At 39.0% G+C, this 144,179-nt stretch overlaps 1 pseudogene; it reads left to right on the forward strand.

Annotated features, from left to right (window-relative positions):
- On the forward strand, nt 19,306-75,820 carry LOC102173550 (annotated as a pseudogene).

A 144,179-nucleotide genomic window follows, 5' to 3' on the forward strand; every position in this document is an offset into this window, starting at 1 on the left:
AGCACAATATAAACAAAAAATATTTATAACAAAACCTTGAACTACCATTTTCTTTTTTCTCCTATATTTCAAAAGATCACCTGATCATTGTTAAAGCGTTTCTTAACATTTTTTGAAAAGTCATTTTGTTGTATGTAATACATTTATTCAACCTTGACAGATAAAGAAACAAAAAGAGCACATTTTGTGTTTCTCATATGTTACAAACTGCTGAAATGGGGAAAAGATTTCACTTCTCTTAAAATCATCTTTCCCTCTCACTACACACTGGGAAATTCATGCATTTAATACTTCATGACTTTGTATTCCATCTCTATATTTTTGACTGTCATTTTTTTGTGTGTGTTCAACATTAACATATTTACTCATTTGCTCAGTCCTATAATACATAAAAAATAATTTTGGAATTGCTTTATCCATATCACTACCAAAAACAAACTTTATAAGAAAAGTTCATAATTTTTTTCAGCTCTCTTTATTCTCAGAATGCATCTCTTTGAGGATACAGAATATAGTATTTCAAAGTTGCATGGATTAATTTCAATGAGGTATGACATTAAATTTCTTTGATTTTGCTCTTTTTCAGTATGAAGTTGCTCAGTCGTGTCTGACTCTTTGCAACCCCATGGACTGTAGCCTACCTGGCTCCTGTGTCCATGGGATTTTTCAGGCAATAGTACTGGAGTGGATTGCCATTTCCTTCTTCAGGAGATCTTCCTGACCCAGGGATCGAACCCAGGTCTCCCGCATTGTAGACAGACGCTTTACTGTCTGAGCAACCAGGGAAGTCCAATTTCACTATGAGGTTCCTTTTTGTCTCCATCTTTGTTGATTTATTTAATTTAATTTTTTTTTTTTTTTAGCAAAACACATGGCTCAAAATCAAAACTTCTAAATAAATACTCAGAAAAAGCTTAGTCATATCTGTCAGTTCAGTCAGTCACTAGAGTCGCTCAGTCGTGTCCGACTCTTTGCGACCCCATGAACCGCAGCACGCCAGGCCTCCCTGTCCATCACCAACTCCCTGAGTTCACTCAGACTTGCATCCATCGAGTCAGTGATGCCATCCAGCCATCTCATCCTCTGTCGTCCCCTTCTCCTCCTGCCCCCAGTACCTCCCAGCATCAAAGTCTTTTTCAATGAGTCAACACTTCGCATGAGGTGGCCAAAGGTCTGGAGTTTCAGCTTTAGCATCATTGTATTCCCACCTAATTCACGTGATAATCAACTAAACTACTTTCCCTAGTAAAGGTTTATTTGTTTCAGCAAAATTAAGCAAATATCTATATAGTATAAATTCTTGTTATTTCTTAGAGGAAAGACAGCACGTTAAATGTATACGTTTGCACTGAGCTTTTTCCATACAGTAGCATATCCTAGAAACTGCTCCATGTTATCTTCAAGATATCTCTATTGTAATTTGTATTTATTTGCTTTTTAGCAGCTACATAATACTTCAGAGTGTGGATGTACCTGAGCATATTAAATTTTCTACGTGATATTTAAATTGTTTTTCAGTTTTTTGCTAATGCCACAATGAATAATCTTGCGCATATTTTTACTTGTATTTTTTACAGATTGCATCTTCAGACTAACTTTCTGTAGGTGGGATTGCTGGGTCAAAGGGTAAATGAAACAAAACTATAGTTGCATAGCATAGGGAACTATAGTCATTACTTGTCATTCCTAATATTGGTGATTTGTTTCTACTGGATTTCATTTTGGTCAGTCTGACTAAGTGTTTACTAGTTTTCGTCCTTTAAATAACTAGTTTTGATTTTACTGATTTTTACCTATTCTGTGTTTTCTTTAAACTCTGTTCTCTATTATTTCCCCTCACTGTACTTTATTTAGGTTTAAACTGCTGCTCTTTTGCTAACTTCTTCAGATTGATACATACAGATCATTTATTTTCAGGCTTTTTCTTCACATATGTACTTTGAGGTTTCTTTGTTATTTATTTTTTTTTTTTTCTGAAGATGTATTCAGTCCCATAACACAAATGTTATATATTCTCTTTTCATTATACTTAAACACAAAACATTTTCTATTAACAATATTTTATTAACAATTCTTCTTTTATGTATGGGTTATTTCATTTTCAAACTTTAGGAGGTTTTTTACTTACTTTCTTATTTACTGATTTCAAATTCAAATCTGTTATAGTCAGAACATACTCTGTATTATTTCAGTTATATGAAGTATGCTGAGATTTGCTTTTTGTATGTGTAGTTCACCGTATGAAAATTTGGGGAAATATTCCAAGTACACTCATGTATACTGATTACTTGGATCCAGTGCTCTATATTGTCAATTAGGGTTAAGCTGATTAATCTTTCTTTTCAATTATTCTGTACTTTTACAGATTTTTTTCTGCTTTATCCATAGCTTTCTGGAAATTTTGTATTAAAAATCTTTCCTTATGATCATGGATTTATATATTTATTAATTCTTTCAGTGTTTATAAACTATAAAATTAGGTACATACAAATTTAAAATTATTATATATTCCTGATGAATTGACCCTTTTATCATTATTAAATGCCCCTCTTTACCTCCAGTAATGCTTCCCATCTTAAAATCTATTATATCTAATATGGGCATAGTTACATAAAATTTATGCTGGTTGCTGTTTGAATGTTACACCTTTTTTTCTTTTACTTAACTTTCCACTTTTATTGGGTCCTTATATTTAAGATTTAAGATTTTCTCTCCTGTCTGCAGCATATAATTGTCTTGTCTGGTAATCTTTGACTATTAGTTATAGAGTTTAATAATCTTACTATGAATTTAATCAAGTATTGATACATTTGGACTTACTATATCTTAATATTTTATTCTATTTACTCCACTTCTTTTAGCCTTCCTTTTCTCTCCCTTCCTAACTTCTTTTGGGTTTATCAAGTATTTTTCATTGTATTTTTGTCTTCTGTTACCTTTTAAGTTATACATTCACTAACTTTTAAAAAATTTATTTTATCATACTTGTGTTTTGGGTGGTTCTTCTAAGAATCTTTCAATTCCTAAATCTTATATAAATGTGTGTGTGTGTGTGTGTGTATTTATATATATTAGCATTCCTAGATGGTGCAAGGATATTAAAATACTTTAACTTCAATTACCCCTTTCTATTTTTGTGCTATTCTTGTCATGTATTTTGATTAAATACCACAGTGCATTATTATTGATCTTTATAGTCGCTATTACTTGAACATATTCTCAACTTCACCATTTACATTGTTAGTCTTCCCCTCTCTGCTTTCATTCTTCCCTATGAGGTGATGTTCCTTCTGTTGAAACAAATATTTCCTTTTAGGAGTTTTTGCTGGCATCAAAAATTTCCTGTCTTGCCTTTTTTTAATAAAGCAATTTCTTTTGTCTTCATTTTCAATAGATATTTCCACTAAGAGGAGAATTTTAGGATAACTATCTTTTTTTCTTACCATTTAGGATTTTCATACAGGTTTCTTCTGGCTTCCACGTTTTTGTGTAAGAAATAAGTTAAGAATTGTAGAACTGTTACTCTGTCTTTTTTTTTCCTCCAAGATTTGTCCCTTTGTCATTATTTTATACTAATTTTACTATAATGTGCCTAGGTGTCATTTTCTTTGTCTCCATCCTGTTTTGTCTTCTAGTGTTTCTTGAATCTGTAGCTTAATATCTTTCATCAATTTTGGATAATTTGGGGCCTTTATTCAGGTCTTTCTTACTGTCTTAAAAGTCTATGCATCACATATATAAATTCTTTATGTATTAGATGCCTCTTATGCTCTTTTCTTTACTCTTAATCCTTCTGAATATTTTTTACTGATTTATCTATCTTATTCACTAATCTTCTTTCTTGTAACTCTATGATAGCCTGTTAGCAAGGAAGCTGATCTCCTTAATGCAGTCAGGGATTAAGCTACTTGTAACTGGTTTTAGGCTTGGTCTTCTAATTTGCTATTATTCCCAGTGTATACTTCTCCAGAAGGCTTAACTAAATACCTAGAAGATTTGATGTAGTCAAATCTTGCTAGACTTTGAACTCAGTTTTTAATCTCCAAACGGCACTGTAATTCTCTGCCTCTTTTCAACTGTCTGCTTTTAGCTTCTGAGCCTTTCCACCCACACTGCATATGCACTAACAAATGACTCAAAGAGAAAAGCTGCCAAGAATAACACACTTAACTAGTTTTCCTCCTCTCTGGAATCCAGGGTCTCCAAGTTTTTGTTGCCTTGATTGCTTTCTGGTGTGTTCCAACAATTTTTAAATCAAATCCAGCTTTATTTTTGCTCTCAGTGGGAGGGTGGTCTGCTACAAACCAGTTCTTCCTAGCTGGAGTATGAAATTTTAGATATTTTTATAAATATATGTTAATGATAACTCCTCCATGAAACTTTTTTCTTATTATCTTATCAGAAATAATTTCTTGCTCCGCTAAATTCCTGTGAATATAGAGATTAATAGGATAGAATCTGGAGCCATTTGACTCAACCACGACTTTGGACAAGTTATTTAATTTTCTTTTTCCTCAGTTTTCTCTTTAATAAGATGGAGATAAAATGTGCACTTATGTCACAGTGCTGTTAGAAAGATTAAATAAGATGATATATGTTAAACACATAGTAAGCATTATGTAAGTGTTAGATATTCTTAGTAATATTATTAGTAATATGATAGCACCTTTCATTAAATATTTTCTTATTTGAGCATATATTAATATAGACCTGACAATTGTACATTCTCTAAGAGGAAATGTCTTCTTCATCTTTATTTGTAAGCCTTGAGTGCTGCCACACATGTCTATCCATTGCATTAATAAATGAATATAAAATTAACTGTATATATTCAAATTGGTTAATTTAATGAAGTGAAATGGCAGTTTGCTTTGAAAGACCCATAGCGAGGGAAAGAAGTTTATTTTTTGCAAATGAGAACTGGATCTGTAGATTTCCCATATCCATTTTAACACTATTTAGCTCCTTAAAAGAAGAAGTTGGGTTTTTGTGATGTCTTTATTTCAGCACTTAGCCCAGTTCTTGGTTAATGATAGATGCTCAACTAGTGTTCGTCAAGTGACTGAAGCAATGCTCATTCTGTCTTATTTATTACTAGGTACTGATGATCTAAAGTGGTTTTACTGAAAGTTCTTATTTATCTAGATTTCAACTTATCAAATCTCCAAAATTAAAAAAAGCTGCAATTTTTCTTCGAAGAGTCAGTTTTTTTTTTTTTGAAGAGTCAGTTTTATTTCTCCTTTAGTGAGCTGTATTCCACTGACTATTTTAAAGGCTTCTTTTAAATAATTTGCATCAGGCAGTTATGCTTCTATTATGCTAAACTCTTATCACACAACTGTGGCCCAGATGTCCATAGACCAAATAACTTAAACATCTTCTCACATGCTACAGAAGACAAAGAGAAATTTTCTATATTTTTTAAGCCAAGATTTCCCTTTTAAATTTTTGATCCTTATCCTTTTTTTTTTTTTTTCATAACATTAGCCAAAGTCTCATGGATCTTATTTTCTATATGTTGCCCTTCAGAGATGTCCTTTGATGACAAGAAGAAAATGTTCAAAGATTTGATCTGGACAACAGAGAACCACAGAGCTGTGCTACTTCTTTTTTCTTTGCCTTGACCTTACCCAGAAGAAAGCACTCCTTTAGGCTCAAACTCTTGAAAATGATTGAAGTCTCTCTTAGGATGTGCTTAGGTCATAGAAAAAAGAAAAAATCATTTAAGTTCCATTCAAGGTACAGCCTCCCTTTACTGTATAGATTAAATTGGAAAGTACCATTGGGAAGGGAATGAGGATCATGAGTATTTAAAGTTTATCATAAATGAGAAGTTTGTGAACAAAGCCTGCCCATGAGACTGAGGATTGTGTCACATTACTTCTTAAAATCAAATCTGTAAAAAGGAGTACTCACCATACAATCACACCAAAGAACAAAAATTCAGTACATGCCTCATTATCACTCTGAGAAACGCCAGTACCAATGGTCCTTCTTAAGCTCTTGACCACCTTTTGACATTTTTCCTTTAAGTTACATCATCTTTGGCAGCTCACACAGCAACAAAAAAAATTTGTGTCTTGTCAATTATAAGTCTTTTTATGTTTTCTTTCTCACAGATTTTTGAAATGAGGAAAATACATGAGAAAGACATTTCTTAGATGAAGAGAGAAAGGAAATATTTGCCATAAAATGACTCACTGCCAAAGTTACTATTTTACTAGACAAGAGAACCAGCAGTCTTGAAATAAGTGTTTACAATAACAATGTTAAGTATTCATTTATCTATTTGACCATGTTAATTAAAAACGCTATGTACCAGACACTGCAAAATGGCAAGTGAATTTGTACTTGATGCTGATTTGAATTTATGCATGATGCCGATTTGATCCAAGTTTTCTATACTCAGCGTTAAGATTGTAAAACAATGCTATTGGGTGAGATTATATAAACCCTATACTATAGCTTTAAAGGTAAATAAAACAACTCCACTCCAAATTATTTCTCACTCCAACTGCTTTTACTATACTATACTCCATATCTTAGAGTCCACTGGTAAATAAATAATGTGCAATCCATTGTCCTTATTGCCACTGAAAACAGTATTCATTCAGTGATTTTTTTACTCAACAAACGTTCTGATTCTATTGTATGCAAGAACAAACTGTCCATACCCCAATTCAGCGTATTACATAGTGTTGAGATTTTGGGTCTAAGACAGGGATCAGTACTTTTATCTATGAAAGACCAGGAAATAAATATCTTACAGCTGTAAAAAGGAATGAATTTGAACCAGTTGAGATGAGGTGGATGAACCAGAGCCAGTTATACAGAATGAAGTAAGTCAGAAAAAGGAAAACAAATATCATATGTTGATGCATATATATGGATTCTAGAAAAATGGTACTGATGAACCTATTTACAGGAATAGGGATGCTGACGTAAAGCATGGTCTTGTGGACATAATGGGGGAAGGAGAGGGTGGGAGGAATCGAAAGAATAGCACTGACATGTGTATACTGTCATGTGTAAAACAATTAATCGGAAGCTGCTATACAACACAGGGAGCCCAGCCTAATGCTCTCTGATACCCAGAGGGGTGGGAGGGGGCATGGGAGGGAGGCTAAGAGGGAATGGATATACAGATACATATGGCTGATTCATGTTATTATACGACAGAAGCCAACATAACATTGTAAAGCAATTATCCTCCAATCAAAAAAAAGAAAGAAAAAGAAAAAAATAAATAAGTATCTTAGACATTGCAGATCACAGAGCACTCTCCTGGAGATGCTGCTGTTGGTTTTTCCTCCTTCTTCTCCTCTTTCTCTGTTCCTGCCTCTTCCTTCTCCTCTTCAACCATTTAAAAATGTAAAAATCATTTTTTAGCTTATGGACTGTGCAAAAACAGGCCTTGGGCTGGATTTGGCCAGCAAACCATCATTTGCCAGCCCTTGGTCTAAGGGCATGTCTTTATCAAAATATGTTGAGTTTAAAACTCACTCTCATCCTCTTTAGAGTTTCCCTGTCACCATAACAGGAATATTGAGCTTCATGATTCTCTCCCCATCATTCAATTTCTGCTTCAGTCTCCAGAGGGTAACTGATTAAGCTAGGGAACACATGCATTTTATTTAGGAACCACTTTTGCTATGAAACATAATGGTTGTAACTCAACCCAAACTGAAAACCCCTTCAATATTGCTATACAGAATAATTTTTCTCTCAATGATTTAAAATCTCTTGAACAAAATATAAGATTTTTATTTCCTTCTCAGATACAAAAATCCAACCAGATGATCTTTCATGCTGCTGCTGCTAAGTCACTTCAGTTGTTTCCGACTCTGTGTGACCCCATAGACGGCAGCCCACCAGGCTCCCCCGTCCCTGGGATTCTCCAGGCAAGAACACTGGAGTGGGTTGCCTTTTCCTTCTCCAATGCATGAAAGTGAAAAGTAAAAGTGAAGTCACTCAGTCATGTCCGCCTCTTCGAGACCCCATGGACTGCAGCCTACCAGGCTCCTCTGCCCATGGGATTTTCCAGGCAAGAGTACTGGAATGGGGTGCCATCGCCTTCTCTGATCTTTCATATAAAAGGAACAATGTGTTTTAAAATACAATTCTTAAACAATAAAAGTACTGCTCTTTTAAATTGTTAATACCTAAACTCTAGAATCTGTCCTCAAGGATTCCAAAATTGTTTTGCCAAGGCTTAGAGAAGAGAAATGGTCATACACACACACACACACACACACACAGATGTGGGAAACACATTGACAGAGAGATCAACACACGTTACAATGAAGAAAGTAGATTGAGTTTTGTGTTATGGTTCTTGGAATCAATATCACTTGCTTAGTGTTCTACCTAATATGTGTATATACGGGTTGTTGTTGTTGTTCAGTTGGTAAGTTATGTCCAATTCTTTGTGACCCCATGGACTGTAGCCTGCCAGGCTACTCTGTCCATTGCCTGGGATTCTCCAGGCAACAATACTGGAGTGGGTTGCCATTTCGTATTCCAGGGGATCTTTCTGACCCAGAGGTCGAATCAGCATCTCCTGTGACTCTTCATTGGCAGGCAGATTCTTTACTGCTGAGCCACCTGGGAAGTGGTCGATGTAGATATAGATGATATAGATGTAGATATAAAAATAGGTTATATATAAAGATATAGTTCAGTTCAGTTCAGTTCAGTTCAGTCGCTCAGTCGTGTCCGACTCTTTGCGACCCCATAAATCGCAGCACGCCAGGCCTCCCTGTCCATCACCAGCTCCCGGAGTTCACTCAGACTCGCGTCCATCGAGTCAGTGATGCCACCCAGCCATCTCACCCTCTAAACACCCCAAATAGTGATGGTTTAAACAAGTTAGGTATTTGTCACTTAAAAGTCCTGCTGTGGTTAATTCATGGCTTGTATGGCAGCTCCATAGTCTTCTGGGTCCAGGAATTATCTGTCCTTCTGATTTTTTTTTATCCCCAAGATAAGTCCCTCAACCTCATGCTCTGAGATATGGCTTCAGCTCACAAAGGGCAGAGGAAGGATCATATCTCTCTCATCAAAAAGAAATTCCAGAAGCAGCACATCACCTTAGCTAGAATTTAGTCTCAAATTATAGCAGGCTGTAGGGTTAAGAAATGCACTCTTCTAAGAGACATGAAAATCATGTGTTCAAGAGAACAGATATTGAGAAGCAAACAATTCTTTCCCTATAGCGATCAGAATGTTTTGAGATTCAGTGACATTGAAAACTAATAGAATTATCTATAAAGGAGAAAACCTTAGAGGTACTTCTGACACAATAAGTAGAACAAATAATCATACCATTGAAAGTTACTTGAAAATAGTCAGTGAAGGCTTAAGAAACTTAATTAGAAGACATTAGATGACAAAATCAATATAATACATTTTTATATTAGCACTACTTGTGATATTTCTAACTAGCAATAAGAATGAGAGGGAACATTTGTAGTTTGGAGCATCCCTTATCCAACTTGTGTCAGACTTTATCGTTTTGGGCTGCAAAATCACTGCAGATGGTGATAGCAGCCATAAATCACTGCAGATGGTGATTGCAGCCATGAAATTAAAAGACGCTTACTCCTTGGAAGAAAAGTTATGACCAACCTAGATAGCATATTCAAAAGCAGAGACATTACTTTGTCAACAAAGGTCCATTTAGTCAAGGCTATGGTTTTTCCAATGGTCATGTATGGATGCAAGAGTTGGACTGTGAAGAAAGCTGAGCGCCAAAGAATTGATGTTTTTAAAGTGTGGTGTTGGAGAAGACTCTTGAGAGTCCCTTGGACTGCAAGGAGATCCAACCAGTCCATTCTAAGGGAGATCGGTCCTGGGTGTTCTTTGGAAGGAATGATGCTAGAGCTGAAACTCCAGTACTTTGGCCACCTCATGCAAAGAGTTAACTCATTGGAAAAGACTCTGATGCTGGGAGGGATTGAGGGCAGGAGGAGAAGGGGACGACAGAGGATGAGATGCCTGGATAGCATCACTGACTCAATGGACGTGAGTTTGGGTGAACTCTGGGAGATGGTGATGGACAGGGAGGCCTGGCGTGCTGCGATTCATGGGGTCACAAAGAGTCGGACATGACTGAGCAACTGAACTGAACTGAACTTATCCAACTTCTTTTTGTTTGGTTAGCTCTGTGCCCAGTTTTCTTCAGAAGATTCACCTCTCCTCCTCTGGTACAGTCTTGGTAGAAATATCAATAGATACTCTGCTCAACTGAGAGTCTTGAGAATTAAGGTAAACCAATAAGATCCTCTTTGGATACACTGAAACCAAATCAAAATGACACCAAGTTGCAGTGGTTCAGCCTGTGCCTTTCTGATGAACTGTCAAACACATAACATCCTCAATTCCCATTCTATCTGAAATACACATCTATATACACGTTTCTTTTTTCATTGAAACAGCCCAAATTATTCCAATGAATTCTCTTTTGGTTTGTTTTAGGAAGCATCATATCTTGCTACTTACAAACAACAACAAAAATCTGGGGATATCTGGATAATAAATTGTGTACTGGGGTAAATATAAGATATATAAACGTACACACATACACATACACGCTCATGAAAAAAAGAACAGAATTTTAGTATATTGCTTTCTCTTTTGTGCATACTTGGTTTATTCTGGTTTTTTGCATGTATATGCTAAAAGGTGAAATATCCTACTCTAATTGTTTGAGAAACAATGGGAGGAAGTGATAGCTGGAGAGAAAGCACATGATTTGGTAGATGGGGAAAGGTAAAATGAAACATTTTTAGGCCAGATGGAGTATGTACCCAGCAGCCTAATGATCTTAAGAGAGTGATTTTTCTGGGTCATACACAAGTCTAATATTTTTAAAGCTCTTGTTCCTAAGGATAAAATCATGCAATACAAATGAAAACACAAAGTGTGAATTAAATGCCTCTGGTTATATGAATACTGAGGGCTTTTTTTAATGTATGCGTGTGTCTTTATTATTGCTCTTCTATTGTCATTTCAAAAAATGAATTTCTAAGACAGCCCTTCTAAAAGGTACTTTAGGCTTAATGGCTACAGCATTTCTCAAAGTGTTCAGAGGGTCAAATTGATTCAATTATTTTCGTTTGGATAAAAGGAACAAACATTTTTGAGAATCTACTATGTTGGTTCTTAACCCCATTTGAATATTAGATTCACGAGAGAGCTCTTTAAAGTGCAGATTTCCAGAACATTTAAAGTCTTCCTCCTCATCACTGTGATTTTGACACATCTAGTAAGTGCTAAGGATTGTACCTTATATTCTTTATATATAAGATCATACAGGGTAGTGGAGCAATTAAGAGGTCAGGCTCTGGACCCAGATTCCATTCAAATCCTGTCTGAGCACAAATTGGCTAGATAACTCTGGGCAGTTTACTTAACCTTATTGTATTTTGTGTTCCTCTGCTATAAAATGAGGACAGCGTTATTTTTGCTTCATTCTATTGTAATTTCTGGGTGGTTAGCATTCATTATTGTGGATTGCATAATAACTGATTTTAAATCCTTATAAAAATCCATTGAAGTTACTATTATTTTCATTTTAAATATAGGGAAATTTAGAGATGAAAAATGATTTTCCCAAGGTCATCTAAGCTAAGATGTGGTACATTAGCAATGATGGAGATTATATGAAAAACAATTACTGGAGTGAGTTTTGGTCATGGTGACCTCGGAACTGTTACAGAGTGCCTAAGTAGAGAAGTAATGTCAATTGTGTCATGTGGCTGTATGTCTCAGCAGAGTGACCCTGGCATAGGGATATTCATTTGGGTCTGTGACATGTAAATTGTGACTGAATGCCTGTGACTGAATATGGGAGTAAGAGTGAGCTCATGCAGGAATCACATACAGAAGATAGCAGAAGGCTATTACAGGCCTTGAGAATGTCAACAATTTATAGGACACATAGTCAAAGTGGAGGCTGAAACAAGACTAAGAAGCCAGAGGCAATAGCAAACTCTGAGAAAGTGCTAACATAGAAAATTAGAGAGTGGGGTTTCACTAGAGAATGTTACCTAAAAGTGTTAAATAAACCCAAAGGTTTGAGGAAAAAGTTGTCACATGGTTTGAGAAAATTGAAGGTGATCTGGGTCCTAAGGCACAACAGCTAACTAGACTAAAAATGTGAGCATAGCAAGTATGAACATCACTTCAAGAAGTTTGGTGCTAAAGGGAAAGAAAGAGGATTATAGACAGGAAAAGATAACAGTAGGGGTTAAACAAAATAATGGAAAATGAAGGTAATGGATTTGTGGCTCAGGAACAATTTTCTCTGACCACTTTTTTTGAACTGAACCACTTCTGAATGAGTATATTATATGTGTGTCTGTTCAGGCATGAATGTAAATCAGAAGTGTAAACATTTTGAAGACTTTGCACAGTGAGCTTATGAAACTTAACCCCCTTGAGTAGTAAAGTGAAGCTGCAAGTCAATGCTGAGTAGAAAGAGTCTTAAGATGTGACAACTGTTGCCAAGTAAAGAGAAGGAAGCTTATGTTTAATTTTAAAGTTAATTCCATACAGGAGAAAATTAAAATTGTTTTTGTTTAATTCCCAATAGTCTAGGATCCAACAAATTTTGGCAAAACATTGCTATCACACTACAATGGTTTCAAGTTTGTTTTCTTCATGCGATTGGAGATGGTTTTAAAATTCAATAATTTTATGTTAATATGACAAACACTCAAAATTTCTGAATAGAGAATTAATGACATTTTCTAAAATGAATGCATGGACATGAAAGCAAAAAGAATTTGTGTCTGAAATAAAATTGTGAAGTTTTACAGATCATTCACCATACCACAAAGAGACATGACTTACTTCTATAGTATCAAAGTATCACATGTAAGCAATTTACTTTACACTTTCCCCTTTTTATTTTAGAAGTATATCTATATGACACGTGCTTTAGTGGAAATATAACTCAACATAGAGTTACACTGATGAGTTACTTCATTTATTTTATGATGTATTAGAATCATTCTACTTTCTTTCAGTTCTGTGAACAACAATCTTACTCCAAATGTGGTGACACTATATTTGCTGTTGATTTTGAGCTGTTTCTTCGACTGAACATTTTAGCAGGGATCCAGTTATGCTGCTCACTCAATGGACTGCAGTGAAAAACATAACAGCCAAAGACAGAGTAATGAAAATAACATGGGAGTCAAGTACGTGTCTTAGTCACTCAGTCGTGTCCAAATCTCTATGACCCCATGGACTGCAGCCCGCCAGACTCCTCTCTCTGTTGTATTTTCCAGGCAAGATTACTGGAGTAGGTTACCATTTCCCAATCCAAGGGATCTTCCCCACCCAGGCCTATTACTAAATGCTGGGAGATAGTGGGGCAGTGGGATGTAGGGAGAGGCCTCCGGAACAACGTCACAGAGCAGAAACTGATCACCTCCCCAAACGAGAGTACACTGAAGTCACAAAGAGGAAAATAAAGCCATCTACCAAAATGGATGCAACTACATCTTAGAGAATATGTATGTAAAAGGAAATTTTTTGTGTAGGAATATTTGAATGATTGGATCAAATCAATATTTGTCAGCGGTCTCTTACTCAAGGACAAAGGTTGTGACTCAGTACTTGATAGAGAAATGCAAAAGTAAGCTTTTGGCATCTTTTTGTTGAGTTGTATGATTGGTGTGCATATCCTCTAAGGGCAGGAACTGACATATTTTTTTATTCCCTGCTCAGAAAGTCCCTTGCCAGTATTCCATGCTAAATACACATTTGGTATTTGGGGAAAATATGGACATTATAAGCATATAGACTTGAGTACCTACGCTGACCTCAGTCCGCACTAGACATATCCATATTTGCAAGTTCCTTAAGCATTCTGAGGTTGATTTCCTTCATTTTTGAATAATAATATATAGGTTGAAGGTTTGTTGCAAGGAGTAAATAATGTGACAATTGTGCTATAATGCTTTATTATCTCTTAATATAATGCTTAAGATTGATGATATTGAATAAATATTAGTCCTATTCTTTTCTTCCCTTTATGCTTCTTGATTATACTTAATTCATGATTTCCTGTGAAAACTCAGTGACTTGCATTAACGTCCCTGATTTTGGCCCAGGACAGTCCTCCGTTACTGATTCTTGGTTCCTGACTCTAGGCCTCACATACTTGCTCTATAGCCATGATCCCCTCCCCTCCCTACCCCACCCAGACTCCCTCATTTCCAGGACATATACTCTAGAAGTTCTTCCACACTCTGTCTATCCTTACTTGCTCCACGTTCCTCTCCATTTTTGATCCAACCATCTGGATGCAGACACTATGACAGGTCCTGGCCTTTAACTTCCCATTTCTCACATTGCTTAGTGTCTTTATGACCTGTTCTGGGAATGTCTTCCTTCATCAACTCCATTCCACGTTCAAAACTGTCTTTAAAGTGCAGTTCAAATACTACCTCTTCCAGAAAGGCAACTCTCATCTTAGAAACAAAGAATGGCTTAATCCTAAATCGACTTCTGGAAAGCGATCCATTCCCAAGTCTTAGATGTGTCGTTGTTACTGATGTGTTTGTCGCCTTGCACTAGGTAGGCAGCATCACCCAGGGAAGACCTCTGCAGACTTTGAAGCTTGGGTGATTAGAGATTAAGTCCAGAATCAGTAATCCTGTGTAACTGTGTTAGTTACTTCATTTCCTTGTAACTGAAATTGAAAGAACGCTTACCTTAGAGTGTCTCTCTGAGGATTAGAGATGATACAGATGAAACATCTAGAGTTCCTGAGATAAAATAAGTCCCTATTCAATGATTATTGTTGTTAATGGATTTGTGTGTGTGTGTCTTATTACTTCTCATATTACCTTGCATTTGTCTTAATGTTTAATCAATGTTGAATTTGTTATAATTTTTCAGAGTGAGACTTTTATTTGTATCCTTTTAGTAAATCCAACTCTTGTCTTCCCTGATTAAGTACCTAATATATTGTTGCTATGCATATATTAGGCCTGAATAATTTCAAAACGGATAGATGAATGATCCAGTTTATATCTATGAATGAAATCACTATTTTTATTGTCATGTCTAAGTACTAACAATTTGAGCTCATAAAACATAGAACTACTAAAATTAAGCAGCTAAATCTGGAGACAATATGAAGATGGCCTTTGGAATTAAGATTTGTTTACATCTAATATTATTTTATGTTGATATTGTCTGCATTTATTTACTAATATTTTATTTGTTGATATTTTATACTACTTCATAAAATTTTTAGCAACCAATTTTTTAAATGTATGAGTAGCATTATATGAATGAGACTATATGTATGACTATATATGTATATAGTATAATATATGTATGTACATATATACATATATACTTACAACAGTGATATTTAAAATAACTTATTCAGAATTTTTTATTTGTTCATTTGAACCCAGCTTCATCCAAACACCTGATAAAAATACCAAAGGACATTACCACATACATATATCATGGAGATAAATAGATATATCAAAGGTGTGGTAATTGCCCTCATATACTCTAATTCATGTAATGAGGTTATAGTAAGGGAAATTATACATTTCCTGACACAGAAAGTAGAGCTAGTGAGTTTTCTACATAGTACATATCTATATATTAATGGCATGTATATCTTAGCTTTCTGTATCATCCGCAGCTCTTGGGTGAGTTGTTACTAAATAACTATACACCTCTTATCTATTTTTACTAGATCAATATCTCCTATGTCACACTTTGACCTCCTAGAGGTAACAGCATTGAATCTATATGACAGATAATAATGGAATACTGTTTTTATTGCAGTGAAAAGAAAAAGAAATACTAAAGGGGTTAATACATAGTGCAATTGCTTATTAAGTGACTCAAGATCACTTGATATGTACAGTACATTATGTGTAAGGTCTGTATGTACTCAGTTGTGTCCGATTCTTTGAGACCCCATAGACTGTAGCCTGCCAGGCTCTGGTGCCCACAAGATTTCCCAGGCAAGCATACTGGAGTGGGTTGCCATTCTCTTCTCCAGGGATTGAACCCATGTCTCTTATATCTCTTGCACTGGCAAGTGGGTTCTTCACCAATAGCACCACCTGGGAAGCCCTAACAGACTATAGGATAGTGTAAACATGGGGCTTCCTAGGTGGCGATAGTGGTAAAGAACCCACTTGCCAGTGCAGGAGATGTAAGAGACTTGGGTCAGTCCCTGGGTTGGGAAGATCCCCTGGAGAAAGGACTGGCAACCTGCTCCAGTGCTCTTGCCTGGGAAATCCCACGGAGAGAGGAGCCTGGTGGGTTACAGTCCATAGCGTCGCAAAGAGTCGGACACGACTGAAGTGATTTGGCATGTACACGTGCATAGTCTATTAAGCATATGATAGCATCTGTCTTAAAAAAAAATACATATATATATAGAGAGACCTTAATTTAAAAATGACTTATTGGTAAAACATGAAAACCATCATGAGCCTTCAGCAAGTTGAAAATATTTTTGCCGGAGGATTTGAAATATTGTGAGAATTACCAAAATGTGACAGAGACATGAAGTGAGCAAATGCTTTTGGAAAAACAACACCCATAGACTTGCTAGACACAGGGTTGTCACAGACCATTAATATCTAAAGACTGTAATACAGTGAAACAAGGTGTGTCTGTATTCATTCAATGGAATAGTACACAGCAATGAGATTAACAAATTGTAAGTACATGGATAAATTTACAAACATAAAATTGAGCAACAGAAGCCAAGAACATGTTCTGTATGATTTCATTCGTGTGAAATTCAGAAGACACTTAAAACTATAGTGTTTAAGAATACAAGCTTAAGGCAGTGTTTACCATACAAGGCATGATAATGATTACCTTTTTGGGATAGTAATTAAAAGGTAGTAAATGGCAACCCACTCCAGTGTTCTTGCCTGGAGAATCCCAGGGACAGGGGAGCCTGGTGAGCTGCCGTCTATGGGGTCGCACAGAGTCGGACACGACTGAAGCAACTTAGCAGTGGCAGCAACTGTTACCAAACTTGCAAAAATAAAATCGCATGGAAATACTGTAAACAATTGTATGCCAACAAATTAGATAATTTAGAGGAAATGACCAAATTCCTAGAAATACAAGTTACCAAAACTGACTCAAGAAAAAAAATAGAAAATTTGAGTAGACCTATAACAAAAAGAATGAAATAGTAATTTAAAGACTTCCCACAAAGCAAAGCTCAGAATTTGATAACGTGACAGGTGAATTTTATCAAACATTTAAATAGGAATTAATAGCAACCCTTCACAAACTTTTCCAAAAAACAGAGGGAGAAGGAACTCATTCTATTGAGTCAGTGTTACCCAGATACCAAAATCAGTCAAAGATATCAGAGGAAAAGTCCCATGTCCCATATACTTCCCTGATCCACATCAGAAGTGCAGCCAACAGGTCCCACAACCAGAATCTAGAGCACAAAGTGCATAAGTCAGAGCATACTCTCTGGCTCTGCCCTGCCCCCACAGACCTCCCCTCATCCTTCTACAGTCCAGGGGCTGAGAACCCTGGCACCCTGTGTACTCTCTACAGCCATGGAGAACCTCCCTACCTTGGGAACCTGTATAAGAAAGCGATACTGAGCAATCACATGCAGAACTGGGAGAGGCAGAGGACAAATAAAGGCACCTATCAAGTTCACTAGTTGACAGAAACAAGGGCCAGGTGGCAGAAACCAGAGGAGGCTTTTATGGTTGCAGAGTTTCACTGACAGGCTTATCTGGAGCAGGAAAGACCACAGTGAGCATGGTTTTGGAGGAGTACTTGGCTTGCCAGGATACCATGCTACACTTTGGATGGTGACAGCATTCATCAAGGTCTCAATAAAAACCTTGGCTTTAGTCTTGAACAGAGATGGGAATTTTGATGAGTTGCAGAAGTTACTAAGCTGTTCCCAGGTGCTGGCTTAGTGTGCATCACAGATTTTATACTACCTTATACTCGAGATCTTGGGCTCCAAAATCACTGCAGATGGTGAACCACGGCAGTCCCCTTGGAAGGAAAGCTATGACAAACCTAGACAGTATATTAAAAAGTAGAGACATCACTTTGCCAACAAAGATCTGTATTGTCAAAGCTATGGTTTTCCAGTAGCCATGTATCAGTGTGACAGTTGGACCATACGGAAGGCTAAGCGCTGAAGAACTGATGCTTTCCAATTGTAGTGCTCGAGAGGATGCCAGAGTCCCTTGGACAAGAAGAAGATCAAGTAAGCCAATCCTAAAGGAAATCAACCCTGAACGTTCACTGGAAGGACTGATGCTGAAGCTGAAGCTCCAGTACTTGGACCACCTAATGCCAAGAGCTGACTCACTGGAAAGACCCTGATGCTGGGAAATACTGAAGGCAAAAGGAGAAGGGGGTGGCGGCAGATTAGATGGTTATATAGCACTACCAACTCAATGGACATAGAATTGGGCGGACTTCAAGGGATAGTGGGACAGGTGGTGAGCTACAGTCCATGAGATAGCAGAGAGTCAGACACAACTTAGCAACTGAACAACAACAGCAACGATACTCAAGATCACCACAAGTGAAGTCGCTCAGTCGTGTCCAACTCTTTGTGACCCATGTACTGTAGTCTACCCAGGCTCTCCGTCCATGGGATTTTCCAGGCAAAAACACTGGAGTGGGTTGCCATTTCCTTCTCCAGGAGATCTTCCCAACCCAGGGACTGAACCCTGGTCTCCCGCATTGTAGGCAGATGCTTTACCACCTTAGCCACCAGGGAAGTCAACCTCAGTAGAGGCGTCCTGTGTTGGCTTGAGCTGTCAAGGTCAGAATCCAAAGGTGGATTCTTGGCTGGAGGGAGCATCTTGTCCTGGGTCCTGCCCTGGGAAAATCACCAGGGAAGTGAGGACCCTCTCAGCTGCAGGGCCCCTGGACTCCTAAGGCTGCTTGGTGCTGGCTGCTGGGGTTCCCTTCTAACCAGTCGATCTGGGCCACCACAGACTAGCTGGAGGCAGCTGCCACCATTTCCACCAACAAGAAACAGGTGGGCCACACCCTGGCTAGAAAGAAAGAAAGTGCAGTTGTTCAGTCGTGTCCGATTCTTTGTAACCCTATGGACTGTAGCCTACCAGGCTCCTCTGTCCATGGAATTTTCCAGGCAAGAGTACTGGAGTGGGTTGCCATTTCCTTCTCCAGGTGATCATCCGGACCCAGGGATTGAACCTGGGTCTCCCGCATTGTAGGCAGACGCTTTACAATCTGAGCCACCAGGGAAGGTGTTCTTTTTCAAGATCACCATATTGCATGGCAAATTCCTCAGGGTGTGTTTGCCTCTTTTTTTTTTTTGAAGTATTTGTTGATGCCTCCCTGTATGTTTGTGAACAGAGCTATTAAAGGACTCTAACAAAAACCACAGGCTAGAGAATTAAAAATTTCATTTGAATCAGTTCTGAATACAAAAAACCAAAGACCCCTGAACTGATGCTGAAAATAGACTTGTGATAGAAATGATTGTATGCAGTAAGAGTTATGGAACTTCTCTGGGAACAGGGTGTTGTACCTGTGACATCCTGTGTGTGCCAGAAAATAAACTTCATTTGGCAAAAACAGATGGAGAAAAATTACAGCATTAAAAATTAATAAAGTGGATATGCAGTGACTACAGGTTTTGGCAGAAGGTTGGCCCAGCCCATTGAACGGTTTTATGAGAGAGAGGCAGAATTTGCAATACCTTTATTTTGATTGTCTTCTGGATGGGGGTGTCATTTTAATTTGTCAGTGCCTGTAGTTCTGACAGGCTACTCAAAAAGATAAATGCTGGACGTCTGGACAGCATTCTCCCTGATGTAAAAGGGTCACTGTTTGGCTCTTCTTTACAATACTGAGCTTTCTTTTTTTTTTTTTTTAAACACAGGAAGAAAGAGCACCGTGTTAGACAGGAAGGAACAGCATTCAGGACCACCCCTATATCAAGACTGTTTTACAGAAAGGAGATTGGCTGATAGGAGACTTTCAAGTCTTTGACCAAATTTATTGGAATGAATGATCTTTGTCAGTATTTCACTCTTACTGAGCTAAAGCAGATGTTTAAAGACATGAATGCTAATGCTGTATTTGTATTTAATTACAAAACCTAGTGTACAATGGACATGCTCTTTTAATGCGGGATACTCAAAAGCAAATTCTAGAGAGGGCCTACAGGTTCCCTGTCTTTCTCCTTCACCCTGTTGGTGACTGGACAAAAAGATAATAATGTTCCTTTGATGTGGCACATGAAGCAGCAAGCTGAACTGCTGGAGGAAAAAATCATGAATTCTGAAACAGCAGTGGTGACCATCTTCTATCAAGCATGCTGGACCAGATGTGGTCCAATAGCACTGCAGATTCTATTCTGCACTGTGGAATCAAGATTGCCGGGAGAAATATCAATAACTTCAGATATGCAGATGACACCACCCTTACGGCAGAAAGTGAAGAGGAACTAAAAAGCCTCTTGATGAAAGTGAAAGTGGAGAGTGAAAAAGTTGGCTTAAAGCTCAACATTCAGAAAATGAAGATCATGGCATCTGCTCCCATCACTTTATGGCAAATAGATGGGGAAACAGTGGAAACAGTGTCAGACTTTATTTTTTGGGCTCCAAAATCACTGCAGATGGTGATTGCAGCCATGAAATTAAAAGACTCTTTCTCCTTGGAAGAAAAGTTATGACCAACCTAGATAGCATATTGAAAAGCAGAGACATTACTTTGCCAACAAAGGTCTGTCTAGTCAAGGCTATCGTTTTTCCAGTAGTCATGTATGAATGTGAGACTTGGACTATGAAGAAAGCTGAGCACTGAAGAACTGATGCTTTTGAACTGTGGGGTTGGAGAAGACTCTTGAGAGTCCCTTGGACTGCAAGGAGATCCAACCAGTCCATTCTAAGGGAGATCGGTCCTGGGTGTTCTTTAGAAGGAATGATGCTAAAGCTGAAACTCCAGTACTCTGGCCACCTCATGCGAAGAGTTGACTCGTTGGAAAAGACTCTGATGCTGGGAGGGATTGGGGGCAGGAGGAGAAGGGGATGACAGAGGATGAGATGGCTGGATGGCATCACAGACTCGATGGACGTGAGTTTGAGTGAACTCCGAGAGTTGGTGATGGACCGGGAGGCCTGGTTTGCTGCGATTCATGGGGTCACAAAGAGTCAAACATGACTGAGTGACTGAACTGAACTGAACTGAGCATTGCAGAACACTGATGGTTTCAAGAGTCAACGTTTATAATGTTGAATGACACTGCTGGCATATCTCATCCAGAAAACAGGGATCGGTCTTTAAAAGCCAACTCACTATAGCAATTTTAGCAAGAAAAAGAAATGCAAGAAGGTGAAATGGTTGTCTGAGGAGGCCTTACAAATAGCTAAGAAAAGAAGAGAAGCTAAAGGTAAAGGAGAAAGGGAAAGATAAACCCACCTGAATGCAATGTTCCAAAGAATGGCAAGGAGAGATAAGAAAACCTTCTTAAGTGAACAATGCAAAGAAATAGAAGAAAACAATAGAATGGGAAAGACTAGAGATCTCTTCAAGAAAAGTAGAGATACCAAGGAAATATTTTATGCAAAGATGGGCACAATAATGGACAGAAGTAGCAAGGACCTAACAAGCAAAAGAGTGTGAGAAAAGGTTGCAAGAATACACGGAAGAACTATACAAAAAAGGTCTTAATGACCCAGATAACCATGATAGATAACCATGTCACTCACCTAGAGCCAGACTTGCTGGAGTGTGAAGCTAAGTGGGCTTTAGGAAGCATTACTCAAACAAAACTACTAGCGGAGGTGATGGAATTCCAGTTGAGCTGTTTCAAATTCTAAAAAATGATGCTGTGAAAGTGTTGCACTCAATATGCCAGCAAATTTGGGAAACTCAGCAGTGGCCACAGGACTGGAAAAGGTCACTTTTCACCCCAATCCTAAAGAAGGGCAATGCCAAAGAATGTTCGAACTACTGCACAGTTGCACTCATTTCACAAGCTAGCAAAGCAGTACTAAAAATCCTTCAAGCTAGGCTTCAATAGTACATGAACCAAAAACTTCCAAATGACAAGTTGGATTTAGCAAAGGCAGAGGAACCAAAGATCTAATTGCCAGCTCCCTCTGCATCATCGAAAAAGCCAGGGAATTCCTGAAAAACACCTACTTCGGCTTCACTGACTACACTAAAGACTTTGTGTGGATCACAACAAAGTGGAAATTTGAACAACAGAATGGGTCAGAACTGGGCAAGGAGTACATCAAGGCTGTGTATTGTCACCCTGCTTATTTAATGTCTATGCAGGGTACATCATGAAAAATGCTGAGCTGGATGAAGCTCAAACTGGAATCAAGACTGACAGGAGAAATATCAAGAACTTCAGATATGCAGATGCAGATGCCACCACCCTAATGGCAGAAAGTGAAGAGAAACCAAAGAGCCTCTATATGAAGGAGAAAGGAAAGTGAGAAAGCTGGCTTAAAATTCAAACTAAGATCATAGTATCTTGATCCATCTCTTCATGGCAAATAGATGGGAGAAAATGGGAAACAGTGACACACTTTGTTTTCTTGGGCTCCAAAAATCACTGGACTGCAGCCACAAAATTAAAAGATGCTTGCTCCTTGGAAGAAAAGCTATGACAAACCTAGACAGCATATTAAAAAGCAGAGACATCGCTTTGTCAACAAAGGTCTCTATAGTCAAACCATGGTTTTTCCAGTAGCCATGTATGGATGTGAGAGTTGGACCATAAAGGCTGAGGACTGAAGAATTGATGCTTTGAGCTGTGGTGCTGGAGAAGACTCTTGAGAGTCCCTTGGACTGCAAAGAGATCAGACCAATCAATCCTAAATGAAGTTAATCCTGAATATTCATTGGAAAGACTGATGCTGAAGCTGAAGCTCCTATATTTTGGCAACCTGATGAGAAGACCTGACTCACAGGAAAAGACCCTGATGTTGGGAAAGACTGAGGGCAGGAGAAGGGGACAACAGAGGATGAAATGTTTGGAGGGCATCATCAACTCAATGGACATGAGTCTGAGCAAACTCCAGGAGATAGTAAAGGACAGGGAAGCCTGGCATGTTGCAGTCCGTGGAACTGCAGAGTTGGATATGACTGAGCAACTGAAGAACCACAGCAATGTGGAAAATGGATTGGAGAGTACAAAGAGAGGAGATTAGAATGGAAAGGAAGCAATTGCAACAGATAAGACTCCAGATGATAAGTGCTGGGCTGAAGTACTGCTAGTAATGACATAGAAACAAATTAATTTGACAATTATTTTGGAGGCAGCTTCATAACGTATTGAATGTCGGTTACTTAAAGATAAGGGGAAGGTGAGAAAAATGATTTTATGTTTTCTGATTAGTAAACAAGATAGATAGTTGATTCAACAATAAGAAAGAGAACACTGGAGAAGGAACTGTTTGTAGAGAAGGGTTTGGAGAAAGACAGATCACAGTATACAACTAAATCTATTGAATTTAAGTACCAAAGATGAAATAGACCTGTCAAGAGACAGGAGATGAGTTTATGTGCAAGCAAGAAACAGAGACGACAGAAACTGGAGGTCCTACGGAGTAAGGTGAAAAGGTCTTGTTTTTTTCCTAGTAGTTTGGTTCCATTTCTACAGATCTGTCTGCTAATTCTCATTCTGCAATTGTATCTTTCTGTTCCTTGAAATCAAAGAACCTTTGAATAATAGTCACGATATCTTTCCCTCTTCAGTCTCTCAGGTCAAAATATCTATGCAGTATTTGTGGTAGAAATGTTTCAGTAACAGGTGAAAATAAAATAAAAGCCTCTAAACTCAGAATTATTTAAACAACAAAGAGGATTACTGACTTAAGTAACTGAAAAGTCAGAATAAGTCTCACTCTCACACCTCAGATGAACTCTCCAAGGATCTTCTTTCTCATCTCCTCTCTACTCTGGCCCTCTGGTGGCCACATCCCTTCTCTGCCCTGGTAGCCCTCTGGGAGTTCGAGGTTCTTCTGACAGTTTCAGCAGAATGTTTGCAGCAGTTCTTCATCCTCAGGGAAGTGAGAATCCTCTTACAGTAGCTGTTATACATCAGTTTCCTTTCACTGGCCTGAACATTTGTTGGTTTCCCTGGTGGCTAGATGACAAAGAACCTGCCTGACAATGTCGGAGATGTGTGTTCAATCCCTGGGTCAGGAAGCTCTTCTGGAGAAGGAAATGGCAACCAACTCCAGTATTCTTGTCTGGGTAATCGGTGAGCTTTAGTGATTGGGGTCGCAAAAGAGTCAAACATAACTTACTAACTAAACAACACTATTTCAATCCCTGTGACAAGATTAACAAATATTCCTTATTTTGTAATGGGATTATATCTCATGCATCATACATTGACAATATCAAAGTCGAAATGCATTTAATACACCTAGTATAAGAAAAATCATATCTTAGCTTCAGTTCAGTTCAGTCGTGTCCGACTGTTTGCGACTCGATGAATCGCAGCACGCCATGCCTCCCTGTCCATCACCGACTCCCAGAGTTCACTCAAGCTCATGTCCATTAAGTCGGTGATGCCATTGAGCCATCTCATCCTCTGTTGTCCCCTTCTCCTTTTGCCCCCAATCCCTACCAGCATCAGAGTCTTTTCCAATAAGTCATCTGTTTGCATGAGGTGGCCAAAGTATTAGAGTTTCAGCTTAGCATCAGTCCTTCCAATGAACACCCAGGATTTATCTCCTTTACAATGGACTGGTTGGATGTCCTTGCAGTCCAAGGGACTCTCAAGAGTCTTCTCCAACACCACAGTTCAAAAGCATCAATTCTTCAGTGCCCAGCTTTCTTCACAGTCCAACTCTCACATCCATACATGACCACAGGAAAAACCATAGCCTTGACTAGATGGACCTTTGTTGGCAAAGAAATGTCTCTGCTTTGTAATATGCTATCTAGGTTGGTCATAACTTTCCTTCCAAAGACTAAGTGTTTTTAATTTCATGGCTGCAATCATCATCTCCACTGATTTTGGAGCCCCCAAAAGAAAGTCTGACACTGTTTCCACTGTTTCCCCATCTATTTGCTGTGAAGTGATGGGACCAGATGCCATGATCTTCGTTTTCTGAATGTTGAGCTTTAAGCCAACTTTTTCATTGTCTTTCACTTTCATCAAGAAGTTTTTTAGTTCCTCTTCACTTTCTGCCATAAGGGTGGTGTCATCTGCATATCTGAGGTTATTTATATTTCTCCCAGCAATCTTGATTCCAGCTTATGCTTCTTCCTGACCCGCATATAGGTTTCTCAAGAGGCAGGTCAGGTGGTCTGGTATGCCCATCTCTTTCAGAATTTTCCACAGTTTATTATGATCCACACAGTCAAAGGCTTTGGCATAGTCAATAAAGCAGAAATAAATGTTTTTCTGGAACTCTCTTGCTTTTTCCATGATCCAGTGGATGTTGGCAATTTGGTCTCTGGTTCTTCTGCCTTTTCTAAATCCAGCTTGAACATCTGGAAGTTCACAGTTCACGTATTGCTGAAGCCTGGCTTGGAGAATTTTGAGCATTACTTTACAAGCTTGTGAGATGAGTGCAATTGTGCGGTAGTTTGAGCATTCTTTGGCATTGCCTTTCCTTGGGATTTGAATGAAAACGGACCTTTTCCAGTCCTGCGGCCACGGCTGAGTTTTCCAAATTTGCTGGCATATTGAGGGCAGCACTTTCACAGCATCATCTTTCAAGATTTGAAATAGCTCAACTGGCATTCCATCACCTCCACTAGCTTTGTTCATAGCAATGCTTTCTAAGGCCCACTTGACTTCACATTCCAGGATATCTGGCTCTAGGTGAGTGATCAAACCATCGTGATTGTCTGGGTCATGAAGATCTTTTTTGTACAGTTGTTCTGTGTGTTCTTAGCCTAGCATAGTTTAACCAAGGTCAGAAATCATATGTAAAAAAACTAATAAACAGAAACTTCAATTAAATAGAGTTTGGAGACCAGAAAAGTGATCTCTTGACTTAAGATCCTAGCCAGATACAAAAATTAGACTTCTCTTATTTCCTGGAAAGGACTCAGCCACTAAAAATCAAAGACTCTTTGTTTACTATAGCCCTACCAGCTTCCTCTTTTGAAATTATAAAGATAGTGTCTTACAGTTCTTCCATACATTTTAATCTGTTGCTATCATCATATTTCGATCTTTAATCCACACAAAATTAATTGTGGGCTTTCATTAGAGACCTTTTCCTTTTGCTATATTAATAATAAAATGTCTGAATATTATTTAATCAATAGCCTATCCTCCACTGGTAGGCACTGGTTCCTCTGCCATATATAAGCTTTCCATTCAAACACTGATCTATTTCAAGTCTCTGTTCAATTCCATTAGTATATTTATCTTTCCCAGAACAATGCATACTGCCATTATTGTTTATAGTTTTATAGCTTATATTAAGTATTTTTATATGGAAGGAGATCTCCTTGTATTGTGCATCTTCCAAATTATTGTGGATATTTTCATCTTTGAGATTTCCATATACATGCTTTATAATCATCCTGTCAAGTTCCATGTAGGTTAAAAAAAAAAACAACAAGGTTTTGATTGGAATTTTTTATTTCACTGGCTCAGATATCCAGTTTTGGTAGCGGTGGAGAGGGTGAGGCTTAGATATTAATTATTGATTCTTTTTTTTATCACTGAGGATTAGTCAGGATTTTAATTCTTCTGAATCACTATTGGCTAGTTACATTTCTCTAGAAAACTGAACAGTTTGTCTTAAGTTTTCAAACTTAATAACATAAGATCTTTTTAAAAATATCTTTTCTTTCTATTTACATGGTTAGGACTTTTTCTCTGTTCATGTGCTTCTTGGATGGATTCTCTCTCTTTCTTTCTTGCTCAGTCTTGCCAGAAGGTGTCTATTTTATTAGATTTTTCAAAAAATGAGTGTTTGGCTCTGTGGATCCTCTCTATTGTTTTTTCTATTCAATTAATTTATCCTCTTATTATTTCATTCTTCCAACTTCCTTTCTTTTTATTGCGCTGTTCTTTTTCTAACTGCTTTGAGTTGAATACTTAGGTCATCACTTTTCAAACTTTATAAGTAATAAGAGTGTTAAAGGCAGGAGGAGAAAGGAGCAGCAGAGGATGAGATGGTTGAATGGCATCACTGATTCAACGGACATGAGTCTGAGCAAATTCCAGGAGATGGTGCAGGACAGGGAAGCCTGGTGTGCTTTAGTTCATGGGGTCACAAAGAGTTGGACACAACTTACCACTGAACAACAACAACAAATAAGAATGTTAAAATTATTTTAAGTAATGGATATTTCATCAATTTTCAATCCTAGATATTTTCTAATGTTCATCATTATTCCTGTTTCGAAACAAACATCATTTGAAAGTGTCTTTTATTATAATTTCCAAGTTCAGTTTAGTCTGATCACTCAGTTGTGTCCAACTCTTTGCGACCCCATGAACCACAGCATGCCAGGCCTCCCTGTCCATCACCAACTCCCGGAGTCCACCCAAATCCATGTCCATTGAGTTGGTGATGCCATCCAACCATCTCAGCCTCTGTCATCCCCTTCTCCTCCTGCCCTCAATCTTTCCAGCATCAGAGTCTTTTCAAATGAGTCAACTCTTCACATCAGGTGGCCAAAGTATTGGAGTTTCAGCTTCAACATCAGTCCTACCAATGAACACCCAGGACTGATATTTAGGATGGACTGGTTAGGTTACTTTGCAGTCTAAGGGATTCTCAAGAGTCTTCTCCAACACCACAGTTCAAAAGCACCAATTCTTCAGCACAAGGCTTTATACTCCAACTCTCACATCCATACATGACAACTGGAAAAACCATAGCCTTGACTAGACGGACCTTTGTTGACAAAGTAATGTCTCTGCTTTTTAATATGCTGTCTAGGTTGGTCATAACTTTCCTTCCAAGGAGTAAGTGTCTTTTACTTTCATGGCTGCAGTCACCGTCTACAGTGATTTTGGAGCCCAGAAAAATAGTCAGTCACTGTTTCCCCATCTACTTCCCATGAAGTGATGGGACCAGATGCCATGATCTTCGTTTTCTGAATGTTGAGCTTGAAGCCAACGTTTTCACTCTCCAATTTCAATTTCATCAAGAGGCTCTTTAGTTGGTCTTCACCTTCTGCCATAAGGGTGGTATCATCTGCATATCTGAGGTTACTGATATTTCTCCTGGCAATCTTAATTCCAGCTTGTGCTTCTTCCAGCCCAGTGTTTCTCATGAGGTACTCTGCATATAAGTTAAATAAGCAGGGTTACAATATACAGCCTTGGCGTACCCCTTTTCCTACTTGAAACCAGTCTGTTGTTCCATGTCCAGTTCTAACTGTTGCTTCCTGACCTGCATATAGGTTTCTCAAGAGGCAGGTCAGGTGGTCTGATATACCCATCTCTTTCAGAATTTTCCACAGTTTATTATGATCCACACAGTCAAAGGCTTTGGCATAGTCAATAAAGCAGAAATAGATGTTTTTCTGGAACTCTCTTGCTTTTTCCATGATCCAGCGGATGTTGGCAATTTGATCTCTGGTTCCTCTGCCTTGAACATCTGGAAGTTCACAGTTCACGTATTGCTGAAGCCTGGCTTGGAGAATTTTGAGCATTACTTTACTAGCGTGTGAAATGAGTGCAATTGTGTGGTAGTTTGAGCATTCTTTGGCATTGCCTTTCTTTGGGATTGGAATGAAAACGGACCTTTTCCAGTCCTGTGGCCACTGCTGAGTTTTCCAAATTTGCTGGCATATTGAGTGCAGCACTTTCATAGCATTATCTTTCAGGATTTGAAATAGCTCAACTGGAATTCCATCACCTCCACTAGCTTTGTTTGCAGTGATGCTTTCTACGGCCCACTTGACTTCACATTCCAGGATATCTGGCTCTAGGTGAGTGATCACACCATCGTGATTATCCTTTTTGTGAAGATAAAAAGGTCATTAAGATCTTTTTTGTGCAATTCTTCTGTGTATTCTTGCCACCTCTTCTTAATATCTTCTGCTTCAGTTAGGTCCCTACCATTTCTGCCCTTTATTGGGCCTACCTTTGCATGAAATGTTCCCTTGGTATCTCTAATTTTCTTGAAGAGAACCCTAGGCTTTCCCATTCTATTGTTTTCCTCTATTTCTTTGCATTGATTGCTGAGGAAGGCTTTCTTATCTCTCCTTGCTATTCTTTGGAACTCTGCATTCAGATGCTTATATCTTTCCTTTTCTCCTTTGCTTTTCACTTCCCTTCTTTTCACAGCTATTTGTAAGGCCTCCTCAGACAGCCATTTTGCTTTTTCACATTTCTTTTTCTTGGGGATGGTCTTGATTCCTGTCTCCTATACAATGTCATGAACCTCCATTCAAATTAGCATTTTAACAATTTCTAAAGTAAATACATTTCATACAGAAAAGATCACCTGTTTGACAACAATTCTTTGTATTTTCTTTTTTTGCAAGAACCTGCTTAATTATGTAGAATGCAGAAATTTCTTATATATGTTCCATGCATATTTGTGAAGAATGTACACTCTCTAATTGTTGGATACTCAGTCCAAGCTTGGACTGCTCGCCAAATAACAGGTCAATAAATGGAGAGATGAGTTGTTGGGTCAAGAAATAACAACCTTAATCAGAAACCCAGCAAACCAAGAAGATGGTAGACTGGTGTCCCAAAGAACTATCTTCCTGAAGTTTGTATGCTAGTTTCTTTCATAGAACAAAGCGCGGGGAGATGAGGATGTAAAGTAAAAAAAGCAATAAGTCATTGCAAACATTTCCTGGTTTTGCCCAGACACTGGAAGAGATATGTAATTGCTTCTTTCCTATAGCCATTCATAGGTGGGCCTGGTCAGGATGTTTCCTGTGAGCTGAACAGAGGTATTTTAGTTCAGGCATGGGAGGCAGGGTTCCTAGAGATGCGCTTGTGTGTATACTTTGTTATAAGCAACATCCCTTTAGTAATTAATTTGTAGCAAAGCAATAAAATACAAAAGTTTAGGTAAAAGAAACAAATTTAATATGGAGTCAGACTTGTTCCTCTCTATTACAGAGTTGTAGATATTCTCATTATGTCAGACTTGCTAATTACGTTGTTAAAATCCTCAGTGGTTCTGTCTGCTGTCTCTATCAAGCATTATAAATGAGTTTAAAATTTCCTATTATGAATGTTCATGGATGAATTTCTCTTTAAAATTCTGTCAGTTTTGCTACATATGCATTAAAATATATATAAAGATTATAGAATTGGGTGCTTATAAATTTAGATTTATCTGTAAGAATCTTACCTATTATTAAACATTAACATTCTTTATCTCCCAAACATATTTTTACTTTGAAGTCAATTTTGTCTAATATATAGAGAGAGGTGGATATATTTACAAAGCTATGCCAGATTACTTTGTTCAGTATTTGCCTAATATTTATCCTTTAACTTTTCATTATTATATGTTTAAAATGTTTAAGGTTGTGTTTTGAAAAAAGTATATATATATATATATAGATAGATAGATAGATAGATTTTATTTATCCTAATTTGAAAACATCCTTATTTTGATTTGCACGTTTACTCTACTGACATTTATTGTGATCACTAGTATATTTTTAATTAGTTCTTCTACTTTGTATTTATTCTGCTTTTTCTTTGCTTCATTTTATTTTTTACCTTTCCTGTTTGCTTTTGAATCCATCAGGAATTTTTACATACTATTTTCCTCCACCAGTGGTGAGAAAATTGTAAGCATTTAGGTAAGATAAAACTATCTTTTGTAACTAGTCCTCATGTATAATATTAGTGGCTTTATACTACACTGCTTGTGGGCTTCCCAGGTGGTGATAGTGGTAAAAAATACGCCTGCCAATACAGGAAATATAAGAGATGCAGATTCAATCCCTGGGTGGGGAAGATTCCCTGGAATAGCATATGGCAACCCACTCCATTATTCTTGCCTGGAGAATCCCATGGACAGAGGAGCATGGAGGGTTACAGGCCACAGGGTCGCAAAGATTCAGGCATGACTAAAGTGAATTAACAAGCACACATGCAAAACTTAACAGGAGCTGGAGCCAGTAATTGGTAGGAACAATCGATCAGTTGCTGAAGGCTGAGTGTGGACTAGCTTGAGGCTTAAAACTCCTAAAGGGCCCATCATAGGGAGTTCCCTGTACTTTCATGAGTTCCAGTTCCAAGAGCTCATAACTGAGGAAAAATTCCCTCTTGTTCTGGAAAGGAGGAAGAGAAAAGTAGCAATGTTGAAGTATACTCAGAGCCTTCTGTTCTGCATAACAAAACCCTGTCCTCAAAGGAAACTACCATACCAGGAATAAACAGGGATCTATTTTCGAAGAAGACATAACAATCAGTAACGTGGGCGTGCGTGTACTGCGAAGGTGTGCACCTACTAATATGTGTGTGTGTACTTATGTTTATATGTATGTATGCATACATAATACATCAATATTTATTTATCAGTCTCGACATATGTAACCTACTATTGCAAGATGTTAGTAGTAAAGGAAACTGGAATGAAAGTGGGGAAGAGTAGTGTACATGGGACCTGTGTACTCTCTGCTCAATTTTTCTGTAAATCTAAACCTGTTATAAATCTACTTTAAAAAAGAAAAAAAACATGGGGCTTGCCTGACTGCTCAGTGGTGAAGAATCCATCCGCCAATGCAGAAGACACGGGTCCAATCCCTGATTCAGGAAGAGCCCACAAGCCATGTAGCAACCTGCGCTCATGCTCACCACGATACTGAGCCCATGCTCTAGGGCCCAGGAGCAGAAACAGCCGGGCCCACGTGCCGCGGCTACTGAAGCCCAAGCACCCTGGAGCCAGTGCTGCAAGGGAGAAGCCGCTGCAGTGAGAGGCCGAGAAGTACAACTAGAAGGTAGTCCCTACTCACCACGACCAGAAAGAAGCCTGAGCACTAAGGAAGACTCAGCACAGCCAAGTGTAGATGAATAAATAAATAAAATTATTTTTAAACTGTTTTCAAAAAAAAATTCTTAGCTCTAAGAACTTATAAAATCAGGCTACAGGCTGTATTTAGATGGCAGGCCTTAAATTTCTTAATCTTTGGTTTAAAAAACCTTCATTCTGGGGTCTATTTCCATCTTCTTGGAGTCTTTTAGAAATGTCTTTGGTGCAGTATACCAACTCTGTTGGTGATAAACTCATTTTTGTTCATCTGAAAACATCCTGATTATTTTTTTAATAATAGTTCAGCTGATAATTCAATTTTAGGCCACTAGCAAGTTCTCCAAGCATTTTGAAACAGTATACTTCTGTCCTTTTTGGCTCTTGAGAAATCTACTCTAGTTTTTCCCTCTCTCTGACTGCCTGTAACTGGTGCTACTGGTAAAGAACCCACCTGCCAATGCAGGAGACATAAAAGGCGTGAGTTCAGTCCTTGGGTGGGGAAGATCTCCTAGAGGAGGACATGGCAACCCACTCCAGTATTCTTGCCTGGAAAATTCCATTGACAAAGAAGCCTGGCAGGCTACATTCCATGGACTGTGGGATCCAGTGCTTCTTTCTCTCTCTAGCTGGTGACTCTATTCTCCAAGCTAGGACCTCCAGTCTGAACTTGGGAACCATCCCAGTCCTGCTCTAGCCCAGTCTAGGTCCCATGTCCCAGGTCAAGAAACCAGGCTCCTTTCTTGCTCCCATACCTTAACCTCCACCTTAACCTCTTATTCAAGGAAACTGGTTTCTGTTATCGTCTCTTCAGATCAATTTCCTGCCTTAATTACCAGGACTCCACCTGAGCTCCTTCATATTGGGGCTCTTTTCCTCTTGCTGGGTCCCTTGAGGATTCCTACAGTGTAATCATTAAGAGTTCTAGGTTCTGAAGCTTGAACACCTTGAGTTTCAGTCTCAGTCTGGCCAAATACTGGGATTAGGTAAAAAAAAAAAAAAAGTAACTTCTCTGTCTCTGTCCATAAAACAGCAATGGTGATAGTGGCTACAGTGGAACGCTAATGTGATAATGAACATCCACGTTCTATAACACCTGGAAGACAGTAAACTCATTTCATTACTGATGATATTATTATTATTTAGCATCCCTTGTGGAAATTTGATTTCTTCTGCTACATCACCTAAGTCAGGGTAACGTTCAGTCCAGTCACTGTCTAATACCTGATTCAAGACACTCCAACACTATTCTCTCCTTGCTTTCATCTGGCATCAGTGGGTACTCCCTGACTTAGATAACTCTTTCATTTATTTGCTCTATATTTATTGAGTGCCTAATATAGGCTGGAGCTTCCTTGGTGGCTCAGATGGTAAAGAACCTGCCTGCAATGCAGGAGATCCAGATTTGATCCCTGGGTCAGGAAGATCCACTGGAGAAGAAAACTGCAACCCGCTCCAGTATTCTTGCCTGGAGAATTCCATGGACAGAGGAACCTAGCTAGGACCTTTGCTGAAGCTGGGAATACACCGAGAAGCAGAAACTGTCATATCCTGGAATGTTATGTCCCACATTTCACTGTATGTTCTGCAAAAAGACAGAAATATGTGAATTTTGAAAATGTCCTCCAGCTACTGCTGAGTCATGATTGCTAACTTCATCCCTCATACACACACACACACACACACACACACACACACACACACATACACATCTTGTTCTAGCTGAACATTTATATCTATTTTCTTTGCTAACTTAGCTCCCAAATGCTGGTTAAGCTGTACTGAATAAGTCTTTCTTTACCATCCTCACCAGACCCTTTTAAGATCTTCTAAGATTCTAGGCATATAATGGACATAATACGAACATGTTAAAATATGCTTACTTCACAATAAATGTGTGATATAGTAACTCCAGGTAAGCTGGGCTGAGCTGAAGTTAGACCAAAATTATTTTTTTCATGTCTCAAACTATACAATAGTTCTTGCATTTCTATACACCCAAGGTCTTGAGCCTACATGCCATAATCTTTGCCCCATTCACTTCACCATCCTCTCATTTCACCTCTGTTTTGATCTGGTTCTCTGGATAACACAGGAAAGAAGAATCAAGTGGATAAGGTTTTCACATGGAAACTAGGAAGATGCAAATTTTTCCTCCTTTGCAATTTTGTCCAAGACCCTGTTAGCTGCTGCTGCTGCTGCTAAGTTGCTTCAGTTGTGTCCAATCCTGTGCGACCCCGTAGATGGCAACCCATCAGGCTCCCCCGTCCCTGGGATTCTCCAGGCAAAAACACTGGAGTGGGTTGCCATTTCCTTCTCCAATGCATGAAAGTGAAAAGTGAAAGTGAAGTCACTCAGTTGTGTCCGACTCTTAGCGACCCCATGGACTGCAGCCTACCAGGCTCCTCTGCCCATGGGATTTTCCAGGCAAGAGTACTGGAGTGGGTTGCCATTGCCTTCTCTGACCCTGATAGCAACTGATATAAAATGCCTGTGAGACTATCCATGTATATTTAGAAGGGGGAAAACTATGTTCCCTTTATTAACTTCAACATAGTAGGTACAATTTGAGGCATTTATATAGTGCTTGATATTGACAAAACATCTTAAAATTATTTCATTCAAGCCCCCTAATCTTATAAACTAAATATAATTATAATCCCATATCATAAATGGCAAATTAAAAATCAGAGAAAGAATATAACATGCCCAGAATAACACAGACAGTAAGGGGCAGAGGCAAGACCTGGATGCACATGATGTCTTGATATCTTAATTTTTTTTCTTTCAGGTTTATTGAGATATAATTGACATATACCATTGTACCATCTGAGCTGCAAGGCTTTCCTTGTGGCTCAGACAGTAAAGAATCTGCCTGCAATGTGGGAGACCTGGGTTCAATCTCTGGGTTAGGAAGATCCCCTGGAGAAGGGCATGGCAACCCATTCCAGTATTCTTATCTGGAGAATCCCATGGACAGAGGAACCTGGTGGGCTAGAGTCCACAGGGTCCCAAAAGAGGCAGACATGACTGAAGTGACTTAGCACACAATAATGTGCAGGTTAAAGGTGTGCAGCATAATGATTTGACTCACATACATCATGAAATGACTATCACAATAAGATTAGTGAACATTCATCATCTCATACAGATATCAAATTAAAGAAATAGAAAAATATTCCTTGTGATAACACTTAGGATTTACTCTCTTAACTTTCATATGTAACATACAGCAGGGTTAATTTTATTTATCATGTACATTACATCTCTAGTACTTATTTATCTTATAACTGGAAGTTTGTACCTTTTGACTCCTTCAACCAACTCTCCCTCCCCCACACACTCCCCCTCCTCTAACTACAAATCTGATCTCTTCCTATGAAATTGTTTTTGAAGTATAACTGACCTACAAAACTATGTTAGTTCCTGCTACACAACATAGTGATTCAATGTATTTATACACTTCAAGGGCTTCCCTGGTGGCTCAGATGGTAAAGAATCTGTCTGCAGTGCAGGAGACCTGGGTTCGATCCCTGGGTTGGGAAGATCTCCTGGAGGAGGGCATGGCATCCCGCTTCAATATTCTTGCCTGGAGAATCCCCACTGACAGAGGAGCCTGGTGGACTGCAATCCATAGGGTCGCAAAGAGTCAGACATGACTGAATGACTAAGCAGGGCACAGCACATACACTTCAAAATGATTGCCATGTTAAGTCTAATAAGATATGTCACCATAGTTACTGACTGTATTCCCTACATTGTACATTTCATACCCGCAGCATTTATTTTGCAACTTAAAGGTGTTATCTCTTAATCTCACTCATCTATTTCTCACCTCCACCCATCCCCTCCCTTCGGGCAACCACCTGTTTATCCTCTGTATCCATAGCTGCTTCTGTTTTGTTATGTTTGCTCATTTATTTTTGTTTTTGTTTCTTTTTTAGATTCCATACATAAGCAAATTTTTGTCTTTCTGTATGTAAAAGACATACATTATTTGTCTTTCTCTAATTTATTTCACTTAGCATAAAACCCTCTAGGTCTATCCAGGTTCTTTATTCTACAACCAGATTCCAGTATAATGCAAGGTTTCCCAGATGGAGGAGGTCACCTCCCTCAGTGAGACCAGGAACATATGTATATATTCTCTCAGAGTGCCATTTCTTTTTAGAGCTTTTCAAATATAGCCCGAAAATGCGAGCGTCTGCTGATTCTAAGCTTTGAGTGGATGGAACTGCACACACATATGCCTATTTAGTGCCAGGACATTCTTTTCCTGTTGCTCCCCTGTCCTTAGCAACAATCCAAGAACAAAGACCTCTAATCCCATTTCAAATTTTCACTGCATCAGGGTCAGTCTCTCTCTCTCTCTCTCTCTCTCTCTCTTTAAACCAAAGTCATAAATGCATTCTGCACAGTCTTAAACCAAATAATATCCATACAGACTGGGTCTGACTTCACCATTATTGCTTTTTTTTTTTTTTTAGGCCCATAACTGTCTTAACTTACTGTTCCTTCCACCATCAGCAATGCTGTAAGATTTTCAGGGACAAGACTTTACTGCCTACCACTGCTTCCTGCTTTATTGTCACTGGCAATTTCAATTCATTTCATTTCTGTGTCACTGTCACTCCAACTTCTATCTTCAGCTCTGTGTGGTGTCCTGAAGTTCAGAGTTAATGTATAAACCTTTGCTTTAATAGAAAAATAATGTTCTTTGACTTTTTCTCTAACATGAATAGAGAGCCAGGCAAGGCCAATCTCAAAATTTAGCAAAAATAAGGCTCTTCACTCTTTGTGTGAGTTATAGGGAGGGAAAGATTATCATCTACCTACCACATAATAAAAAAAACAGAATTGTTAGGAAATAAGTGACTTAGGGTTTTTTGTTTTGTTTTGTTTTTGAGGGCAGACTTCAGTTTCTTGTCTTTTTATTGATTGGATGGACTTATGACTTCAGGTAAAGGTTTTACTCTCTCTAAGTTCATTCTTCCCTTCTCCCTCCATGCCCATGTAAAAACTGAGATATAGCTATTGCTATTTATTTTCCGCTCAGGGATGCTTTAAGTTTGAGCCCAGTGGAAAAGAACATAGTACAAATTGTTACTGCTGACAATGGATCTCATCGTGTATTGAGCTAAGATGAACAAAACGGTCTCTAGGGAAGAGAAAGGCTCACCTATGTGAAGTAAATGAATTTCTCCGTGGCTGTAGGGAATGGTGAGATTGTTGTATGGTATACTGATGCCCCCCAAAGTTTATTATCTTCAGTCCATTTGTGGATAAGTTGCCTGACTTGATATAGAACCCAGTCAATAATAATGTCTTTTTGGATTTACACAGGAACATTGGATAATATGTGTAATCCTTTGTTTTTGCTTTAGTATCAGTAACAATCTTGCACCAGAGTCATAGTAGAAAAGGTGGCTATTTCTTAGAGTCAATGTACTTTGCTCTCCTCCTTGGTCTAGGCTTGTGGGAGGACAGAACCTGAGTTGACACCTAAAAGTGAAAATAAGGGGTGAAGAGGAGGAAAACAGAAGGCAACCAAAACATAAATGTTTTCGATAGCAGAACTTTGCTATCTCTCAGTATCTGTTCTAAGCTTTCTCTCTTCAAGGAAAATGCACTGAAGGAAAAGAAGGAAATCAATCATAAAGAACTTCGGGAAGAGTAAGAGATTTAACACTATAGTTCTTTCTGGGCAACCAATAGAGTTTCTGGAAATAAACCATGGAAAGGATGAGTCATATGACTTATGGCCTTTACACTCTGTAATACTTGAGTCACTGACATAGAACTGAATGAATCAATCCATGTTAGAAATAGGATCTTTCCTGGAAAACCCAACTGTATGACTTTATTATTTCTGCCTGTATCTGAGAATGAAAACTTATCACTTGCAGCTTCTACCTCTCTTTTCATGCAGAAAATATATTAAACAAATATTTATATCATGATAAAAATGAGCCTTGAATTTTCTCAAGCACTTGGAAAATTACAAGTTAGTCATTGGTAGAATGACTTTTATTGCAGGTTACCTGAGTCTTCAAAATTGTCCATTCTTTATTTAACTTCTAAGGAAATAGTTTTTCCTTTTCAGGCTATAGAATTTGCTCAGTAAAATTGAAAATTTAAGAAAGTATAATGGCATTTTTTCCTTTAATCTTATAGATGCTACTTTACTGTTTGTTCTCAATATATGTTAAAATTTAAATTTTCCCACTTCCTACTCCTTTCATTTCAAACATGTGCCATTCCCAGATGATACAGAACTTTATATTGCTAGACATATTTATCTTATACAGATTTGTTTTCTCTTATTATTTGGTCTTACCTTTACAGTAAGTGAAATGCAAAAAGATAGCAGCTACTGAACACTTGGAATAATTATTTTTCTCTCAACAAGATTCTTTTTACTAATGGTAAACAAGTGTGCACACTGATAGGGACTAATCAATTGAGACTTTTTTTGGCTATTAGTAACATAAGACTCCAACAGAAGTTATTTAAATTATAAAAAAATTAGTTGCATCACAGATCAAGTGTTTGGCAATAGGCTGTTCTGGACTTAATTCAGCAACTCAGTGATGTCAGTTTTCTCTGCTGTTCTCTTGGATTTTGCTCATGATCACTATATGGCTGCAATGAAACCAAGTATTAATAGCATAGCCTTACAAAACAATATTCATAGGTAAAAATGCTGTGTTTCTATTAGGCATCCCTTTTTAAAGTCAAGAAAAACTTTCCAAGGTGATCTCAGAAGACTTCATCTTCTATTTCATTGACTGGCATATTATCACATGTTCATGTCTTTTGCTAGCATGGGGATGAAATTATCATGATTAGCTTCAACATTCCTCTAAGTTTAGAAAATAAGCCATGAAGCACTTGAGGACCTAAAGATCAAAAAAATCAGGATTCTATCAGGAAGAATGAAGGTGGGAGCTATTTACCAACAGTGTGGATCATATTGAGGAAATGCATAAAAAGATAGGGGCAGTAAGGCTAGGAGTAGGAGCTGTTACCATGCCTACCGTGAAGAGTCAAGGGCAGAGAGAAAAGGCTCTATAGCCTGGGCTACCTGTTAGGAGTTGTTCCCTTTCATACAGCAAGGTAGCCAGTCCACTACAATTCTGTGGGGAGGAGCCAGGGAAATAAATCCCTCAGCCTAACTCCCCTTCTTCTCTCTAGTCTCCTCTACTGACAGAACCCACCCAGGAGACCGAGCATGGAACCCAATAACTCATTCAGTGCATCTGCCTCCAGAGACACAGAGTAGGAGTATAGAGTTTGAGGAAGACAGAAGTCATTTATCAAAACTCTTGTTTTTTTTTTGTTGTTGTTGTTTTGTTTTTTCTTTAAATATGAATTTATTTATTTTAATTGGAGCTAATTACTTTACAATATTGTAGTTGTTTTGCCTTACATTGATATGAATCCACCATGGGTGTACATGTGTTCCCCATCCTGAAACCCCTTCCCACCTCCCTCCCCATCCCATCCCTCTGGGTCATCCCAGTGTACCAGCCTTAAGCACCCTATCTCGTACATCAAACCTGGATTGGTGATCCATTTCACATATGATAATATACATGTTTCAATGCCATTCTCCCAAATCATCCCTCCCTCACCCTCTCCCACAGAGTCCAAAAGACTGTTCTATACATCTGTGTCTCTTTTGCTGTCTCACATATGGGGTTATCGTTACCATCTTTCTAAATTCCATATATATGCATTAGTATACTGTATTGGTGTTTTTCTTTCTGGCTTACTTCACTCTATGTAATAGGCTCCAGTTTCATCCACCTCCTTAGAACTGATTCAAATGTATTCTTTTTAATGGCTGAGTAACATTCCATTGTGTATATGTACCACAGTTTTCTTATCCATTCGTCTACTGATGGACATCTAGGTTGCTTCCATGTCCTGGCTACTATAAACAGTGATGCGCTGAACATTGGGGTACACGTGTCTCTTTCAATCCTGGTTTCCCAGCAGTGGGATTGCTGGATCATATAGCATTTCTATTTCCAGTTTTTAAAGGAATCTCCACACTGTTCTCCATAGTGGCTGTACTAGTTTGCATTCCCACCAACAGTGTAAGAGGGTTCCCTTTTCTCCATACCCTCTCCAGCATTTATTGCTTGTAGACTTTTGGATCACAGCCATTCTGACTGGCATGAAATTGTACCTCATTGTGGTTTTGATTTGCATTTCTTTGATAATGAGTGATGTTGAGCGTCTTTTCATGTGTTTGTTAGCCATCTCTATGTCTTTTTTGGAGAAATGTCTGTTTAGTTCTTTGGCCTATTTTTTGATTGGGTCATTTGTTTTTCTGGAATTGAGCTGTAGGAGTTGCTTGTATATTTTTGAGATTAATTATTTGTCAGTTGCTTCATTTGCTATTATTTTCTCCCATTCTGAAGGCTGTCTTTTCTCCTTGCTTATAGTTTCCTTTGTTGTGCAGAAGCTTTTAAGTTTAATTAGGTCCCATTTGTTTATTTTTGCTTTTATTTCCAATACTCTGGGAGATGGGTCATAGAGGATCCTGCTGTGATTTATGTCGGAGAGTGTTTTGCCTATATTTTCCTCTAGGGGTTTTGTAGTTTCTGGTCTTACATTTAGATCTTTAATCTATTTTGAGTTTATTTCATGTATTGTGTTAGAAAGTGTCCTAGTTTCATTCTTTTACAAGTGGTTGACCAGTTTTCCCAGCACCGCTTGTTAAAGAGATTGTCTTTTCTCCATTGTATATTCTTGCCTCCTTTGTCAAAGATAAGGTGTCCATAGGTGTGTGGATTTACTTCTGGGCTTTCTATTTTGTTCCATTGATCTATATTTCTGTCTTTGTGCCAGTACCATACTGTCTTGATGACTGTAGCTTTGTAGTAGAGCCTGAAATCAGGCAGGTTGATTCCTCCAATTCCATTCTTCTTTTTCAAGATTGCTTTGGCTATTCGTTTTTTTTTGTTTGTTTTTTTTTTTTTTTTGTATTTCCATACAAATTATTTGTATGAAATTATTTGTTCTAGTTCTCTGAAAAATACCATTGGTAGCTTGATAGGGATTTCACTGAGTCTATAGATTGCTTTGGGTAGTATACTCATTTTCACTATATTGATTCTTCAGATCCATGAACATGGTATATTTCTCCATCTATTTGTGTCCTCTTTGATTTCTTTCATCAGTGTTTTATAGTTTTCTATATATAGGTCTTTAGTTTCTTTAGATAGATATATTCCTAAGTATTTTATTCTTTTCATTGCAATGGTGAATGAGATTGTTTCCTTAATTTCTCTTTCTGTTTTTTCATTGTTAGCATATAGGAATGCAAGGGATTTCTGTGTGTTAATTTTATATCCTGCAAATTTACTATATTCATTGATTAGCTATAGTAATTTTCTGGTGGAGTCTTTAGGGTTTTCTATGCAGAGGATCATGTCATCTGCAAACAGTGAGAGTTTTACTTCTCTTCCAATATGGATTCCTTTTATTTATTTATTTATTTATTTATTTTCTGCTCTCATTGCTGTGGCCAAAACTTCCAAAACTATGTTGAATAGTAGTGGTGAGAGTGGACCCCTTTATCTTGTTCGTTACTTTAGGGGAAATGCTTTCAATTTTTTGCCATTTTGGATAATGTTTGCTGTGTATTTGTCATATATAGTTTTTATTATGTTGAGGTATGTTCCTTCTATTCCTACTTTCTGGTGGGTTTTTTTTTTATCATAAATGGATATTGAATTTTGTCAAAGGCTTTCTCTGTATCTATTGAAATAATCATATGGGTTTTATCTTTCAATTTGTTAATGTGGTGTATTACATTGATTGATTTGTGAATATTGAAGAATCTTTGCATCCCTGGGATAAAGCCCACTTTGTTATGATGTATGATATTTTTAATATGTTGTTGTATTCTGTTTGCTAGAGTTTTGTTAAGGATTTTTGCATCTATGTTCATCAGTGATATTGGCCTGCAGTTTTCTTGTTTTTTTTTAATGGCATCTTTGCATGGTTTTGGTGTTAGGGTGATGGCGGCCTCATAGAATGAGTTTAGAAGTTTACCTTCCTCTGCAATTTTCTGGAAGAGTTTGAGTAGGATAGGTGTTAGCTCTTCTCTAAAGTTTTGGAAGAATTCAACTGTGAAGCTGTCTGGTCCTGGGCTTTTGTTTGCTGGAAGATTTATGATCACAGTTTCAATTTCTGTGTTTGTGATGGGTCTGTTAACATTTTCTATTTCTTCCTGGTTCAGTTTTGGAAAGCTGTACTTTTCTAAGAATTTGTCCATTTCTTCCAAGTTGTCCATTTTATTGCATATAGTTGCTGATAGTAGTCTCTTATGATCCTTTGTATTTCTGTGTTGTCTGTTGTGATTTCTCCATTTTCATTTCTAATTTTGTTGATTTGATTCTTCTTCCTTTGTTTCTTGATGAGTTTGGCTAATGGTTTGTCAATTTTATTTAACTTCTCAAAGAACCAGCTTTTGGCTTTGTTAATTTTTGCTATGGTCCCTTTTGTTTCTTTTGCATTTATTTCTGCCCTAATTTTTAAGTTTTCTTTCCTTCTACTAACCATGGGATTCTTCATTTCTTCCTTTTCTAGTGCTTTAGGTGTAAGGTTAGGTTATTTATTTGACTTTTTTCTTGTTTCTTGAGGTAAACCTGTATTGCTATGAATCTTCCCCTTAGCACTGCTTTTACAGTGTCCCATAGGTTTTGGGTTGTTGTGTTTTCAATTGAAGAAGAAGATATAAAAACTATTAATATATATGCACCCAACATGGGAGCACCACAATATGTAAGGCAAATGATAACAAGTATGAAATGGGAAATTAACAATAACACAATAATAGCAAGGGACTTTAGTACCCCACTCACACCTATGGATAGATAAACTAAACAGAAAATTAACAAGGACACACAAACTTTAAATGATACAATAGACAAGTTAGACCTAATTGATATCTATAGATCATTTCACCCCAAAACAATGAATTTCAACTTTTTCTCAAGTGCACATGGATCCTTCTCCAAGATAGATCACATCCTGGGCCATAAATCTAGCCTTGGTAAATTCAAAAACATTGAAATCATTCCAAGCATCTTTTCTGATCACAATGCAGTAAGATTAGATGTCAATTACAGGAGAAAAACTATTAAAAATTCCAACATATAGAGGCTGAACAACACGCTGCTGAATATCACAACTCTTGTTAACTGAGCACCTATCCTGTTCCAAGCAGTATGATAAGCAATTGGCATGAATCAAACAGGGACTCAGTATGGCAACAGTGGAATGAACATATTTTCAATTACACACCCAGAAAGAGATAGCAGTACTGTTTGTAAATATTCTGTGAGGTAAAATGATATGAGAAATGCCAAAGATTGAGTGGAGGAAGCATGGAATAACAGTGGTCAAATACTGTGAATTCAAGGAAAGGAGAGATTCCCCACACCTGTGAAGGGGGTGGAGGTTTCATTTGTTTTTGTAAATTATAAAGATCCCCACCCAACCCAGTTTTTACTCTGTCAGGAAATGTATTATACATTTACTAGCTCTGTCTCAGGATGAAGGAGGGGAATGTTGCATGCTGTACCTTGGGTTGTTAATGCTTAAGCTCCCAGCCATCGCAAAGACTCCTAGACCCAAGCCTGACATAAAAATGGCAGGGCTGCTCATGTTTGAATGGATCATGTGGACTTAAACATTGAGCATCTAAATAACACTACAGTGAGTTTGGGAGTTAAGGTTTTCCTTCTTTCCAGCCACCACAAAATTAGACTCAGACTCTTGGGTAACATTTATCTGTGACCAGAGGCAGAGAAGAACAAATAAGAAGGAAAATGACTGCCTCAGTATTCTAGAGGATGACTGTTAGTAGACTGAGATTAATTTTTATTTAGAAAAATAATATGACATTTCTTATACCCAAGTGTGAGGGAATAAATCAATATCTTCAATACTTAGATCATTTGCTTTATCATATCAACTTTGTGAAGGAAGAATTGCTATCTCTCTTTTTATCAATAATGAAAGTATGTTTAAAGAGTTCCCACAATTTGGCTATGATCATGGGACTTGTACTTGGGACAATGTGCTCCAGGGTCTCTGCTCTCAATCACTTTCCTATTTTACTCAGAATTGACTTGGATAGGGGTTTCTTCTCCAGGCAACACAGAGCACTCTGCACAACACACCTCATAATTCCATTGGATAGTATTTGCTGCTACTGGTATTTGCTGCTTTAAATAAATAGCAACATAACAGAGTTTATAGCCACCATCCCTGGATCACCCCAGCTGATACTTATATTTGATTTCTGTAACATAGCCAAAACTGCCACCACCACTCCCCATTACCATTTTCTAGACAAGAAAACCAAAGTTTAAAGAAAAACAGAAAGAAAGAAGGTAAAAAGAAAAGTTACCTAACTTAAGGAACCAGGACAAGGGCCAAAAAACTCTTCAACTCCTAGTTCAGTATTCCAACCTCTCTTTGCTTTACACACAATAATTTTTTAAATCACAAACCAAAACATTGGTTTCTTATTTCTAGAGCATAGACAGTGATTCAGTGTTTGTGTAATGAGACTGAAAAGGCAAAGAGCTCTGTATGTATCAGTGTGAGAATGCCAACACACTGCTAATGGACACTAGAGAATGGGCAAATGTCAGACAAGGATCAGTGACTTTGAGGATCACTTATCTTTTCAATATGGATCCAAATCCTTAGTACAAACTTCTGTTATGCCATGTCTGTCATAACACTACTCAATTCCATCAACAAAGTGAAGGAATGGCAAGATTTCTAGCTCCTACTAGGACCACAATTCCCACCTTAAATGCTACATCTGTAACATAAGACTTTTCTTCTGGTCTGTATTATTACAGCCTGAAGACCCTTCTCTTTTCACCTTCTCTGATCTGCCTCTTCTTGGGTTACTCATCTTAATTGATGCCATTGTTAATCCCTCAGTTTCCCAAGAAGACAATTTGAGTAGTCACCCTTGAAACTTATTATCCATGACCCCTCAGAGCCATTGTCAGCTCTAGTCTATTTTTGAAATGACCATTAAGTCAGACCCTTCTATCTTTTTCCCACCATCATCATTGTAGGTGGCACTAGTGATAAAGAACCTGCCTGTCCAATACAGGAGCTGAAGAAAACGTGGGTTCATTCTCTGGATTGAGAAGATCCCCTGGAGGAGGGTATGGCAACCCACTCTAGTATTCTTGCTTAGAGAATCAAGAGGAGCCTGGTGGGCTACTGTTCATAGCATCACAAAGAGTCTGACATGACCAAAGCTACTTAGCATGTATACACAATCCAATATTAGATCTTCTCTCACTTGACCTTGGCTGACTCTGTTTGTTCTCTTTACCTAAGTCCCACTCTAATTTATTATATATGCTCCTACCAGAGTTACTTTCATTCAACAAAATTTTGATGACATCAACTTCCTTGCTTAAAAATGTGTTCAGTGATATTCATCTATTTGTTAAAACCTAGGTTCCTGGGAAGAGCCCACAAGCCCTTCACAATCTGATGCCAATTTCCCTTACCAGCCCTATCTCTTCCCATCCTCTGTCCTCTGCTTATATTCTCATCCTAATAACTTGCCTTAAGTCCCTGATTGCATAATTCTGTGTTTCTGCACATGCCATTAACTCTGCCTTCACTTTTTTCTCTGCCTAAATTCTCCAAAATTTTCTTTGAAACAAGTTGCAATATCATCTCCCTGGTGAAATTTTCTGACTCTGTAAGTATGTTAGTCAGTCCTGTGTCAGGGTTATAGCAATACTTTGGGATGCAACTATGGGTAACAGCTGGAATGTAACCCATGTTTATGGTGGGATCCAGCTATATCTTGGCAGGCCTGGCAGCCTGGAGAGGAAAATCTATGGAAGCTGTTTGCATGTAAGGCCAGGTGCCTTACAAGTGTCAAACCCAGACTCTGACCAGATCCAATCTGAGGGTCGGGGGTAGGCATTGATGTGAACACAGCATTGTTGTGTTTTTCAGGCTTACCCTGGTTCATCACTACTTTAAACTGCTATCTAAATCTTTGAGAATTAAGGTTGCATGAGGTGAGGTGAGGTGAAGTCGCTCAGTCGTGTCCAACTCTGTGAACCCATGGACTGTAGCCTACCAGGTTTCTCCGTCCATGGGATTCTCCAGGCAAGAATACTGGAGTGGGTTACCATTTCCTTCTCCAGGGGATCTTCCCAACCCAGGGATCGAACCTGGGTTTCCTGCATTGGAAGCAGTTGCATAGAAAAATACAAAGTTATCTCGTTGACAGTTATGTGGGCCACTAAAATCATGGCTCACAGATGGTTTGATCTTAACCACCAAAAGCAAAGTCATTTTCCTTAGAATTGTATAGAAGCAGCTATATGGTTCACTTATTTGACTCTAGAAGCTAGAAGCAGCTTTAGAAGTTGCAGTGCTAAAAGTGTCCATTTCCTGTCTCTCTGTGGTAGCAATGAGGAGCAGAGGAAGAGAAAGATAGAACTCAAAAACCCATCCCATGGGGCTGTAGGACAAGAGGTTTCAGCTGAAATTACCCCTGAAGGGTACTGAAGCAAGAAAAAAGTGAGGACTGTCAGAGGATAGTTCCAGAAGGCTACCAAGAAACCTAAATAAGATATACCTTAGGCAATTTCATCCCTTACTTTAACACTTGTTCATGTGTCTGCTCTGTGCATTCACCATTCCAGATGCCAAGGACATGGCAGAGCACAAAAGTTGAAGATAAGTAATAACTCCACAAGGACAGAAAAATTCCATTTCTGATGTCAGTGGGTGCAATGAAAAAACAAAGGGTCTGCTGTAACAGAGGACAGGAACAGAATGTGTCTTGTTGAGGAGAGGTCATTTGAGCTCAAACCTGAAAAAAAGTAAAAAAAAAAAAAAATCAACCATGTGACTAACTTGGGAGAACATTCCAAGTATAGAGAATAGTTAAGTTCAAAGACCTTAAGATAATAATAAGCTTGGCATTTCACAGACTAGAAAGAAGGTCATTGTAGAAACTAGTGGTCAAGTGAGAGTTGCATGGGATGATTCATGGAGATAAACAGATGTTGAGTCATGTAGGAACTTCCAGAGCATGTTCAGGACCTTGGACTGCATTCTGGGTATAACAGGAAGCTATTGGAGGTTTTAGCAGGGAATGGACATGAGCTGAATTTTGTTTTTAAAGATTCACTATAACATTTCAGCAGAGAATGGAATGTGGAGGGAAGAGGCAGCAGAAGGGGAAGCAGAGAAACTGTGTAGAGGCTACTGCAGTATTTCAGGCAAACAATGGTGTGTGTTCAGATAGAGACAGCAGTGGGGAAGGGAGAAAAACATGGTGGACTTGAAACATATTGCAGATACGATAGACAGGATTGGCAGGTACACTGGATGTCAGGGTGGAAAAGGCTGCAGAATAATAAAACATAGCATGGTTTATGGCTAGAGCAACTCTGAGAGAAATGACTGTTGGAAAAGGAAGAGCTGGAAGCAACAGTGTATTGGAAGAGGAGGAAAATTGGGCTGTTAATTTTGTGACCTATTAGAAATCCAGAGGACTTTTCAGGTAGGCAATTGGATTAAAAAAAAAAAAAAAATCTGAAGGAACAGGATAAAGTTTCATGGGTGCAAAGTTTAGGAGCCATCAGACGATCATGAGTATTTAGTGAGAATAGTTCCAGAACAAAGCAAGGGAGAATTGGGGAAGTAAACAGGTTCCACAACCACATATGGGAGTTATTTGTCAGGTAACATTAATGGTTCTTGAAGTGAAAGTCGCTCAGTTGTGTCCATCTCTTTGCCACCCCGTGAGCTGTAGTCCATGGAATTCTCTAGGCCAGAATACTAGAATGGGTAGCCTTTCCCTTATCCAGGGGATCTTCCCAACCCAGGGATCAAACCCAGGTCTTCCACATTGCAGGCAGCTTCTTTACCAGGTGAGCCACAAGGGAGCCCTAATGTTCCCTAGAGACACTTGGCAGGGAATGCTCATTAAGAAGGAAGGAGATGTAAGTGGTACCAAGCCGTAAAGAACAGAGGACCAAAGCCAGGCAATGTTATCAAATCTGTTTTCTTTTTGCTTCCCTAACTTGTGACTTTATAGCTCCCGAATATTCCACCTGCTTTTCCTTGAAGATGTAACATTTTGTTCAGTCTTTGAACTTCTGTGGCATCTCCTTTTGTGATTACAGTAACACTATCTAGGCAGAATTGGAAAAAATTCAGCAGTTATTTAATCAGCAACTTGTGACTCAAGAAGGATACATATAGGATACAGTAAAATTTCTTGTTAAGGTATTACTTTCTAAAGCCAAAAAAGGCAAAATTTCAATAACAAAAAATTATTCTTGAAAATCTCCTAAACTGCGCATATGAAACAGAATAAATGGTTTTAGATAGCAATACTGTACAGATTCCCTTAAAGTCCAAAGCAGAATACTTTTCCTCTAACACTAACAGATTGATATGGTTATACCAGATGAAGCTGTACAGTGTACCCCAAAATAGCAGAGGTAGGATTAAACTCATAAATGTTCAAAGGATGTATGAAATGATTCCACATTATCTAGTCCTGGCTTAAGAGTCTTTGTGGTCAGATATTCAGACAATAAAGGAGATTTTTCCAGTAATGATGGGGAGGAGCTTTATATAGTAAGCTGTCAAGAATCGTTAAGACACAGAAATGAGGCTGCTGAGAATATGTGTCTGGTTCAGGACCAAATATTGAATTTGCATATTACTGAACTTGCTTCATGCTCATTCAGTCATGTCTGACTCTTTGAGACCCAATGGACTGTAGCCCACCAGACTCCTATGTCCTTGGGATATTTCCAGGCAAGAATCTCTCTTAGAGTGGGTCACCATACCATGCTCCAGCGGATCTTTCTGATCCAGGGATCAAACCCATGTCTCTTGAGTCTCCTGCATTGACAGGCAGATTCTTTACCGCTGTGCCACCTGGGAAGCTGCGAATTTGATGAATAACAGAATGCTATCTAGTCTGCAAGCAGTCTGATAAGAGAGACAGATTTGCAGCTAGCACAGTTAGTGAGTTGCTGCATATTTTATCTGTCTGCAAATCTGTCTGCCCTACCAGACTACTACTTCCTGTCCACTTACACTAAAAGCTCAGCATACAGAGAACATTCAGTAAGTAAATCATACTCCCATGGCTGTGGAAGGACTTTCCCACTTCAGTTTATTTGTCATGACTCCCTCTATAACTTGAGGCCCTTGCTTATTTCTTATACTCTGATTCATTTGCTTCTTGGTCTGGTAGGCCAATATCCTTGGAGCTCTCCATGACAAAGTCAGCCAGGCCTCAGCCCCTTGGCCTTTCTCCCTGCAGGGCTAGTCCAGAAGCTACAGCGGGTGCTTTTTTATCTTAAGCCCACTGTTGCTCTTGGATTTACTCTGGTTTAAGAGTGTTCCTATAATCCCTTTGGATCAGCTTTTCTCCCTCTATTCCTTATTACTAATCACTGTCAGATGGAAAACGAGAAATCCCATCATTTTGGTTAACTGGGTCACTAAGAACCAAAGTATTCCTATGTTCCTACCTTGAAAGCATAATTAAAGCCTTGACTAATTACTGTTAATGTAACCTTAATTAACTAACCTAACTTACCACTAATCAAGGGAATGGGTCTTCTGAGGGACTGTGAATTATTTTCTAGTCAGTATATAACATAAGGTAATACACATCTATATCCCTAGGGATACACTCATTAAGAATAAATTAAAACTCTTCATTATTAGGAGATAAAGTTGGAGGTTGCTTGTTTACTTGTTTATTTATTTACACAAAGGATTGGACTCAGGACCTTGTCTTGCATTTTTACTACAGAGCTTTCGCCATATTTATGAGACAAGTAGGGATTTGGCATCTTCCTTACTTCCTCTGGGTTGTCAACCCATGATAATTATTTCAGTAGTGTTATTCAGAGGCTGCTATATCTGATCGCCACATCATGTGGTGTGTGTGTGGGCATGCACGCTCAGTCATGTCTGATTCTTTATGACGCCATGGATGGTAGCCCACAAGGCTCTTCTGTCCATGGAATTTTCTAAGCAAGAATACTGAAGTGGGTTTCCATTTCCTCCTTCAAGGGATCTTCCTGACCCACAGTTCAAACCAGTGTCTCTTATGTCTTCAGCATTGGCAGGTGGATTCTTTACCTCTGTGCCACCTGGGAAGCCTGTCACATTATAGTCACTTGTTATCTGTGTGACTTACTATATGTCAGTTCGCCTCCCTGGACCCCAGCCTCCTTGCCTATAAAATGAGGCCAGTATATCAAAGCCCTTCCAACTTTAACATGCTCTATCTATGGCAGTAAAGTTATTCTTGATGTCTAGGTACTCTGTCTTGAAAGTCAAATTGATATGATGTTATTCTGTAACACTAAGAGTTATTTTCTATGACTACTCACAATATTAATCCTTCTCTTTGAAAGTTTTAATTATACATTTTCCAAAACTGCCTGATGAGAAGACAAATTAATAAACTGCCTCAATGCAATAATTTCAACACAAGAGAGGTTCCACCAAAATACCTATCATAGCTCTAATATCTGGAGTTCCCCCATTTTATTTCTACAGTGTAAGGGACCATGCATATATTAATCATTTGGCATCGATATTAATGAGTTTATATAAGATCATTTCCTTGGCACAAGTTTTGAGTTAGACAGGAATGGAAAAAAAAAAAAAGCAAACATTACGATACTGATGTGAAGATACCAACGAAAGACATCAGAGTAAACACGGGAACCATCATCATTAGTTTCTTAATATTTCTCTGGTGGGTACCATGACCCCAGGCCATCCCTGCTTTTTCTGTGATAAGAATTCGTGTCTATTGTTGACACTCAGGAACCTGTAGTGGAAAAAAGTGGTACTGAACACTAGAACTAATGCATGAAGGAGGCTTTATGCAAAATCCCCTTTCCTGAACAGGCTTAGAACTAAGTTAGCTTTCTTTTAGTTTGCGATTGTTTAAAGACATCTGCAAAAAGCCTGGGGTTGGAGATGCCTGTAGGCATCCCTTCCATCACAGCGTTGCTCTGTTTGCCAACTGCTGGGAGCATCCGCAGCCAATTTATCACCTGAAAGCCACAAATACCTGGAGAACATATTCTGTCTGTAAAAATAGATTTCACAGATTCTTTAAGTTGGGTCATTATGTTTTAGTCTTTACTGCCTATTTATAGTAAATGAATGAGTGAATGAGAAAGTGAGTGAATAAATGAATAGCCAGGTAAATTAAAGTGTTTTCTTCTTTTCCACCTAAATAATTAAATGGGTTTCAATCATGTGTGGAAAAAATAGACTGGAAAGGGTTTTTTTTTTTCAGGTATTGTCTCAGTCATTATCAAACTTTAGTGTCGATAAAAATAAATTTATATTAAAAAAATAATCACAGAAAACATATTAAATATTCAGATTTTGGGCCTTTGCACCTAGAGATTCTGAGTCAGTAGATCAGGCACAAGCACAGAAGTGTAAGCATTAATAGCACAAGTGCACACACACATGTGCAAATACACATGCTTCAAAGCTGATTCTAATGTGGGTGGTTCACAGGTCACATTCAGTGAAAAACTACTATATAATGACTATTGATCTTCTGGTCTGTCACTCTGATATCAGAATCTTCAAAATATTATGGGTTGTACCCATCTCACCTTTGGACCAGGGTGAGTCAAATGAAAGCAAGCAACAGCCAAATAAGAGAATTCCAAAGAGAATGCCAAAGTACAAAGGGGACTTAAAATATCTAAGTTGAAGATTTACTATAAAAATAATTAAGACAGATGATATTGACACAAAAAAGGATAGATTAATAGATCAATGGAAAAGAATGATGAGTCAAGAAATAAAAAACATTATATGTAAGAAATTAATTTTGAACAAAGGTGAAGTGAATTCATTGGTGAATAAATAGTCTGTTTAATAAATGGTGCTTGAACAATTGGATATCCACATAAAGGAAAAAAGTGCTTCTCTTTACCAAATTCAAAAAACAAATAAAAATGGGTAATAAAACCAATGTTAAGCTAAAAGCTTTATAATTTCTAGAAGAAAAGATAGAGGAAAATTTTTGTGATCTTGCTTTAAGATAAGAATTTTTAGATTTATAGTAAACCCACAATCCAAAAACAGTAAAAGTTGGTACAGTGGAGTTTTCCAAAATTAAGAACTCTTCACAGTAAAAAGACAAGACACTGACTGAAAATTATCCTCGCAAATCACAAATAAAATGGTGTTTGCAAATCACTTATCTGATAAAGAACCTGTATCCACATTATACAAATAGCTCCTAAAACTCTATAATAAAATTGAAAGTGAAAGTTACTCAGCTGACTCTTTGTGACCCCATGGACCATGGAATCCTCCAGGCCAGAATACTGGAGTGGGTAGCCATTCCCTTCTCCACGGGATCTTCCCAACCCAGGGATCAAGCCCAGGTCTCCTGCATTACAGGCAAATTCTTTATCAGCTGAGCCACCAGGGAAGCCCAAGAATACTGGAGTGGGTAGCCTATTCCTTCTCCAGTGGATCTTCCCCACCCAGGAACTGAACTGGGGTCTGCTGCATTGCAGGTGGGTTCTTTACCAGCTGAGTTACCAGGGAAGCCCATAATAAAACATGTTAATGGGTAAAGAATTTAACATAGATAGTTCACCAGAAAATATGTATGGATAACAAATAATCACATGAAAATATGCTCAACCTCATTAATCATTAAGAAAATGCAGATCAGCGATACCACTACAAATCTGTTGGAACAATTATAGTTTAAAAGACTGATGAAAATATTTAGGACATTGAGAAACTGAAACATTTCTCCACAACAAAAGGAATGAACTATTAACACATGCAACATGGATGAGTCACAAACTATTTATGCTGAGTCACAAAAAGCAGACAGAAGAACAATAGATCCTAAGATTCTATTTGTATGAATCCTAGAAAATAAAATCTGATCCAAACTGACAGAAAGCAGATTAGTGGTCTCCTGAGAAAGGGGAAAGGTAAAAATGGGAAGAAGACAGGGATTAAAAGGAGACCGAAGCAGTCCTTGTGGTAGATGTATTATAATGTTCATTGTCTTTACTTTGGCCACTTCATGCGAAGAGTTGACTCATTGGAAAAGACTCTGATGCTGGGAGGGATTGGGGGCAGGAGGAGAAGGGGACGACAGAGGATAAGATGGCTGGATGGCATCACTAACTTGATGGGCATGAGTTTGGGTGAACTCCGGGGGGCAGTGATGGACAGGGAGGCCTGGCATGCTACAATTCATGGGGTAGCAAAAAGTTGGACACGACTGAGCGACTGAACAGAACTGAACTGAACTGTCTTTACTGTGGCCAAAGTTTTTAGGCTTATGTCAACAACATATGTCAAAGTTTATCAAATTATACACTTCACATGCAAATTATTGTATGCCATTTGTATCTTAAGAAGGCTGCTTAAAAATTGATATGGGCCTCACTGAGTTGCCTTGTGGGAAACTGAGGTATGGATAGCCATCTCCATGGATAATAGTCTTTGTATTCAGATCTCTGGATGAAAGAACACCCATACACACACACACACACACACGCAAATATTATATGCATACATATGTGAATATGTATACATATTCATGAATGAAGCTATGACAGGAAAGTTTCTTAGCCTTAAAGTGTAACATCTTATATCCCTCATAGTTTTAGGAACTAATAACGTGAAAGTATTATTTCTAAAGAGTAACTAGAACAATTTTAATTTAAACATTATCTGTTAGGCAAATTTTAAAAAAATAAAAAGCCAGAAAATAGCAGTAATGATGTGAGAACACTTGAATTCTCATTTCTCTCATTTCCTTCTGGTTGGAATACACACTCATAATTACTTTCATTATCTTTTAAAAGTCATCTTGAGTGTGCACGCATGTATGCTAAGGTTGCTTCCGTCATGTCTGACTCTTTGTGACCCTGTGGACTGTAGCCTGCTAGGCTTGTCTGTCCATGGGACTCTCCAGGCAAGAATACTGGAGTGGGTTGCCATGCCCTCCTCCACGGGACCTTCGCAACCCAGGGATTGAAACCATATCTCCTGTGTTGGCAGACAGGTTCTTTACCACTCGTGCCACCTGGGAAGCCCCAAAAGTCATCTTATAAAATATAAAATGTATATAACCTGTGTATTAGTTTTCCATTGCTGTGTAATGTATTAACACAAATTTACCACCTTTAAATAACACAAATGTATCATCTCTTACTTTCTATGGATCAAAAATCTAGGTATGGGTCAGCTGGGTCGTCTGCTCAGGGTCTCACCAGGCTAAGATCAAAACGTCACTGGGGCTACAGTCTTGATCTGAGGTTCAAGATCTTTCAAGATGACTGTTGTTGGCAGCACTGAATATCTTGTGCTTGTGTCTGAAGCCACATATTCTCAATGATTATTGGTCAGAAACTGCCATTGCTTTCTAGGAGTTGTTCCCAGTTTCTTCCTACATGACTGCCTCCATGAGCACTTCACAATGGAGAATTTGCTTCTTTAAGACTAGTGAGAGGATCTTTCTCATGCTCACATATCTTTTTTTGCAGAAAGGGCCCAGCCCCTTTGAAGGATTCACCTGATTGGATTAAGTCCACCCAGGATAATCTCTTCTGACTCAACTTCAACTGATTTTGGATATTGAAAACCATCTCATCTTTGTCATGTAATGTATCTTAATTGTGGGAATAAAATTCATCATATTCATGTGCTTGTCTATACTCAAAAGGATAGATTTATTTATGCTGCCTACATTAGGGGACAAAAAATTTAGGAGTCATCTTAAAATTTGGTGTACCACATTAGGACCCAGAATATCTAAACACAGGTACCCAAGGAGGCAAGTGTAAGGATGCACATACCAGCATTGCTGATAACATGAGAACATTACCTACCATTCAAAAGTGCAAAATAGGAAATGTATAAATAAAATGAGGAATGTTCTTAAGTTGGAATATAAAACAAAATTTGAGCAGTAAAAAAGTGAGTAACTAGTTAAAATAAATGGGGCCTTCTGGGACAGACCCTCCACTTATTCTCTGCAGCGGTTCTTCTCTGAAGTATCTCGATAATAGTATCTGATGCACATTTCCTGAGTTGTCTTACAGATGCTAACCCCATCAACAAATGAAAGAAATTAACTTCTTGATGACCGTGTGCAGTAGCCCCCAGATCTACCTGCTCCTAAGGATTGATAATGTTAACCGCTGTGACACCACCCCATTACTTCATCATCAACTAACCAGAGAACTGTGTATGAGCTGATCACATACCCTCGGACACCCCTCCCTTGCCTTGTCTTTTTTTTTTTTAAGTCTTTATTGAATTTGTTACAATATTACTTCTGTTTTATGTTTTGTGTTTTTGGCTGTGAGGCATATGGAATCTTAGCTCCCTGACCAGTTATCGAACCTGTATCCCTTGCATTGGAAGGCAGTGCCTTAACCACTGGACCACCAGGGAAGCCCCTCACCTTGCCTTTAGAAAATGCTTTGCTAGGACTTCCCTGGTGATATAGTGGATCAGAGTCTGCCTGCCAATGCAGGGGACACAGGTTGGATCCCTAGTCTTGAAAGATCCCAAATGCTGTGGAGCAACTAAGTCCTCAGGCCACAACTACTGAACACAGAGCACCTAGAGCCGGTGCTCCACAGCAAGTGAAGACGTCACAATGAGAAGGCCGTGCACTGCCACAAAGAGTAGCCCCTGCTTGCCACAAGTAGAGAAAGCCCTGAGAAAGCAATGAAGACTCAACACAACCAAAAAATAAATAGTTCTTTTAAACATCTATATATTTCCACATGAAATGGTACAACTTAAAAATTGCCCAATGTTCACAAGTTTCAGAAATCTGAGCTTTGCTGATGCTGCAATAAAATGTTGCAATTGAAAAAAAAAATCTATATTAAAAAAAAGAATATTTAAAAAAATACTTTTCTAAAACTCGTCGGAGAGTCCAGACTTTTTGAGCACCATCTGTCCCAGATTCCTTGTCTGGCGCCTTACAGTAAATGCTGCACTTTCGGTCACCACAACCTGGTGTCAGTAGATTGGCTTTACTGTGTGAGGGCTAGCAGCCCCAACTTTGGTTCGGTAACAGGGCTGTTTATTTCAGCATTTGCTTTACCTACATGAGAAACATAACCCCTACTTGTTTATATCTACACAATCAGGTTTCTGTCACATGCCGCCAAATGCAAATCTAAATAATATGTGGGCTCTAAGAATCTCTGCGTAAAGAAATCTATCTTTCCTAAACTTATTTGTAAAAATAAATAGTTTAAAGATTGTACAACTATTTATTTTTACTTCATTTGATATAAAATTCCACAAAACAATGTTCCATTGGATATCTGTTTGGGTAATGAAGTTTTATTTCTTGTTATAAAAAACTTTTATAATTACCAGTCTGTTTTGCTGGCTAAAGTACTGAATTAATGAGATCAAGGCGTGAAAACTGGTCTTCATATGAACAAATTGATTTCACCTTATAAGATAAGCTATCTTAGAAAAGACATTACGGATTTATCCACGAGTCCATTGATCCTAAAAATATTTATTTGCCACTCAATCAATTACAAGCTCTCTGCCAAATTCTGGGGATACAAAGATAATTTAATCATGTGTGCAAGTCTCAGTTATCTTAAACTAAGTGTGACAAAATAATTCATTATAATGTAATATATTTAACATTCCAAAGGACAATTCCAAATATTGAGGCCATTCATAATTTTCCTGAATCAAGAATATTGGCCTACACACTGTCAGGCTCTTAGGAAAAACTGGGTTCCTTAACAAGAAAGAGAGCTAAGTTAACCAGCTAGCACTGGCATCTCAATTTTGACTTTCTTTAATTATCCTTGTACACACAATGACATATGTCAAAGGACACAGATATCAATTCTTTGTGAAAACTGTAAATTAACAGTCAACACTGCTGATAGAATGGACAGAACTGATGTGGAAAGAAGAGGGGAAATATTTAATTATAACTAAAGGGAAAGAGGCTTCAGATTAAGAAGACAGACACCTTCAAGAGGATGAAAGGCATGAGCATGTTTGCAGATAGCAGGGGAGTTGTCAGTGGAAACGCAGAAGATGAATGTGCTGAAAAGAAGAGTTAGCTGATGGAGCAAAGTCTCAGAAGAGAAAGGAGGAGTTGGAATAAAGTACATCATATTAAACTGAACAGAAATAAAGCCTTATCCTCTGATTCAAAAGGAGGGGAATAATTTGCAGGTGGATGTAGAAGGGATTAATGTGAATTGACTTGTGTCACAAAAATATATGTAGAAGTCCTTACCCCACTACCGAAGAGTGTGACCTTATTTAGAAATAGAGCCGCTGCATATGTAATCAGCTAATAAGAGATCACACTGGAGTAGAATAGACCCCTAATCCTATATAGCTGGAGTCCTTATAAAACTGGGACATTTAGAGACAGACACTCAGAGAAGGAAGACAACATTAAGACACATGAGGGATGATAGCCATATGATAATCAAAACAAAAACTCCACTGATCCATCTACAAGTCACGGAATACCAAGGATTGCTGCAAACTCCCAAAAGCTAGGAAGGGGCAAAAAAGAATGTTCTACAGATTTCACAGGGGACATAGTCCTGCTTCTGTTCTGATTTCAGACTTCTAGTCTCTAGGACTGAGATAATAAATTTTTGTTGTCATAAGCCACTAAGTTTCTGGTACTTTGTTACGGCAGCCTTAAAACACTAATGGGAGGATGTTGTGGAAAACCACACTGGTAGCCTTATCTTATAGATGAAGAAGGGGTTCAGAAAGTAGCAGAATGGTTTAGAAGGGAGTGTTGAGCTGTAGTGAAGTTCAAAACTAATCGCCGAAGGGAATGGAAATGGTAGCCAAGCATGAAGATGGAAGATATAAAAATGAGTAATGAGAACCTGACTGAAGTCAGTGACTATGAATTTATAGCAACACTAATATGATAAAAATCCTAGACACAAATATGAATTTAGTACATGATAAAGGTGGTATTTCAAGTTAATGGATAAATGACAGATCCAATACAATACACTTGACAATGTGTAGGAAATAAATAAGGTTAAATATCTACGGACAGAACAATCTGTCTCTTTAAATCTCTTGTTTATAATAATGGCAAAAAGTTTTAAAACCTAAATATTACATAATTGGAAATAGCATATGATATTTGGTTGCTAACACATTTTACATAGTGAGAATATATAATTTTTAAATTTAAAAAAATGTCAATATATATTATTTTTGACTGTTATTACAGTTTTCTTGTGAAATAAATACACATACATAGTGTATATATATCTCTAGAGAAACCAAATGATGAAATTCTATCAAAAAATCAATGGTCATTTGAAGTAAGTCAGAAAGAGAAAAATTGTAAATTACTGCGTATATGTGGAATCTAGAAGAATGGTACTGATTAACCTATTGGCAGGGCAGAATAGAGACACAGATGTAGAGGACATGTGAACCCAGAGGAGGTTGGGAAGGAAAGGGTGGGACAAACTGGGAGATTAGGATTGACATATATACACTGCAACAGGTACATAAAACAGGTAGCTAGTGGGAAACTCCTCTGCAGCACAGGCAGCTCTGCTCAGTGCTGTGGTGACCTGGAGTGGTGGCGGGGGGGAGGTTCCAGAGGGGATATATGTATACAAATAGCTGGTTCACTTTGTTATACAGATAAAATAATACAACATTGCAAAGCAACTGCACTTCCATTAAAGAAAAAAAAAGGAAAGAAATACAAGTGGAACCCCTCCCCCAAAATGATAGAACTAGAATACAATATATACAGTAAGTCAGCATTCTGCTTTAAGTGTTAGAGAGCCATGGTCAAGAGTATTTCTGGAGGAGGGAAAAAAAAAAAAAACTGCCCACCAGCTAGGACTGGGAGTGGGCTACAGGATTCCTGGAAAGATGATGTCCAAAACCAGTGCCATGATCTTTGTGGGACTATCAATCCAAAGATTCCATGTGGATGGGCCTGAGTAGAAGGGGACAGTGCAATGTTCTGCTGAGATGCCATCTTGAGAGAAGTGGGACTATTTTATAAACAATCCCAGAAACACTTGGATTCTTACAGGTTTATTAGGGATACAAGGGTTTACTTGAATGTTTGTCTGTGGCACCTACTCCTTAATCATTTATAACTTTATTTAGAAAACAAAGTGGTATAACTATCGTGACCCCAGAATTTCAGTCTTATACAAAACTGTGTACCTATTTGTGTTCATGAGACCTCATAGCTTCCTTAAAAAATGGTGGCTTCCACTTCCTCTGCATAACATGGAATCCTTGAGAAAAGTGAATATGAAAAATAATCTGCCTAAAAGGAATGTGGTGTTCTCAGATGGCCCTACGAACCCGCCTGCCAACACAGGAGAGGTAAGAGATGCAGGTTCAGTCTCTGGCTTGGGAAGATCCCCTGGAGAAGGGCATGGCAATCCACTCCAGTATTCTTGCCTGGAGAATCCCATGGCCAGTGGAGCCTGGTGGGCGATAGTCCATAAGGTTGCAAAGAGTCAGACACAACTGAAGCGACTTAACATGCATGCAGAAGGAATGTATAAATGTGTGTATGTCTCTATATATGTACATCTATGCATACATTTTCAAGGGCAATATCTGTTGTATTAGAATTTTCTTTAATCTTTGCATCTATGCTATTTGCATATTCCCAGATTTAATGAGAACAGGAGTTCTGCTGAAAATAAAATGGTCTGAAAAAAGAAGAAGCAGGTCAGCTTAGGAACAATTAGGCTCAAAAAAAGTTTGAGTATTATCTTCCTGGTGGGCTTAGTTGTGTAATATAATCCAGAAAAAGCACAAGTTTGTAGAATGTTCTCCAAGATGAGGTTCTGAGATGTTTTATTTTAGTGCTTTCATTTTCTATAATGAAATGAGATAATAAATCTCTATTTGTGTCTGAATATCCCAAAATAGCTAGTAAGAATAGAAAAATCTGACAGTTGCTGAGGAAAAAAGAAAAAAAAAAGTGAAAATAGCTGAATCTGTCCAATCTTGTACTTATCCATTCAGGCTAAAAATGGTGTTATTGTCGAAAAGAAGTTAAGAAATTTTCTTCAGGAAAAAAAAAAAAAACCTTTTGTGGAGAAAAATGTCATTTGTTGCTCTCTAAATGCAAATGTGCAAAATTAATTTAATTCTTTTATTGGTAACTAAGTAAAAACATAATAGAAAATTGTCTTTCTTTCATTCTGCAAACAGATAGAAGTCCCAGCCTGGGCATTCACTGACAGAGATGGACTCCAGTAGGAATAAGATGTAGTCTCTGCCCTCAAAGAATCTTATAATCCTCATGAATTAAAATCATGATGAAGGGTACAAATAGGCAATTCACAAAGAGGAGAAAAGCTAATTGTCTAGAAACATACATAAAATATTCATCTTCAACGGTAATCAAGCAATGCAACTTTGAAATAGCAATACTATATTGTTTTTCATCAACAATTTAGAAAAGAATGTCTAAGAATAATACATGACTGATACATAAAATTAGGACCTCTAAGTAATTATTGTTTTTGATGTTGTTTAGTCTCTAAGTTGTGTCTGACTCTTATGTGACCCAATGGAGCCCCTCTATCCATGGGATATTCCAGGCAAAAGTACTGAAGTGGGTTGCCACTTTCTTTAATCCAGAGATTAAACCTATGTCTCTTGCATTGGCAGGTGGAGTCTTTACCACTGAGTCATCAAGGAAGCCAATTAATTATTCAGTTCAGTTCAGTTCAGTCGCTCAGTCGTGTCCGACTCTCTGCAACTACATGAATTGCGGCACGCCAGGCCTCCCTGTCCATCACCATCTCCCAGAGTTCATTCAGACTCACGTCCATCAAGTCCATGATGCCATCCAGCCATCTCATCCTCGGTCGTCCCCTTCTCCTCCTGCCCCTAGTCCCCCCCAGCATCAGAGTCTTTTCCAATGAGTCAACGCTTAGCATGAGGTGGCCAAAGTACTAGAGCTTCAGCTTTAGCATCATTCCTTCCAAAGAAATCCCAGGGTTGATCTCCTTCAGAATGGACTGGTTGGATCTCCTTGCAGTCCAGGGGACCCTCAAGAGTCTTCTCCAACACCACAGTTCAAACGCATCAATTCTTCAGCACTCAGCCTTCTTCACAGTCCAACTGTCACATCCAGACATGACCACAGGAAAAACCATAGCCTTGACTAGACGGACCTTAGTCAGCAAAGTAATGCCTCTGCTTTAATTATTAGTTGAACATAAATTAGAAAATCTTTCTGGAATATAATCTCACAGCATGTATCAAAAGAATTAAAATTATTCACATAGTATGGTACAAATCCACATTCAAGAATTTCAACTGAGAAAATAAATGATTGAAGTTCTCATAAATGGAGCAATGAGAATGTTCATCACACAATTTTTAGTAGTTTTAATAGCTCAAAATAAATTTTAACAACCAATGTACCATGAAATGGAAGATTTGTCAAAAATATGGCACATTTTTATAAAACGATATTGCTAGTAAGACTTAAACAGTAAAATAATAATTATATCAAGAATTTTATGATATAATTAGTGAAAGATAAAATTTAAAAATTGGGTTCAGCAGGATGCCATTGTAAATAAGTCATGTGTATATATTGTAAAAAGCTATATACACAAATGATAAATACATGCAAAAGAGTTTGACTTGTTTTAATAGAAAAATAAGATTAGAGGGAATTTTCTTCTTGTTATTTCTTTCTATTATTTAAATTTTTAAATACTGAGCATGTGGCATTTCTTCTGTTAAAAATTAACTGTTAATTAAATGGCAACCCACTCCAGTGTTCTTGCCTGGAGAATCCCAGGGACAGGGGAGCCTGGTGGGCTGCCGTCTATGGGGTCGCAGAGAGTCGGACATGACTAAAGCGACTTAGCAGCAGCAGCAGCAGCAGCAACCACCTTTAAGGCTTAGACATAGTTCTTGCTCGCTTTCTCAGATTCCACTGACTGTCTCCTTTCTCTCTCAGTTGACTACCTGCCTTCTTCAAATACCCCTCTACTCTTATACTCTGATGCAGCGTGGGAGTGTGGGATTTGGCTTCCTCAGAAGCTCCTGTGGAGCCGGATGAAAAATTAATTTCCCATAAGGCAGACCTTGCCCACTAAGAAACAGGAGATGAGAGAAAGTCAGGTTAATTTCCCCTTCTTTCTCTTATTTGTACGTTACTGAGATGTGAATCTTCGGGTGAAGTCTCACGCACTGAGTGCGCAAGTGAGCTGAGAAACATCAGCGTCTCAAGGGCATTGGTTCCAGGACCCCACCACAAATGGAGATGCCAGGGGCTTCCCCAGTGGCTCAGATGGCAAAAAAAAAAAAAAAAACAAACAAAAAAAACAAAAAACTGCCTTCAATGCAGGTGACCCTGGTTCGATCCCTGGATCTGGAAATCCCCTGGAGAAGAGAATGGCAACCAACTCCAGTATTCTTGCCTGGAGAATTCCTTGGACAGAGGTGCCTGGCAGGCTACAGTCCATGGAGTGGCAAAGAGTCAGACACTACTGAGCGACTACAGTTTCTTTTCTTTCTTTCAAGTCCCTTACATAAAATGCTGTCGTATTGGCATGTAACCTACACAGATTCTCCCATACACTTTAAATTACCTCCAGATTATTTATATCTAGTATAATGTAAATATAATGCAAATAGCTGCAAATACAGTGTAAATGCTATGCAAATAGTTGCTGGTGTGAGGTAAATTCAAGGTATTTTTGGAATTTTCTGGAGTTTTTAAAAATATTTTTGATTCAAGATTGGTTGACTGTACAGATGTGAAAGCTTGGATACAAATGTAAATCAAAGTAAAGTGAAAGTCACTCTCCAACTCTTTGCGACCCCATGAACTATACAGTCCAAGGAATTCTCCAGGCCAGAATGCTACAGTGGGTAGCCATTCCCTTCCCCATGGGATCTTCCAAACCTAGAGATCGAACCTAAGTCTCTCGCATTGCAGGCAGATTTTTTACCAGTTGAGCCACAAGGGAAGCCCTGATCAACTATAATAGACTTGAATTAATGTCGCATATCTTGGTTCTCTTCTTTTTCTTCTTTATTGCCTTAGGCTTGCACCACCCAGATAAAATGTCAATACCTTAAATTTTCCTCCAGATTCTCTAAGGCTAAAATTGGGAAAGGAGATCTGCACAAATATCCATATTGCAAATATGTTACAAATTCCAAGTGAGAGATACAAATTGAGTACTAGAGCGAATTCAGAAAGAGGTCACTTTCCATAAGGTTTTGGGGAAATTGACTTTAGAAAGGTCACCTAAGTTGTACCTTACAGTCTGATGATTTTTGACAATGGAAATGTAAGGTTAATTCCATTGACCTGAAGGCTCATTAAAAGTAGAAATTTGCATTCAGCAACATAAGAAAAGCAAAATGGCATCTCTTAACTACAAAGCAATATATAATTCTTATTAAGTTTGCTTCCCCAATGGCTCAGCAGGTAAAGAATCAACCTGCAATGTAGGAGACACAGGAGATGCAAGTTTGATCCCTGGGTCAGGAAGATTCCCCGGAGAAACAAATGGCAACCCAATCCATTATTCTTGCCTGGAAAATCCCATGGACAGAAGAGCCTGGTGGGCTACAGTCCAAAATATCGCAAAGACTCGGACATTTTTGAGCAACTAACCACATGCACATGGCATCTAATAAGGCTCAAGTTTCTTTTGGTGCCTTTGAAGCACAAGGCCCTTGTATGTGCTAGAGATGTTTGCAAGTAGACAGCTTCTGGAATTGTTTGAGTAGTTCAAGAATGAAGGGTCACAATATCTGCAATTATCCTGGCCTTTTCTTCAGAGTGAAAAGATGGTGACTATCAGTTCAGTTCAGTGCAGTTCAGTCGCTCAGTCATGTCTGACTTTTTGCGATCACATGAACACGGGCCTCCCTGTCCATCACTAACTCCCTGAGTCCACCCAAACCCATGTCCATTGAGTCGGTGATGCCATCCAACCATCTCATCTTCTGTCATCCCCTTCTCCTCCTGCCCTCAATCTTTCCCAGCATCAGGGTCTTTTCCAATGAATCAGCTCTTCACATCAGGTGGCCAAAGTATTGGAGTTTCAGTTTCAACATCAGTCCTTCCAATGAATACCCAGGACTGATCTCCTTTAGGATGCACTGGTTGGATCTCCTTGCTGTCCAAGGGACTCTCAAGAGTCTTCTCCAACACCACAGTTCAAAAGCATCAATTCTACTGTGCTCAGCTTTCTTTATAGTCCAACTCTCACATCCATACATGACCACTGGAAAAACCATAGCCTTGACTAGATGGACCTTTGTTGACAAAGTAATGTCTCTGCTTCTTAATATGCTGTCTAGGTTGGTCACAACTTTCCTTCCAAGGAGTAAGCATCTTTAATTTCATGGCTGCAATCACCGTCTGCAGTGATTTTGGAGCCCAGAAAAATAAAGTCAGCCACTGTTTCCACTGTTTTCCTATCTATTTGCCATGAAGTGATGGGACCAGATGCCATGATCTTAGTTTTCTGAATGTTGAGCTTGAAGCCAACTTTTTCACCCTCCTCTTTCACTTTCATCAAGAGGCTGTTTAGTTCTTATTCACTTTCTCCCATAAGGGTGGTGTCATCTGCATATCTGAGGTTATTGATATTTCTCCCAGCAATCTTGATTCCATCTTGTGCTTCCTCCAGCCCAGCATTTCTCATGATGTACTCTGCATATAAGTTAAGTTAAATAAGTTAAATAAACAGGGTGACAATATATAGCCTTGACGTACTCCTTTTCCTATTTGGAACCAGTCTGTTGTTCTATGTCCAGTTCTAACTGTTGCTTCCTGGCCTGCATATAGGTTTCTCAAGAGGCAGGTCAGGTGCTCTGGTATTCCCATCTCTTTCAGGATTTTCCACAGTTTATTGTGATCCACACAGTCAAAGGCTTTGGCATAATCAATAAAGCAGAAATAGATGTTTTTCTGGAACTCTCTTGCTTTTTCGATGATCCAGCAGATGTTGCAAATTTGATGTCTGGTTCCTCTGCCTCTCTAAAACCAGCTTGAACATCTAGCTGTAGCTATTAGTCATATCACAGGAAAGTGAGGGCATGGGGAGGATAAAATGGCTCATCCTAACCAAAATGTTCATGTTTTGAAAGCCTCATTTTTACTATTCACCTAACAACATTATATTTATTTCTAATTGACCAGGAATGGTACATATGGCCACTCATTTATGGAAATGAAACTAAGGAATGAAATTTTCAGCTATGCACCTTGAAACCAATAATCAAGTCAAGGGAAGAAGGAGAAAATGCATACTTGGTAATCAATTAGTACTATCCATCACATTATATAAAGCCTTAAGAATGGAAGTTAGTTAGCCAAAGAAAGACTCATAGCATGTGGAGGCTTACTTGTTATAGAGTGACAAAGAAAGGGAAAAAAGATGACTGAAGTTTCCTGACTGTGAGGATGATTATCCAAAAGCACTGGTTTGCCATTTGACCCTGAGTTAGTTATTTCACTTTGACAAGTCTGTTTCCTCAACTTAAGATACTGTAGAAGAGTGTTTTGAAGTCCTTATAGATAGATATAGATATAGATACATAGAGATGTCCAAGTAAATAAGAAATCTAAGTCCACATACAAAAACCTGTATATGAATGTTTATAGGAACATTATTCATAGCAGTCAAAAAGTAGAAACAACTCACATGCTCACCAATTAATGAATAGATAAACAAAATATGGTAAACCATACCATGGATTATTACTTGATCATAAAAAGGAAGGAAGTACCAGTACATATCAAAACAATGACACACCTCTAAAAGCATTATGCTGAGTGAATGAAGCAAGTCATAAAAGATGGTGTATTATATGATTCCATTCACATGAAACGGAAAGAATTGGAAAATCCGTAAGAATAAGATTAAGAATTGTCAGGGCTCAGGAGAAGGAGAGGCTATGGAGTAACTACTAATAGATGCAGGGTTTCTTTTGGGGATAATGAAAATATTCAGAAATTACATGGTGGTGATGGCTCTATAACTGTGAATATACTAAGTAAAAATCCACTGTCTTCTGTACTTTAAAGGGTAATTTTGTGATATGTAAATTATTTCTCCATAAATGTTTAAAAATATTTCATAGAGGTCAAACATGGTAAGTTGTCATTCAATAATAAATATTAGCTATTACTATTTCATATTAGTTCAATTTATGAAGCTCTGGGTGCTGATAAAGTCACTGAGAAAAAAATGGATGAGTGTTAGGCTGAAACTGCAGGATTACAAGGCCTATACTTGCCCAGCTTTAGGACTCAAGAAAGAGCCCAGAGTCAGCAACAAAGACATCAATGGTTTAATGAATGTGGGGGCTTACACATCTGAAACAAGGTCCTGGAGGGACAAAACCCTACCGTGTGCAGCAGTGGTGGGCAGAATGTAATAGCAGTCTTCACTCTTGATGTGAGGAGATTGTCAGTTTATAGGGGGAGTTACCAGGGAAATCAGCAGAGGGGTACATCCCTCACCACGCTTTTTGATGAGAACAATCACTAACTGGGGCCTGAACAAATATGTAGGAAGGTCTATCATGTGTGTAGAGTGTGGGTAAAGCAGGCACTGGTCAGGCAGGGAATGTACAGACAGCAGCCATCTCGAGTGGCCTGATGATACAATGAGAAAGTAATCACAAATCATGGCATGGGGTCCCTGGTTCTATTGGTACACCCCTTTCTCCTGAGGCCAGCTGAGAGGGGCACTGTCTTGGTGACAGAGGACAACACAGGGTCAGTACACACACCTGGAACATTCCTGACTGGTGTTTGTTGGATCTGGACAGAACTTCCCATTGCCCTAAGGCTGGAACAGAAAAATGCAGTGACAATCATCAGAGACAATCTTGATGATAAGAAACTACCAATGAGGGAAATTTCCCATAGAATATCAGACGTTTTAACCAATGTCATGAACACAATTTCTGCTACCAAGAGAGGAAAGTGGGATATGAGCAGAGAAGAACTACTTTCAAGCTGAGCTTTTCACACAGTCTGGATCTGTGTAATCCAATAAAAGGGCTTAATGCTTTTGCACTATGTTCGGAAGGAGCCACTTTACTGTGACAAGATGGTCTATTACATACATAGGGCCCTGAAGGGGCATACTGGGATTAGTTAGTCATTAGACATGTTCTCTTACCTACTTTTCCTGTTAAAAAAGGGGAGAATACATCAAGAAAGACTTGTAAGAGATAGAGAAAATTACCAAAAGTGTACCTTTTTTTTTCCTGAGAAGCTCCAAGTCACTCTTTCAAATGCCCTATTGCATTGTAACATTTAAAAATCCAATTTTAAATACTTAACCAGCACATTCTGGAAGCATTTTTGTGGTTTAGTTACTAAGTCATGTCAGATTCTTTCATGACTCCACGGACTAGCCTGCCAGGGTCCTCTGTCCATAGCATTTCCTAGGCAAGAATACTAGAATGGGTTGCCATTTATGCCATTTACTTCTCCAGGGGATCTTCTCTACCCAGGGATCGAACCTGCGTCTCCTGCCCTGCAAGTGGATTCTTTACTGCTGAGCCGCTGGGGAAGCCCAACCAGCACAATAAGGACTAAATATTTATCTAGAATTGCCGATGCTCTTTTACCAATGAAAATCCTTAAAAATATGGACAAATTAATTCTTAGAAGTATTTTTTAAAAATCAGTTCTATTACTTAACCATAAAAAGAAATGAAGTACCAGTACATATCAAAACTATGAAACACCTTAAAAACATTATGCTAAATGAATGAAGCAAGTCACAAAAGATGGTATATTATATGATTCCATTTGCATGCAATGGAAAGAACTGGAAAATCCATACAAATAAGATTAGGAATTGTCAGGGGTCAGGAGAAGGAAAGACTCTGGAGTGACCACTAACAGATTTTTCTCAACCTGAATCTCTCTTTACTTGGTTGAAACAATGATAAGCATTATGCTAAAATATGTTATAAAGAGCAGACAATAAATGTCAAAAGACTCTAATGGTAAGGATTATTAGCATGATAATAACAAAAAGTAGTTCTATCTTTTCACTCTTTGAGTTTTGATAAGTAACCGTGATGCTCATCAAGGTAGCATAGCACTTGAGTTCTAAATAGAGATCATTGAACTTGCACTGGTCACACACATACATATACCTATGAATTCAACACTAGCATATACTTTCAATTGTTAACACTCTTTGTTCTATTCAGCCAACCTTTACAGAAGCCTGCTCTATACCTGTTACCGTGCTAGGGAACCGCGGGTAACTGAGCATATGGTTCCAGCTGTCAAGAGCTCGCAATCTCATAGACAGTTACAAAAAGAGCACTAACCTTCCCATTCTGAGGCCCAATGCCAGAACCCATAATAAAAGGAAAAGCTATAAGATCACTGACAACGACTGGTGGCTGGAGGGGAGGTAAGTGAAGAGTTCATAGGTAAAAGGGCATTTGGGATAGCTCTGTTGTAGTAGAAAGGACAGTGAACTGGGAGAACAAAAATAGTTCCAGTTTTGATATTGTGCTTTGTATGTTCTTAGAAGTGTCCCTGAAGCTCCCTGAGTTTCCTCACTTATAAACTAAGAGAGGTGAACTAGGTAATGCTGAGGGCACATCAAACTGTAACATACACCTCTTATCAGTAATACCTGTGGCTGTGCTTTCAATAGGAAAATTTTTTTTTAGTTACTTGAAGCTCTTACCAGCATAATAAGATGAAGAAGTCCACTTCATATTGATGTGGGAATATCTTTGCTAAAACTTTCTAGACTTAACATCATGTGGGATGTGGCAAGGGTGACCTGTAGGGGTGTTGTTCTCAAAGGAAGACCAGCAAGAAAGTTTTCCTAAGAAAGTCAAGCATGAATGAAATTTTGAAGGCTAAGCAGAAGCTGTCCAATGAAGAGGACGATAAAAGGAAAATTTTGCAGATTAAATTAGTATAGCCACTATAGAGAACAGTATGAAATTTCCTTTAAGAATAAAAAATAAAGTTACCATATGTCTACCTCCACTCCTGAATATATATATCTGAAAAAAAACTATAATTTGAAAATGAACGCCAAAGTTCATAGCAGCACTGTTCACAATAGGCAAAATACAGAAGCAACCTAAATGTCCATTGACAGATGAATGGATAGGCAAGTTGTAATTTATATACACAATGGAGTATTACTCAGCCGTACTAACCCATGTTACGGTCAGCACTTTTCACAACAGTTATACTTATCCTTGGCTCCAGACTTATCACTTCAAATTCATCTATATACAAGACTAAAATCATTATACTGCAGTTTGAATCAGTTAACATCTCCCTTGCTTAATAGCCTCAATGAGTCCTCTTACTGGCCTCAGGATGAAATCTTATGCCTTCCTGGTGTATAAAGCCCACCATGATGTCACTGATACTTAGCTGTACAGCCCCATCTCTTGTCATTTACCTTCCCCAATCTCGTTTCTGCCTTTGGAAATTTCTCTTTTTGGGCACTGAAATAATATATTCTTCCCTCTTTTTTCGCTCTACCTTCTGCTTATCCTCCAGTTGTCAGTTTGGACATTTCTTCTTGTGAGACTATCCTTGGATTCTATAAGATTTATCTGTATCCTCTCAGTTCAGTTCTGCCGTTCAGTCATGTGTGACTCTTTGCAACCCTGTGGACTGCAGCACACCAGGCTTCCCTGTCCCTCACTACTTCCCAGAGCTTGCTCAAACTCATGTCCATAGAATTGGTGATGTCATCCAACCATCACATCCTCTGTCATCCCCTTCTCCTCCTGCCTTCAATCTTTCACAGCATCAGAGTCTTTTCCAGTGAATCAGTTCTTCGCATCAGGTGGCCAAAGTATTGAAGTTTCAGCTTCAGCATCGGTCCTTCCAATGAATATTCAGGACTGATTTCCTTTAGGATTGACTGGTTGGATCTCCTTGCAGTCCAAGGGACTCTCAAGAGTCTTCTCCAACACCACAGTTCAAAAGCATCAATTCTTCTGCACTAAGCTTTCTTTATAATCCAACTCTCACATCCATACATGACTCCTGGAAAAACCATAGCTTTAATTTTATGGACCATTGTCAGCAAAGTAATGTCTCTGCTTTTTAATATGCTATCTAGTTTTGTCATAGCTTTTCTTCCAAGGTCCCATCACTTTATGGCAAATAGATAGGGAAACAATGGAAATAGCGACAGACTTTATTTTCTTGGGCTCCAAAATCACTGCAGATGATGACTGTAGCCATGAAATTTAAAGACGCTTGCTCTTTGGAAGAAAAGCTATGACCAACCTAGACAGCATATTAAAAAGCAGAGACATTACTTTGCCAACAAAGTTTCATCTAGTCAAAGCTATGGTTTTTCCAGGAGTCGTGTATGGATGTGAGAGTTGGACTATAAAGAAAGCTGAGTGCCAAAAAATCAATGCTTTTGAATCGTGGTGTTGGAGAAGACTCTTGTGAGTCCCTTGTACTGCAAGGAGATCCAACCAGTCAATCCTAAAAGAAATCAGTCCTGAATATTCATTGGAAGGACCGACGCTGAAGTTGAAACTCCAGTACTTTGGCCACCTGATGCGAAGAACTGATTCACTCGAAAAGACCCTGATGCTGGGGAAGATTGAAGGCAGGAGGAGAAGGGGATGACAGACGATGTGATGGTTGGATGACATCATCAGCTTGATGGATATGAGTTTGAGCAAGCTCCGGGAGTTGGTGATGAATAGGGAAGCCTGGTGTGCTGCAGTCCATGGGGTTACAAAGAGTAGGACACTACTGAGCAACTGAACTGAACTGATTCTTCCAAGGAGCAAGAGTCTTTTAATTTCACAGCTGCAGTTACCATATGAAAAGATTTTGGAGCCCAAGAAAATAAAGTCTGTCACTGTTTCCGTTGTTTCCCCATCTATTTGCAATGAAGTGATAGGACCAGATGCCATGATCTTCATTTCTTGAATATTGAGTTTTAAGCCAGCTTTTTCATCACTTGCTTTACTTTCATCAAGAGACTCTTTAGTTCTTCACTTTCTGCCATAAGGGTGGTGTCATCTGCATATCTGAGGTTATTGGTATTTCTCCTGGCAATCTTGATTCCAGCTTGTGTTTCATCCAGCCTGGCATTTCACATGATTTGCTCTGCATATAAGTTAACTAATCAGGTTGACAATATACAGCCTTGATGTACTCCTTTCCCAATTTGTAACCAGCCCTTTGTTCCATGTCTGGTTCTAACTGTTGCTATTCTCTACTATAGTGTAAGTAATTCAATTTTAAACAAGGCAACTCATTCACTGTCCTGTTCTCAATAATTAATATAGTGCATGACACCATTTTTAAGTGAATAGATGGATGGATGAATGAATGCAACTTTGCACTGCAAATTAATATAACTTTGTAGTACATGAAGTCAGTTGGAATATAGGAAATTATGTCCAAGAAAAGGCCAACAATGAAGCCAGATCAATGTATCTAAAAGTGAGCTGTCAACCCAAATATCAAGTCAGCGTGAGGGTCAAGCAAGGAGCTGAGAAAATCCAAAAAGGTAGGTGCAAGGAGATACTGAACAAGGATTCACAGGTACAATAGAACAACTCATAGTGACTTTTCCTGGAATCCCTGAGCTAGCTTGACTGGCATATTTCATTTAAAAGGACAGTATGTAGTGAACAATAAGTAGTAGGGAGATATTGAAGGATTTTAAAAAGAAAAATGACATAATCAGCTTTGTTTTGGACGGCATTTTCAACATTATGAAAGGTGGTTTGAAGGGGCAAGACTATTGGTAGAGAAACTAGTTAAGAGACCTGTCAAAAACCCAGTGAAAGTTAGTAACATTCTTAACCAAGGCAATAAGGAGGGGGGGGAAGAGAACAGACTAAAGCAAATATAATCCAGCACACATTTGAATGGTGTCACTGATTCAACAGACATGAACTTGGGCAAACTCTGGGAGGTAGTGAGGGACAGGGAGGCCTGGCATGCAGCAGTCCATGGGGTTGCAAAGAGTGGGAGAAAGATGGCATTAGCGACTGAACAACAATGACTTAGCGACTGAATAACAACAATATTGAGGTTTCATTTGCAGAGGAAATTACAGATACTCCTTTTAGAAAAGTAAAGCAAATGTAAGAAAGTATAGGGCAATTGTGCCTCCTCCTATTAGTCCTGAATTTAGACTTGAAACAAGAGAAGCTAACCATCACCTCTTCAGCCTTGTGGAACTACAATGACAATCTGTTTATATAAAAATAAATAAATAAAAGAATTGACTATAGATGAATTCACAAATAAGATTTTTCAAAGACCTGGATCAGGCATAGGATACTGGGGAGCATATATTTAGTTTGAGACTTTCTCCCCTAAGCTTTCCTTCCAGCTCTCTCCAATAGTCAGTTTCTGATGATTACGGGCTCCTGTTTGAAGCACAGCAGCTCTGTCACCCACATGAAGTGTCACTCAGGACAGAGCCTGAAAGCTGCCAGCTGCCCATTTCACCTGAAGTCAGCATGCTTTTCATCCTTCCTGACAATGGTGCTGCCATTACGCCTTGGGTGAGAAGACACCTTTCCCTGGAAAGTGATCAGTACAAGAAAAATGTTGTGGGGAGGGAGGTGGGAGGGGGGTTCATGTTTGGGAACACATGTAAGAATTAAAGATTTTAAAATTTAAAAAAAATAAAAAATTTAAAAAAAATAAAATAAAATAAAAATAAAAATAAATTTAAAAAAAAAAAAAAGAAAAATGTGTTTCAGTTCTCTCTAAAGAACAAGGAGCTAATTCAGCTTGCTTTCATGGCCCTTTCCTTCTCTAATGTTTAAACAAATGGTTTTTGACGGAAACATCAGTTAAGGTTTCACAGTTAAGATTCTTCCCCAAATTTTCTAACACTTGTTGGGGAAATTATCTCAGAAGGTTACACAGTGAAACTTGAATATAAAATGTCATAGGACAGCTCACATGTCCAGTTTTCTACCTCATCCTCTGTCCTCTCCTTGAAAAATAAAAAATGTCTAGAGGCTAGAACAGGGTAATTACAGTTTCCACACCAGGGAGAGAGGGTGCTGAGAAGGGGGAGCATGCTAGGTAGCCTGAGCCCCCCAGGATGTCACAGGGCTTCTGGGAGGTGAGAAGCTGAGTGGTGAGAGCTTGTGCTAACCTGCCTGACAGCCAAGGTCTTGTTCCTTTCAAAGTAATCTCTCCTGAGTGCTCCATGACAGGCTGGCTTAGGCGGGTTCAATCCAATTTAATGGATGATTTGACAATGGAAAATGGAGGAAAGAGGGAAATGATACATGCCAGATATCAGCCCAGGCAAAGCTGAGAGGGTGTAATGCTTGTCATTCATTCACCAAGTGGGAAATGTCTGAATGAATAAGTGCTCAGTACCAGGGGCAAAGTCTAGCAGAGTCTCCAGGGAGAACGAATGTCCATCTATGCTCTAATCCTCCTGCATAGTAACCAGACTTGGGGGTAGGGGGGCCTTATTTGGACAGTCTGTCTCTGCCCAATTTGGCACATTCCTTTGAGGATCTGCCTTTCCCTAAGCAGGTTTGAAAGTATCAGTATGCATGGCCTCAGCTCTTACCTGTTCTCATTGCCAGAGGTCTCTGTTGTTAACACTCCTACTACTTCCACATCTCAGCTTATGTTTATCGCCACCCAGCTCTAATTCACAGGTTCCATCAGTAGTAAATGACCCCTAATTTGGGTGCCTTGGAACCTCTATTTTCATGAAGCACTCTCATAGGTCTCCCTTCTGGGCATCACACGACCCAGAGGGTACAAGCCCCTCTTGAGATCCAGAGGACTCTAGCCAATCCCTTTCCTAAAGCACGTTCCTTCCTATCCACATGTCAGCAGGCTTTTCAGGCTGCAAAAACATATTCACATGAATAGAGGAGGAAATGCTTTAACTCGTTGTAGCTACAGCTGTTCTTTATCACTTTTATGTGATTGCTTACTGTCATTCTACAAAGGTAGAACAGATGTTGGTGTTCACTCTTAAGAACTAGATCTCCCGGAGAAGGTCAGCATAGTGCCCTGGGAAGCCTCCAGATTCATTTTAGAGGTCCTAATGACTCTTTTTTGTCATGCTTTAAAATTACTCATCTCAAACCTGTCATTATATACCTCTTGTTTTCATTGGTGGCATTGGAGACCCTCTTGGCATTATTTATTGGGCTTCAGTGGTATCAGTAGGGGGAGGATCCAATTTCTCTTCAGAAAGGCCATCATTCATCTTTTTCTGCCCTAAGGCTTGTGTTTGAGCAACTATATTCTTTATCTACAGTTGGAACGCTGGTTAGAAAAAGATCCTATTGTAGTCTAGCTGAGAATATACTCAAAAGAACAATTCCCCCACTCCCCTTTATAGGATGCAATTTATAGAATTGTTAATAACAGTATATAACATTAATGAACACTAGATTGGCTGGATGGTTTACATGGATTATCCCATTTAATCCTCACAATTAAATTACTAAGTAGATGTTATCATTATCCCTCACTCATACTTAAAGAAAGAAACAGCTAAATAATTTTCCCTCGCAAGAAGGTGAGGGAATCAGGACCAAACGTAACTCGTTATCTGTTCTTATAGTCTCGGTTATACTTCCCACAAAGTATCCTTTTCTGTCTAGGAGACAAAAAGATGCTTTCCACATAGTTTTTGCCCCTTTGAAGCCTCAGCCACCATCCCTGGGGCTTGCATTCCTGGTCCCTGACTCCAGTAAGTTCTCTCGTTCCTACTACTAGCGCCAAACTTATCTCAGAAACTGTAGTTGCCTATTTCCCGAGAAGTTTCCGTGGAGCTGGAAAAATCAGACTTTTAAATAAGGTTGCCAGCTTTCCAAAAGCAATGAATCAGACCTAGAAATCATGTAAAAAGTGGCACTTCTATTTGGCAATCACTATTAGACAGTTTTCTATTTTTACACTATGTTTCACTCAGTTCCCAGCAGTATCATGGATTGTGACCTCAAAGCAAGAAAAACTTCTTCGAATATTTCTTTTGTTGTGGTTACCTGGAAGCAGGGAGTAAGACATAAATAAAAAATGATTTTTAGTGTCTAATTTAGCAGGGTTCAACTCAGCCTCTATTTTTTCTCTGTGTCTGTGAGATGCAAGATCTAGTGTTTGATGCTGGGCCAAATCCACAGAGGACAAGAACACACACTGCTTTGGCTTATTGCAGCTGAGGCTATATTAGAAAAAATATATATTCATATATACGATTAGAAGTTATCTTTGGCAAGTTGCTCCACAATAAGATATCAATTTACCTATGAGATAATTATGGTAAAAGTGTGCAAGTGACACACTCTCCACTTTTGATAATTCTTATTTTCCTACAGCAAGATAGACTGTGATAGAAAAAACTGTCAAGGAGGAAAAGCTATCCAAGTTCAACATGGCAGTTTATATTTGTCTTCTCAAGTAAATAATAACCATCTCTAATGCAAACTCCTTAGTCACATTAAGCAAACACAAAGACTTTATTAATAAACTACAGAGAAATCTATTTAATTATGTTATCTCACTTGTGATTGCTTGCTAATGACCAATTCTAAATGTTTTGTAAACCGTGTTATTCATGGCCGTGACAATTTGAGTCCTGAACATCTCTTTGCAAGAGTCACTGTAATTCATTAGTCTTTACACTATAGTTTAACCACTAAAATTCTCATATTTAAATGTTTTGTTGTTTCAGAAAACATGTCTTCTTGAACATTATCAGGCTGAACTGAAGATGCACTCCATTTAACTGCAGGAATAATTTTCTTGCAGAGATCAAATCCAGTACATGATGTAACTTTTTATATAACAGTAATGAGAATGTTTATAAATACATTATATAAACCAAGGATTTTTTTAGTAAAGGGAGATATGGAACAACCCCAAGATTAATATTAAGTGATTCAGTGATGTAGGTAACTGTGTACAGGTTTCCCCTGCTATCCAAAGAGACAGCATTTCTATGAAACCTTTTGTAAACTGAAGAAGCAATTACCCAAGGGCACATCTTGCTAACTGTATGGAAAATAAATGGAGATAAAGCACTGATAGATGCTTACAGACACAGTTCAGAGCCATGGGTCTTGATGCTAAGATGCTGAGTGCAGTTCCCGGGAAAGGAACCTGGCAATGCCACTCTTGCTGCTCCAGATGAGCTCTGCCTCTGAAGTGACTGGCTGCAAAACTAGTGCTGAAGGCTACTGTGCCTTTTGTTTTTTCTATAAAAGTGAAAAATCCTCTCTGGATTCTTTTCATTAGCAAAAAACAGGTACAGTCTGCCCTTCGTATCTGCAAGTGTACATCCACATATTCAACTATGATCAAAAATATTTTCTTTAAATAATCCAGAAAATTTCAAAAGCAAAATGTGAATTTGATGCATACCAGCAGCTATGTACATAGCATATACATTGTATTTACAACTATTTATGTAGCATTTCTTTTCCATTAGGTATTAGAATCTATCTAGAGATGACTTAAAGACTGTATGAAGTTGTGCATAGAATATAAGCTAATAATACACCACTTTACTTAAGGGTCTTGAGCATCCATGGGTTTCGATTTCCTTAGGGGTCCTGGAATCAATCCTCTTCCAATACCAAGGAACAGTTAAACTAATGTAGGTCTTTCTTAAAAGCGAAGTGGTGTAAAGTGAACTTTCAAAACATGGGGTAATCCCTGTATAGTGGGCAACCATTTATTTAAATAAAAGAATGCAGATACATTTAATGTGTGCTACATATATAATTTCTTCAGTAGCATCTAGTAAAATTTCTGTAATCACATTCTGAGGATTTTTTTTTAACTTCAGAATTTTGCTAGAAAGATAGGTTCTCCTGCTTCAGTTAGCACCTGTCCTTTGTTTTGATAGCTTTGGGTGAGTTTTCAAGCCTTTGCTTAGTGGTTTTCATCAGAAGAGATCTGCTAAGCCTTAGCTGCAGGGAATGAAATACTTTGGCATATTGAGAAGTGTCCCTTCCAACAGCTCAGCGGCCAGAGTCAGAGCAGGAGGGCCCTCTCACATCACTCTTCAAAACCTGAAGAAATACTTCAGGGCAATAACACAGACATCAGTAGGTGTTGACGGATGTTTGGCAGTTTACCCTCAAAATTGTGATCTCCACTCAACTTACTCATTATCATGGGTCCTGGAGAAGGTGAGCTGAGAGGTGAGGGCTGTACTGCCTTATGTATCTGAAGGACAAAGATATGCTATCACCTGCTTCTGCTGAAAATGTAAAGGATTACATTATCTTCTCCTGGCCTGAATCCTATGGGGCTGGTTTTTCACTCTGACAATTGTCTAGTGACAAGGAAAGGCATGGGAAATGTGGCTGCCATAAAGCCATAGAGTGAGGCAGTCAAGTGAAGGGGAAGAGGCAGTTGAAAGCACAGAGATCTTGGAAAGGGCATGAAGTCAAGGTAAGATATACTCATGCCACTCACTCTGTTTGTTGCTAGAGCTGAAGCAGCTCCAAAATCTCTAATTAGGAAGGCTGTGGTGGCAGCAATTTGATAGAAAGTGGATGGAGAGGAGAACTTGGGCTGACACTGCAGTGTAGAGTAAGGCTGATGTTTTTACTTAATCTTTATTTTGTGCTTCTGTCAAATGACTTGAAGATGTGTTATCCTAGCAAGCTCACATTTGTTATTAAGATTACTAAGATCCCATGCTTGTTTAGGGGTGATAAGGCAGTTGCTAGAGTTTTTAGGAAAGACAAAACTCCTGCTCAGTCACAGTGGCATATCCACTGGGCAATAAAGTTTACATAAATAAACAGGAACATATTAGAGCAGAGGTGGAAGTGTGATGCCATTTCTGGGGCAGCTGCCAGGTCATTGCACCTGCTAGGTACAGGTAACTTGAGTTGGGTGCAGGTAATTTTGAATGGAAGTTTTCAACCGCAACTACAGAGTGGCATAATGTCCTTCTGGTATTAGTAGCATACCTGAAAGAGTGCAGTTGAACCCTTAAAGAAGAATGAGAGTAGAGGAGAGAGATGGACTCACCATATTTTCTGGAAGTTTGCTTCAACTGGATAAAATGCATTGGTGATTAGTTTGGCAGAGAAGGCAATGGCACCCCACTCCAGCAGTCTTGCCTGGAAAATCCCATGGGCAGAGGAGCCTGGTGGGCTGCAGTCCATGGGGTCGCTAACAGTCGGACACGACTGAGTGACTTCACTTTCACTTTTCACTTTCATGCATTGGAGAAGGAAATGGCAACCCACTCCAGTGTTCTTGCCTGGAGAATCCCAGGGACGGGGGAGCCTGATGGGCTGCCACCTATGGGGTCGCACAGAGTCAGACACGACTGAAGCGACTCAGAAGCAGCAGCAGCAGCAGCAGTTTTGCAGTGTTCTAGTGCTCCAAAAAAAATTATTTTATGATTTGCAAATTTAGCTGGCTTTAATTCAATTAAAAGTTGTTTGAAGAAAAAATGTTATTTGACATCTGCTACTTAACAAAGTATAATTCACTACATCGGAGGTCAGCCACTAATACTGATTTCAGTTCAGTTCAGTTGCTCAGTCGTGTCTAACTCTTTGTGACTCCATGGACTGTAGGAAGCCAAGCTTCCCTGTCCACCAACTCCCAGAGCTTGCTCAAACTCATGTCCATTGAGTTGGTGATGCCATCCAACCATCTTAACCTCTGTTGCCCCCTTCTCCTCCTGCCTTTTTATCTTTCCCAGCATCAGGGATTAAAGCTGAACATTCTAACTGATTGCACCACAGAGACACCGCATTATTGATCTATTGATTCTCAAAATCAGCTGACATAAGCATCTGCAAAATGAAACATGGTATTGTCTAGAAACAAATTGAATGCAAGTGGTTAATTTGAGTGTTAATCCTAGGAAACCATTTTAAGAGGATGGGGATGTGAAGAGGCAGAAAACCATGAAGTGTGCATTATAGCTGAGTGGCAACTGGAATATGGTCCCAACAAGGAAATGTAGGAGATGATGTAGGGAATACCACAGAGTTATCTCCTTGTTGGGGGTGGGAGGCAAGATGCTGGGTTATTTATGCCCCGAGTACCTTCTCTCACAGTCTGAAGTCTGCCCCTGAAGGCAATTCAGACCTGCTAAGATGAAAGCCTCATAAGGAGAGCAGCAGAAGCTTAGACTAGACACCACTGACCAGTACCAGGAATGGTGAGAGCTGAAGGAGAGCAGATGGGGCCACAAAAACATCCACCGTAGTTGCGGTCTCAGAGCGGTCCAACTATTGTCATCCCAGTATCTCCAGAAGTGAAGCCCAGAGGACAGAAGTTTAAATAGCACTTAAACATCTGGGCCACAATCTCTGCTTCCCCTCAATCTGGCCAGACAGGTAGCTTGGGACAAGTTATCTTCTCAAAATTCTTACATAAAATCTTTTTTAAAATATTTGGTTATTTATTTATTTGGCTGTGCCTGTTCTTAGTTGCAGCATGTGGGGTTTTCAATCTTTGCTGAAGCATGCAAGATTTTTTTTTTTAGCTGCAGTATGCAGGGTCTGTAGTCGCAGCATGTGAACTCTTAGTGCGGCATGTGGGATCTAGTTCTCTGACCAAGGATGGAACCCTGGTGTGTTGCATTGGGAGCGCAGAGTCCTAACCTCTGGACCAACTTTATGCTGAAGATGGGAAAAGTTGAAAATAAGATGTCAGTTGGCTTTATGTGTGTCTGATCTCATTTCCTCTCTGCAAAGCTGGCTGGAGGGTCAGTCACATGTTAAACTTGGTTGGCCAATGAGGATAGGGGAGGGTACAAGAAAAAGCCAGTGACAAATATTTATCCATCTAGGCCTGGGGTTTAGTGCTTGCAAGTTCAAGGTGGAAGAGTAGTTTCTTTAAAGCCCAATTATACACAAAATCAAAAGCTAAGGCGATCAGTTAAGAAGTAAGGTCACTAAAGCTAATAGGCCAAATGGCAGCCATGAAACGATCTGCCTCCATCAAAGTGAAGCTAGATGCTGTCCCCAGCAAACCCCCAATTCCCAGTGGCTTCAAACAAGTGAGAACCATTTCTCCTTGTATAGTGTAAAATCCACTGTGCTTTTCAAGCTTGACTCTTGTTGCTCCTTCTGTGGCTCCACCCTTTATGATGACCTTGGACCTGCTGCATCCTCTGACTCTTGCTCACGGATCAAGAAAACAGAGAGTGAAAAACTGAGTGGGAGAGTATTATGGGGTAAGCCTGAGAATGGCCTGCATTAATTTGGCTCAGAAACAATTGTCAAGAACTTGGTCACATGTCTCCCAGTAAAATGCAAGGGAACTGGGAAAAAATAGCTCCTGATTTAGACAGAATTTCCTAGCAAGTTGTCTGCATTATAGAAGGGGAGCATGCCTCTTCTTAGAGAGTTAGTCAACCTTGCCAGATAAGCCAAACAAAAACAGCTCGATAAGATAAGGCATTACTGAAAGTGGAATTCAATGAACTTGGGAAAAATGAACCATGTGCCAGTCCTGAAACCCACCAGAAACCAAATGCCTCTGGTATAAATATCCCTGCCAATAAGGGTATGACCCAGTTGACAAAATAAGTACCAGGGAAGAATGAACAATGTGGAAAAATTAATCAGAGAACAAACTCCAGCATGAAACCCAGGATTTCTTTTTCCTTCCTTCTTCTCATCCAAAGATGGGCTGCCGAGTACAAAATTCAATCCAAAAGCGAATTCTACTTAATATCACCAATACAATTTTTCACTGGGCTTGTTCTGCATTCGGTGATAAAAGTAGCACACAATTATTTTCGATTGGACCAATGAGATTGTACCAAGAAGTCTCTGAAGATTGTCTGCTGAGTGCCAGTTGTTAATGAATCCCATTTGTCTTTCTTGATTAAGTCTGCTATTACCCCCGTTTAGTCCTGTCACCAACCCTTTAGCAAGAATTTTCATATCACTGTTTAGATGAGAAATTAGCCTATGAGAGCAGCACTCATCAATCAGAAGGCAGTTTATTTAATACAGTTTACAGTTTATGAGTTCAAAAACTCTAGCCTCAGACATTAGAAATGGATCACTGTCCCAGGCAGAGACAATCAGAGGGTTCAATTCACTTGACAAGGATGGAGAAATGACTTTGAATTTAACAGACACACTCAGGGCAGGCCTGCCGTATCTCAAGCCTGCAGCTAATATCAGGAGGCTTTTTCTTCTGATTAGGAAATCCCCCTTGGTTTAACCAAGTGCTCCATTCTGGGTACTTAACCACACCTTTCTACAACACTGCAACCAGAAAAATTCAAAATGAAAATTTAAAATAGCGTCACTTCTTATGACCAAATCTTTTTCCTTCTGTGCAATATTTTGAATAAAACTCCTATAGAATATTTACTTGTTCTTTGAAATTATAAAGTACAAGATGTCCATGAAAATCTTAATTTTTCAAAAGGTAGCACTATTCAGTGGCCATGTGTAAACAGCACAAAAGAAAATGAAGCTTTGGCACTTCTAGAACAGAGCTGGATAGCTATGTGACTATACACACGTAGATGATTCTGGGCCCCAGGAGGATGTTAGGAAACCCAGGTTGGCAGAATGTATTGGTTATTTAATGGTATCAGAGATTTTAGTTATTTTAAGAATTCTATTTCACATCACCATGTAACAAGCCAGACTTAGAGAACTGCTTCATATATTATTTCATTTACAGCTATAGTTCCAAATTTATTTTACCCAAGACTCCCTTTATGTATTTTCTAAATCAATGCTTTAACAAAAAAGACTGTCATTTGTATACTTGGTTAAGTTTAGAGAAGGAAAAACTGGCAAATCTGTTCTAAGAATCCTCAGTTTTTATCTTCCACTTTCTCTGTTGGCCTTAAATCTTAGAAAGAGAAATTTCTTAGAAGGACTTTAGGCAGAGAACACTAGCTACTATCAGAGCATGTAAACTTTGCCATCACTGACACACCTTGGTGACCCTTTGGAGGCATAGCTCCAACTTCTGTGACCTCTTTCAAATTCTTAATGACCTTATCTGATACTGTTTTCTTTTTTAAAGAATAGTCTAGTCTTCTCTTTAGAATAATGTCTTTTATATTTAGATTGGCTATGTATGTCAAAGAGTATTTCACTGTAGTTATCCATCAAGTATTACTTCAATCTCTATTATAATTGTTTTAGCTGTTATTTGTTGTCTCAGGTAAAGAATATATATGTTCATTGTAAAATAGAAATGAGACAACATAGAATTATTTGAAGTAAAAGAAAAGAAAAAATCAGTCTCCTTATCAAGTCCTCATTTCCTCTTGCCAAGTATAACTACTTTTAAGGTTGCTGTGTATGTTTTAAACCATTTTTATGCATGCATGCCAAAACACTATAATTTTAACAGAAAAACAAGATTATATTATATATGTTGTCCTACAACTTGTTTGCTTTATTCATAAAACATTGTGTTAATTAGGATTCTCCAGAAGAAAATAATATATTTATAATGAAATTTATTATAAGAAATTGGCTCATGCAATTATGGAAGCTGAGAAGTCCCCACAGTCTGCACAAGTTGGAGACTCAGGAAAGTCAGTGGTATAAATTCAAGCCCGAGTTCAAAGGTCTATGAACCAGGAATACCAGTGGTGTAAGCCCTAGTTTAAGGACAGGAAAAGACTGATATTTCCACTCAGCAGTCAGGCAGAGAGAAGTAATTCAACCTTCCTCCACCTTTTTGTTCTATTCATGCCCCCAGTGAATCAAATGCCCACCCAACCGGGACAGGCAAGATGGTTTACTGAGCCCACCAATTCAAATGAGAACATCTATAAACAGCCTCAAGACACACCCCAAAACAATGTTAATCTGACCATTCAGTGTCCTGCTCAAGTTGACACACAAAAATGACCATCACGTGTACCATGAGCAACCTTCCATTTCAGTACGTTCATCTAAATCATGTTACTATTGGCTGCTAAACAGATGTATGAACATAACTAAAACATTCCTCTATCAAAAGGCATTTAAGTAGTCTCCAATATTTTGACTAGAACAAAACAAAAATTGGACATCTTTAAACTTTTCCCCCTGACCATTTATGGGCAATTCAGACTAGTTGAGTTAAAAATCTATGTATTTTTTTTCAACTTTATGTACTACTGGAAAATCTCTGCAAGATAAATTAAGATTTATCATCTTTTAAGTTCTTACACATTATAAAATTCAAACTTTTACAAGCTGATGTTCTTGAACTAGATTAATCTAACTCACAGTGACAAAGATTTGAATACTGCACAAAACAAAAAACATAAGTAAAAATACGTGCCGTAATTCAACATATTACAGCACATATTGCTACATATTTCTACCGTGCTAATCTAAGCTATTCTGTGGCTGTCTGAATCTCAGAATAATTTATATCAATGTTTCATGAGACTGGACAATGTTCACAGTATTTTGGAAAATGCACAGAAGTAAATCAGAATGCACTTGGTTTTTTTTTTTTTTTAAGATTTAAAATGTTTTATTTTTTATTTCTTTTAAATTTTAAAATCTGCACTTGGTTTTAAAACTACCTGTCAGTATAGGTTAAGTTATGCCACAATAACAAATTAACCTAAAATCTCATTGATTTAATACAATGATTTGTTTCTTATTTACACTACATGTGTACTGTATGCTCATAGTACTGCTCAGGTCAGTAGGGGTCTCTGTTCTCCATAGTCTCTTGGGGACTCAAACTGATGGAGGCTCCTCTTCTAATTGTGTTTCCTGGAGCACAGGTCTGAAGAACTGTTCAGGGACATATCTGGTTCTATAGAATCACTACAAAGTAATAGCCTAATTTGCTTTAATACAAGAGTTACAGTTCTGAAATCTCCCAGTCAGTGGCCATTGTCTCAAGTACTGCTTCCTCCATGCCAGTGATGGATCATCAGTGTCTGATAACACTGCTGAAACTCAGCAGTGTGCAAAAATGGGATCTGACTGGGCCACTCCCAGGACTTTTCTTGTCTTCTCTTGCCATCATCTCTGTTGACCTCAAGCCACTGACCAAGGTCCCATTTGGTCCTCTAGATATAAGAGAGTATCATCCCTCTCTCAGAATCACTTAGAAAGGGTTTTCTACAGCAGCCTATTTATTATCATTCTTGGGAAATAAAGCTCTTTCAGGTCAATTCACAGGATGACTTGGCTTGTAAAAGATTCCTGCCCCCTCCAAAGACCTATGATTTAGAGTTCAGCCCATAAATCCCCACTCCCTTATGATGAGTTCCTTCTCAGGACTCCCTATCACCCTTCCATGCCTCCAGCATCAGTGAGTCTGGCAGAAGGAAAAAAAGGAGCAATACTCCTTTCCTTTTTCTCTTAAGAGGCTCCTCACTATTGTGAAAATCCCTGAAATCAAATACACGTGAAAGGGCTATGCCTACCTCCACACTACATTATCCAAAGACTAAATGTCACAGCCTTTCCCCAACTAAACATGTTAAATGTATCGCTGTTAATATCAAAATAGCTCTCTTCCATCCTTTATTCTCATTAACTTTGACTCCTGTGCAGCCACAGAAGTCAACCACTGAGATCACAATAAACTGGAAAATTCTGAAAGAGATGAGAATACCAGACCACCTGACCTGCCTCTTGAGAAACCTGTATGCAGATCAGGAAGTAACAGTTAGAACTAGGCATGGAACAACAGACTGGTTCCAAATAGGAAAAGGAGTACGTCAAGGCTGTATACTGTCACCCTGCTTATTTAACTTATATGCAGAGTGAAAAGTAAAGTGAAAGTGAAGTCACTCAATCATGTCTGACTCTTTGCGACCCCATGGACTGTAGCCTACCAGGCTCCTCCATCCATGGGATTCTCCAGGCAAGGGTACTTGAGTGGGGTGCCATTTCCTTCTCCAGGAGATCTTCCCAACCCAGGGATCGAACCCAGGTCTCCCGCATTGCGGGCAGATGCTTTACCATCTGAGCCATCATGAGAAATGCTTGGCTGGAAGAAGCACAAGCTGGAATCAAGATTGCTGGGAGAAATATCAATAACCTCAGATATGCAGATGACACCACCTTTATGGCAGAAAGTGAAGAGGAACTCAAAAGCTTCTTGAAAGAGGAGAGTGAAAAAGTTGGCTTAAAGCTCAACATTCAGAAAATGAAGATCATGGCATCTGGTTCCATCACTTCTTGGGAAATAGATGGGGAAACAGTGGAAACAGTGTCAGACTTTATTTTTTGGAGCTCCAAAATCACTGCAGATGGTGATTGCAGCCATGAAATTAAAAGACGCTTACTCCTTGGAAGAACAGTTATGACCAACCTATACAGCATATTCAAAAGCAGAGACATTACTTTGCCAGCAAAGGTCCATCCAATCAAGGCTATGGTTTTTCCAGTGGTCATGTATGGATGTGAGAGTTGGACTGTGAAGAAGGCTGAGTGCAGAAGAACTGATGCTTTTGAACTGTGGTGTTGGAGAAGACTCTTGAGAGTCCCTTGGACTGCAAAGAGATCCAACCAGTCCATTCTGAAGGAGATCAGCCCTGGGTGTTCACTGGAAGGACTGATGCTAAAGCTGAAACTCCAGTACTTTGGCCACCTCATGCAAAGAGTTGACTCATTGGAAAAGACTCTGATGCTGGGAGGGATTGGGGGCAGGAGAAGAAGGGGATGACAGAGGATGAGATGGCTGAATGACATCACTGACTCGATGGACGTGAGTTTGAGTGAACTCCGGGAGTTGGTGATGGACAGGGAGGCCTGGCGTGCTGCAATGCATGGGGTTGCAAAGGGTCAGACATGACTCAGAGACTACACACTGAACTGAACACTATGAAGGCAAATCCTTAGACAGTGTTTGTTAGGGTCATAATTATATGCAGATAGATACATCATAAAGAACTGCCATTATTTTTTCTGTCTTCATATTAGAAATACCTCAATATTTCAGATCAAGAAATTGGAAATTGATAATTCTACATGATTTATTCAAATAATCATAAGGAGTACTTTCATTTTTAATATTTCTCCAACTTTACATTTAAAAATTGTACCCCAGGCTGATCTCAGCTTCTGTAGTTCATCATGTATCTTACTATAATATATTGTGTAATTTTAAAAAAAAAACCTTTTATAACCTTTTGATACATTTCAAAGTCAGAGGCAGGTGTGGCATTCATGATAAGATTTATTCAAAAATTTATGATTGTGTTTCTCTTGTTTTTGTTGTTCAGTCACTAAGTCCTGACTATTTGCAACCCCGTGGACTATAGCATGGCAGGCTCCTCTGTTCTGCATTATCTCCCAGAGTTTGTTTAAATTCATCTCCATTAGGTCAGTGATGGTATTTAGTCATCTTATCCTCTATAGTCCCCTTCTCCTTTTGCCTTCAATCTTTCCCAGCATCAGAACTTCTCCCAATGAGTTGGCTCTTTGCATCAGGTGGCCAAAGTACTGGAGCTTCAGCTTCAGCATCAGTCCTTCCAATGAATATTCTGGGCTGATTTCCTTTAGGATTGACTGGTTGGACCTTCTTGCAGTCCAAGGGACTCTCAAGAGTCTTCTCCAACACCACAGTACAAAAGCATTAATTCTTCAGCACTCAACCTTCTTTATGATACAACTCTCACATCCATACATGACTACCAGAAAAACCATAGCTTTGACTATATGAACCTTTGTCAGAAAAGTGATGTCTCTGCTTTTTAATACACTGTCTAGGTTTGTCAGCTCAATGAAACTATGAGCCATGTAGCACAAGGCCACCCAAGATGGTGATGGTGGAGAGTTCTGATAAAACGTGGTCCACTGGAGAAAGGAACGGCAAACCACTTCAGCCTTCTTGCCTTGAGAACCCCATGAGCAGTATGAAAAGGAAAAAAGATATGACACTGAAAGATGAACTCCCCAGGTTGGTAGGAGAAGAGTGGAGAAATAGTTCCAGAAGGAATAAAGAGGCTGAGCCAAAGCAGAAACAAGGCCCATTTGTGGACATGTCTGACTGTGAAAGTAAAGTCCAATGCTGTAGGAACGATATTGCATAGTAACCTGGAATGTTAGGTTCACGAATCAAGGTAAATTGGAAGTGGTCAAACAGGATATGGCAAGAGTGAGCATCGACATTTTAGGAATCAGTGAACTAAAATGGACTGGAATAGGTGAATTTAATAATTCAGATGACCATTATATCACTATTGTAGGCAAGAATCCTTCAGAGGAGATGGAGTAGACCTCATAGTTAACAAAAGAATCCAAAATGTAGTAAGTACTTGGGTGCAGTCTCAAAAATGACAGAATGATCTCTGTTTGTTTCCAAGGCAAACCATTCAATATCACAATAATCCAAGTCTATATCCCAACTACTTCTTCTGCCAAAGAAGCTGAAGTTGAACAGTTCTATGAAGACCTACAAGACCTTCTAGAACTAACACCAAAAGAAGATATCCTTTTTATCATAGGGGATTGGAATGCAAAAATAGGAAGTCAAGAAATACCTGGAGTAACAAGTAAGTTTGGCCTTGGAGTACAAAATGAAGCAGAGCAAAGGCTAACAGGGTTTTGCCAAGAAAATGCACTGATCATAGCAAGCATCCTCTTCCAACAACATAAGAGGTGACTCTACACATGAACATCACCAGATGGTCAACACCGAAATCTGACTGATTATATTCTTTGCAGCCAAAGATGGAGAAGCTTTATACAGCCAGCACAAACAAGACCAGGAGTTGACTATGGCTCAGATCGTGAACGCCTTATTGTAAAATTCAGACTTAAGTTGAAGAAAGTAGGGAAAAACACTAGATCATTCAGGTATGACCTAAATCAAATCCCTTATGATTATATGGTGGAAGTGACAAATAGATTCAAGGGATTAGATTTGATAGACAGAGTGCCAGAAGAACTATGGACGGAGGTTCATAACATTGTACAGGAGGCAGTGATCAAAACCATCCCCAAGAAAAAGAAATGCAAAAAGGCAAAATGGCTGTTTGAAGAGGCCCTACAAATAGCTGAGAAAAGAAGAGACGTGAAAGACAAAGGAGAAAAGGAAAGATACACCTGTTTGAATGCAGAGTTCCAAAAAATAGCAAGGAGAAATAAGAAAGCCTTCGTAAGTGAACAATGCAAAGAAATAGAGGAAAACAACAGAATGGGAAAGACTAGAGATCTCTTCAAGAAAATTAGAGACACCAAGGGAACATTTCATGCAAATATGGGCACAATAAAGGACAGAATCAATATGGACCTAACAGAAGCAGAAGATATTAAGAAGAAGTGGCAAGAATACACAGAACTATACCAAAAAATCTTAATGACCTAGATAACTATGATGGTGTGGTCATTCACCTAGAGCCAAACATTCTGGAATGGGAAGTCAAGAGGGCCTTAGGAACAAAGCTAGTGGAGGTGATGGAATTCCAGCTGAGCTATTTCAAATCCTAAAAGATGATGCTGTTACAGTGCTGTACTCAATATGCCAGCAAATTTGGAAATCTCAGCAGTGGCCACAGGACTGGACAAGGTCAGTTTTCGTTCTAATTCCAAAGAAAGGCAATGCCAAAGAATGTGCAAACTACTGCACAGTTGCAGTCATTTCACATGTTAGCAAAGTAATGCTCAAAATTCTCCAAGCTAGGCTTCAACAGTATGTGAATGGATAACTTCCAGATGTTCAAGCTGGATTTAGGAAAGGCAGAGGAAAGTGAAAAGTGAAGTGAAAGTGAAAGTCCTGTCTGACTCTTGCAACCTCATGGACTATATAGTCCATGGAATTCCCCATGCCAGAATACTGGAGTGGGTAGCCTTTCCCTTCTCCAGGGAATCTTCGCAACCCATGGATCAAACCCAGGTCTCCCACATTGCAGACGGATTCTTTACCAGCTGAGCCACAAGGGAAGCCCAAGAATACCAGAGTGGGTAACCTGTCCCTTCTTCAGTGGATCTTCCTGACCCAGGATTCAAACTGGGGTCTCCTGCATCACAAAGATCAATATGAGATCAAATTGCCAACATCCCATTGGATCATAGAAAAAGCAAGAAAATTCCAGAAAAATATGTTTCTTCACTGAGTATGCTAAAGCCTTTGATGGCATGGATCCCAATGAACTGTGGGAAATGCTTAAAGAAATGGGAATACCAGACAACTTTACCTGCCTCCTGAGAAAGTTTTATGCAGAAAAAGAAGCAACAGTTAGAGCTGGACATGGAACAATGGACTGGTTCAAAATTGGAAAAATATACGTCAAGGCTGTATATTGTCACCCTGCTTATTTAACTTATATGCAGAGTACATCAGGTAAAATGTCAGGCTAGATAAATTACTAGCTGGAATCAAGATTGCTGAGAGAAATATCAACAGCCTCAGGTATACAGATGATACCACTTTAATGGCAGAGAGTGAAGAGGAACTAAAGAGCCTCTTAATGAAAGTGAAAGGGGAGAGTGAAAAAGCTGGCTTAAAATTCAACATTCAAAAAGCTAAGATCATGGCATCTGGTCCTATCACTTCATGGGAAGTAGACAGGGAAAATGTGGAAAGTGTCAGATTTAATTTTCTTGGGCTTCAAAACCAATGTGGATGGTGACCACAGCCATTAAATTTAAAGATACTTGCTCCTTGGAAGAATAGCTATGTCAGACCTAGACAATGTTTTAAAAAGCAGAGACATTACTTTGCTGACAAAGGTCCACATAGTCAAAGCTATGGTTTTTCCAGTAGTCATGTATGGATGTGAGAGCTGGACCATAAAGAAAACTGAGCACCAAAGAATTGATGCTTTTGCACTGTGGTGTTGGAGAAGACTCTTAAGAGTCCATTGGACTACAAGGAACTCAAACCAGTTAATCCTAAAGGAAATCAATCCTGAATATCATTGGAAGGATTGATGCTGAAGCTGAAGCTCCAATACTTTGGCCACCTGATGTGTAGAGCTGATTCATTAGAAAAGACTCTGATGCTGGGAAAGATTGAAGGCCAGAGAAGAAGGGAACGACAGAGAACGAGATGGTTGGAGGGCATCACTAACCAGTGGACATGAATTTGATCAAGCTCTGGGAGATGGTGGAGGGCCAGGTTGCCTGGCATGCTGCAGCCGATGGGTTGCAGAGTCAGATACGTCTGAGCAACTGAACAACAACAACAAGGTTTGTCATAGGTTTCCTTCCAGGGAACAAGCATCTCAGTTTTATGGCTGCAGTCATGGTCTACAGTGATTCTGGAGCCCAAATAATTAAAATCTGTCACTGATTCTACATTTTCCCCCTTCTATTTGTCATGAAGTGAAGGCATCAGGGAGACTTATTGCTGCCTAAACAAAAGGAAACAAATTTTGAAAAGCAAACAGTAGGTTGAAGCAGGTATAGGTTCCCCCACCCCCCCACCCCCCCACTCCCCCCCAGTAAGAAATTCCTGTTGCTGGCCAGGCTCTGCTACAGATATTCAGACTTACCATAGAGGCTCTTGCAATAGGGTGCCAAAAATCTGATGGGAAAGAGAAAGTGAAATTTATGCTCAGCATTCCCAAAGATGCCTCATCATCCAGGATTCTGGACAATTGCTTCGTTTCGTTACTCACATCTCCTTAATATTTGTTAATAAATAATTTTGCATGATATTAGCTATGTCATTCAGTGTTTGGCAATAGACTCTCAAAATACCACTGTCTATAGGAAGCTCACACTTGCTTCAAAACAACAAGAGTCAACTATTTAAAAAAAAAAAAATAAATGAAAGTTAAAAAGTAAAAGGAACTGATCTCTCAAGATTAACTCTTGACCTTTCCAATGCTGCTTCTATGGCAGATGTTCCTCCACGCTGTGAAGGTCACTGGTGTTCATTACGAGAACTCGACAGTGCATATGGGCCAGCGGCAGAATTTGTTGATGCATCAGGAGATGAATGACTTGCCGAACAGGACTCTATTGAGGTAGAAAGGACTGTGAAAAGTCTCATGCTGGGATGCTCAAGAGGGGGCCAAAGAGCAGACAAAACTAGACAGGCGAGGAGACAGGGCAAAAAGTCAGGGATTTCTGAGGGTACAGCATGGGTGGGGCAGGCACGCAGTGCAGGTTTTCATTAGGATTGCTGGTGGAGTTTAGTGGCCTGGTGAACTTTTGTGCTGGTTTATTTATTGAGAGGAAAATGTGAGTTTAAGGGGTGACTCTGAGACTTCAAATTTTTTGAGAAACTAGTCATGGAACATTCAGAATATGGATGTTTAGCCAAGGTATAGCATTCATTTGTTGAGATAGCCACCTTTATATCATAGTCATTTCCCTCTTTCCCTGTAGAACCTTTCAGTTGCTTCCTAAATTCAAAACTCACAAGATCTGACCATCAATCTATTTGAGATAATGAAGCTCAGTAGAGGACAAAGAGCAGCAGACAGAAAGTCCGAAGTCATGGATGCTGACTTAGGTTCTGTTTGTAATTCAGTGTACCCTAATCGACAGCACTTGACATCTTTGGGCCACAGAGTTCTCATAAGGGCTTCCATGACCCTTCCCGGTTCTACTATTTCTGCTAGTTTCTGTGGTTCTATTTTACCAATTTCATCTGTCAATAAAATAAAAAGCAAAATTTACCTGCTGGTATTGTTATACTCTGCTAGTTACATTTTCTGAATATTTGATTGTTAATGTACTGGAAGAAAGAAAATTGTAGAAGGTTTCTTGTTTAAAGTCATTTGAATATCATTACTAAATCTACAGTTGTTATCAAAGCAAAACATGACCCTAGGCCTTCCTTTTGGAGTCATTCACAAATGAACACGTTTTATTTTAATAGAAAACAAGAGCATTTTAATTGCTTAGGCTAGGTACTTTTATTTTGTTTTGTGTGCAGTCAGAACCAGACCCTTGTGGATAATGTTAAAAGATGGATATTCTTTTCCTGTGCTTTTTTCTTTTTGTGTGTAAATTACAGCAATTGCTTGGGGGATTGGGCATTTGGACAAGCCATAAAATAATCAAAAATTTAATACTGTTGGTAGCAGCCTAGGACTCTTTGAATTAGTGGTTAGATTAACCATTCACAGGTATAAGCACTTCACTCCTAGCTGGATTTAATAGTTCTGTTCATTGGGGGAATAAATTCTCTTGGTTGGTTTGAGGGCTTAACAAAATAATTTCTTGAATGTAAGGAAGTGACCTCAGCATTCATAACTAGGTTTCCTTTGGTCTAATGTTATTTCTACACTCTGACAAAATAATAATCTGGAAGTGAATTACTTATCATTCATTACTTCAAAAGAACCAAGTCAAGAACCAGTCCAACCTCAAATCATTTAGCTGCATTTGCCAAATTGTCTGTATTTGTGTATGTTTCTAGGCAGTCTTAAGTCTGTTTATACAGCAAAGTCTTCCAGACAGCTGTTAAAAACCAGTCTCAAAAAACTACCTTTAGAAATATCTACAAATACTAGAGCTCATTCAAAAATATACATCTTAGATTTTCTCTTGGTTACTGTTGGGGAGTTTCAAAGGAAATCTCAGATAGGACAGTCTCAGCTCAGTTTTGAATGTAATTAGTTTCTCTCTCTCTCTTGTCTTAATTACTTTCAATCTATTCTGTCACTTGAAGATTTCAAACTCAACTGTTTTATGACTGTGAAATATTGTCACAATTTATGCTAATCAACCTAATTAATTCCCAGGGCAACCTTCCTGTGGATTGTCCTAGAGTATATGATAAAGTTACTAGTTCTCAATGGTGAATAGATCGTTTCTTCCAATTTGATGTTTACAACTGTTGCTGTATGATTCATTTTCCTGTATCAGAAAGCTAGTGAGCATATTTCAATGGCTCCAATGTATCTATATTCTTTATCATGCTGCTGTTTACCAAAGTGCAAGTTATCACCTGCTTAACAACCAGGAAAGTATGAGAAACTCAGTAATTAATTCTTACAACTGTCCGTCTGTCCGGACTTCCAACTGCCATGAAAGAAACAACTATTGAGAGTAAGAAAATCCACACCCTGCCTACTCAGATTTCCCAGCTTAAGGTGCTCAAAACAGAGAAATTTGGAAAGAGATGGAAGAGTGAAGGAACCTAATATTCAACTTGAAACTCTTTATAATAAATACTTTTTTTTTGCCCCAAAAGTGGAATGCAAAGTGTGATTCTGAGCTTTGCCAATTCCTACCATCCTCTAATAAAGGTATCAGATAGACTATGTTCTGTAGGGCTGTACTTAGTCACTCAGTCATGTCCAATTCTTTGCAACCCAATGAACTATAGCCCGTCAGGCTCCTCTGTCCATGGGAATTCTCCAGGCAAGAATACTGGAGTAGGATGTCATGCCCTTCTCAAGGGCAACTTCTCAAACCAAGTATCAAACCTAGGTCTCCTGCATTGCAAGCAGATTCTGTACTGTCTATATCACTTTGAATCCAAGAAGCTTGAGCAAATGGGTAGGTTAAATTGCCCCAAGAATATAATAAGCTCTAGGTTGTCTACAGAATATCACATGGTTTGACCAAAATGTCACTGGACTGGGTGCCAGGAGACTTGCCTCTGAATCCTGGCTCTGGCATTTAATGAGTATAGACTCTTTAATCTTGTTTGCTCTAGTTTTCTAAATTGGATATAATATTTATCTCTAACAAACAAAAGCTTAAAAATGTATGGTATAAAGTAGACACTTTCTATTATATTCGTCTTCTCCAAAAAGCCTTTCTGCCCCTCCACGTCATAGGGCCTTTCCCTTCTTCGTGCTTAGTAGATTGTCTTATTTGCACATCACCTTTGGGCACAGCATCGGGCACTGCCTGATAGCAATAGCCCTTCATTTTACATGACTATATATCTTCTCTTTCTGAAAATATGTTAATTTCTTTGAGGTCAGGAAATCCATCTTCTCCTTTTTCTGCTCTGTCTACCACCTACCCCACAACAATATCAGGTACAATGTACTGATGAATACTTATTGAACTGAATTTTTTTTCTCATCCTGTGCTCCCCTTCCTCCTAGTGTTTTTTGAGTATGAGTTTATACATACATTTATAAACAAGATTAAGTTTTAAAATATATGGCATAGCTTTGTCTAATTATAAGTTGAAGATTTATATCTACAATTGTATATGTTATATATGTTACAGACAATTGAGCCTCACTAAATCAAAGCAGCAATAATATATTTGCAATAAAATACATCAAGTGCTTTGAGCAGCAATAATAGCCTATAGGACATCCAATACCAGCAGCACAATTACCACCTTCTCAATAGACATTTTACTTTGCTCTACACTAAAAAGGCTACAGTATTCAATTTTTCTGGATAGGTTAACAGAAGTACCTAAAAAGATGAGTGTGTATATGTAGCACCAATGACCACCCCCAACTACTTTATTTAAATAGAAAAGCAACCACAAATATTAGTTTTCCATCACTCATCTTATATTGCTGATACGTTTACTTAGACAGTCTGACACTGAACAGGAATACTGAAATCAGGCTCTGCAATTTAGGTTACTGAATCTAATTTGGGAACCTACAGTATGTGCAGCATGTAGCTTAGCTGGGACAATAACCTGGACCCACATATGAACAGACCGAAGCAAAGGTCAGTTCAGTTCGGTTCAGCTCGTCACTCAGTCGTGTCCGACTCTTTGCGACCCCATGAATCGCAGCACGCCAGGCCTCCCTGTTTATCACCAACTCCCGGAGTTCACTCAGACTCGTGTCCATCGAGTCAGTGATGCCATCCAGCCATCTCATCCTCGGTCGTCCCCTTCTCCTCCTGCCCCCAATGCCTCCCAGCATCAAAGTCTTTTCCAATGAGTCAACTCTTCGCATGAGGTGGCCAAAGTACTGGAGCTTCAGCTTTAGCATCATTCCTTCCAAAGAAATCCCAGGGTTGATCTCCTTCAGAATGGACTGGTTATATCCTTGCAGTCCAAGGGACTCTCAAGAGTCTTCTCCAACACCACAGTTCAAAAGCATCAATTCTTCAGCGCTCAGCCTTCTTCATAGTCCAACTCTCACACCCATACATGACCACTGGAAAAACCATAGCCTTGACTAGACAGACCTTAGTCAGCAAGGTAATGTCTCTGCTTTTGAAAATGCTATCTAGGTTGGTCATAACTTTCCTTCCAGGGAGTAAGCGTCTTTTAATCTCATGGCTGCAGTCACCATCTGCAGTGATTTTGGAGCCCAAAAAATAAAGTCTACACTGTTTCCACTGTTTCCCCATCTATTTCCCATGAAGTGATGGGACCGGATGCCATGATCTTCGTTTTCTGAATGTTGAGCTTTAAGCCAACTTTTTCACTCTCCTCTTTTACTTTCATCAAGAGGCTTTTTAGTTCCTCTTCACTTTCTGCCATAAGGGTGGTGTCATCTGCATATCTGAGGTTATTGATATTTCTCCTGGCAATCTTGATTCCAGCTTGTGTTTCTTCCAGTCCAGTGTTTTAGGGATTATTTTAAAAATAGATCTACCCATAGAAGAAGTTCTCATTCCCAACACACGTTTGGGACCACCAATAGCCTTCACATTTCCCATTTGAATAGACACTTCAGTTTGAATCTTACTCTAGTAAAGATGACTGTCCACTGAAAAGTGTGTTCCCTCTCTTCCAGAGTTTAGAGTGCTTTGGGAGAAGTCAAGAACTACATAGATCAGCCTCCCTTGTATCTAAGTGAACCCATATGATTGGCTCTTTTCTGTGCAGTTTGAGCGGAAATGATGTGTGATGTATCTGGGCAAATGTAATTAAGAAACAAGTGCATATCATCTTCTTTTGGCTACCTGTTAGATAGATACCAAGGACTTCAAGATGCTAGGGAATGGCCATGCCATATATCAAGTTTGCATTTCTGAATCACCAAGTGGGAGAAAGTTGCCTGATAACTAGGATTATCCAGTATGAATGAATAGGTATTAACTTATTGTGTTAGGTTATTAAAGTTTGAGTATTTATTTGTTATGGCACTTTACATTACCCTAACTTATTAAATCAACCACATTTTACATGGGCAATGGTGTATATCTTGATATTTGCTACTGCCTGTAGTAATTCCATCTTCTCCTCGATCATCCAACAATCCTGAATCCTTTTTCTCCATCTGTACCTTTCAAAGCTGGCATTCTAAGCCCACTGCTTGTGTTTGCCCCACCCCTGCCCCAGGCAATGTTATTATACCTTTAGGGCATATTGTTGATTTCTAAATTTTACCTCTAGCCTAATTTTTAGCCTGGCATGGTCAAACACCTCTGAAACTTCTCTTCCTGGGTGTTCCACTGACATGTCAAACTTAATTTGTCTGAAACTAGGATCAACATTTTCCTCCCTTCCTTTTCCTATCCCTAGAGCACCTCCCCTACTACATTCTCTCTCTCAGTAAATGGCACCAGCCTTATCTCAGAAAAAAGCACTGCAAATTATCCCAGACTCCTCTGTTCTCCTCATTTTCCATATCTGGCGCATTATGAAGTCCAGCAAATTTTACCAACTAAGTACTTAGGGAATCAATCCTGTCATCCCCACCCTAAATAACACTGTCCTGGCTCAAGGTCCCATTATTTTTCATGTAGGCCATGCCAGAACACAGTGGCTAAGCACATGGACTTTGGAATTAGGCAGATCTTTGCTAAAGTCTCAACTCTGCAACTATTTCTCAGCTGTCTGATCTGGGGAAATTAACTATCGATTTAAACCCATTTCTTCCCATCTGTGAAGTAAGAGATACTAATAGTACTTTCCAAATGGGGCTGTTATAATCAATGAAGTAAATTAAGTACAGAGGGACCTTAAAACAGCCTGGCATGGAGTAAGGGCACCATAATGTTAGCTATTGTGATTGGATACTCTGCTTCCATACTCATCTCCATGAATTTGCTCTCCTTAACGAAGTAACTTCTCTAAAATAGAAATTTTGCCATCTTTGACTCCCGTGTTGTAGATAGAAAGGAAAAGATCAAGGATGAGAAATATTCAGAGATAGAATTGGTAGGAATTGGAAACTGATTAGGATAATTGATAGGCATCTTACTAGAAATGTCTATCACAAATTATATAAATTGGATAAATTTGCTTTTGTGAGTAAATTAAATGTAAATTTAAGATCCTCTGTTTCCTTTTTTTTCCAGATTGAATCTGCATTTTAAAAACTCAATAACTAAATTAGTGATTATCCAAGTTTAGTATAAACCATACTCACTGAATAATGGCCAACTCATTTGCTTACTTACAGAACATGCATGACAGCTAAAAAGCAGGCAATTCCAATTAACCAAAAGTTCTATCTGAGAAAACAGAATGCAAGGAAAGCTCTAGGAATAGTATATTTTAATCCTCATTACTATTCTTTTCACACATCTCTTTCCAGTAATACTTTTCTCATCCCCAAGGTATCCTGAACAGACAATGACAGCATTTGGAAGATAAGAGTGGAAATGACTGAGGAGGAGTAAAACCAAGAATCACTATACATCTACTAAGCGCCAAACAACAAGGATGTTCTTCACATGTTGTCTCAGTTCTCAAAGTAAAATCGAAAAATAAATAAATAAATAAATAATTAAAATAAACCCCATGACTTATATATGTAGCTTCCTGGTGGCTCAGATGATAAAGACTCTGCCTGCAATGCAAGAGACCCAGGTTGGATCCCCCGGTCAGGAAGATCTCCTGAAGAAGTACATGGTAACCCACTCCGTACTCTTGCCTGGAGAATCCCATGGACAGAGGTGCCTGGTGGACTGCGATCCAAACGGTCGCAAAGAGTCAAACAAGACTGAGTCACTAACAGTTTCACTTTTCATGTACCATGAGGAACATATAATTTCTATTTTACAGAAAAAGGTCTCAGTAAAGTTAAGCTACCTGCCTGAAAAGGTATTTATTTGCTAGGATTTGAATCTATTTTCATCTGACATAAATGTCACTAGCTTTGTTTTATATTACAATATCCTAGATATCCAAACTATGAAGACTCTACAACTATGCATTTGACTATTCTGTACCTCTTTAGTGTGTATGTGAACAACAACAACAAAATATAGATTATGGGTAAGAACTTCTCACATTGTCACACTGTTTGTATCCACATGGGAACTGAGTCTGCGAAATACAGAAACATCCCTGAGGGAGAAACCAGTCACAAAAGCCACCACAAGCACCCGTAATGCACAAGCACACAAGTCCTGGTGGGATCATCCTCCATTCCTCATGCCCTTCCCACTTGATGAAATAAACATCCCTAGTTTCCTGTAATTTGGGCTTCAGACTCCTTGGAGACTAAATTCACATACTTCTCTGTGTCATAGTGGGAAGGAGTCCTATAAAATAGCAGAAAGCAAATGATTGGTGAACAATTTATTTTTTTAATCAGATTCTTTCTGAGAAACTGATTTCATTATTTGTTCACTAGACAAGCTCCCACTAAATCTATTCACAATTAAAAAAAAAAAAAATTACCCAGCTAGTAGTATTGAACTGTGCCTTAATTAGAGCAGCCAAGAATGTCTTGCATAATTAACTGGGCTTTGTTTATAATTATTTCCTTGTGGTTAGGACTGTTTTCTGCTTGTAACTGGGGCAATGCTAATAGTAACACTAACCTTTGATTTTCATGTGAGAGTAAATGAAGGAGAGGCAGAAGAAACAGGCCAGACCTTGGAAAGTGAAACGAAAGGACATGAAACGCTGGGATTCCTTTTGACCTTCTGTTTTGCCTCAGGATGAACACAATCTCCCTAACCTCTGCCCCAATCTAAAGCCTAGATGCTGACATATGGGTTCCTTTATCATCCTGTCAAGTAAAAGAAATTATTCCTTTACTTTTGGAAAATGGAGTGAAGTCTTTTCTCTTTGAAGTCCGTGTGCTAGTTTTTCGCCTCCAGATCCACTCTCATCTTCTGGACTCAGCTCTGTGCCCCATTGGATGACATCAACATCCTTTGAAATCCATTAGGTTTGGCTGACAAGAAACCCTAGGAGACATGTAGAAGGAGAAAGGATGGGAGGGATGAAGGAGGGAAGGATAGGTGGATAGGAGAGCAGGAGGAGAATGATGTCTCAATACTTATTCCCCTGGCTCCTTCCCTGCAGTTATCTCAGGCAGACTGTATCCTGTCCCTAAGTCAAAAGTCTACTAACAGGCCTATAAATAGTTTTCAAATAGCAATCTGTCTGTGGACACCTGTAATCACTCTTTCCTCTTAATACTTATCTCTGACATTGGAAACAGTTATAAAAGTAGAACACTGTTATACTTGCCCTGGTGGCTCAGACAGTAACAGCGTCTGCCTACAATGCGGGAGACCCGGGTTCGATCCCTGGGTTGGGAAGATCCCCTGGAGAAGGAAATGGCAGCCCACTCCATTATTCTTGCCTGGAAAACCCCATGGACAGAGGAGCCTGGCAGGCTATAGTCCAAGGGGTCACAAAGAGTCGAACATGACTGAGCAACTTCACTTTCACATCCTTTAAAAACTATATTATCTACTGTGGTTGCCCTACACCTTACCAAAACTTTGTTAATAGTCCCAATCAAACCCCTTTAAATCTGCATCCAATGCGAGACACTTGGGTTCAATCCCTGGGTCAGGAAGATCCCCTGGAAAAGGGTATAGCAACCTACTCCGGTGTTCTTGCCTGGAGAATTCCATGGACAGTGGAGTCTGGTGGGCTCCAGCCCATGGGGTCGCAAACAGTGGAACACAACTGAGCAACTACTACTACTCCCTAATCCTCTGTTCTTGGCTAGTAAAATGGACACAGCTTGGATTTGTAACACCATGTATCCCCTCTCATGCACATCCCCTTACCTTCTAGAAGACTACAGGAATAATAGAATTCTTAGTTGTAAGGAATGTGGAAATTCCCCAAATGAGTAATTAATCAACAGTATTTGAGGTACTAGAATGTGGCTGGGTGGACTCAGAGGCCCTTGGCCAAATAAGACTGTCCAGGTCCTGCTGAATAACAATAGGAATTTAGATACTGACAAAGTATGAATTATTTTATTTTTCCTATAAATCTTATTAATTGTGGTTAGTGTGGTAGCATACCCACCTAAAAATTCTATAAATTCTTATCACATTCCTTCTGCTTGATGTTTAAGGTACACTTTCTTAGAAAGAGAGGTAAAGGAAAAAGATGTATAATAGAAGCTCTTTAAAATATATCATTTTTTTAATCTCTATGGGGTGTAGGGCAATGTATTAGGTACTTCAGTTTCTTCCTTCAGGTATCTTGCAGCCCAATAAGAGAGACAGATTGCTATAGGGTATAAAAGAGAGAGAGAGAAAAAAAAAAAAGATTGAGTAGTAAAAGTAGTTTTAAATAGCCTCACAGAAAGGGAAACAATGAAGGGAAATCTACAGGGATCCTGCCAGGTAGAAGTAAAGAATGGAAATTATAGACAGAAGAAGAGCAGGGCCAAGGCAATGAGGCATAATAAAATAACTAAAATGTACAAGAATTGTGAGTAGTGTGTTACACAAAAATGATAGGGGTTTCAGCAGTGAAAATTTAATAGTGCATAAGGTCCAAGAAGGGCTTCCCTGGTGGCTCAGTGGTACAGAATCTGCCTGCAGTGTGGGAGACAGGTTTGATCCCTGGATCGGGAAGATCCCCCGGAGAAGGGAAAAGCAACCCACTCCAGTACTCTTGCCTGGAGAATTCCATGAACAGAGAAGCCTGGCAGGCTACAGTCCATGGGGGTCACAAAGAGTCCAACACAACTTGGCAACTAAGCAGCAGCAGCAGCAAGGTTCAAGAGGGAAAATGTCTAGGAATGAGACTAGAAAGCTCAGAGCTGGTGAAATAATAAAGTTCCTGCCAAACCTTCACAGCTTAAGAAAGCCTTCAAATGGATTTGGAGTTTATTCTATAGATAATGATGAGCCTGTGAGGTTATAATTAACAGAAGAGTGGTGTGACTAAATCTGTTTCTAAGAAATATAATTTCAGGGGGGAGTATATGAGAACCAAGAAAACAATTGGAAACCTAATTAAAGTCTTCTAGCCTATACCAAGTCAAAATCAAAGTAAGTCGTGCTTCCCCCCCTCCCCCCACCCCGGCTGTGCTAGGTCTTCCTTGCTGCACGTGGGCTTTCTCTAATTGCAGTGAGCGGGGGCTACCCTTCATGTGGGGCGCAGGCTTCTCACTGTGGTGGCTTCTCTTGTCTGGAGCACAGGTTTTAGATGCAGGGGCTTCACATGGGCTCAGTAGTGTGGCATGCAGGCTCTAGAGCTTGGGTTCTGTAGTTGTAGCACACAGGCTTAGCTGCTTCAGGGCATATTTGGCTGTCAGGCAGACTGGCAGGCAGATTCCTATCTACCGTGCCACGAAGGAAGTCCAGAGTAAGCTATTTGAAAGGACCAAATAAGTTGGTAAGCATCTGTAAATGAACCAATAGAAAAATGAGATTAAACAATAAAACAAATTATCAATATCAGCAATGAAAAAGGAGACAAAACTAAAATTTCTCCATAGATATTAAAAAGATCAAAGAAGATATTATTAAAATCTCTATCCAATAACTTTGATGATTTGTATGAAGTAAACAAAGTACTTGATAAACACAATTTATAAAAATGCTACAAGAGGAAATAGAAAATTTCAATAGCCTCATTCTAAGAAATTGATTTCATATTTGAAGATTTTCCCACAGGGAAATCGTCAAGTCAAGATAGCTTTTACTGGTGAATATTTCCAGAGAGTTAATTAATAAAAAGATAATTTAAATTTCATATATTATATATATGATTTTTGACTGGGGAATAGCTGCAGTCAAGTGTACTTCTTGCTGAAAGATTGCTTCTAGTCACAAAGAATATATATCACGTTAATGATTTTATTGCTTTTCAGTGTATTGGAAGATGCAAGAATTTGTTTTCATTCAAATTCTTCCTAAGATAAACATCTAACTATCTAAGGGGGCCTGTTTGTCCAAAGCACAGAGAGCTTCATTCTGTAATTGTCTAATTTCCTCTCAGAGTACACTGTCAGGCAGTGACTGTAGTGGGTTATGACTGAATCCTTATAGAACTGGGTGGTGAGCAATTCTTTTTGTTCTTCTTTGTTTACAGGTGGATAAATAAATTGTGACATATTCTTACAATGGAACAGTAGAAAGCAATGAAAATAAATGAAATATTCCCTCATGTACCAATGTAGACAAATTTCACAAACATAAAACTGATCAAAAAAGCTAGACAGCAAAGAGAACATTGCATTATTCCACTATATAAAGTTCAAAAAATAGGCAAAACTAATCTATGGTGATTAAAGTCAGGATAGTAGTTTCTTTTGGAGCAGTATTTAGAAAAGGATGCAAGGAGTCCTTCCTTTCTGAGTTCAGTTCAGTTCAGTCGCTCAGCCGTGTCCGACTGTTTTGCAACCCCATGAACCACAGCATGCCAGGCCTCCTTGTCCATTACCAACTCCCGGAGTTCACCCAAACTCATGTCCATTGAGTCGGTGATGCCATCCAGCCATCTCATCCTCTGTCGTCCCCTTCTCCTCCTGCCCCCAATCCCTCCCAGCATCAGAGTCTTTTTAAATGAGTCAGCTCTTCGCATCAGTTTCAGCTTCAACATCAGTCCTTGCAATGAACATCCAGGACTGATTTCCTTTAGGATGGACTGGTTGTATTTCCTTGCAGTCCAAGGGAGTCTCAAGAGTCTTCTCCAACACCACAGTTCAAAAGCATCAATTCTTCTGCACTCAGCTTTCTTTATAGTCCAACTCTCACTTCCATACACGATCACTGGAAAAACCATAGCCCTGACTAGATGGACCTTTGTTGGCAAAGTAATGTCTCTGCTTTGTAACTTGCTGTCTAGGTTGGTCATAACTTTCCTTCCAAGGAGTAAGTGTCTTTTAATTTCATGGCTGCAATCACCTCTGTGAGTAGTCATGGATTATTTCCTGATATCGGTAGTTTTGTGAATTTGTTCACTTTATAAAAAGCCATTGATCTGTGAATTCAGGATTCACTCACTTTACTGTATGTATATAATACTTCTGTAAAACTGTATGTTAAATAGACACGTGAATTGATTGATCACCGTGTAGGTAAAATTAGCTTAGAAAAAAGGAGAACCTATAGTAATTGGTAACAGTGTCAGACTTTATTTTTTTGCACTTTAAAATCGCTGCAGGTGGTGATTGCAGCCATCAATTCCTTAGACAGGAAGATCCGCTGGAGAAGGAGTAGGCTACCCAGTCCAGTATTCTTGACTAGATAATTCCACAGATTATACCTATGGGGTCTCAAAAAGTCGCACTGACTTTCACTTTTTACTTTCACTTTCACTTTTTACTTTTGTGTAAACTACTCAGCATCTCAAAGACTCAATGTTTTATATGCTAATGGGAATAACAACTACTTTAAAAGTTGTTAAGAGAAATTCACAATATTAGGTATAAAAAGCTTTTAGCAAAGTATCCAAAATGTAATAAATACTAAACAAATGGAAGCTATTCATGAGATTTGAAAATTTATCTTCAGATACTTGAAATGTTAATAAATGTTTCTTTCCTGAGACTAACCATGAATAAATTAATTTATATAAAGAGTCAAGACCAAGCTCAAGGATCCTCTTCCAAAACACAAGTAACTGATAAAAAATTGCATATCCGGAAAATAACATTAAAGTTCAGCTTACTAGACAATATCTATGAGTAACCCTAGACCAGATGAAAAAGGGATTTTCTTGATAATGCTCACAATTTATGAAAAAGAAATGCAGATATGTTTCAGCTGTTTTTCATCTTTATTCCCTTCCATGGTTTTGAAAGCTCATGTGAGTTCTAATTATTTGTTGACAATTTCTCATGGAGGCAAAAAGAGACAGAATGAAAGAACAAAGTAAGAGCTTTCAGGCTTAACCCAACCTGCCTCTATGTGACATTAGCATCTCATCATTTCACAATGTTATAACTCTACTTTGTGTCCACATCTATTGATGTCTAAACAGAGTCCGATGTCCAAGAAATGCCAGTTTCATGAGACCATAGGTGGTATAACCTCACTGTATTTAGAACAAAGATTGGGTGAGATGAAAGAGGACGTATCCTGGAGGAGATGTAGAGGTGCAATGCTCATTTGATTTATTCTGTGTTATCTCATTCACTTCTTGCATCAATTTACTTACTTTTACCTTATAATGATATTCACAGCTATTGTTCCTTTAGATTCATATCCAAATTACTTATAAGTGTTCATTTTAGATTTTGCTGATGTTCTGTAGAAAAGAAATAGTCAGGGGATGCTTTCTGTATTTAAAAGAAATTGATTCACATACAAAGGAATAAATTTTCCCCACGAATATGCAACATTTGAAAAAAATAGCTAAGAAAATTAAATGAAATCTACTTTGGTGCCACTAAGGATTTGAGGTAAAACTGAATCAAATGACTTACAGTTGAAAAACACGCCAAACTTAAATAGATATTACTTTCAGAAACTCACATCATTGTTTGGAGTCAGCAGAACTGATAGAAAATTAAAAGAAGGAGCCCTACATATATTTGTAGGCACTGACCAGTATCCACACATCACAGCTCATGAGAACCCATCGCTTTTCATGTTAAATTTCTGCTTTTTGTTTTCGGGAACTGCTGTTTATTCTTTGCTATATTCATTTAATGTCGCAACAACAAAAAATGAAAATAGAGCAGCTTATTAAATAATCTATTATATCACAAAAAATAGTTGAGTGTTTCTCTAATGTGACTGATCTGATGGATGTTTTGTCATTAGACAAACATAACCCACATAGAGTAGATTGTAATAGCTGATTGTCAACTTCTTAATCATTTAATAAGGTATTCTTATGGGATCTAGACTAGTTTTTTTAACAAACTATCCTGATGACTAGGGCCAAAATCATTCACCATTTATTTATTTAAGTGCCTAGGTATACCAGGCCTTGTGGCAATTTGGTATGAAAGTTCCTTGAGAGAAGAAACTTTTTTCCACCTTGATATGCCTGGTACTCTGTTCTTAACATTATCCTGGCAATGGTTAAAGATTTACCATGGGCTTCCCAGGTGGTGCTTGTTGTAAAGAACCTGCCTGCCAATACAGGAGACAAGGCGCTCGTCCAGTCTCTGTTGGGAAGATCCCCTGGAGGAGGAAATGGCAACGCACTCCAGTATTTTTGTCTGGAGAATCCCATGGACAAAGGAGCCTGGCAGACTATAGTCCATAGGGTCGCAAAGAGTCAGACATGACTGAAGTGACTTAGCATGTGCACAAAGATTTAATATTATTGCTCTCATAATTGCTTTTTATTACCATTAATCATTGTAAAATAGGAAAGTAGCACAACAATGGAATTCATCAAATCTCTACATATTTATGTAATTTGGGAGAATCTGTCTCTAAATGGAGTTCCTTGTCCCAGTGGCAGAGGAAAATCCAAATAAGAAAAGTCCTTCAGATAGCAATGTTTCCCTAGGAAGAGGCTACATCATTTTCTAAGTTAAAGAAAAATTATTAACCCCACATTCTGGAAATACTGACTAATTCATTATATCAAACAATGTATGGTCCTTTTCATCACTGGTAAAATACTAAGTGCTCTCTTTAATGCCTAGTCAATAAGCAGATTAAAACATAAATGCCACTAAATATGCTTTAAATATCAGCTCCATTGAAATATTTCTAAGTTCTGTATCCTCTTAAAATAATCCCCATTTGAAATTGAGAGGAAATGTCACCCATATGAGTTTCTTCAGAATTTAAGCTCTGATTATACAAGGAATTATGTACTATATAGCTTTGGAAATCGGATAATTAAAGAAGTACCAGACTCTTTGTTGATGACATTTTTAAGCTTAGAAAGTTTTTATCAACGCTACAGTCAAATTTCATTTTTCAAATAGCGTTTTACACACTGAGTACATTTCTAACTCCAATTAAAGCTAGCTACCTTAAGAAGAAACTGTGCAGAAAGGCAAAGATGCACAGTCACACCAGACGAGTGAAGCCTTTCACTACTAGAACCTACAGAACTGCAAAAAGGCCATCTGCTTTGATCAGGTCTCAGTAAGGAAAGGAAGGTACGTGCAAAATTATAAAGGAGTAACTCGAACTTTCAAGGAAATAATGGTCTGCTAAAGAAACTGAGCTAGTTCAAATGTGACTTGATTGACCCTCTTCAAATTTTATTATTTTAGTCTCCATTTTCAAATGATGTACCAACAGGAAGTCTTTCATAAGACAAATCTGATTCTTCCTTGGGTGAATGTAAAGTGACCAAAATATATGTTCACATCTGATTCGGGGTAAGGGAGATTTTGTCATCATTTTCCCTTTATCAGAGGACTTAGGAATACTTTCTAAGTATTCGACTAAAAGGATCCCTCTTTGTCCTCTTACCAGTCTAATCATGGTATTTAATTCCAATAACCAGGGACTATATTAAATGTTCTTGAAATATACATTTTGCCTAGGTCTTTCAAATGTTGCACATTTGACTTCAGCTTAATAATAGATCAGTGTGTAATGTGTATAATACATCTACATTTTTCTTTGTAACTTTCTTTGTTAAAGAAACATAATATACACATAATCCAATTAAAAGCCTAGAATCTAAACCCTAATATTTAAATCACCCACATTACTTTCCTTTTGGAGTTATGTCTTTTTTTTCTCTTATACTATCCTCTCTTGCCAATCAAACACGTGAATATGGTAAGATTTCTCATTATTCAGTCACAGACTATAGTTGGAGTTAAAGATCATCAGAGCATTTATTCTTTCATTTTGCAAAAGAAGAAACTGAGCCACAGACATGTTAAGCCACACAGTTAGTGTCAGAACTTGGATTACTTATTGCATAACTTCAGACCACCATTTAAATATGAACTTTCCCATTCAGAGGTGTTCTCAGAAGAGAAGGTGAAAACATCACTGGAACTGCAATCCGGAAGAACCACTACAGGAGCAAGGGAAAGAAATCCAACTTGCCATACCAGTTCCTGAGAGGTTATATTGTTCTAAACAAGCACTTTTGCTAACTTGCACCAAAAGGTACCATACAGTTGGGCTTCCCTAGTGGCTCAGATGGTAAAGAGTCTGCCTGTAATGCAGGAGACCTGGGTTCGATCATCCTGAGTTGGGAAGATCCCCTGGAGAAGGGAAGAGTTACTCACTCCAGTATTCTCGCCTGGAGAATTCCATGGACAGAGGAGCCTTGCGAATTCCAGTCCATGGAGTTGCAAAGAGTCAGACATGACTGAGTGACTAACACTTTTCACTTTTCACCACACAGTTGGGCAGTGGCCCTGATCATAATTAAGGCACCTTTTGGAGTTATTTGATGGAAAGGGTAAGAGGGGGCTTTAGAAATCTCCTGAGAGTGTTGACATCTGGGATTTCTGAAACTGAATTAGTTGAACCTAACAGCAACTCAAGAGGAAAGGTCACACAGGTTTGGGTGAGAAATTCATGATTTGTAAATGTCAGCTAAGATTTGGATAAGCATCTGGCTTTTGGTTATACATCTGAAAATGAATAAACACTGAAATCTGGAGGATTCTTACTCACTGGACCTAATCCACCCAGAATTTAACAGCCAGAAAAGAAATGCTGGTTATGGCAAGGATTCCACCAACTTTTAAATCAATTTACACACAAAAACAAAGAAGCACATATGTAGATGTCTGTATACATATGTAAACATGTCTATACATAACCCACACACACAAATATGTGTATATTTCTACGCATTTCATGTATATATGCATGTAGGCTTGCGTGTGTGTACGTGTGTGAGTGTGTGTGTGTTTAAATATTCCAAAACATTGGGCCAGTTGGCCATGCATCTAGTTTCTCTTGGAAAAGATTTACTTCATATCTAATAGAAATATACAATCTGGTTAAATGTTGCTGGTAAAATGTCTAACACATGGGTGGATTGAGATTGTGAACAAGTAGAGAATACTAAAGCAGCCTGTTGGAGATAGACCCTTTGAAAGGAGGCCAGAAAACATTTCATTCCAAAGAGAGAGGATACGCATCTATTGTTTCTCCAGCTGGCTAAGCAAAGGCAGGGATGTTTCCTACTAAACAGCCTCATTAACATAAGCATAACTACAGGGTAAGTTTTCAAGCTCATTCCAAGTAAATTCAAAGGGGTGGGGGAAGAAAGATGCCATTAATATGCACAACTCATGCAGACAATGATATGAAGCTAATTCATTTCATCATATTATCACCATAGCATATTAACTTAAAAGAAATAATAAGACAACATGGAAATGTTTGCATATTAGAGAGAATTCTCGTTGTACCCTATTAGCACCATATCCTATTAGTATTGCATTAGGCTACCCTGCTGCAATGCTAAAATGATGAAATCCCACTGTGAAAACTGATATTGAATTCTTGTAATGTTTCAGAATCATTTTTAGCACTGCATATAAATAATTCATGGGAGCAGATCTAATGAATTGATGGAAGAAAAAAAAAAACATCCCTTGGCATTGTGAGCATATTTATGAATGTAAAGTCACGCGCAAGTCGCTTTCTCATAGAAGGTGGGCAGGGGCTGAAATGTGACATCTACTCCAGAGCTGGTTATTAATATAACTAGGAATTCTAGGTCAAGTCCTGTTGAAATATTCCTGAAAGCGTATTTTCTTCGAGGAAAGGTGGTACAATATTGATTGGCACTCTCCTGTCCTTTTTGAATCTAAACTGTGGATCAACTGAGGCAGGCACCCTCACTTAGAGACACTTGCTATACAGAAACCAAATTTAATTAACTGAGAACCCAAGTGAACTAGTATATTTTTACTCTCAAAGTCTTTGTCCAAGACTTACCCAACATTCATCATTATCTGATTCTTCATCTATCTGGAACACTAGCCTGTATGCTCCTTGAAGTCACAGATCATTATTTATATCTATTACCCTAATCCCTAGCACAATGCCTGGCCCTGACTAGGTGCTCAATAAACATTTGACTGAGTGAATGGATGAATGAATTAATGAATTTATTCAATTCCAAAGACTCCAATTAAAAATTTGGAATAAAAGCGGAGAAGGGGGTCATTTACATTTAACTCTGAGTGTCTTACTAAACTAAATCTTTATTTGTAATGTTGAGTTTAGTCAAAGCAGTTTCAGTTCAGAAAGGCATTTTAATTTAATGGAATTCTTCCAGAGTTAGACACAGTTGTTTAAATTCCTGCCTTAGATTAATGGTTTTTTGGTTTCTCATACCACATATTGCATATTGGTGTCAGTGCGCTTGCAGAGAAGTAATCCTAATGCAATTTCAACTCCCCAGGATGGAGATTTCCTGCAAGGAGAGCTGTCGTGTAAAGCGTGTTCCCCTATGTAGAAATATTGCTGGCAGTTACTGTGAATTGCAGGGCAGAAGCCAATGACCTGTTTTTGGTTCTCTGTGTAGCTTACTTGTGGGCCCTGCGATTCTTTGCAACTACTCTCTGGAGTTCACTACACTTAAGCTCCAGTTCCCTCATGGCCTATTTCCCGCATTCTGCTCAGTGGACAGATTACACAATGCCCCTAGTTGCAGGCCTTCTTTCTACACAGTGACTTGTTTCAAAGCTAAAGAAACTGGAAAAGAATAACTAATAGATTTTTCTGGAAGAAGACACTGGATTTTTTTCTCTTTTCCATACCCCAGGGAATATTCTAATGTGGAATTGAAAGAGACCACTTCACCTTTCTGTTGGGTAAGGGAGTTAGAAAAGACGAGGTTCCGAAAGAATGAGACCAGCATTTTACAGGAACAGATCACCTTTAAAGAGGCGAGAAGGGGCAGCAGTCAGATTAGTGAGTGGCTACACTAACCCAAGAAAAGAGTAAGTGTATATAGGCATATATGTCGAAAGCTACTGTCTTGGGGGCCTATTCTTGTCCAAGGTTGTTCGGAGTAATCTCTTAAAAGGCTGGGGCAAGGAATTCTGGAGATTGGCCAGAGGCTGGACCAGCTGGGAACTGGGCGTAATCAACCTTAATGTCCATTTTTTTTTAATGTCCATTTTTTTTTCCCTTCGGGTGAGAGAGTTCTTTGTTTTGCATAGAATGGTGGGGAGGACCTGGAGGGGAGTTTTCACTCCAGGTTATTTTGAGCCATGTAACTTTCCTTCACTTTCAATACCTGCCCTCCTGTATTCATGTGCATACAGACACACAGAGATGCACACATTGGCTCTTTAACTATGATTGAGTGTTCATCCAAGTCTCAGAGTCATTTACCCAGAAAAGTAGCTTTTTCTTTAGGCCAAAAGGCCAGAGTGAGAAACGTGGGCCTCCTAAGCCATGTCTCTGTGAAGAAAAATGAAAGGTCATTTATTGTATGGTAAAGTATACTAGTGGAGAAGGCAATGGCACCCCACTCCAGTACTCTTGCCTGGAAAATCCCATGGATGGAGGAGCCTGGTAGGCTGCAGTCCATGGGGTTGTGAAGAGTCGGAAATGACTGAGCAACTTCACTTTCACTTTTCATTTTCATGCATTGGAGAAGGAAATGGCAACCCACTCCAATGTTCTTGCCTGGAGAATCCCAAGGATGGGGGAGCCTGGTGGGCTGCTGTCTATGGCGTCGCACAGAGTCGGACACGACTGAGGTGACTTAGCAGCAAAGTATACTAGGGGCTTCCCTGGTGGCTCAGACAGTAAAGAATCTGCCTAAAATGCAGGAGATCTAGGTTCAATCCCTGGATCAGGAAGATCCCCTGGAGAAGGGAATAGCAATCCACTCCAGTATTCTTGCCTGGAGAATACCATGGACGGAGCAGCCTGGACGGTCTACAGTTCATGGGACCATAAACAGCTGGGCACAGCTAAGCCACTAACACTTTCACCTTCAACAACACAAGCAAAACTAGGTGAGCCAGTCACTAAAGAGGGGCTCCCATAGGTGCTTTCTCATGCTTCTCTTGCCTTTGACTTCCCAAGAGTTTCCTAGGGTAGACTGAGTAGTCAGCTCTGAGGGAAGTAAAGGGTCCTTTGTGTGTGTTGACTGTCATGGTTGGAAACAGAAGTCTGAATGGAGAACAGACTGTTCTCCCATTTCTTTAGATGGGTTAACAAAACAAGTATGTTTTCACTCTCTTCCCTGTGCACTGAGGTATTCATACTTAAGTTGACAGGTCAAGTTTGACCATACAGTAGTATATGAGTAGTAGTGATATTTGTTTATAAGGCGTTAAGACACAAAATGAAAACTCACAATCTTTTTTTTTTTTTTCACCAGTTAAAAGGCAATTTTAACTAACTATGCACCTCAAAATGCAACTGAAAATGGAATGGAAAATGTGGAATGTTGTTGAATTTGAACCAGTTTGGAATAAGGAAATGATAGATGAGGTGATATCCATATGCAGCAATTTATTCTGTTTTGCTGGTGAATAGATTTTAATTACTCTGCTGTCCTTTTGTAGCTCCCAGATTACTGCAGGTAATCTGCTAAAGTTGTTTCTAGGCTAATAAAGCACAGGTCAAAATATCTAATTGTGAGTTTTAAAAGGCTCATATTTTATCTTTTTTTGCTTGGACAAATAATGTTGTAAAGGCATTTTCTCCTATTTTTCATTTCTATGCATTTGTTGAGCAATTGCCATGTATACTTTGCATTCATTATTTTATTTTATTTCCATTTTACAGTTTATGAAACTGAGACTCAGAGAGATTAAGTAACTTCCTCAGGGTAACAGAGCTCTGTGAGTAGAGAATAGACACTAATCAAGGTTTATCTGATTCCAGAACCCAGGTTCTTAACTCTTTTCTCAGAATACTAACAAACAAGGCCTAAGCAAGCACTAGCAGATTTGAAGTCTAAAGCATATCTAACATTGATAAAATAAATACCAGTTCCTCATTGGGTTGCTACAAATGAATAGTCTGAGCCTAAACTGTTTCCATCATACTGTGACTATTAAATATATATAATAGGTCTGAGGCCTTTCTAGGTGTTAAGAAATTCAGGTGGATCCCAGTAAATCTACTTCCTGCTGCTGCTGCTACTAAGTCGCTTCAGTCATGTCCGACTCTGTGCGACCCCAGAGAGGGCAGCCCACCAGGCTCACCAGTCCCTGGGATTCTCCAGGCAAGAACACTGGAGTGGGTTGCCATTTCCTTCTCCAATGCAGGAAAGTGAAAAGTGAAAGTGAAGCCGTTCAGTCGTATCCGACCCTCAGTGACCCCATGGACTGCAGCCTTCCAGGCTCCTCCGTCCATGGGATTTTCCAGGCAAGAGTACTGGAGTGAGGTGCCATTGTCTAGTGGTCTGCTATGGATGAAAGAGCAGATTTACTGGCTCAGATAAAAACTGCTCTATGTATCAACTTTGGTGATAACTAATTGTATGGTTTTCAACAGGTGTCTTTCTTTAAACTCTTCATCTAAAACAAAGACAATACCTAATTTGTGGAACTGTGAGAAGTAAATGAGATCATCTCAGTGACTGGCACATAATGGTACACAGCAATTGTTACTTCTCTTTTATCACTTTCCTAGAAGCTGACCTAGGTCCAAGCATAGGAGATGCATTTTTATCTGAGTCAGTAAATCTATGCTTTCTTCCATAGTAGGGCACTTCTTAAGAAGTAAAAATGTGAAAGTGTTAGTCGCTTCAGTCAAGTCCAACTGTTTGTGACCCCATGGACAATAGCCCACCAGGCTCCTCTATTCATGGAATTCTCTGAGCAAGAATACTGGAATGGGTAGCCATTCCCTTCTCCAGGGGATCATCAGGACCCAACGATCTTACCTAAGTCTCCTGCATTGCAGGCCGATTCTTTCCTGTCTAATCCACCAGGGAAGCCCCTTAAATTCTTAATCTCTGAAACAAAGATAATTTTTAGAGCTGCGAAAAGTGAATGAGATCATCTCAGTGGCTGACACATAATGGTATGAGCAAGAGTGACTTCTCTTTCTCACTCTGCTGTTAATAGAAGCTGACCTGGGTCTAAGCACAGGACTACTTTGCACTCTTCACAGTCATGCCCACAAACTTTCAAATAGCCACAGGTCTCAAATTCATTTTTTTCAACCCAAAATTAGTCTCCAAAGATGATGTTAGGATTCCTATAGGATTCAGAACCAGGTTCAAAATGTAGACTTTCACTGTCAAGTGGTATCATGTGCCCAGCCAAAGGGCCTCACTTATGTGATTCTTAACAGTAAGATATTGGTGTAAAAAATACCTCACCAGGAGATATAAATTCCAGTGGTATTTTTTCTCAATGTACCTGTCCCATTTTAGCTGATTTCAGTTTTCCAATGTAGAAATAAATCTCATACTGAACAAAATCCATAAATCCTGAATCCTGATCACCTCAGCAAGATTTCCTAGCTGTATTGCCATGCATTTCAGGTCATTCTGGCCCTAGTCAGCACGGAACTGATTTCAAGAGTCCAGGAGAGTATGAGTCATTGTGGAAGTTCAAGCAGGAACCAACAGGGTCTCAAAACTCACCAGGAATTCCAACCTAGTCTCAGTCTTGAAAGGACTCCTGGGGGATGTTCAGTATGCCTTGCCTTCACCGCGCAAGCCAGGTCTCACCAAGTACTGAGTGTGTATTTCAATGGAGGGCTGATCTGCCCCATATCATTGAAATCCAAAAATGTACTAAGGAAATTTCACAAAGCCTGTAAGGCAGTTGACAGTGCAAGCCTCCCTCCTGGATTTTTAGCTTGCCAAAAATGTAATCTAAAAATCACACACTAACCCTTAAACCAAGACTATCTGAGAATTACGCATGACATAACTCCATACCATCATGGCAACCACAAAGTTTTAAAATGCCTTTCTTAAAGGTTTATTAAATCTCTCTTCTTAATTAAGCCTTTCCTCAAAGAAAATTAGTAGCCTCCTTTGTTTCTACATACTAATAAAATATTCAGGACACTTTTCTTATAAATTCAAGACATAGAAATGTGACCTCACACATCATCACAATTTCACCTTTCAATTAACCAAGACAGATCTAGGTTCATCACAGCAAGAAATTCTGCTTTTAATTGGCTACAAGAGTAATACAGTAGTGCGGAATTATTGCTCTAGGTTGTTTACGTTTGCAAGAAGTTTCAACTACACGTCTTCATAAAAATGTCAAATTTATTCCTGACGTAACAAAATACATTCAATGGCTGATCATGTATTCATTAATATCTTGTGTTGCCATCATGCCATTATTGGTTCTAATAATACCTAATTGCAATAATAAATACCTAATTTGGGGGATTTGTTTATTTTCTAATTAGACATTTTTCACATTTATATTATATAATTGTTCATGAATAATTATTGTTAGTCACAAAATAGAATTATCATTAAGCCTGTATAAACTGAAGCCAGCTTCTTTTTGAAGAAAGGAATTAAACTTTTCCTACTTTATGTTCTAATTAACTTTTTTCCTCTATTTTGTGGAACTCCTTGAAACAATGTTGAGCGAAACTGTAAAGTGGATGCTGATAACTGAAGACATTTTTATAATTATAAATTCACTGAAGGGAGGTTTAAAGAATCATATTACTATAATTGGTGTTTTTTTCCCATACCCTTTCTTGGAACCAAGTGAGCTTTCTTCAAGAGACTTTTGTCAGGAGCTTACTGCTGGTTGACCCAAGGCCTCATTCTCCTGTGTTAAAAGTGTGTGTGAAATCATTCAGTTGTGTCCGACTTTTTGTGACCCCATGGACTATACAGTCCATGGAATTCTCCAGGCCAGAATACTGGAGTGGGTAGCTGTTCCTTCCTATGCTAAGGTACTAAGCAAATAGCAACAGCACAAAAGCCTTTCTGCATCTGCTTTTCAGTTCACCCTTTCACCATCTCTTCATGGACCATAAAAACATAATACTCACTTGTACAAAATGTCTGCTGCTGCTGCTGCTGCTGCTGCTAAGTCACTAAAGTCGTGTCCGACTCTGTGAGACTCCATAGACGGCAGCCCACCAGGCTCCCCTGTCCCTGGGATTCTCCAGGCAGGAACACTGGAGTGGGTTGCCATTCCAATAAGCCATTCTACTTTCTCGTCTGAGTATATGTTTGTCTTTATTCTTGGAATGACTTTTTTTTTTTCCTAGTCTCTTAAGAGACTCATGCTTATCAATTCAATAACCAATTTCTCCATGAAGTTTTCCCCATGTCCTTATGCAAACTTTCTTATATTTTCTTTACATTACAAGCTTACCTCTAGCATTACCACTTACCACCCTGGATTTTAATTATGGAATTTCTTGACTATGTCTCCCACTAAATTCTGCCCCTCAACGGAGTCTACAAATGTATTTTTTAAAATCCTTCTCTTGAAAGTGAGACAGAATGGGACCTGGGACCCTTTACTGCATGCACCTGGACAAATGTCTTCTCAAGCAACAGAAGACAAAGAAGCAATAAGGGACCAAAAGTTACTGCAGGCGTGCACAATTGGAACAAACTACAAACATGAGAGAAAAAGACTGAAGTGCAACTGATACTTCTGAGGTACCGGCAGCAAAAGTAGGGTCTGCACATGATCTCTGCACATAGCACCATGAAGCGTGTAGGTGGACCACCTAATATACCCCTCGGGCCCAAGTCATGAATCTGCTCCTACCCTCACCCCATTTAAGGGACCAGCTTAGCCCACCCCAGGAAGAAAGCAAGGGGATTGCAACCTTGTTTTCACTCTCTCATACTATGGCACCAGTCCCCATAAGACCCTACCTGAATTTCTTATCTGGCTTCTTATCAGTTTCTATTGATTAACAGTCCAAGAACCCAAGTCAGTAAAAAGTACAAGGAAGTTAATACTACCTTCAAGGCTTAAACAGTGAAGATGGAAGCTGGTGGATGATTGCTTTTTATTCCATGTCTTGGGCAGACTTAGCATTGTAAGTGACTCCTCAGAAGGTCCCCACTGGGACTGAGTCCCACGTGCTCACATGGGTAACCAGTTTAATAATATGCCTTGCTTTTCTGATTCTTGTTTTATTCTTCCCAATCACCAGTTCCTTTTCCATTCCTTTTTTAATTGCTGCTGTAACAAGCTGCCACAAATTTAACAGTTTAAAACAACACTAATTTATTTTCTTATCACTCTAGAGATCAAAAATTGTAAATCCATTTTACTGAACTAGAGCCAAAGTGTCAGCAGACTTGGTTTCTTCAGGAGACATTTAACGGAGAATGTATTTTCTAGTTTCTGGAGGCCACCTGCATTCCTTGGCTCATGACCCTTCTTCGCATGACTCCAAATTCTTGCTTCTGCTATCACATCTTCTGTGTGTGTTTGTGTGTGTGTGTATGTGTGCATGCTCAGTCATGTCCAACTCTTTGCAACTCCATGGACTATAGGCTTCCAGGTCCTCTGTCCATGGAATTCTCCAGGCAAGAATACTAGAGTGAGTAGCCATTCCCTTCGGGGGATCTTCCCAACCCAGGGATTGAACCCAGGTCTCCTGCCTTATATGTGGATTCTTTATCATCTGAGCCACCAGCAAAGTCCAGGAGACACTAGGGGCGAATGTATTTTCTAGCTCCTGGAGGCCACCTGTGTTCCTTGACTCATGACTCTTCCTTACATTACTTCAATTTCTTGCTCCCACTAACATTATCTCTAAGGCTATGGTTTTTCCAGTGGTCATATATGGATGTGAGAGTTGGACCGTGAAGAAGGTAGAGCACTGAAGAATTGATGCTTTTGAACTGTGGTGTTGGAGAAGACTCTTGAGAGTCCCTTGGACTGCAAGGAGATCCAACCAGTCCATTCTAAAGGAGATCAGCCCTGGGTGTTCTTTGGAAGGAATGATGATGAAGCTGAAACTCCAGTACTTTGGCCACCTCATACTAAGAGCTGACTCATTGGAAAAGTCTCTGATGCTGGGAGGGATTGGGGGCAGGAGGAGAAGGGGACGACAGAGGATGAGATGGCTGGATGGCATCACTGACTCGATGGACGTGAGTCTGAGTGAACTCCGGGAGATGGTGATGGACAGGGAGGCCTGGCGTGCTGCGGTTCATGGGGTCGCAGGGAGTCGGACACAACTGAGCGACTGGACTGAACTTCTTCCTTTGACCTTCTTGCCTCCCTCATAAATAACCCTGTGATTTTATGATGGTGTTCAAGGCCCACCCAAATAATGTAAGATAATCCACCCATCTCAAGATTTTTAATTGATTCATAATTGCAATGTTCCTTTGTCATATAAGATAACAGATTCTGGAGATTAGGACATTTGGTGAGAAGGCGGGAGGACAATTATTCAGTCTACCACACTTCTAAAACTGACCACAAGCCACAAGCATGCTGATATTTCAAACTCTCCATTTGAGGAAACTTCCCTGGTGGCTCAGATGGCAAAGCGTCTGTCTGCAATGCGGGAGACCCAGGTCCAATCCCTGGATTGGGAAGATCTCCTGGAGAAGGAAATGGCAACCCACTCCAGTACTCTTGCCTGGAGAATCCCATGGATGGAGGAGACTGGTAGGCTACAGTCCATGGGGTCGCAAAGAGTTGGACACAACTGAGAGACTTCATTTTCACTTTCACTTTCACTTTCTAGGTAAGACAATGAACATCAGGATGGGAATAGCCGTAACTATTAAACACTACAGATCAACAAATTGTGACTTAGAAAGACAATAGACCTCCTTTGCAATAAGGAGGTCATTGGTAGACTTGGTGAGAACGATTTCAGAGGGTAATTGCTAAATTGCACGTGGATTGAGTGAAGTCTCAAAGTTGTCTGAAAATATAAAGGCAGAGAGGGCTCAATCAGCCTGTTCTCTTCCATAAATAATCAGTATTTATAAATATGAAAACAGCTCAATATTTTCACAAGAAGCAGTAGTTATAAAGCTTAAACTTAATTTTTCAGAAAGGTCTTCTTGGCCTAGCCAATCTCATTGCTGACTACTGGGTATTTTCATAATTTCCGATATTTTCTCTATCCCCACATACAACACTTATGTGATAACTTAGTTAGGCTCTGGCTTCCCAAAGTGATTGATGTTCTGTGGTGGTAGATACCATCTCTTTCCTGCTTGCTTTTCATTCTCAGCCTCCCATATGGTTCCTGCCACAAAGTAGATACTCACAAAATAATTATTAAACAAAGTGCCAGCAAAAGCTATACGTATGATTTAAATGAAATCACAATCCATATATTATGGGGCAGAGCTGAAAGAAAGTGTGCAGACCTCTCTTTCAGGCTTGAATTTGTGGACAAGAAAATGTTTTTTTTAAGTCATCAAATTCCTATACAGATCACTTGGAAATGCTGCCAAAATGCAGATTCAGCTATGTGTATGAGGCCCTAGATTTTGCATTTCGTTCCCAGGTGATGTCAACACAGCTGGTCCTCAGGCACATACTTAGTGAAGATCCAAACTGAGTGGTTCTAAATCTACCTGCATGTTGCAAAGCATCTTGAAAGATTTAAAAATGTATTCCAGTATCATTTTTCTAGAGATTATATACATGCATTATTATATATATATAATAATATATTATATTATTTTTGTTTCTCTTTTTCTGACTTACTTCACAATATATAATGGTTCTAGGTTCATCCACCTCACTAGAACTGACTCAAATTTGTTCTTTTTTATGGCTGAGTACTATTCCAGTGTGTGTGTGTGTGTGTGTGTAATGACAAACCAAGCACACACAACATTGCAAAATAATTTTTTAATTTAAAAAAAAGTGATGGAGGGGATATATGTATACCCGTGGCTGATTCATGTTGATGGCAGAAATCAACACAATATTGTAAAGCAATTATCCTCCAGTTAAAAATAAAAACAAAAAACCCTATTATCCTAGGTCTATAGAGACTAAAATATGGGGATTGTTAGTTACCCAGAAAATGTAATGTCTAGTTATTTATTTACATGTATTTTTTATATTTATATGTCAAGCAGAAATAATAATGTTTAAAGTGACTAGAATGTGTGAATAAAAAATTTGTTTAAATTAAAAAAAAAAATGCATCCCAGTGCCAGAACCCTGGGCACAGATTTTGATCTATTTCTGGGGCTGGAACCCCAGCATTCATTGTTTGTTGTATTTTTTTTTTTTTTTAAAGATTCCCAGATTATTCTCACAGGCAGCTATGGCTAAGAACCACTGGTTTCCGGCCAAGGTCCACTTTAACAGATAAAGAAACTGAGGTAGGGAAAGAGTAAGTTAAATGTCAAAGCCAAAAGGGTTGGACTTGTCAAAGGGAGGGGAGTGACTACCCGCCTTCTGAGTCCCATGGCCAGGCTCTCCTGAACAATGAATTCAAGGAAAACGGAGAGATGCTTTTGCATTTAGACTCAGCCTCGGTGATCCCTGGGAGTGAAGCAGGTGAGAGATGACTCAGACGTGAATTCCCTGCTGGCTTCCATTTTCATCCCCTTGGGCAGTGTGTAGGAGAAGTATAAACTGCATGAAGAGAGCATTGTCAAAGAAAATATCCCGGCTGATCTATTTTAGTTAAAACAGCTTTTTTCCCCCCAGGTACTGTGAGATTGCTTGTCTGTCAGGGTGTTGGCCTTGAGCAGGAGCTGGGCACCAGGGAAGGTGAATTTAGTGAAGGGAGAAAATAGAAATAAAAAGGAGGGCTGAGCCACAGGGTGCAGCGAGCGGAGGGAGCCAGCGCTGTCTGCTCAGTGACTTGCTCTTCATCGCAAATATCTCTGGGCTAAAGCCGAGCCTCATCTTTCACAGCACAGCTGCAATTAGCATTTCTCGCGTCCCAGGATGTGTCTACCAACCTCTGTAGCATCGCAATAAACGCATCCAGTTCTTCCTAATTCTGTCATACATTTATGCTCTTTGGAAACTTCAGGCTGCTAGATGCAGGAGTGGCTGGATCTGAATAACAAATAGTGTATGCGGAGTCCAGATGTCAAGACCAGGCCACGTCCCTAATGAGCAAAGGCTAATGTGGGAAGCAAGGGCCTCCGCAGCCTCTGAGGGCAGCAAACGTCTAAGAATTCTGGGTGTCAAGGTGGCAGGGTGTGGAGAAAGGTCTAACGAGGGGCCTCGGGGACCAGAAAGGGAAAATTGTCAGTTATCTTTCACAAGGATACTAAAGTTTTCAAAATGGTTCAAAATTCTTAACCTGAGGAAGATGGCTTGTTTCTCAAGTTAATAACTCTTGCCTCATGCCACCTCGGGTATGGGCATACCACTGATTTCTTTGTTTTTCTCTCTTAATGCTAGGTGTCACAGACATCTGGGAAGCCCAACAATTTTCTCAGGAGATGCTAATACTGAACTCAAAGCAGCTAGGTGCCATTTTGCCTCAGCGCTTCCAGACTTACTCCTTTCTAAGTCACATACAGTACTGGGTATGGGGTGGAGAGGTGGGAATAACTCAGGCAGACAAGGAGAGGGCTCCATGGACGTCTGCCCCCAGGGGTTGCTCTTTGCCATAGTTTGCACTAAGGGACACATCATTTCTGCTTTTGGTCACACTCTTTCCCAACACACAAGGGACTTACTGAAATCAAAACTCAGAAAGGAAAAAAGCCTCTGTTGCCCACAGCTTCCTCTTCCCACCCTTATAACACACCTGATCCCAGGGACACAGTGTCCCTCAGGGTGACTAAACTTTAGACAGGCTTCTAGAGTCTAGGCCTTGATGTTGCTTTCCTTAGAACATTTGCTCTAGGAAACTTGTCCCTGGAAATTCTTTCTCTACTCCTTGGAGACATAAATCTTTTAAAAAGACTCTTCCCAATCTTATAAAACAAAAACGTGTTTCTTAAGGACCTGGGAGCCATCTGTTTGAAAAGCATCAAGGAGAACAGCTCCCTTCTTTCCCAGTTTCTATGGTAGGGAAGGAGCCTAACTTTTGGGGGTGTCTTTCTCCAGGTTGTGAAATTACCTCCTGTCATAAAGATACAAGAAAGTTTATTATTTCATTCGATAAAGCCAATAAGCAAACAGAGGCCTATGATGACCCTCACCCTAACTCGCAAATCTCTCTCACCTTTTTGTTTCAGCAGAGCTGAGTTCAGATTACATTCTGGTCTCTCTCTCTTACTGCTGCAGCCCTGAACAGAAAGTCTTCCTTGACTGTTAAACTTCTTAGGGATTTGGTGGTAGATTTTGCATTAAATATTGTTTTACTCCTTGGTTTGGTTGTTCCCAAGACCTGAGGATAAAGTAGCCTGATTACTGTCTCCACTATTCAATGATGAAGACTTAATGAAAATGAGTGTAACTCTTAATATATACTCCAAGGATTTTATATTAAAATATGAACAATATATACAGCAAAATATGAACAATATATACAGCATAAGATAATATATACAGCATAAGACTCATATTTAAATTGAGAGACAGTGAAACTGCCAGCACCATTCTCAATTCTCTTTTCACCAGTTACTGTTTAATGCACATTTGTATGCATTTGCTCTTTACCTGTGTCCCTAATAATCCTTTGTATGGAGGAACCTGTTAGTTTGTCTAAAGAGAATTCAGAAAATGATTCTTAAAAGGGTACCTGAGAAGGGTGAACACTGGGGGAAACATATCCAGTTGAACAAGGAAACGTTGAGTTCAGGGTTGGTGTGTTGGACAAATGAGAGGAGAAAAAAAAGATGTTGACTTAACAGAGGAATCAGTCAGTTCAGTTCAGTCGCTCAGTCATGTCTGACTCTTTGAGACCCCATGAATCACAGCACGCCACGCCTCCCTGTTCATCACCATCTCCTGGAGTTCACTCAGATTCACCATCGAGTCCGTGATGCCATCCAGCCATCTCATCCTCTGCTGTCCACTTTTCCTCCTGCCCCCAATCCCTCCCAGCATCAGAGTCTTTTCCAATGAGTCAACTCTTCGCATGAGGTGGCCAAAGTACTGGAGTTTCAGCTTTAGCATCAGTCCTTCCAAAGAAATCCCAGTGTTGATCTCCTTCAGAATGGACTGGTTGGATCTCCTTGCAGTCCAACGGATTCTCAAGACTCTTCTCCAACACCACAGTTCAAAAGCATCAATTCTTTGGCGCTCAGCCTTCTTCACAGTCCAACTCTCACATCCATACATGACCACAGGAAAAATCATAGCCTTGACTAGGCGGACCTTAGTCAGCAAAGTAATGTCCCTGCTTTTGAATATACTATCTAGGTTGGTCATAACTTTTCTTCCAAGGAGTAAGCATCTTTTAATTTCATGGCTGCAATCACCATCTGCAGTGATTTTGGAGCCCAGAAAAATAACCTCTCATACTGTTTCCACTGTTTCCCCATCTATTTCCCATGAAGTGATGGGACCGGATGCCATGATCTTCGTTTTCTGAATGTTGAGCTTTAAGCCAACTTTTTCACTCTCCTCTTTCACTTTCATCAAGAGGCTTTTTAGCTCCTTTTCACTTTCTGCCATAAGGGTGGTGTTATCTGCATATCTGAGGTTATTGATATTTCTCCTGGCAATCTTGATTCCAGCTTGTGTTTCTTCCAGGCCAGTGTTTCTCATGATGTACTCTGCATAGAAGTTAAATAAGCAGGGTGACAATATACAGCCTTGATGGACTCCTTTTCCTATTTGGAACCAGTCTGTTGTTCCATATCCAGTTCTAACTGTTGCTTCCTGACCTGCATACAGATTTCTCAAGAGGCAGGTTAGGTGGTCTGGTATTCCCATCTCTTTCAGAATTTTCTTCAGTTTCTTGTGATCCACACAGTCAAAGGCTTTGGCATAGTCAATAAAGCAGAAATAGATGTTTTTCTGGAACTCTCTTGCTTTTTCCATGATCCAGCAGATGTTGGCAATTTGATCTCTGGTTCCTCTGCCTTTTCTAAAACCAGCTTGAACATCAGGGAGTTCACAGTTCACGTATTGCAGAATAAATATCCGTATACTGATTAGAAGATTTAGTTATATTTTATGTGACTGAAAATAGAATCTAGATATGACTGGGTGAAAGAGATCGAAATAACCACAACAAGTGAGCTTTGGAGGAAAGCATGCATATTAATAGAGGCAGATGTATTCGTACATGCGACAACCTGTTGGAATGTGCACGAGGGCTTGTGTGTCTAGCATATGGATGGATGATCACTGCCCACATGTTGAGAGCTTCAAAACTAGCAATTGAAATGCTAGCACACTTTCAAAGATATTTTAATGATGCAAATCCAAATTGCCCCCAAATTCCTTTGCTACTGTTGATAAGTCACTTCAATCGTATCCGACTCTGTGCGACCCCATAGACGGCAGCCTACCAGGCTCCCCTGTCCCTGGGATTCTCCAGGCAAGAACACTGGAGTCGGTTGCCATTTCCTTCTCCAATGCATGAAAGTGAAAAGTGAAAGTGAGGTCGCTCAGTCGTATCTGACTCTTAGCGACCCCATGGACTGCAGCCTACCAGGCTCCTCTGTCCATGGGATTTTCCAGGCAAGAGTACTGGAGTGGGGTGCCATTGCCTTCTCCACAACTTCCTCTAAGCAGAATAAATAAAGCAATAAATCCATTAGAAGGCACTTATGAGACATTTTGGTTTTAAGAGTCTTGCTCTGATGACCAGGAAAACAGAACTAGCTCCCACTTAGAAAGAGTTTTTGTTATTATGTTTAGTTTAAGGCATAGCTCACAGTCCTATTGGCTTTGAAACAATCACAACCATTCCCTGTTTTCCGTAGGACCCAGACTTTTCCGAATAAGGATGTTCAAGGGTTGATCTGCAAATGGGAAGATATATTTATGAAAGGTGATGCGTGTCATTTCAGTGTACATGTTCATGTGCAACTTGCTATTTGGTTCGCTCTTCTCATTCAAACTATCAGAATTCAGACAGCAAGCCTACCATCTCTTCCAAGCTCCAAATCAAGTGTGTTGATATTTCCTGTGAATGCTGATTGTACTCTCAAGAGTTCAGAAAACAAAAGTTTGGAATTCCCCATCCTCTTCAACTTGAAAGCCCACACAGTTGCCCTTCCCGGGTAGACCCAATGTATGATGTGTGTGTGTGAAGTGAAAGTGTTAGTCCCTGTCAGTCATGTCCAACTCTTTGTGACCCCATGGACTGTGGCCCTCCAGGCACCTCTGTCCATAGAATTCCCAGGCAAGAATACTGAAGCAGGTTGCCATTCCCTTCTCCAGGGAATCTTCCCGAACCAGGGATCGAACCTAGATCTCCTGCATTGCAGGTAGATTCTTTACCATCTGAGCCACCAGGGACATCATACACACACACACACACACACACACACACACACATAATCATAACAAGGTTAAGAAATCCTTTTCTGCTTTCTGAGCTGTGTCACAGTCTATGACCATTGTTCTGTCAGTAGATAACTCAACCTTCCATGGCAGAGAGATGTTGGATTAATATATTGATATTAAATGCTTTGGAAAACTGAAAGTGTAGGGTAATGACATTGCTGGGATGCCTCAGTTTCTCTGTTTGCATCTGTAGGAGGTTGATATCTACCTCAATGAATCACTGTGGGAATAGAATGAGATACAGAGTCTATAGAGTTCTTAACACGCTGCCTTGAACATGGCTAAGCGCTCAATAAGTATAAGTTGCAAAAAAAACCCAGAATTTCCACCACAGCATTTAATGGGCCAGTGTCAATCTGTGGTGTTGCCTCAACACACTTAAATTAAGTGTAAACTATACTGTCCTTTGGCTTTCTGGTTTTACAACACTCCTTGGATAGGCTCTAGCACAACAGCGAGATTCCGGGGTGAAAACCTTCTAGAAGCTATGCACCCTTGACGGCGACAAGTCCGTTACAGTAATCATCCTTGTCAGCACAGCAGGATCCCTGTCTCACACGTCTGCCTGAGCGCAACACCCAGGACAGTGTTAGACAAGTACCATTTTGTCAATTAACCTTTCTCCATTCTTAGTTTGTTAGGGCCTAAGCAAATGCATTGACTAAACTGCAAGGGGCCTTTATTTTCTTGACGTGGTACTTGCCGCTTTAAACACAGACTACCTGCACTGTCCCCTTATAAAAGAATCTCAGTTGCACCTCTCTGGCAAATTGGATAACCCTGTGTCATTCTGCATAAGAAAATCATTTTAATTTATGGGAGGCCTTGGTTTATTTAACATAAAGAGCTGTTGATGTCACGGTGTTTAACACTGCTTTTCATATCCACGGGTCGAAGAAAGCAGAGGATGTAGATGCTGCCTGTGATCAGTGACTGCTCTCTTCCTGTATCCCCTTCAACCCTCTTTATTGGGTACCTGAGACAGGTCCATGACATGCACACGTATATGATGCTACTTGACACAAAAAGTAAAATTAATCATAATCTCCTACCTGCATTTTTCTATGTAAACATGAAACCCAGGAAATCAATCCTGAATAATCATTGGAAGGACTGATGCTGAAGCTCAAGTTCCAATACTTTGGCTGCCTAATGTGAAGAGCAGACTCATTTGAAAAGATCCTGATGCTGAGAAAGATTGAAGGCAGAAGGAGAAGAGGGCGACAGGTGGTTGGAGGGCATCACTGATGCAATGAAGATGAACTTGGCCAAATTCTGGGAGATGCTGAGGGACAGAGAAGCCTGGAATGCTGCAGTCCACTGGGGTCTTGAAGAGTCAGACACAGTTTGGTGACTGAACAACAACACAATCTTCTAAGGAATATATAATAACAATAGCATTTTGATAGCCCTTTAAAAGGTGCTAAGTTGTATTAAGTGCTTTTCATTCACTATTGTATTTTAATCCCCAAAGTAACCCTATAAGGCACATATTATTACTTTCATTGTTCAAGTGAGGGAACTGTTGAAAGTACTATAACTAACCAGTGATCAAGGCAATGTGGGAATCATGTTGTCCTAACTGCCTCCAACTCATGTAGCGGCTTGAATCATAACTCCCAGGTTATACAAGTATAAATAAGAAGTGTGTTCCTTCCATCAATAACTGACTCTCAGTTGAATGTGATACCAACTAAGAGGTGAAGCCATAGTTAATAAAAATAATTAAGAATAAGTTTTATTTTCAGTACTACTTGGCAGCGCATGGCAGCATTGAGCCTAATGCTAGACTGTGAGAAATTTCTTAAAGACATATTTACTTAGGTAAGGAAATGGAAATTATTTTATATGTATGATTAACGCAAGAGGAAAAAAGTTGAATTAAAGCAAGTAAATATTTGTTAGTTCAGTGCTCCGGTTATGAAAGATGATGTCAGCTTAAAATTCCTCTCTAGACTGGCAAGGCTAGAAAGCCCCCTTTCTCTTCTTCCTCTTTTGTTTTCTCCCTACATGTAATTCCCCTTCACATTACCAGAGCCCATTCTTGTCCACTTCTATTCTCTACCTTCTCCCTGGGTTAAACTTGAATCATCTCCCTATCGCTGCGGCTACATTGGAATCTGCCTCCTTCTGTCTTCTGCTTCCCATGACTCTCTCTCACCTTATCACTGTGGTTTCTCTCCCCTGTCCTGCTGTCACAATCATCCTTGGGCATCCCTGCCCTCCAGCTGGTAGGTAGTTACTTCTCTCAGTCTCACTTATATTTACATCACTGTAGAGTTAGAGCCTCAATTTGAAATTACAAAATTTGATAGAGTCTGGTAAGAAAGCACACACTGATTTAAAAAAAAAAAAAAAACCTTTTGGAGTTTGCTTCTTTTGTTAATTTTAAAATTAAACTCATCACTGAGAATTTGGGAAAATTAAGGTGAAGTGTGCTGTTGTTATAGAAACATACATATGTACACAAATATGTCTATAAAATGATAGTCTACATGAGTCTATGCTCTCTCCATGGCTTCTGAAGCAATAGTTAACAATTAAATCTCCCTGCCCCAGCTATGTTGACCTCATCGGTGATTCTGGCAAGGCGAACAAGGAGATAAATGCAAAGGCATTTAATCTGGGGGTCCATGAGGAAAAAAAACACACAGAATCATTAACATTTGCCAAATAGACTCAATCAGAAGGGGAGTACGGAGTGTATTTTCAAGATTGGAAGAAGTATAAACCATGGGGAATAAAAACAGAAGCTAAAGAAAAAGAGTTCTTATAATCCTAGCCTTGGATGTGACTGCAAAGGATTCTAATCATCGTTATCATTATTAGTGTTATTATTGTTATTACCGATAATAAACATATGCTGGCTGCCAACAGGATGCCAGGCATTGCACAAGAGAGGATTTCACTCTGTCCCTGCAGTGCTGGCTTACAACAGATTATAATTGCAAGAGAAAATCATATTAATAGAGATTCAATATCTTATTAGAAAAATAACATTGTATTTCTCCTCTCTCTGGGTTTTTTACCACCAAGTAGAATACTGACTCTAAGAGTGATGGTTCTTGGACCATAAAGCTAATAAATCTCCCACTAAGAATTTATTCTCTGCAGTTTCTCAACATCGAACATTTGTTTGTTTCTGCTTTCATACGATCCAGTGAAGTCATCCTGCTTCTGTTTAGTTTTCTGCCTTCCAGATCAATGGATCCTTCGGTTTAAGTCGAGTTTACTGATTTTACAGTAGTCTTCTTAAGCAGTGATTTTCAAACTGCTAGTGGCAGCCCATTAGTGGGTCTTGGAATCTGTTTAGAGACTCACACCAGGATCCTAATATAAATGATAGAATGTGAATGCATAGAATAAAAAAGAATCCAAATATATTACATTTTATAAGAGTATTTTTTTCCTGAAACTTTTGTTTCACTTTTGTACATGTATGTATGTGTGTGTGTGTTTAGTGAATGGTTAAAATTAAGTCTTTAGTGCTATTCTTCATAGTCAGAAAAAGTTGAAAAAGTACTAAAGGTATGAAGTTAAACTTTCCACTTAATTTGAAGTTCACAGTCCATGGGGTCGCAGAGTCGGTCGTGACTGAGTGACTCACCCACACTACCACTCAAACAGTAAGCATGCCAGACAGTGAGCTCAATTTCCAGTTATTCATTGTACTTCAAAAATCTACTAATATTTATTATGGTTACGATCATCTTATGTCCCAGAATTAGTTCTAATTTCAAACATCCCTTTCCATTCCCACCATAAATACACCCAGGCATGTTAGACCCCAGGTCCTGGCTGTTGGCATATTAAAAACTCTCACCTTATGATATCATTTATAAAGCTGTTCATTCATTCTATATTTTCTGTGGGTGTCATAGGCCTGTTTCTTCATACACCGTTTTGATGACATTCACTGAAATAGCCCGTCCCTTCTAATGTATACCTTGTTAAACCTGCAGTGGAATTCACTTCCCACCCACGCATCCATCCCATCTGCCAACAAAGAGACAGCTTACCAATCTTAGGGCGTCCCAGGTAGCATTAGTGATAAAGAACCCACAGCCAGTGCAGCAGATGTAGGAGACACGAGCTCTATCCCTGGGTGGGGAAGATCCCCTGCAGGAGGACATGGCAGCCCACTCCCGTAGTCTTGCCTGGAGAATCCCAAGGACAGAGGCGCCTGGAGGGCTACAGTCCGTGGGGTGCTGGAGTCAGACATGACTGAAGCGACTTAGCACACAGACATGACACAATCTTAACTGTAGAACTTAGCCATATGACTAATATATTACAGGAAAGTTCCCGTGTGCCTCCAGCAGAGAAGATACATATTTATCCCATCGTGGTAAGAAAGATTTCCCTTTGCCTTCATTCTAGCTAGAATCCCTATGCTTTTCCTCTACTTGTATTGTTAGACCTTTTTAAGTTTGTATAATTTAAAGACTAGATTTATATGCTTTCACACACTTTCCTCTGATTTTTTAATTTAATCCAAGTAAAAATATTTGAACTGGAGGTGGAGAGAAGGAAGCATGACTGAATTATCAAAGTAATCTTTAAGTAAAGGCTCTGCGGGAGACTACAGAAGCTGGGATAACAAAATATGTAGCAAGTGCCATTAGTATGAAGAGGCTTGCCTGGTGGTGTTTCAAACAAAGGCAAACACAGCACTGAGACAGCTTTTACGTCCAAAATTCCAAGGATGCTTCCAATTCTTTATCCTAAATAGACATTTTCTACTGCTCATGGAAAAGTCCCCTGAAATTTTTATATTCCAAGTTTACAAAAATCTCATAATGACTCCAACATGGATCATTGATAGGAATTACAGAGTTGTATCCCTGCTTAGAAGGAAACTAATTGTTGATAAATCTGTTTACATGTATACATTCTCACCAGTATCCGAAAGGACATAAAGGCAGACATGAAGGCAGTTTAAAATGTAATGCAAGATAAGGTATTCGGGCTAAAACAGAACAAAGCTCTTCTCATAGAAGAAGGAAGAAGAGGGGCTTTAAGTCATTTGAGTTGAGCAAATTACAATACTTGGATAGTAAGTTTGGATGTACAGTTTCTGGCAGGATAGGTAAAGTGGAAAGATAAAAATTATCTGAATAGACATAATCTTTCCTGGAATTGAACCCAAAATTGTCCTTGGTTCAGGAGCACTGAATGCAATGGCCTAGGTGTTGCCTGGTTCTAGTCACAGCCCTGCTTCTAATTCACTATTTTGTCTTTCAATTATTTATCTACCTGATGGGACAGTGAGAAGAAAGGGACTGCTTAGGACTACAGAACTGCTAAAGTTTGTTTAAGCATTAAAATTCTGATTTTATGACATGATAGATTTGAAGAAATAGGAATACTTTAAGTCAAGAGCTGTATTAACCGCTGAAAGTGCAGAAGTTGAAAAATAGCATGTGTGTAAAATCACCCAGTTATTTTTCCACAAGGCAGTAGCAGGGTCATTCTTTCATGCACAATTCCAAAATCCATTGTTCTATTTCAGAATGCAGTGTAGTCACTTCCAGCATCTCATCAAGCATAGATGCTATTTGTTCTGTCTCTTGCATGAATCCACTTCTTTCTCTCCCTGTTGCAACCATTCATTATCCATCCATTGCCTTGTCTCCCTGCCTCCAGCTTTAGCCCCCTATTTGCCTGTCACACAGCTACAAGAGTGATTTCTAAAAAATTAATATCTTTCATTCTTTTGATCCCTGGGTCGGGAAGATCCCCTGGAGTAGGAAATGGCAACCCACTTCAGTATTCTTGCCTGGAAAATCCCATGGGCAGAGGATCCTGGTGGGCTACAGTCCATGGGGTCACAAAGAGTTGGACATGACTGAGCACTTAGCACTGCTGTAGTATTCTTTGTAACTACTCAGTACCAGGAGAATAGGGTCCAAACTTCTTACCTCCCCATATGAAACCCCTATGACTTTGCTTACTTCGGTAGGCTTACATTTCTGCACAGGCCCCTTGAATCCTAAAACTTCTTCCAACCATTCAAAACTACTCACAGATTCCCCAAGGACTCAGGTCTTTATGATCTCACGTCTTATTTCTTCCCCTAAATATTTTTCTCTCCCTCCCCTTCACTATCCCAGTTCACTTGGCAAAATTTTCTTTATCTTTCAAGAGTCTATTAAATAGTTTCCTCTTTTATGAAACCTCAATTCACATTCTCTTCTCCAGAATTTTAACTACTCTTTCCTCTTGGCTACACTGTGTCTTGCACAAATTCTATCAGAATGCTCATGACATTTTATTGCTTATAGGTCTGTTTTCCTTCCTCAATCTTTAGCATCAGGAGGCATGAAACATTCACTAATTTTATCCATGGCACTCAAGCAATGTTTATGAAACAAGTGAATGCTGGAATGTTGGGTCCTCTCCCTAATTTCTAGCTCTTAAAAAGGTGAAAAAAATCCATCCTTGTCTCTTTCCTATTATTCATCATTTCAATCTAACCCCGTATCCACTGCTGTATAATGATATCTTTTGTTTTTCTTGGCTTACTTAGTGGGCTTGTTAGCCAGGACAGCCTGTGTGATTCAGTAACTTACTTCACTTCACCTTCTTTAGACTTCTTTCTTTATCTAATTTACCCATATTTTGTTGTCCTACGTCTTAACTTTCTCCTTGTCAGATTCCTCTTAGCAATTTTTATGTGTCTGTTAAATACTTTGCCCGTTTCTGCTGCTGCTGCTACTGCTAAGTCGCTTCAGTCGTGTCCGACTCTGTGCGACCCCATAGACGGCAGCCCACCGGACTCCCCCGTCCCTGGGATTCTCCAGGCAAGAACACTGGAGTGGGTTGCCATTGCCTTCTCCATTGCCCATTTCTAGCATGTCATAAATACTAAGTATGCTTGTGAAAAAGTGATAATGTTGTTTGAATGGATTTTTGCTGTTAGGCCATATCTAGAAGTATTGCCTTTAAAAACAAAACCAATGCAGTATAACATTGTGGTTAACAAAGGCATCCCAGTAGAGCAGAGTTGTCTTGGTTCTGTAATCAGACAGTCCTGGGTTTGACCCTGCCTGGCCTGCAAGGAGATCAAACCAGTCAATCCTAAAGGAATTCAGTCCTGAATATTCACTGGAAGGACTGATGTGGAAGCTGAAGCTCCAATACTTTGGTCAATGATTTTGTCTTTGGATGCAAAGAACTGATTCATTGGAAAAGACCCTGATGCTGAGAAAGATTGAAGGCAAGAGGGGAAGGGGATGACCGAGGATGAAATGGGTAGATGGCATCACCAACTCGATGAACATGAATTTGAGCAAGCATTGGGAGTTGGTGATGGACAGGGAAGCCTGTTGTGCTGCAGTCCATGGGGTCTCAAAGAGTCAGACACAACTAAATAACTGAATTGAACTGAACTACAGTGGGTTATCTGGGTGACCTTGGCCAAGTCTACTTTCTGAATCGATTTGTTTCTCCATGAAAAAGAATAAGCACACCTCCATGTTTGCAGCATTGTGAGGATTAAATAATATAATTCAGCAGAATGTATAGCTAACAGTAGTTAATGAATAAAGGAGAGTCTACTACAATAATAATTATTGATTATTAATGATGATGGTGGTGACTGATTTGGTGCAACACCAAAGAACATGTAGGGTTATTTCCCCTTTGGGTTTGGGGGTATGACCTAAAGTATATTTATAAATTGGTTTTTATTTTTTGGTATTAGGAAATTTTGCTGCCTGTTTGTTTTTTAACCAGGGCTTATGCTAATAGATAATTGTTCCCATCTGGCGTTAATATTGAGTGCAAATCCAGAACCAGCAGCTCTAGTGCAAACCTTGGTCTCCAAAGCCATGCTCCAGAAAGAATGTGACACCCTTGAAAGGCCCAATCGGCTTTTCCGCCTGCCTTTTCTGTGATTGTTCTGTTATTGTTATGGTTGTTATTTTTATTATTACTCTCCAACTCTTTTTTTCCAGCAAAAAGCTGAGAACCACTAAAAAATAAAAAAATAGAAAGAAAGAAAGAAAAATTCAGTAGCCTCACTAATGTGATGAAGTGTCATTGGCAGCAGGAATTTGCACGATCTCGCTGCCGACCCAGGTAACAGCTGGTGACTTCGTCTTGCACAAAGGAAATCACTCTCTTTGATGAATACTTCGGGATGATTTTCAGCTCTGATCTTCACTTGCTTTTAGACAGCTACTGTAACAAAAGCCTGTAGGGAGAGCTAAAGCTTCGCCTATTTACAATAACCACACGCTGACTCTCTATTTAATTTTAAAAACAAACTCAGAGCTCCAAATCACTCTCATATTTAATATTTTGTCCTAAAATAACTCTCTTTTATTTTGCTTTTTTAAAATTAAAACGTAGCTTTCTATAATGGGCAGCAAGAAAAAAAGAAAGAGAAAGGAAGAGAAAGAAACAAATTGTGACAACAGGAGTGGCTTTAACAACAGAAACTCATTTCTTCCTCTTTTGAGGCAACGAAGAAGGCAACAGCTCTGCCGTTGTTATTTCTTGCATGCCAGCTAGAGCCCAGAATGACTGCATGCCATCATTTTCAATAATGCCTGTGTGTTTTTGAGGAAATACACACACATATGCACACATAGAGCCTCGCTTTAAATAAATTCTACAATGTGCCACCTGTCCATTAAATATGATTACACAAATGTGATTTAAGATGTCTTCTGAGCTTTCCTTTCAATTCCCTCCTTATAGACAAACTGGAAGCCACCTGTGGATTCCAGACCATGTTTTGACCCCCTTCCTTGCTTCTTTCCAAACTCAAAATCAGTAACATAATTGCCAATCTGGGTTTTAGCCTTTGCCACCTCCTGAATAAGTTACCGACCAGTGAAAGGGTACACAAAAACACCTGTAAATCATATAACTTGGTCAATCACTTCACAACCTCTCTCTGGCTATCGCAGGCTGGGCCTCACAATGCCTGATACAGCATATTATGCAGTGATGTTCCATGTTGCCAGTAAACCATGGCTTTATGCCACCGCTCCATACAGCAGCTCTATTTAGCTTTATTTATTGGATTTTTAAATCCTCTTGTACAGTAGGCATTGATCTCTCCTGAAGCTGTGATTATAGTTTTAACTATTGACACTTCTATCAGAGCCAACCTCAATTCCTTTGCCTTCTGCTGACAAGAAACGGTAATCATTCCAACACTGCAATCTCTGAATCTTGAACCCCTGTCCCACATACTTTGCCCCGCATAAAGAGTACACAGATGTTGGTTAGCTGGTTTCCTCAGCAAAATGTAGTCTTCAGATTGCCTTCCCTTTCGGTATTACTTCAAAGAGCAAAGGTAAATCTGTAAGGGTAGGTCTGACTGGAAGCATTGAAAGTGCTCTGAGACATACGCATTTAAAAAGCTGCCTTCTTCCCACGCAAAAATTTCATGTTTGTCATTATGTACCTGGAACACTGCCTGTCAAGTTATTGAAGTAATTGACAGTGAGCACTTTCTTAGAAGAGAGTCTACCTTTCTGTTTGCTGATGAATCTCAGAAATAAAGTAAAATTCCATCATTCTGGGTATAATTAGCAAAGTGTAGCTACTTTGGAAATCAAAGCATAGAACATAAAATATCAGTTCAGCCATTAATTAGTCTTTGACTGAGTAAGTAGCTCAACCTCTCTTAGCCTCATCTAGAAAATGAGAATACCTCAGCCTTCCTCTTAGTGTAAGTGTGAGACTTAAGTGAAAAAGTGTGCATGAGTATCTGGCATATGGTGGATTGCCAGTAAGTTTTCATTTAACATCCCATTTTGCCCTTTCCTCTACCGCTTCTCAAGACAAACTGTTGCTTGTGAAAAACTAGTCAATCATTCTGTTATAGTTCTTCACCCTAGTATAGGTTAGATTAAGGAATTTGATTTTATCATTTGAGCTAGTCCAACTTGTATTATCTCTATGGTCTTGCCTTGGTGCCTGGAATTTTTCTAGTGTTTACTCCTTTTGATGGAAGCAGTGATACAATAATACGGTGATGCAATGAGCCTTGATGGGTTTTGAACGTCTTACTTAGTTGATCAGGGAACTTCCAATTCTACATTTGTTTACATTGGTTTTAAAACAGATTGTTTCAAGTAGGTACAGGATCTTAGAATACTCCTTCTAAATTCTTACTGTAGGAATATGTAATCCTTGCATACAAATTTCCTATGCCTTTGGCAAAGGAAATCCTATTCAGTGTACCATAATTTCAAGAGGAAAATGCCTAGAAGACTAAAGGGAGATGCTGTAGCTATATTCTCCTTTAAAAGTTAAGTAGATTATCATTTCTTCATTCAAGAGGTTCGACTTAGTGGAAGACAGTTTGCACACTGGTTATAGAAAGACTTAAATTTACTGTCCTTTTCTCTTGCTTTTGAAATGTGAAAAAGAAGGGCAAGGAACAATTTAGAAAGAAAGAAAGAATGTACAGGAATTTATCTACATAACAGATTGTCAAAGTCAATTGCTGTAACTTTCCTAAACACCAAAAATGTTGGAAGTTTCTAAAATTTTGATGAAGGCTAAGTGCCTCTTCAGTGATAGTGTTCATAAAACCAGGTATGTTAGATCTGGAAGTCACCTCAGAAAACACCCCTTGTATGAATCTCTGTTGCTGTCCCAGAAAAATGAACATCAGTCTCTGTACAGACATCACAGTGTAGAGAACCCACTCTCTGGCAAGAAATTCCATCCTACTTTGAACAGATCTGACTCTAAAGAAATTAGATCTGTTCCTTATTTTGAATCAGATCTCTCTCTATCATTTCTATGCATATGTTCTTATTTTACCATCTGGAGTCACAAAGATAAATCTGAATCTTCTAAAGGCAGTTAAAGGCTGTTATTCTCTCCCACAGGTGTGTTCTCTAGCCTAACTAGTCCTAGTTTCTCTAACCATTCTCCTAGTAACGGAGTTTTGTTCTCCTCAACACTCTGATCACTCTCTTTTGAATATATTGTGGTTTTTCAATGTATATATAAATTATGATACCTTGGGGAAGGAAATGGCAACCCACTCCACTATTCTTGCCTGGAAAATCCCATGGACAGAGGAGCTTGGCAGGTATAGTCCATGGAGCCACAAAGTCAGACACAACTGAGCAACTTCATTTCATTTCACTTCAAAACTGAACCCAATATTTGGCTTGTGTTTTCTGTGACCATTTGAAAGAGAGCAATAAACGCCATACCATTTTTCTCAACACTCCATATATATGAAGACGTATTTAGCATTTGCTCTGTTAGACACTGTTCAACATGCTGTACATAGATGAGCACATTTAATCTCACAGCAAACCTATGAGATAGGTACTTTGATTATTCTCATTTTTTTAAATAAGGAGACTGCAGTATACTCTATGTCAGTACTTCTCAAGCTTTATTATGCATAAAAATCATATAGGGTTTTTATTAAAATTCAGATTCTAATTTAGTAGGATTTCTGTGGATCCTGAAATTCTACATGTCTAACAAGCCCCTGGGTGATATTGGTACTGCTAGTCCAGGGAACATAATTAAAATAGGAAGGGTCTATATAACATGGTGAAATGATATGAAATGATAAAACAGAAAGACCTTAAGCTGCAGCAGCTAGAGGTATCTTTAACAGCATTATAGGAAGTTTCAGAGAATTTATGTTTATTTAATTAGAGAACTGCTTTCATCTCACTTCCTAATTTGTAAGATGTTCTTCCTATCAGCAAGACCTGGCTTATAAAACCCTTTCTACCATTTAAATATGGAATCACAACAATAATATTTAGGAAACACTTGCCATAAGTCAGATCCTATTCTACAAAACCTGCACATCCTATCATTTAGTGTTTCCAACAGTCCTATAAGGAAAATCCAATCATTATACTGTTTTGAAGATGAGAAAACACAAGCAAGCATGAGAGCAAAATTAACACCTTTAAGTCTCTGGTCAATGGCAGGATCTACCCCAAAGATCTGGTAGGTCACTGGGATCACTCAGGAAGAGGCAGAGCTGGGATGCAATCCTACCTGACATCACAGTATGCATGTCTAACTATGAAGCTACATATCTGCCTGTGCTCATCTCATAGAGAGCAAAGGCAGCAGTCCAAGAGACTGAGGGGCAAAGAAATTTCAGAGGCCAGCAAGTGGAAAGCGCTCCCTTCCCAGGTAAGGTAGCAGCTGTAAAGGCAGCTCTCTAAAACTGAAGTAACTCAATGTGCTAAATTCTATGATAAAAACTGTAATGAGAGAACGTTGATCAAGTTCATAAACAGAGACCGCAGATTTTCTATAATTAATAACAAGGATGTTAGGATTTATTTATTTATTGATGAAGTCTTTTTTTAAATTTTTATTTTTAACTGGAGGATAATTGCTTTAGAATGTTGTGTTGGTTTCTACCATACAACAGTGTGAATCAGCCAAAAGTGTGTGTGTGTGTATATATATATCCCCTTCCTTTCGAGCCTCCCTCCCAACCACCCCCACCATTCTACCCCTCTAAGTCGTCACAGAACAGTCAAGCTGGGCTCCCTGTGTTATATAGCAAATTCCCTCTAGCCATCTACTTTACACCTGGTACTTTATAAATACACATCAATGCTACCCTCTCAGTTCATCCCACCCTCTCTTCCCCTCACTGTGTCCAAAAGTCCTTTCTCTATGTCTGCATCTCTATTTCTGCCCTGCAAATAGGCTTGTCACTACCATTTTTTCTAAAATACCAGATCTAGCTCAGATCCTATGCTAGGTGCAAATGTACTCATGTGAGTAATGTCCACAGTGAGCTCATAGTCTAGTTGGGGAATCATTTATAAAAATATGACTCTAATAGAATGTAAAAGCCGCTGTGGTTATAAAGGAATAGCATGAAGTAATGAAGAAAAGACAACAGTCAGAACATTCATGGGAAGGGATTGGTGCTCGAGAGCAACCTGGCAGAGAAAACCAGAAGAGCCAAGATAGACGCAACCTAATCTTCATTTTTCTCAGTTTGTAGTATGGTATATCAAATTTTTTGATATTTAAGTGTTTGCACCAAAAGGGTGGTTAATTTTCATCCTTCTCAAAGGATGCTCCCAAAGAAGATGGCTCTTATGTAAAAATGACAGAATCTCTCCATTATAAATTTTATTTTTCTTATATTTTTTCTTCAACCTGTTGGTAACTGCTTTTGTCAGCTATTTAGAAATATCTAAAAGCAGATGTTTGTGCCTGGCTTGAGTCATAGATTTGAATAGTAAAATTATCCCTAGATTTTTTTCTATTAAAGAATTAACATAAATCAATTTCCATGTTATTGCCAAACATCATAGTTTTCAGGGGCTCTGCTGGGTGAACAAGTAGACCTTGCCTGTTAAGAATTATCAGATTCACCCATTCTGATCAGATTTATATTTTATGTTTCAAAACTTTACGATGTGCCTTAGACCAGCATACACGGCACAACAAAGGTGAACTTACTGTACATATCAGCAACGCTAGCAAGTTCAAGTCCTCTGACTTTTTATGGGATACATGAGAGCGTAAATAATGCACACACACAAAATCATTTAGGAAACTTTATTCTTGAAAGTATACAAGAGAAATGATTAAGAAACCCCATGTGGTTTGCAGGCACAGCGTATGGCTTATGGTTTGGACACTGTGACCAAGACATTTACCACTAGCTGGTACCAGTGTAACTAGTTGCAAGAAAACATCCAGGTGTAGCAGAAGCACTCCCACTGCTGAGAGTTCTAGAGTACTTATTTGGCTAAGATATAGCAAATGTCAGGCTTCCCAGGTGGCACTAGTAGCGAAGAACCTGTCTGCCAAAGCAGGAGATATATGAGATGCGGGTTCCATCCCTGGGTCGGGAAGATCCCCTGGAGGAAGGCATGACAACCCGCTCCAGTATTCTTGCCCAGAGAATCCCATGGACAGAGGAGCCTGGTGGGCTACAGTCCATGGGGTCACAAAGAGTCAGACAGGACTGAAGCAACTTAGCATGTATGCATGACCAACGTTATTTGGATAGAAATTTTATACCTATTTGGGGAGGAAGGAGAGCAATATAATGGAAAAGAATAAGCAAAACAAGTTAGCCCATCTAACCACTTTCCAGGAACAGAACCCTACAAACTCTTTTAAGGGCACTGCTTCAGGGCTACACCACAGGTGAGCATGACGTTTGAAGATGTCTATTCATTCATCCAGTAGGATTCCCTGAGTTCATAGACTGTCACTCTACTAGGGGCTAGACAAATACATGCCTTGTGCCTACTATCAGAGCACAAACAGTGTAGGAGAGAGACAGGCCTGCAGGGAAAGATGACTATTAGAGCATTAGTTGCTGCACTGGGTACAGAGGGGACAAAGGAGAGAAGCCATTTCTACCTAAACCAAGTGAAGAGAGAAAGGAGAATGTGAGAAGGAGAAATGTTCTTTTGGCAGAGAAAGGAAGTCTGATCAGAGTGTGAAAAACAGAGAATTCTAAGAAGATTAAAAGGAAAGAGCTTTATGGAAAGAGAAAGCAGGATAAGCAAAGCCATGTAGATCTGAAGAAATGGGACCCATAGGAAACTGCAATTAACTTGATATGGCTGGAGCTTTGGGTGAACTCCTTACTACACACCTATTTTCTGTGGTGCATCTTAGAGCTTGCACTCTAACGTAATCATTGAAACAGAAGATGAAAGTTTGAATGGAATGGAGAGATGGCAGTACGTTTAAATGGCTAATGACCAGAACTGAGCCAATGTTCGTCACTGATGGTACTGGGGGTGAGGGAAAAAGACACAGTGACAGCGATTCCTGGATACAGTTTTGGGGTGAGTATTGAAAAATCCTACATTTCTCTTCTTGAACACTTCACTTCTGACATTTCTACCAAATGTGTGGGAGATTTTCCACCACCAAGCCTTTCTCTGATGTGGCTGAATATCCTACAATTTAACTCAGTTATGACACTAACTACCCGGAGATAGTGTCAGATCCCACAAGTGAAGTCTCACATGGCTGCCCCTTGCTTCAGATGCCAATCACAAGTATTAGGCCTATGGGTTACCCACAACTTTTGTCCAACCTGGCTACAAATTGGAGTTTCCCATGACCTCTTCCCCTTAGATTTGATTATTTGCTAGAGTGGCTCACAGAACTCAAGGGAACACTTGCTTATGTTTAGCAGATATTAAAGGATATGATAAAGGACAAAGGTGAGCAGCCAAATAGTGCACGGTCTGGGATGGGGCTCGAGCACAAGAACTTCTGTCCCTGGTGAGTTGGGATGAGTCACCTTCCTAGTTCGTGAGTGTGTTCACCTACCTGGAATCTCCCCAAACCCCATATTATTGGGATTTTTATGCAGATTTCCTCATGTGCACTTAATTATCAACTCCATTTCCAGCCCCTGTCTAGAGTATGGGGTGGGTAGAAGAAGCTGTAAATTCCAAGCTTCCAACCATGGCATGGTCTTTGTGGTGACAGGCCCCATCCAGGAGCACACCCAGAATCATCTCATTAGAACAAAAAATGCTCCTAGTGCTCTCTTATCACTTAAGAATTTACAAGGGTTTTAGGAACTCTGTGCCAGGTGCCAGAGACAAAGAGCAATATATGTATTTTCTATCATCTCACTAGGTGCATGAATGGTGATTCCATTTGATACATATAAGGGGTATATGTCAAATTTTAGAAATTTCTACTATAGATCTCTTAATTCTCTCAAACTAAAGAAAGAGCACTGATTAGGAAAGAATTCACTGCATCATTTTATCTAAGTCCTATGCCTAGTCTAACAATCCCACATTGTCTTTGGGCTAAAATGAGACACTATATGCTATTTGCACCACATTATTCTAATATTCCTTTTCATCTGGGACATAGCAATCCCTCCGAAAACAGCCTGGAAAAATGAATCACAAGCAGTTAAAAATGTAAGTGAGAAGCATCAAGTTATTAGGCAAGGCTTTGAAAAGATAAACGGTTTGTGAAAGAAAATGTAATTAACAGGTTACACTGTATATGTTTGCAAAATGCCAATGATGCATGAAAATGTTTTTGTCTACTTAATTTTCCTCAGATTGTGTGTTTATATTTAAATTAATTAAAGGCAAACAGTCTTATGTTCTTGAATAACTTTGTGGTGACTGATATGTGCAGCAGCCAAATTGATAGCATGTAATGAAAACTAGCTAACCCGAATGCTTGCAGTCCAAGAAGCCACAGAGTAAGCTACTGTCCTTAAGGGGAAAGAATCTGAAAGCCTAGTGTGCAGCAGACAGAGTCTTCCCATCCAAAGGCAGATTTTCCACTCATGAAGGGAAAGCTGAGAGAACAAGCACCTTGAGCGCAGACATCTTTGTTCACTGTGCTCAGTGACATATCCCAAATGTTTAGAACAGCCTACATGTTCAATAAGTATTTTCTTAATTAATGAGTTACTGAAAACTTAATTAATGAATTTCCACAGCAACTTGGCAGCATGATGTGGGAGCAAAGATTTGGCATCAGAAGTCCTAGATATTAACCCTCATCAGTCGTATGATCCTGAGCAATTCATTTACTTTTGAGTTTCAGTTTTCTCCTCAGTAAAATGGAGACAATACTTATGAAAATCAGGTCGTAAGAGATAGTTTATATGAAATCACATTATAAGCTTTAAAGGACTGATATGTTCATTTATCTCCTTGAAGGCAGAAATTCTACTTATGCACTACTCAGTAATTTCTGATCCTCACTGTTTATGTGTTACTAATTTTTTTTTAAACTCCTGACACACAGTCTAATGGGCTTCCCAGGTGGCTCAGATAAAGAATCCGCCTGCCAGTGCAAGAGACGTAGGAGATGCAGGTTTGATCCCTGGATCAAGAAGATCCCCTGGAGGAGGAAATGGCAACCCACTCCAGAATTCTTGCCTTGAGAATCCCATGGACAGAGGAGTCTGGCAGGCTACAGTCCATGAGGCTGTGAAGAGTCAGACAGGACTGAGTGAGCACACGTGACACACAGTCTAAAATAATTGTTTATTAAAATGAATTGAAGTCACCATGGCTGGTACATTTTGCATTGGGATTGGAGGAGGAAGTGGTTGACAAAATGATAACTCATTGCAAAAAAAATCAACATTTGGTTTATTGGACTATCTAAGATCTGCATTTCTTAGCAAGTCTGAAGACAGCCTGATTTCTAGGATTATTTGAACATGACAGTTACTCCCCCACATCCATACAGAGTTATTACCTTATATGATAGAGCAAGCTATATCTATTGGCTCTTTACAGTACAGATCTATTTCTGACTAAAGGCACTTCATTTGAAATTGTCCAGATCTACAAATACCATATGTGGCTATGTCAATACGTATGGTCTATGCCCAGGAAAACTTTCTCAGGGTATATGTATATTTAAATAAGTTCTTATCTCATGGACAGATTTGTTTTCAAATTTTCACTTATAACAACCTTATTCAAGGATTTCTTCAACAAACATTACATCCTGATTGTTCTGAGCTCAGTGTTAAGCACTGGGAAACGAAGATGTCTAATGCCATCCTTTGGCCACCTGATGCGAAGAACAGATTCATTTGAAAAGACCCTGATGCTGGGAAAGATTGAAGGCGGGAGGAGAAGCGGCCAACAGAGTATGAGATGGTTGGATGGCATCACCGACTCAATGGACATGAATTTGAGTGGACTCTGGGAGTTGGTGATGGACAGGGAGGCCTGGCGTGCTGCAGTCCATGGGGTCGCAAAGAGTCGGACACGACTGAGTGACTGAACTGAACTGAATGCCATTCCTACCATGTCTGGCTACCTCTCGTTTTCTAAGGGCATGGAGACCAGGGACAAAGCTGAAAGATAATATGAGAAAATATGAAAATTGGTGCAGTAGGTATAATCTAAGATGGATCTTTGGATTTATGACTTCAGTGAATGGGTGAATGGTTCTACTACTGTTTTCCAGAGAGACACCCAAAGAATAAGCAGTTTTAAGGCAGAAAATATTTATCCTAATTATGTATAGTACTTAGCATGACTCTAAAATACAACCGATAGTGCCTCACCAGTGTCTGGCACACGTGAGGCACTCGGTAAGCATTATTTGAATCGATCAGTGAATCCCTGTGCTGACATTTACTAGTTGTGTGACTTTGGGCAAGTCATTTACCTGTCTAGGTCTCCTTTGTTTCAACTGTACAAATAGCAGTAGCTACTTAAAAAAGTAAATAATTATTTTTTAAAAATAGAATGAAAAGCTGTGTATAAAGTAACACGATACTGGGTACCTAACAAGTTTTCAATAAATGGTAACCATTTGTATTCATGTTTGTGGCTCAGGGATTATGTCTTTCAGATAGGTCAGAAAAAGAAAGTAGATGTGAATAATCATTAATTTTACTAATATTATTTCACACATTTTTTTACAGGTGTTGATTGAGCCTTTCTCTGATGCCAAATACATAGTCTCCTATGATTTTGTGAGAACATGGTGCCCTCATCACCTGGATCCAGTGCTCTCCCACCTAGGGTCTGGTTGAAATCCCTATCACCACTTAGCCCTCAGCCACCCAGTCACTATGCGCCTTAGCTGTCCTCTCCCACGAGATGGCTAGATCAATGACAGAGGATGATAAGAAGAAAGAGGGCAAGAAAAAGTAAGAACTGATTCCCTCTGGCCTACTGAAAGTTTAATATCATGTGTAAGGGCAGATCTTACAGTCAACATAATTATATGCATAATATGTGTGGAAATGCAAAAACTTGTAAATCATACAACTTTAAATGCAAATATATACATGGTCTTTTTGATTATCTATGCCACCTGGATTTGAACCTCAGGATAACCTTAGTGGAAACTACTGCCCTAGGTACCTTTTTTTTTGGATGTTAACTGAAATCAGTGATCAGTTTTTTAACTGAAATCAGGTTTTTAAAAAGGAATTCAGGAATGAAAAAGAAATATGTTTTACAGTTCACATCTGCGTGGGCTAAACCACCTGCTACGATTCTGTGGATTGCATTCCTTTTGCCGTCTTGGAGTATTAGTTAATATTATGTGTACATGTTTTCTCTTCCACCACCCCCAATCCCAGATTGCCAGTTCCTTGAAAGAAAAGCACTGTATATTATAATCTATCATGTCCCTTTGTAACCCTGGCAAATCAGGTCTTTAAAAGTGGAGGGAGTGCTCTATCATATGAGGTAACACCATCTTATCTGTTCTTCACTCCTCATTCCATTCTCTTTATCCTCTAGCTTTCATATTTTTACCCTTTTCTCACTTCACTAGTCCTTCTTGTTTTCCTACCCTCTCTTCTCTCTGGACTGTAATTTTGTCTTTGCTCTTTATATCAGTATAATTTGCCATTATAGCAATTCTCCCACTTTACCTGGATCCTCAAAAGTTCCCTTTTGGGAACTTGTTCCCTCCTCTCTAAAGCAAATTTCCACCACTCTTCTCCCCTCTCATGTTGGAACATACTTATCTATGGTTTTTAATCCTCTTTTTCAGATGTTACGTGAAGAATCTTTATATCTGGTTTGAAACCATCCAGAGCATTTGAGGTTGTTAAAAAACAAAATTCAACCGAGTACATTTTAAACGCATTTCTGGCTTTATTCAAAGAGTCATGAATTGGGCAGCATCCAATTTAACAAATAGAAAGGAGTTCTGAGGAGCTGTACAAAATGAAAGACTTTTATAGACAGAAGAGAGCGGGAACAAGGAAGTTATTCTAGACCAAAAAAAAAGTGAGTTATTACAAGGTCATTTTCCTTTAGGGGATGACAAGGATCTCAAGTAGATTACCTAACTATTGCTTATTACGTGATTCCTTATTGATAATGACTGTTTTAAGGCTCCATTTTGGGAAGAGCTGAAACTGTAAATAAGTGTCAGTCTGGTGATCTTGTACTTAATGTAAGTGATTTCATTTTGGCCTGTTGTCTTGTTATTGTATTTACAGATGTGAATAATACTATGTCCCTGTATAGATACTATTGTTTTCTCTTATAGTGAGACAAAATGGTCTGCACAGGTGGGG

The sequence above is a fragment of the Capra hircus genome, chromosome 3, assembly GCF_001704415.2.
Source record: "Capra hircus breed San Clemente chromosome 3, ASM170441v1, whole genome shotgun sequence".
Taxonomy (NCBI): Eukaryota; Metazoa; Chordata; class Mammalia; order Artiodactyla; family Bovidae; genus Capra; species Capra hircus.